The sequence below is a fragment of the Xenia sp. Carnegie-2017 genome, unplaced genomic scaffold (assembly GCF_021976095.1).
Source record: "Xenia sp. Carnegie-2017 unplaced genomic scaffold, XeniaSp_v1 HiC_scaffold_6, whole genome shotgun sequence".
NCBI classification, from domain to species: Eukaryota; Metazoa; Cnidaria; class Anthozoa; order Malacalcyonacea; family Xeniidae; genus Xenia; species Xenia sp. Carnegie-2017.
Window position 1 is genome coordinate 6,349,457 of NW_025813526.1, and position 144,179 is coordinate 6,493,635.

General features: G+C 34.7%; 12 protein-coding genes, 10 long non-coding RNA genes and 1 pseudogene across 28 annotated transcripts in view; 10 read left to right on the plus strand and 13 right to left on the minus strand.

Moving 5' to 3' along the window:
• Positions 1-13,376: 13,376 nt before the first annotated feature.
• Positions 13,377-13,930, plus strand: LOC124457856. Its single transcript, XR_006952840.1, has 2 exons — positions 13,377-13,480; positions 13,650-13,930. It is a non-coding gene; the product is annotated as an uncharacterized LOC124457856 (long non-coding RNA).
• Positions 13,931-16,021: 2,091 nt separating this feature from the next.
• LOC124458169 lies at positions 16,022-16,679 on the plus strand. The gene is made up of 3 exons (XR_006953046.1): positions 16,022-16,032; positions 16,144-16,275; positions 16,344-16,679. It is a non-coding gene; the product is annotated as an uncharacterized LOC124458169 (long non-coding RNA).
• A 1,358-nt stretch (positions 16,680-18,037) lies between these two features.
• LOC124457012 (TNF receptor-associated factor 5-like) lies at positions 18,038-21,509 on the plus strand (the record flags this gene model as incomplete). Its single annotated transcript, XM_047007312.1, has 7 exons — positions 18,038-18,165; positions 18,972-19,125; positions 19,448-19,606; positions 19,695-19,844; positions 20,041-20,421; positions 20,670-20,785; positions 21,491-21,509. Coding segments are annotated over 7 exons (1,107 nt in total), but the record flags the coding sequence as incomplete, so codon positions are not given.
• Positions 21,510-24,153: 2,644 nt separating this feature from the next.
• LOC124457014 (TNF receptor-associated factor 3-like) lies at positions 24,154-27,826 on the minus strand. Its single transcript, XM_047007313.1, has 7 exons — positions 27,607-27,826; positions 26,647-26,800; positions 26,160-26,324; positions 25,925-26,077; positions 25,300-25,728; positions 24,848-25,099; positions 24,154-24,613 (listed from the first exon to the last, which is right to left on the minus strand). Exons 1-7 carry the CDS (start codon positions 27,768-27,770, stop codon positions 24,269-24,271), a joined length of 1,662 nt encoding a protein of 553 aa, XP_046863269.1. The 5' UTR covers positions 27,771-27,826; the 3' UTR covers positions 24,154-24,268.
• Positions 27,827-37,823: 9,997 nt separating this feature from the next.
• Positions 37,824-39,983, minus strand: LOC124456792 (receptor-type tyrosine-protein phosphatase delta-like). The gene is made up of 6 exons (XM_047007131.1): positions 39,714-39,983; positions 39,353-39,401; positions 39,035-39,161; positions 38,809-38,933; positions 38,556-38,647; positions 37,824-37,950 (listed from the first exon to the last, which is right to left on the minus strand). The coding sequence occupies exons 1-6, from the start codon at positions 39,879-39,881 to the stop codon at positions 37,843-37,845; spliced, it is 669 nt and encodes a 222-aa protein (XP_046863087.1). The 5' UTR covers positions 39,882-39,983; the 3' UTR covers positions 37,824-37,842.
• A 101-nt stretch (positions 39,984-40,084) lies between these two features.
• LOC124456793 lies at positions 40,085-40,604 on the minus strand. Its single transcript, XR_006952468.1, has 2 exons — positions 40,395-40,604; positions 40,085-40,340 (listed from the first exon to the last, which is right to left on the minus strand). It is a non-coding gene; the product is annotated as an uncharacterized LOC124456793 (long non-coding RNA).
• Positions 40,605-56,167: 15,563 nt separating this feature from the next.
• LOC124456794 lies at positions 56,168-57,354 on the minus strand. Of its 2 annotated transcripts, none has more exons than XR_006952470.1 (2): positions 56,977-57,354; positions 56,168-56,767 (listed from the first exon to the last, which is right to left on the minus strand). It is a non-coding gene; the product is annotated as an uncharacterized LOC124456794 (long non-coding RNA). The 2 variants fall into 2 exon arrangements; XR_006952469.1 differs by having other exon boundaries at positions 56,168-56,823.
• Position 57,355: 1 nt separating this feature from the next.
• Positions 57,356-58,252, minus strand: LOC124457015. The gene is given in 3 exon segments (XM_047007314.1): positions 57,356-57,750; positions 57,753-58,108; positions 58,231-58,252. Coding segments are annotated over 2 exon segments (675 nt in total). The 5' UTR covers positions 58,033-58,108; positions 58,231-58,252.
• Positions 58,253-61,131: 2,879 nt separating this feature from the next.
• On the minus strand, positions 61,132-62,118 carry LOC124457016 (putative nuclease HARBI1). The gene has a single exon (XM_047007315.1). The coding sequence runs from the start codon at positions 62,116-62,118 to the stop codon at positions 61,132-61,134; it is 987 nt and encodes a 328-aa protein (XP_046863271.1).
• Positions 62,119-63,706: 1,588 nt separating this feature from the next.
• Positions 63,707-69,696, plus strand: LOC124456791 (annotated as a pseudogene).
• Positions 64,864-65,214, plus strand: LOC124457017 (THAP domain-containing protein 2-like). Its single transcript, XM_047007317.1, has one exon. The coding sequence runs from the start codon at positions 64,864-64,866 to the stop codon at positions 65,212-65,214; it is 351 nt and encodes a 116-aa protein (XP_046863273.1).
• Positions 69,697-70,657: 961 nt separating the features above from the next.
• Positions 70,658-79,610, plus strand: LOC124457409. 2 transcript variants are annotated; one of them, XR_006952564.1, is made up of 6 exons: positions 70,658-70,861; positions 76,769-76,967; positions 77,159-77,529; positions 77,605-77,870; positions 77,951-78,257; positions 78,420-79,610. It is a non-coding gene; the product is annotated as an uncharacterized LOC124457409 (long non-coding RNA). The 2 variants fall into 2 exon arrangements; XR_006952565.1 differs by having other exon boundaries at positions 70,659-70,861; positions 77,359-77,529.
• Positions 73,419-73,968, minus strand: LOC124457408. Its single transcript, XM_047007670.1, has 2 exons — positions 73,792-73,968; positions 73,419-73,696 (listed from the first exon to the last, which is right to left on the minus strand). The coding sequence occupies exons 1-2, from the start codon at positions 73,962-73,964 to the stop codon at positions 73,444-73,446; spliced, it is 426 nt and encodes a 141-aa protein (XP_046863626.1). The 5' UTR covers positions 73,965-73,968; the 3' UTR covers positions 73,419-73,443.
• Positions 79,611-92,087: 12,477 nt separating the features above from the next.
• Positions 92,088-98,458, plus strand: LOC124457410. Its single transcript, XR_006952566.1, has 2 exons — positions 92,088-93,970; positions 94,195-98,458. It is a non-coding gene; the product is annotated as an uncharacterized LOC124457410 (long non-coding RNA).
• A 14,942-nt stretch (positions 98,459-113,400) lies between these two features.
• On the plus strand, positions 113,401-114,429 carry LOC124457780. Its single transcript, XR_006952793.1, has 3 exons — positions 113,401-113,656; positions 114,032-114,059; positions 114,298-114,429. It is a non-coding gene; the product is annotated as an uncharacterized LOC124457780 (long non-coding RNA).
• Positions 114,430-114,896: 467 nt separating this feature from the next.
• On the plus strand, positions 114,897-115,321 carry LOC124458331. The gene is made up of 3 exons (XR_006953133.1): positions 114,897-114,942; positions 115,025-115,099; positions 115,234-115,321. It is a non-coding gene; the product is annotated as an uncharacterized LOC124458331 (long non-coding RNA).
• A 3,914-nt stretch (positions 115,322-119,235) lies between these two features.
• On the plus strand, positions 119,236-122,542 carry LOC124457018. The gene is made up of 4 exons (XM_047007318.1): positions 119,236-119,463; positions 120,406-120,541; positions 121,103-121,168; positions 121,596-122,542. Exons 1-4 carry the CDS (start codon positions 119,236-119,238, stop codon positions 122,309-122,311), a joined length of 1,146 nt encoding a protein of 381 aa, XP_046863274.1. The 3' UTR covers positions 122,312-122,542.
• Positions 122,543-122,691: 149 nt separating this feature from the next.
• LOC124457019 lies at positions 122,692-124,167 on the minus strand. The gene is made up of 3 exons (XM_047007319.1): positions 123,952-124,167; positions 123,630-123,856; positions 122,692-123,425 (listed from the first exon to the last, which is right to left on the minus strand). Exons 1-3 carry the CDS (start codon positions 124,017-124,019, stop codon positions 122,692-122,694), a joined length of 1,029 nt encoding a protein of 342 aa, XP_046863275.1. The 5' UTR covers positions 124,020-124,167.
• Positions 124,168-125,934: 1,767 nt separating this feature from the next.
• On the minus strand, positions 125,935-127,834 carry LOC124457425. Of its 5 annotated transcripts, none has more exons than XR_006952574.1 (7): positions 127,777-127,834; positions 127,573-127,662; positions 127,396-127,467; positions 127,244-127,313; positions 127,054-127,140; positions 126,799-126,978; positions 125,935-126,680 (listed from the first exon to the last, which is right to left on the minus strand). XR_006952574.1 is itself a non-coding variant. In XM_047007684.1 (7 exons), exons 5-7 carry the CDS (start codon positions 127,071-127,073, stop codon positions 126,046-126,048), a joined length of 843 nt encoding a protein of 280 aa, XP_046863640.1. In that variant the 5' UTR covers positions 127,074-127,140; positions 127,244-127,313; positions 127,396-127,467; positions 127,573-127,662; positions 127,777-127,834; the 3' UTR covers positions 125,935-126,045. The 5 variants fall into 5 exon arrangements, 4 of the variants coding, with proteins under 4 accessions (XP_046863640.1, XP_046863642.1, XP_046863641.1 ...); XM_047007684.1 differs by having other exon boundaries at positions 126,791-126,978; XM_047007686.1 differs by having other exon boundaries at positions 126,791-126,978; positions 127,560-127,662.
• A 5-nt stretch (positions 127,835-127,839) lies between these two features.
• Positions 127,840-128,928, minus strand: LOC124457426. The gene is made up of 4 exons (XR_006952575.1): positions 128,863-128,928; positions 128,546-128,660; positions 128,375-128,458; positions 127,840-127,960 (listed from the first exon to the last, which is right to left on the minus strand). It is a non-coding gene; the product is annotated as an uncharacterized LOC124457426 (long non-coding RNA).
• A 28-nt stretch (positions 128,929-128,956) lies between these two features.
• On the minus strand, positions 128,957-131,367 carry LOC124457427. The gene is made up of 5 exons (XR_006952576.1): positions 131,347-131,367; positions 130,411-131,186; positions 130,220-130,269; positions 129,487-129,663; positions 128,957-129,008 (listed from the first exon to the last, which is right to left on the minus strand). It is a non-coding gene; the product is annotated as an uncharacterized LOC124457427 (long non-coding RNA).
• A 589-nt stretch (positions 131,368-131,956) lies between these two features.
• LOC124457020 (neurofilament heavy polypeptide-like) lies at positions 131,957-134,452 on the minus strand. Its single transcript, XM_047007320.1, has one exon. It carries the CDS (start codon positions 134,450-134,452, stop codon positions 131,957-131,959), a length of 2,496 nt encoding a protein of 831 aa, XP_046863276.1.
• Positions 134,453-134,477: 25 nt separating this feature from the next.
• The window catches only part of LOC124457021 (tudor domain-containing 6-like), a 14,843-nt gene continuing 5,141 nt past the window's right edge, over positions 134,478-144,179 (minus strand). The window contains 17 exon segments of the mRNA XM_047007321.1: positions 134,478-134,671; positions 134,674-134,975; positions 135,314-135,503; positions 135,606-136,073; positions 136,076-136,232; positions 136,375-136,998; positions 137,201-137,361; positions 137,821-137,888; positions 137,945-138,052; positions 138,135-138,333; positions 139,295-139,862; positions 139,954-140,156; positions 140,234-140,497; positions 140,605-140,823; positions 140,903-141,147; positions 141,195-141,474; positions 143,819-144,167. Of these exon segments, the coding sequence (XP_046863277.1) occupies positions 134,478-134,671; positions 134,674-134,975; positions 135,314-135,503; positions 135,606-136,073; positions 136,076-136,232; positions 136,375-136,998; positions 137,201-137,361; positions 137,821-137,888; positions 137,945-138,052; positions 138,135-138,333; positions 139,295-139,862; positions 139,954-140,156; positions 140,234-140,497; positions 140,605-140,823; positions 140,903-141,147; positions 141,195-141,474; positions 143,819-144,167 (4,599 nt within the window).

A 144,179-nucleotide genomic window follows, 5' to 3' on the forward strand; every position in this document is an offset into this window, starting at 1 on the left:
TTGATGTAATTCCTGATAAAATGACAACAACATAATTTTACTTTTTAAATATATTTTTATAACTACAACATATTTGAGTATTTTTCTTCTCATTTTACATTTTCTTGCGTACACTTTTTAATTCTTGGAAAAACATTTTAGATAAACTTAACAATTTTTATCATTATCTAAAGTCGAATTATGATTAATTACATTTAAAATATTCATTTTAAACATTTTTGTAACAAAAAACAAACACCAAACCCACAAGTAGTTGTATTAATATTTTGACGTCTTTTATAAGAAAATATTTCAAAATTTAATTTTTTATCAGTTGCAAATTTTTTCCATCTTTTATTTTTATAATGTTCTGGAGTTAATCCAAAACTATCAAAAAAATATAAATTTTTTCCATTTTTCCACGCTGCTACCCAATGTTGACCTGGTTTATCACTAGTATCTGTATTCCATATCCATCCACCTTCTTTAAAATCTATTTTAGGGTAATAATCAGCTGGAAAAACACCTTTGAATTTTTTTTTATAATTTTATTATTACCACCCAAATTTATTAAATTATCAGTTGTTAAAAACTTTCCCAACATACATTTTATATCCATTTTTTTATATATCAAATGTTTTATTTTCTCTCAATGTTCTTCGTCGAGAAAAATTAGAAAAACGGTGGGGTGTAGAACTCCCTAAATTTAAAGACGGTTCAGGAGTTAATAATGGTGGTATACGTGTAGATGACGATGTTGAAGCAGGAGATAGTAGTGAAGAAGATAGATAAAATAGGTATTTGTGAACTTCGTCTTCTAGTATTGCTTGCATCAGAATTTATATACATCTCCTTAATTTTATTATTTTTAATATATGAAACTGGCATTCCTTTTCTTTTAACTCAGGTAAAATAGATCTTAATTCATGTTCTTTGAGATTTAATGTTTTTCTATTAGATATTAAATCATTTACTAAATCAAAGTAGGTAAAATTAAATTTCTTCCCATTTATTTTTAAGTCTTTTTGTTTATGCCCTGATTATTAAAAAATCTTGAAATTAAATTGTGATGTTGTGCTTTTGAACCCCTCGTTATTATTGGTGTTTTAAAGGAGTACCCCACCATCTATATTTAGAGTATCACCATCATCCATTATATCATCTGTATCTACACGTCCTCGTTTTCAGCTCGTCTTAAATCACTCGCTTTATTCAAAAATTAATTAAATTTCCTTTTCTTTTACTTTTCTTTCTTTTTTAATATATTATATGCTTTTATTACTTCATGTCTTTTTGTATTATTAGTTATCCCATTAATTAAATCATCTTCCTCACGTCTTCTCTTCAATTCTGCTAATAATTTATTTATTTGACTTGTGTCAACAAGACCAAATTTCTCAACACTATCATTTACCATTATTTTTAATTATGTTATAAGCATCTTCTAATAAGTACCCTGTTTGAACATCTTCACATAATAAATGTTTTATATCGTCACTATGTTTTTGTTTTAAACTTCTTAATAACATTTTCTTATGAAATGGATTTATTTCTTCATGCAAAATTATTTTATCATTTAAAATATTTTTAAAATAAAAATCAAATTTTAAATATATTCTTATTTTTAATTAATTTTATTCTATTTTCTACTCTAGAATTAATAAATAATTTCAAACTTGGAATAATGTTATTTTTTTCACTTTTTTTCTTTTGTTTTGAAAATTCGACTAATTTGACAATTGCTTTTAAAACCTCTTCATTTAAAATATTTTCTTCATCATCATCATCTTCATCATCATTATCATCGTTATCATCAACAAATTCATATTCATCATCATCATCATCAGAATCAAATTTTTCTTCATCAAATTTATTTTTTTCTTTAATTAAATTCTCTTCGTCTTTAACAATTTTTCCGCATTTTCTTTATTATCTTCATTTTCCATATCATATTTTCCCCATTCATTTACATTTTCTTTATCATCCATTATAAATAAGTAGGGTTTATTACTGGATCAACGTGTATAATTTGTTTTTTTAATGGAAAATCAATATCAATTACTTTTAAAGTTTTTCTTTTAAATTTTTTCTTTCTCTTTAATTTATATAATTTTTTGTTCTTCTCATGTTGAATACACAACAATAATAACAAAATTAAAATCGATATTCAAAATATATAGGATTTTATATCCATAATTCATTTGATTTCTAAATTCTCCAAAAAATATCATCGTATGTGCTTCAGTTAATGCTTTTTTTAAATTAATATCAAATCCGAAATCCCCTGTATTCTGACCCGATAAAACTTCGGTGAAACTATCTTGATTAGGAGATAAATCAAACCCGATAATTCCACATTCAGACTTAAATCGTGCGTAATCAAAATTCATTTTTTTCATTTTTTTTATTTAAAATTTTCTTTAAATTCCAATATGCTTCTTTTCGACCGTAATACTCATGTGTTACTGCACGGTTAGTACGTGCACAACAATAACGGAAATTCAATAAATTATATAAGTGACAATTGAGTTGATGTGATCCATTAAATCTTGTTGTTTTTTGAAAAACTATAAAAACTCTTGATGGTAAACCACCAGTGAATACATCATAACAGTTGATTGCTTGCGATCCAATAGGAAGAGTTTTTGTAACAACTCTCATATTATTTACAAAATAATGACACTCTTCATTTTTTTGTATCAGTTTATTATTTATGGCTCTACTCAATTGTTCATTTGGTTTAAACATTCTAGTATTTATCTTAAAATCTTTAAGATGAATATCATAATTTTGGGGATTATCACCAGCTAATCCCATCAAATAATTTGTTTTATCTGCTCTTGCAAATTGAAATTTCAAATCACTAGCTGATGTAATCCATGTTGTTTTACCATATCCATTTATCAAAGTCATATCAAGTTGGTCTATAATTTTGCAAGTCTTATTATTTATAAGCTTTACTCGTGCATTTTTCCCATTTAAATCAGCTCGATCATTATTACCCGTATTACTTGCAATTTTATCTACTACATCCATTTTTCCACTCCCATCCAATATATCTAGATTTACAGCGCCTAAATCACCACGTGATCCATATGGTGTATATAAAATATTTTTTAAATACGAAATTCTATTATACTGATTAGTAATGTTATTTACTAAAACATCATTAATATATAAATTTATATTACACCACATATTAGTTAGAGGTCTTGGATAAACGCATATGTTTAAATCATTAAATAAAGTACCACCAGCCATTAATTTTATTCTACCACTCATATCAAAGTCATCAGTTCTCACAAACCATATTCGGATTTTGACATTATACATTCGAATTTTTTGCATAAGGTTCGTCAGGTTCGGGATTTAAATAAATAGGTCTAAATTCTAAAATGTGTGATTTCGAGGAACTGGTTGAAATAAATTTAAATTACTGCTTACAACATGATCATTTTATCAATTTCATTTTCACTAACGCTTGCCATTTTTTATTATTTTGTTAGTTAGAAGTTCACACTACCAACAAAAGATATAAAATGAAATGATAATTTTTTTAATAGCTTATAAATATATATTATTTACAAGAAATTTAATTTATTTCTGCAAAAAATTCAATAAATCATCATCAATTCTCTTTCTTTTTCTCTTTGGAAAATCTTTTTTATTTTCCTTTTCTTTCTCTTTTACAGTATATTCTGATAATTGTTTTTTTAATAAATTATTAAGTGCCACATCAGTTAAACCCGTAGGTGGACAAATTCCTTTTTTTCAGTGATAGAACTAGATTTATATTTTATATAATTAAAATGTGGACTACAATATTTCATTCCATTACCCTCTAATACATTTTCATAATATTTATACAAATCATTTTTTTTCTTCATTCATTTTTTCTTCAAATTTTAAGTCCAGAAATATATCTAGTTCTTCGTTGGTGATATAGTTATTATCTGAATCATCATACTCCAATTCAAATAATATATATTTTGAAAATAGAATCGAAGGAGCTTTTTCATATTCCATTATTTCAATTGATTGCAAATTAAACTTAGCAACAGCATCTAATTTGGCTAATCCTCCATTTAAATATAAAAAAATTTTTATGCATTAATAAAAAATTTAATATTATTCGGTTCGTTATTAATATTTTTATACTATCTGGTATACAATTTTTCACATTAGTTAAATCACCAAGATCTGGTATTTTTGTACATTTCACTTGTATTAGTAAAAAAATCATATGGAATAACTGAATAGATATTTAATTTAAATCCTCCTTTTTTGAAATTTTTTGGTTTTAAACTCTTTATTCGATATAAAATTTTATTATTTTTACTAATTCCTGATAAATTAAATGGATATAATATATCTATATCTGGCCAAAAAAAATTTCGAGATAAAGCATGATTATGATTAGGTATTTTAATAGGTCGTAACTTAATTTCCATTTTTTTCAATCAATTTGGCATTCCAACGTTATATTTCCAGAATCAAACGGTATATAGTTGCCCTGATGATCCAACACTTTTATAGTTAAATCTTTAATAAATGAAGAAATTAATTGTTTTTTTATAATTGGAGGGTTGTACACAAACAAGTCGTCTCCACTTTCATCTGCATAATGTAAAGGGACAATACATAACAATTCACTTCTTGAATCACCAACAATTTCACTATCAATTTTATCACAATATATAAACATTTTATTTAACCCAATTGTCTCATCAGGAAGATATGGACAATGAAATATTTTAATTTTTTAAAATTTACGTTCGCTAGAATCAAATCCAGAATCAAATGTATATTTTATTTCTTCTTTATCCAACCCCAACATAAAACTTAATTTTTTGAAAAGTCAATTTAAATTCCAAGGTATTATTTCCTGTAGCATAATCAATATATTCTATTTTGTTCATTACGGGTTGTGTCCAAATATAATTTTAAAATCATATTTTTACCATTTTGATATAAGATTCTTTTCCTGACCATAGTAACAAGTATATTCATTTGTTAAAATTATATTATTTTTTCCATTTTATTATTAAAAAAAACATTAAAATCGTTTAAATAATCATTTAAAAGCGCTAAAATTTTTTTATTGTTATATATTCCAGATGGTATTTTAATTCTTGGTAAATTAAACTTCAAAATTGGATATAAACTTTTATCTATATTTTTAGTGGTATCATCCGTTTGAATAAAGTATTTTGAAAATTTTAATTCCAAATCACACCAGCATTCATCTTCATTAATATTTTTGCTGTTTTGGATAAAAACATTTAACACAGATATGTATTTTTATTATTTATTGCATCAATTTGACCTGGTAATGTTGTGGTAAAATGATTAATATAATTTTTTCACCATTTTATTATTAACATTACTAATCAATGTAATATTTTTCATTTTTTAAACCTTTTTTAATTCTTCACGATAAAACTTCCCTTCAATTTCCTCACCGCTGTTATCACAAAGCTTATTAGTAACAGGATCCAACAACAAAACTTTATTTATATAAAAATCTCATTAACCCACTGTCTTAAACTTTCCTTTTCAAAATATTATTTTTAATTCTTGAAATTTGCACTTTATCATTTTTTTAATATATTTAAATTTTTATCCCTTTTTTTGTTTAAAATATTAGACAGTCTTTTGATGTAATTTATTTTTTTCCACCTAAATAGACATCATATGGTGAAAGATTATCGGAAAGTAATCCGCGATGAGGAGATTCGTTATATCTTTCAACAATTAAATGTAAGTATTTTTTATAATTAAAATTTTTTTTTTCGCTTCTCGTTTGCAACAAGTCAATAGTTCTTCTAATCATCTGTTTTATTGTTCGTATAAATCTTTCAGCATGAGTAGCTTTAATTTCACGATTATAGGTATTATAAATTGTAAAATTATATTTTTTTGATAATTCTTTTCGAATCCCTTGAAATTCACTTCCCTCGTCCGATACTATTTTTTTAGGAAATTCATTTTCTTTCAATAAAATATCTTCAAATTTTTTCATAACATTTTTACTAGATTTATTTTGTAATAAACGAACAAATGCATATCTTGAATAAACATCGACTACACATAACAAATATCGCAAATTATCATTATATCTTGCCAAATCTTTCATTTCAGCTAAATCAATACTCCACAAATCATTTTTTTCCATATATTTATATTTAATCGATTATATTTTTTCTTTTTCTTTTGATACAAATTATATATATTTTGTTCATTATCTTCTAAATGTTCACCTTTTAATAATCTTGCGGCTTTTTTTATAAAATCGTCATTAATTAAATTAGTCTTCTTCTTCGTTCTCCTCATCATCATTTACAATCGTTGGAAGAGGATGGTGATAATCAAGCACTGAAAGAAAAATGTCATTATATATTCTTTCGATTTCATCATTTCCATATTTTTTATAAATTTCTACAAAATCATATTTCTTTCCCATTTTTTCCTCTAAAATTTCATTCATAATTTCGCTATGATAAACAACGCAATCATATATTGAAATATCCAATTTATTAGAAAACTCTTTCAACATATAAATAGCTTTAATATCATTATCAATTTCAATGTCATTACCATTTTCAATATCATTTCCATTTTCATTCATTTTTCTTTTTTTTCTTGGTACGGATTTCGTCTTTTCTTTTTTACTTTTTTTTTCTTTAACTTCCTTTACTTTGGTTGCTTTTTTCTTCTCTTCTTCACTTTTTAATAAATCACGACAAGATGCAACAAATTCTCGCAATTTTTGTGATATAGATTTTAAGTCGTCATCTTTTCGGAAATACACTTTGTAAAATTCATCCGTCCAATCAATCATCGAAATATCATTTAGATCGCTTGGTTTGAAACATTCATCCCACTCATCATTATCATCATCAAGACAAATAGTTACACTTTCATCAACAGTACGAGATGATTTTTGTGTTTTTAAAATAAGTTTTCCTGATTCACGTTCCAAAATAATACGTTTTTCGTTAGATGAAAACAAAACTTCATACAAATCTTCACCTTCATCTTTATTAGCAATTTTATTCAACACGTTTGCTAATTTTTCACATGCTTGCAAATTCATTTGCAATTCGTCTTTACAACACAACCCATCATTGTACGGAGAGTAAACAGATTTTGAAAAAAAACATAACTTACTAAAACGATTAAAACTGCATACTTTATTTCCAAGGATTGCTTTTCCATTAGTATAACTTTGTAAAACTGTTACCAAATCTCTAAAAGTTTTTTTATAAATGGTAAACTCTTGAGCCATTTGTTTTATCTTTTCCTTAAAAAACTTATATCGATGTGTTGTTTGAAAGTATATGAAATCAAATGATACAAAACATGAAAAATAAGATGAATATATACCCTACAAAAATCGACAATTTTTATTTTTACAAAAATCAACAAATTTTTTACAAAATTATCAACAAATGTTTTTCATTAATCCCATTCCATTTTGTTATATTAATATATGGTCCCTTAAAAAATATAATTCTTTACCAATATTTTTTCTATATATTTTGTTCATTTATATAAATATTATTATAGTCTCTGAGATATGATTTATATTTTAAAATAAAATTATAAATTTTTTTTTGATCAGTAATTTTCAACTCGTTATTCTTTGATAAAAAGTCAACAATATAATTTTTAGAAAAAATTTTTTTAAAAAATTTTTCGTCGAATTGAAACAAATAAATTCCATTAAAATAACAATGAATTAAATTATTCCCATTCATCATCACCACCAATACAGATAGTTCCTTCTTCTAACAAATACGTATTTTTCATAAATTCCTGTATCTCCAGAATTTTCTTTTCTTGGTATTTTATCTTTTTCATAAATCCCTCTTCAATAATATAACAGTGATAACAAATATACCACGAAAAAATTAATGAAAAAAATAATAATGTCACAAGAAACGTTATAATCATTTCATCTACGAGGACTTCCATCAAATAAAATCTTTAATTCCTTGATGTTTTCTTCCAACATGGATATAATGAAGTAAAGTCAATATATTTAACCTTTTCATTTTCCTTCACTTCAGCCATTTCTCCATTCTAATTGCTCTTATTGCTCTTTATATAAACACACAAACAAAAAAAATAATAAAAATAATAAAAAAGGGTAAACAAAAAAAATTAAAAATAACATCAACAGCATCATCATCATCATCATGTACGTTCAAGTACGTTCATCAAATAAAGTCTTTAATTCCATGATATTTTCTTCCAAAATCTTTAACCTGATATTAAAAAATTCTACTTTCATAGAATGTATTTCGTTCAGTTTTAAAAAAATACAACCAGTTATAAGTAAAAGACAAATGTAGGAATCATCCATTTTTCTTATTGTTCTTAATGTTCTTACTGTTCTTTATATAAACAGCCAAACAAAAATTAAAATAATAAAAATAATACATAATATAAACAATAAACAATTATAAATAACATCACTATCATCATCATGATTATTTTCCATTTTCATACAATAATTTTTTTCTTTCTTCTTCTATCAATTTCTCTAACTCTATAATTTTATTTTCTTTTTCTTTTATAATAATATCTTGCTCTTTTATGATAATATCTTGCTCTTTAATCTTGTGGTTAAGAGTTTCAATCTCTACATTCAATTTTTCAACATCTAATTTTAAAGCAGTCACTTCTTGAGATTTTGTATACCAAAAATAAAATATAATCCCCATAAAATTGTTGTTTATTCACATTCATCATCAATTTCAAATAAAAAATTATAATAAAATTTTCTTCTTAATACAGTTATAAGTATATATATGTATTAATCAACTACTAGGACATCGTCTTTGTCTTCAAGTTTTTTTAGCAATTTTTATTTATATCAATCAATTCATTTTTTTTCACATAAAGATTTAATTACTATTTTCATTTCTTCAATAGTTAGAAATAATGTTTCTTGTCTTTCCACAAAATCTTTATTCTTTTCTTCAGCAATTCGAAGTCTTTCTTCTAAATCCTTTATCTTTTGTTCTGCAATATTTTTTTCCAACACGTAATTTGTGATTTGAACTTGATTACTATAATTTTCGAGCGATATTTCAGCTATAATTTTTTTATCTTTTTCTCTTTCTTTAACAGCTTCAAAATATTCGTCAAAAAAGTATTGATTAGTCTCACGAGATAAATCAAAATATCTATTCATATACCGCACAAAACTCTCACCATTATCCATATTTAAAATAGTTTTATCTTCTCTAATAATTCCTTCACTGTATTTAAACCATGTCTTTTTTGTTTACAAATCCAAGCATTCTCTTTATATACACCACTATCGTCTATAGATTGCATACATATTTTAAAATAATCATATTTTTCATCATTTTTATGGTAAATTCTATAAAAATATTCGTTGGTTAAAACACTGTCTACAAGTACAAAGTTCTCATCCATTTTTGTTCATGTCTTCATTTGTTCGTTGATCTTTATACGTGGAATCAGAAAAACCAAAAGGTAGATAAATTTCATTTTTTTCGTTTTTCTTGAGTGTATTCACATACATTTGAGAATAACTTCCGATAATATTAGAGAATTTTAAATCCTCTCCATGCCATTTTTAAATCATTATATAAATCAGAAGAAACTAACAAATCGTTTAACAAATCGATATAACCATGAATTAATGAACATAAAGTAACTTCATTTTCTAACACCACTTTTTTAAAATTTTTCTCTCTCTTTCTTCTTCCTCGTAAGCTTTATTTATTCTTTCCAAAGTTTCAGGAGGTATAGATGCCATTGATATCTTTATATACAATATACAAACCAAAACTTCATACAACGATACTATTGATATGATTGAATAGTAAATTTCACAACAAATGTTTATAACAGCAACCAACCAAATAAATAAATACTTCGTTATCTACGTTTTTCTTTAAAAACAAATCGTGTTCATTTTCTTCATATTTATTCAAGTCAAAAACCAGCTCTTCGTTTTTTCTTCATTATACCATGGTGTATTTCTTAAATCATTGTACAATTGTTCATTCTTCAAAATATATGTAATAATTCGAATATAATCATGAATAGAAGAAACCAATTTCTCATTACAAACAAGCATATCTTTTAGAAAATCTTTCTTTTTTTTCAGGTATTTTTTCCCATTCAGAAAGATATGTTTGTGCTCTTTTTAAATTTTGTTCCATATTATATCAATAGAGTTAAGAGAACACACTTAAAATAAAATGGGTAAAAATGAAATAGGTAAAATTTATGAATTTTTAACTGAATTTAACTGTAGTAAATGTATATATATATACTTTTTACCAAATAATTATAAATATATAAGTGAATTATCTTTTAATGAATTTATTATTAACCATATAAATCATATTGAATACGAAAAAAATAAATAAAAAAATTCAAAAAGAATTTAAAAATGGAAAAAGAAAAAACACTTTATATTATTACAAAACTATATAAAGTCTGTAGTGTAAAATTTTAAAATCAAAATAGATATGGCATATGAACACATCTATAAACTATACAACAAATTACATTATAAATATTGTTTTTCTTGTTCATCGTGTCAAATCATAAAATTAAGTTAATTTATTTGGTCATACACCATTATCAAATGAAGATGCTATCAAGTATCATGCAGAATTTTGTTGTAAAGAAAATGAAGAATTAAAGAAAAAAGTTGAAGAAGAAATTAAATATATCGAAGAAGAAAAAGAAAAAAGGAAAAAAAATAAAAGAATTTGGAAGAAAGAACTTAAAGAAATAAAAATAAAAAAATCCCTATTTAAAACCTCATGTAAATTTTTTTAAAAGAAAAAGAAAGAAGGAAAAAAATAAAAAAACATACAAGAAAGAAATAGAAATTAAAAAAAACATGATAGTTTATTGTAACCCATTAAATTGTAAACTTTATTCATTTTCATACTAACGTTTAGTGGAGAATAGCTGATTTATTATGGAAAAAATGGATGAAAATAAAAATAATATTGCAAATGAAAGATATAGAAAATTATTTTACAAATATTGTTTTTATTGTAAAGAATGTCAAAGATATCAAATGGAGGCTTTATATAGTGCTTCATTACCAAAAAATCCAACACATTGTGTTTTTCATCATTTGTATGTTTGCTGTAAAGAAAAAGAAGAAATAAAAAAAATTGAGGAAGAAATTAGTTTTATTGAAGAAGAAAGGAAAGAAAAAACTTAAATGTCATATAAAACATACCATACAAGCAAAATCAATACAGAATACAGAAAATTGTTTTATAAATATTGTTATTATTGCAAAATATGTTTTGATTACGAAATTTATTTGAGTTTGAAAATTTACCAACACCAACTGGAGCAGAAAGTATTGATTATCATGCAAACGTTTGCTGTAAAGACAAAAAGGAATTAAAAAGAAAAATTGAAGAAGAAATTCAATCGATAAAAGAAGAAGAAAAAAAAAAGAGGGAAAATAAAAGATATATTAAGAAAGAACTTAAAGAAATAAAAAGAAAAAAAAACACATTATTCTATTTTTCTTTTTTGTAAGAAATTTGAATTTTTGAATGGAGGATAAAAGTGGTAATTTTCTTGAAAATAAAAGTGATAATTTTCTTGAAAATGAAAGATATAAAAAATTATTTTATAAATATTGTTTTTATTGTAAAAAATGTCAAAGACATCTAAAGGTTTTAAATAACACATCATTACCAGTATACCCATCAGATTGTATTTTTTATCATACATATACTTGCTGTAAAGAAAAGAAAGAATTACAAAAAAATTGAAAAGAAGTTAATTTCATTCATAAAGAAAGAAATTATACAAAGGTAAGATATGTTATTAAAAAACTCAAATGAGAATATATTCATTTTTAATCCAACTTTTGTTGTATTATAGAAAGAAAATACAAAAAAATGAATGAAGCTAAGGATATAAAAACAAGACTACAAGAAATATCTTTATTTATAAAAACAACAAACATGTTAGTGCAAAAAGAAATTAAAGAAATAAAAGATATGATTACAAAAAATGAGGAAGAAAATGTTTTATTACATTTGAAATTACTTGATAAAATTAATGTGATAGAAAAAAATAAAAATGTTGATAAAATTAATGTGTTAGAAAAAAATAACAATGTTGATGAAAATAATAAAACTGAAAAATCAACATTTGTTACACCTACTGGATTATTTGGAAAATCTACTGCTAAAAATCATTTGATTTACTTAGTAAGGAGGAAAATCCATTAGCATTTGATGCATCTTTTCAATCAAGATTTGGTGGTGTACCCATGGGTTCATTTATTAAAAGAGGAAAACCTGTCATTTGGTGAATCTAGTGGTTTATTTTAAAAACTTTTTTAATATAACATTTTAAATTGTAAAACATGTAATAAATTGTTTTTCTTGATTAAAATTGTTTTGCAATTTTTACATTTTTTTCATTTTTTACATTTTAAATTTATTTTTTCAATTTTTTCAATTTTTACAATAAATTTCATTTTTTACAATTTTCTCTATATTTATACTTTTTTATATATCTACTTGTATCATAAATATTCAGTCACTCGAAGAGAGAAGATGTCTTTCAAAAGTAGAATTAATTCAATTATTCAAGAGCTGAAATTTTTGGAAATATGATGGTCAAAACATCTTTTTAATAAGTCTTCTCCATATTGGATTTCTTTTCTGTCTTCATAAAGCAACAACGTCTTTGGTTCAACCTGTTAATATTGGTGTTTGTGATTAATTTTATCTCAAGTTTTTGGTAAGCATATTTTAATTTTTAATATTTATTAACATTATGACACTTACTTGTTTATCATCATTTTTAGAAAAATTTAATTTGGGATGAAGAATTTGGTGAAAAGGTTGATTCCTTTTATCGTTTCTTTAATGTGGATGAAGCATTGAAGCGTGACAATTTGTATCATCAATAAATTTGGACTTTGGACTTTCCATATTAATCATTTTAAAAATTGGACTTTGGACTTTCATCAATGTAATTATTTTATATTTATATTATATTTGAAATATATCTTTTTATAAAATCTTCTTGTTTATGTATTTTATATTACTCTTATCCACTATTCTAATATATATATGTATATTATCACAGGCTCACCCTTCTCTATTTTTATGTTTACTACCGCTGACTGCCTCAAAAACGATCCCCCCGGTTTTTTTTATTATAAGATGTATTATGACTATTTTTAGACATAATACATTTTATAATAAAAAAACTTGAGCCTGCGATGATATATATATATATATTAGTTAACTACTATTTTGAAGCTGATAAAATATACATATACAATGACAATATATACGTATGTTTTCATTTAGTTAGACTCACCATCTGAGTCAGACAAAAATCTTCCTGAACTAATTGCATATGCTATTAATCCAATGAGGAGTAAACCGGCACCTGTCGAGGAAAAAGACGACAAGAAATGCGATGACAAAAAAGGAGATGAAAAGATGGAATAGTAAGTTTTATCTTTTGGAAAAGATCCACAAAGCTCGACGTCATTAGTTGATGGTTGAAGAAAAAAGTAAAAATAGATTCATTTGTTGAATATTTTTTGAAAAATTCCGAACACATGTTTTTCTTTCTCTTATTACGGTAGTTTAATTCTTATTATAAATTTCCTTTAGAACTGGCGATCGTCGTTAATAAAACAAGAGTACGTAAAGACTGTTACCACATTTATAAAGTTTTATTTTGTTCTTCGTTATATAATCTAGATTTGATCTCTAAACAGTATTAAACCGAACACTTTATGATTGTGTCTGTGTACATAATCTTTTGCCATGAACAAACTTGAATCTTGGCATCTATGCTACAGTTTGTGAATGTATTTTACTTGCCTTTATAAGGCAACAACATTACACACTGACTTTAACACAGCATTTTGAATAGAATAGTTTTAATCGTACTTTTACTTTTATTATTTTAACTATCATGGTTAAACCATTTAAACTTTTATTTACATAGAATTTAAGTGTAGAAATTAGATAGAAAAATCAAGCAATGTCAAGGAGTGGGATGGCAAACTCTTTAAATTACTTCTTTACGATTGAATGATTTCATATGCACTAGTGTAAGGGATGTTTACGAACAAAACAATTTCGTGATCATTATTATTTTGCTTCTTTATTTTCGTGTCTACGGTAGATGTGAGATTTTACCTACCCCCAAAGACAAGCTAACATTGAGTGGCTTTGTTTCAGCAAGCTTGGGCGGTAATAGAAATTTTTTAATTTAAAAATTTCTAGGAAGACAGCAAACTGCAATGGAGTATCTGCCGGTTGCCAGTCTCCCTTAAATTTGCGCGGTTTTTGCAATGCATTTTGGGATCGCCAGGGGGCAAACATTGTGTATCTTTATAAAAATACACAATGTTTGCCTATTGGTGTTGGTTTTGGTTGCCAGTATGCTGGAAGTGAAGTCACTGAAGTTCTTTCACCTGACAAAAACTGTGAAACCCGGCGAAACCCAGCGACTGTGTTTGTCCCTTTGTGTGAGTAAAACACTGCCAATGACAATGTGAAACTTGCTATCATCGTTGTCATGGACAATAGTTCCAGATAAATTCCTTACTTGACCATTTTGGTGTAATTTATAATCATCAAATGTTCTCCAAGATGCCAACATTTCTTTGTCATATTCTGCTTTACTAACTATTAAATGATTGAAAATGTCCAACAGTCCAAATGTTGGTAAAGCTGACAGGTCATTTGATGTATGGGTCATTTTAAATGGATCTTGTAGGCGCTTTCCAGCAGGAAGTGTCAATCGTTCTTGAAGACAATGCTCCAAGGAATCCTTTGAAAAATCAGGATCAATTGGTAGTTTTGCCTCCTCAGTGGCTTCTGCTAACTTTATAAGATCGGATTTTAAATAGTTTGTAGTTGGTACACCACGGTCACTGATATACTCTTTCAAATCTTTAACTTTCCAGTCTTTGAAATTATTTCTCTGGTGAAATTGCTCATCCCTGACAACTGTACTAGTGTCAACATTCTTCGCAATGTTTTCATTTGCAAGCTTTTCTTGTTTGGTTTCAGAAAATATGGTTTTATGTTTAGATAGACAAGATGTGTTTTTGGGTTTGGATTTGCGGGATATTGTTTTAGGTTTTGATGGACAAGGTACGGTTCTAGTTTTAAGTGGAGATGATTGGTCATTAGAAAGAGATGGTTCTTCCTTAAGTTCAAGATCAACCAACACAGGTGATTGGTATTCATTGGCAGGTATTGGGGCAAGACAACAACTATTGATAGGTTGCAAAAGATTGAAATGGCAAGCAGCTCTGTGAAAGTTATGCAAGACCAAAGTGATTGGACAATCACAGATTCTATCATATTTTAACAATGGACGTAACACCAGGCGAGGAGTGAAATAAAACCATTTCTGCTCAAGCATAGCATAAACACAAATTTCATGCTGCAAGGCCGTGGCACAAGCGTACATATCCACTGTTTCTCCCCACGTACCGGACATAATGCTTCGCTCCAGATGCTTTTCTATCGATTCGTATCGAAATAAATGCGGTCGAAAAGTAGCCGGATTTTGTATTAAAACTTCGTTACACATTTCTCGAATGTGAGCAAAGTTTTCGTCGCTTTCACCGTTTATAGCCAACGCAACTGCTCGATAAAAGCAATTGCCGTCTCCACATACTTTTACTTCTTTTCTCCCAACTGGTAACGAATACCCATTACAACGAATAGCCATTATAATGGAAATAGGTGCTTTAAATTAAAAATTCTCAAAAATATCACTATTACAGATAAATTGCTAAAGAAATGTTTGCCCCCTGGCGATCCCAAAATGCATTGCAAAAACCGCGCAATTTTAAGGGAGACTGGCAACCGGCAAATACTCCATTTAAAACAATTTAGTGAACAAAATGGAACTAAATTTTTTTGATGTGTGAGTCCACTGCACAATGGATAGTGCTGTCCTTGCTTCGTGTAATGGTAGTTTTCAGCGAGCAAACATCTCAATTATGCTCATCAGTGGACTATTGTTGAGGTAAGAACATATAAAGCATATTTTATAGAAACTCTTTGTCATATACTTTCTGGTCGGTACCATTGAGCTCTATAAGACCTCAATGGAACTCAATGGTCGGTACTTACTTAGAATCAAGGATTCGAAGATGCCAATTTCGAAAGTATTTGTCGTCTTTATGAAATCGGTCGCATAAAATGTGAAGAAGGAGATGATGATGATGATGATGATGATGATGATGACGATGACGATGATGATGAATTGGTAAGTTTATTACTTTGTACTCTGCAACCAATCTCTAGTTAAAAAATGACATCACCATATCATTTTAGCAGAGTGAAGATTAAGTTGATGATTTGGCTGACTTTATTGTTGATGACGACGACACTGTACTAAGAGACCTGGGTGACATATCAAGACAGAATAGTAATAGTGAGAATGATAACGGATTACTTGATTCATATGATGAAAATAATACAATCAATAGTCATATAGATGATGATTTGGGTCACATCATTAATGGTGACATAAGCAGCAGTGAGGACAATGACGTGATGGTCAACAACAGTGACAGTGAACTTGATGCCAGTATGACATTTTTCTTGCTCATTCCAGTGATTCTACTGATTTGTCGTCCTCTGAAATGTCTGATTAAATGATGTTTTTGATGAAGTACATTTTCACTCACACTGTATTTATACACTAATTTCAAGATTCTTAGATACTTGAATTAGTTTATATTGTTTAATTTCATGTTCACTTTAGGAAGTGTTACTTAGTATGCTAACATAAAGTTGATCAAGATATGTTTGTCCACCGTCTTATTTTACTGAAAAATGTACAGCAATCAAAACTAATTTCAACATGACAACATGGCATGTTTTCCATTATATGTACTGATGTACACGAAGTGTCGTGCTTTCATGAAGACAGGTGAATTACAATAAAGGATAAGATAACTTATTAAGGTCCAGTCTGAGATGATAAACACCACAATCAAAACACTTTCGACAACAACATACAATATGCATTAATTGTTTGATACTCCATCGATCAAAATGAGTAATAAAAGAAATGTCGTTATATCTTTATAAAACAAAAACGAATTGGATAATTTTAGTCGTGAGAGTGAACATGTCAAGCTCTCTTATTGATATGGTGAAATGGCTTGAGTTCCCTTGAACGACTTAATTACTGTAAGTATATATATAATTACTAAATAGATAGCCCCGACAAAACCTTTGCTAGAACATAAGTAAGAGGATAAATTTTGCTAAACAGAATTCCAGGATAAACTGAAGAGCAAACCCTGACGGTCAGTTCTACAAGTTTAAAGCCGTATGTGAAATACGTAAAAACTTTCTAGATTTTACATAAATACATAAAAACTTTCTAGATTTTACTTTCTAGATTTTTCTATTATACATAAACGAACATTGACAAATTTTACTATGCTTTATTTTGGCCTTACACCCCGAAAATGAATCTGATAATTATTTTCGGACCTTTGTATTCTGTTAAAGACACTGCAATATTGCTAAAATTTGGATTTTTTTTATTTTTGTATAAAAAGTTAGTAAATTAAATAATAGTTTATAATAGTTTAAGCTATACCAGCAACCACTATCATGTAACTGATCCTAATTCCCTAGGCTTTTGTGACGCTGAGTTTGAAAGCTCTAGTATAAGCCTTCTGCCAAAGCTTTCCCTCAACTTTCGATGATCAGCTTTACCAACCAGTGCATGATGAGGTAGGCTGGCAATAAGGGCAACTGATTGCGAATATTGTATTAGTTTAAAATATTGTATTGTATTAGTGGCTCTCTGGTGCTTACCAGAATGTGTTATATACAATAAACCAGAAAAAGTGCTGACTGATGTCAGCACTTTGCAAAATGACTAATTTGCAAAATGAAGTATCAAGTAATTCAAGATGGCGTTCGTTTGACGGCTATATCGACTATGGTTTTTATTTTAGATCTTGGAGTTTTATGGCAACAAATCAAGATGTTCCAGGTGGACATAAATCGAGTTTTTACAAGACCTCGATACTCGACTGAAATGTTCAATTTGTAAACTCCCTTTGAGGAATCCACACCAAACTTCTTGTGGTCATCGTTTTTGCGAGAGTTGCATTAAAAATGTTATTGAGAAGTATGATTATTTTGTCCTTGCGATAAACCACACATCCCTGTATTTTCCCCAGTTTTTTAGTAACTAAGGTTCAACAATTCGCTTAGGCGTTAAAAATTTTGTGATGAATTATAAGAGCAATTTCGCATAAGAGAAAATTTGATGCTGTGCTTTGGTAAATTGTCAGTTGGAATATTAAATCGAAATTATTACACTTCCGCTTTTCAATTTAACAGTCAAGCTGTAAGTTTGAATTAATTTTAAATTCATACAGTATCGTAATAAAGAAAAATTTTCCGAAAATGCTCATGCTAAAAATGATTTACTTCTGTATCGTGTGTAGATATAAGTATTAAAAACGTTTAGCAATTCGTGATAGGAAAATGATCAATACGGCAACGATCACTCTCATGACATTGCATGTAGGCGCTGGAATCTCATACATTTTTCAGAAATTTTTCAATAACAGAAATGATGACAATTTTTGACAGTTTCATCGCAGCTTTCGCGATATTCATGTACAACAATTCTTCGTGAAACATAAGTTTAAAATGAACCTTGCTAGACATTTCTTGATGAAAACATACGTATGAGCCTTATTTTACTAGGGGATGTATGAAACTCGGCACTTCTTTAATTTTAAACATTTCAGGGTTTTAATAATAAAGTTCAAAATTAGATAGATCCATGGATGAATTGTTACGATATTAGTCCGTCTATCCATTAAACTTCTTTTTGAACAACTGTAACGCTGGGAAGGGCTGAAGGGGAAACCCCTTTTACTACTTATACAATTTTTGTTGACGCATTCTTCTCACTTAATATAGCGGGGACCAAAAGTGTCCAGAAGACGGCACTGTACTTACTCTCGAAGATATATTCCCAGATACATTTTGTAACCGTGAAATTTTGGACCAACATTGTTATTGCCGCAACAAAAGTTTGGGTTGTAAGTGGACGGGAATGTTTAGAGCAGAAAAGGTGAATTATTCATTAATTGAAATACTTTTCCATACCTTTACGTACCGTGTTTTTTAAGTGGCAAGCACATTTCTTTTGATTACATGGACATTTATCCACAATCAGCTCCCCAATATATCGACGTCTGTCTTCAATCTCCTCCTCAATGTGTGGACATTTATCTATAAATGATAGCTTAAAATGAAATTAATGTTATGAAATATTTTTTTCTCTAACGTTATGTAGCATTTGTTTTTCCTAGTCCTCAATTGGATGACCGACTTTGCGTTCACCAATATACCTGTTAACGGCGATATATTTGTTGGTTTTTCTTTTTCTTTAGGATCATCAAAAAGAATGTTTATACGTGGAACAGACCTGTCCAAATAATGGTTGTGAATTGCGATTATTGCGGCGTGATCTTGAAGAACATATGGCAAAGGATTGTAAATTCAAAAAGATTCCTTGTCAATATTCCTTGTCAATATGTGAGCTTTTAAATGTGCGAGATTATAAATACATTTATCACTTTGCGAATGAACAAATGTTTCGTGTTCAATATAATGTTCTTTTCTTTATTAATATCTTAGGAACATCTTGAAACAACGTGTCCAAATTTTCCTTTGGATTGCCCAATTTGTGGTCAGAAAGTGTTACGTTGTAATATGGAAACTCATTTGCTAAACGATTGTCCTAAGGCGGAAAGTTCTTGTCTTTTATTTCCCGATTGCAATTTTCAGGTTACTGGCACATTTTAGGAAATAGGATGTAATTTAATTATAATTGGCTTTCTCCAACCAATCAATGTCTTATTGAATTTAATGTTCTCCAAGAATTCGCCTAGATTTTGTTAAATCGCTTGGAATTTCCCTGAAAAAACTTTAAAAAGTAAATGAAGTGGCGATGCATTTTAAAGATTTCAAACGGTTAATTTAGGGTTCAAGATCAGATCTTAAGAAGCACATGTCTGAAAAACAGATCACCCATGTTACCATGTTGAATGGCTATATAAAAACGTTAGATGGACATGTGAAGCAGCTGGAAACATCGACAACAGCTATAACGGAAATGCAATCAAGTGTTGATGAACAGTTGAAGAACCATCATAAAGAAATTGTCAAATTTCATGGCGATCTTGAGGCCTTACGTGCTTCGCATGGGGGGAGTTCATCATTTAGAGCAGCAGAAAGTTCACAAGCCAACGAAAATATGTCACGTGGTGCAGGCAAACCCGACGAGAAACCACGTGATGATACAATTCATGATCAAGCTGAAATTGATAACATAAAAAGACGCTTAACTAAACTGGAAGAGCAAGTTGCTAGTTTCATTTTGAGGAAGCGTCACTCTTTTAATCGAGTACAGGTGGGGATTTTGAGAGATTCGAAGGGTGGATGGCATTATTAATCAAAGGCAAAAATTTTTGATGAAGTCGAAAGATCGCGGAAACTTTGTTAATGGTTATTGGCAAAAGCATTCAGGATCAACTTTCTATTTGTTTTAAGAGTAAAATGTGCAGCAACCGCAAAGAAATTCAACATCAATTTCAATCTACTTCTTTTCAGTTCGGTGGTGGCGATGATGAAACAGTATCAGATCTTGAGAGACGGATTGCTTCCTTAGAACATCAAAACTCGTTGAGTGAAGTCCAGATTGCTGATCACGACGTAAAACTGAATAGGTTGGATAGTACATCTTATGAGGGCACTTTCATTTGGAAGATTGAAGATTTTGGACGAATATCTAATGAGATATACAAACAGGACGTTCCTTGTCAATCTATAGGTAAAATACAGTGATTGTAATTCGTCAGTTAAGAAGAAAAGGCGTTATTTTCAAGTCTTGATCACTGTAATTAATTTTTATACCTAATGAATCATTTCTTTTTGAGTCTTGCATTTCCTTTACACGACGCTAAAGGAGCCAGAACTCTCCCCACCCCACCCCGTTAATCGTGTAAATTAATCAGAAAAAGATTAATCCCCGTTAATCAGAAAAAGAGATCCGTTTCGGGAGGGAGCGAATGTTAAAAATTTTTCTCAAAGTGGAAGTTTTGACAACCAAAATCCGCCATTACCGCCATGTTTTTGACCACGGGGTCCAGGCCCCTTTGCCCCTCCAGGTCTTTTAGAGCTCAATGAGTCGTACTCTTGCTAAAACTCCCTAATAACTCAATGGTGATCACATGGCCTGCAGCACAATTTATTCAAGGTGTCCATGCCACGTGATTTCATTAGAGAGAATAATTACTACTGATCTTAATATCTTCCTGGATGTAGTCGCTATCGTTACTCAATCACTGCTTGTCAAATAAAGCAGATTTATCATAAATATTCATATTTACAAAAACTCATTTAAAAATATATGTATGTTTTTCATATATTAGGAAACAGGAATGGTCTTAAAACTCTTTTCGAGATGCACCTAATTGAAGTGAAATGTTCAACACCAAGGCAAGAATCTTGCTGTCATATACTTTTCCATGTACCAGTCAAGATCGGTTCCATACAATCAATTTTTCCTATCTCTTTCAAACGTTCCACGAGACGTTTACGCGAAAATTTCTTTCTATTGTTGATCATTGACAATACTTTCTCAGCCTTCTGGAAGTCATCTTGGTAAAAAGGGTTGCGTTGAATGTTATTTCTTTCTTCCTTAGCAATATCCATAAGACCGGCGAGACTGTCCCAGTCTACTCCAATGCGTCTGCTAAGCCGATATGTTTCACGCGAGCTTAATCGAGTGTGACGTAATGTTACGTCATCATCAGGAGAGCTTTCGTTAGAGCTCACTGTATCAACATTCTTAAACAAAAAAAAACGAAATGTAAAATGACCTATAAGGTTGTCTATTTCAATGATGCACTAAACACGTATTGGATATATACTGGACACAAAAATATATATTAAACTACAAGAAGACAACCAGCTAAAGAAGGGAAGAATATTCAAAAAACAAACGAAGAGGAAGTTTTGTGTGAAGCAAGCTCTTTGCGTATAAATCCAGACGATATAATAACGTTGAAAATAACTTGTTTTCAAGTTTAATTTGATTTTCAATTCTTCTAGACTTTATTGCCCGAGAAAAATTGTTTCAGCAGATGGGAATAAATTTCTAAACAAAATACCTCTTTTACATCAAGTAGGATATCATCATAACCCAGTTCTTTCAAACATTTTTTCAGCATATTTCGACTAAAATTATGTTGCTCGTCGTAAATAGCAAGTATCTTCTCAGCCTTGTTAATACTGCCCGGATAGTCAATGTGATTCCGTCGAATTTCGTCTCGTTTATTATATGGGATATCTAAAAGACCACCAAGGCTGTCCCAGTCCATTGCAATTGTGTGTGAGGATTAGTTCAATTTCGCAGATTTAATTAAAACATCCTGTGTTTCAGCATTCCTAAAAATTGTAGTCAATACTACATGAAGACGTTCTATGACCTCAAGCATAAGGCAAGTACAGGCATGTAAAACGTCTAAAAAAAATCATGTTGCTGTATGTTAAAGATATTTCCATTTGATAATTAAAGTTTGCAAGATTTGCGCTGGTCATAAGAAACAGATATGCATTACGATAAGAATTGCTGTCAGGGAAGTTCGAGAAAATTAATTAGATGAATAAGAGAAGGACGATTTTAAAATCACGACAAACAGGAATAAAATAAGAGAGTCATAGTATTAGACAAAAGTATGAGCATAACAGCTATTATAGAAAGAAAAATCAATGCGTGTTTAAATATATAAAAAGTAACTGAAAACCATCAGTGCAATCAGTTAGATATATTGGCAACAGTCAGTTAAAGCCTCACTAACAGTAATTAATAGCAACACATAGGGAAAGAAGTTAACTAAAAATACGCTCTGAAACTTGTCTATATATTGGGGATAAACGAGCTATAGCGCGTGCCGCACAATTCTTGTAACTCGCGTTGAAAAGCTTTCTTGGAATAGTGCTGAAGGCCACGCAAATGAATCCATATAACTTTGAAGTCGTCGACGCATGCTTGTCGCATGTTTTAGAAGCATTAAATAAAGTAGCTATGACAATGAATCGAATTCTGCAGTGAGATATTTTTAACAAATAAAATTATTGCAGATACAATTCAGGTAGTTATTATTTATTGCATTGCATCTTTAACTCGGGTTAATTTTTTTACTCTTTAAAATTTTTTTTACATCTTTAACTCGGGTTAATTTAGACACTCGATCTGTGTCGTGATGAATGATTTGATCGTAAATCCCACATAATTATCTCCGGATAGACAACTCATATAATTTGTCTACTCATGCATTGGACCGTCCATAAGAAAGCGTCGGGAAATAATTAGGAAAAACACAATTTGAAGTTGTCAAGACAAGCTGAATACACAAAACCTTCATTAAAGTGATTATTCATTAACCTATTCATCAGCATGGAAGAAAAAAGTTCAACGATGATGTCATGGCAATAATTTATATAATCAGTACTGAGTTATTGTGAAATTTGATTTTACATGTAAAGCAAAAACTGAACAATTTTTCTTTAAAACATCATTTCAGTATACACACAGTATACCATAACGTTTAATAAATTAAAGCTTACCACATGGGGTAGATGTCCATGCAAACTCCTGTCTTCATCATTTATATAAAAGGATTTTAAAGTTAAGGTAAAAAACCGTTGCTAAGGCGTTGCTATGAACCAAAAACTATAAGAAGACAACTTGGAAAGCATTTTTCCTAAATAAACTGCGCTAATAAACTGCGCTAATACCCTTCAAATCTGCGTTGAAAGAGAAAATGCTTACATATTAAGACTTTTTTTATTTAGTTTGGTCAAAAAATGAGCTTGCAGTTAATAGTGGTTGGAATCATGTTGATAAGGACATTGGACTGTACATTATACATATTGTAATTTATAGAGAGAAAAGAGGTGTTTTTCTTGCAACTGCAAAAATGAAACGCTTTTTTGAAATGAAAGAGAAAGTCTTTTACTCTCTAATCTATTGACAAAATCATTGCTATATCAACCCATCACGAAATCTTATGTAAAGTTTTCAACTTCCCAAAAATTAAGATTGAACAGCATATTGATTAGCGAATTCTCTGGTAAATTTCTCATACACTGAGCCACAGGATATCTCTCACATGATCACTCAAAAGAAGGTTTATATAGATCAATCAATATAGATTCAATCCTGTGGTATCAACGGTAATCTTTATGAACACCGTATCGTCCCGTATGTAACCGCCCCTTTGAAGCGCAGATTTAGGTACAAAGAGAGGACAACCGCTGGCAATATTCATGTTACTTCTGGGTCGTTGAAAACTTGAGCTGTTTGGATCTGGTCGAAAGCTGTCAACGATATGCTGGTCTCCATTCTGATCAATTAATTTAAAAGTTACTTTCTGTCGAAATGGCCAAGTCAATAGGGCATCGTAATTACCACGCATGAGCACAAAGAAAAGAGATAGATGTGTGTTCTTTCCCATTCCATCACCGTTTGGGTATACTCTCGCGCATGCCTAAATATACATAAACAACAAATGGTGGTTCCACTTCCGGGAACGTCCAACTATTAACGTTTAGCGATTAACGGGTTGGGGTGGGGAGAGTTCTGGCTCCTTAAGCGTCGTGTAAAGGAAATGCAAGACTCAAAACGAAATGATTCATTAGGCATAAAACTTAAATACAGTGATCAAGACTTGAAAATAACGCCTTTTCTTCTTAACTGACGAATTACAATCACTTTATTTTACCTTGTATCCATAACGGCCAACGTAGAACTGTGGACTATAGATTGATAGGGAACGTCCTGTTTGTGCATCATTTGATATTCGTCCAAAATCTTCAATCTTCCAAATGAAAGTGCCTTCATAAGATGTACTATCTAACATATTCAGTTTTACGTCGTGATCAGCAATCTGGACGTCACTCAACGAGTTTTGATGTTCTAAGGAAGCAATCCGTCTCTCAAGATCTGATACTGTTTCATCATCGCCACCACCGAACTGAAAAGAAGAAGATTGAAATTGATGTTGAATTTCTTTGCGGTTGCTGCACATTTTACTCTTAAAACAAATAGAAAGTTGATCCTGAATGCTTTTGCCAATAACCATTAACAAAGTTTCCGCGATCTTTCGACTTCATCAAAAATTTTTGCCTTTGATTAATAATGCCATCCACCCTTCGAATCTCTCAAAATTCCCACCTGTACTCGATTAAAAGAGTGACGCTCCCTCAAAATGAAACTAGCAACTTGCTCTTCCAGTTTACTTAAGTGTCTTTTTATGTTATCAATTTCAGCTTGATCATGAATTGTATTATCACGTGGTTTCTCGTCGGGTTTGCCTGCACCACGTGACATATTTTCGTTGGCTTGTGAACTTTCTGCTGCTCTAAATGATGAACTCCCCCCATGCGAAGCACGTAAGGCCTCAAGATCGCCATGAAATTTGACAATTTCTTTATGATGGTTCTTCAACTGTTCATCAACACTTGATTGTATTTCCGTTATAGCTGTTGTCGATGTTTCCAGCTGCTTCACATGTCCATCTAACGTTTTTATATAGCCATTCAACATGGTAACATGGGTGATCTGTTTTTCAGACATGTGCTTCTTAAGATCTGATCTTGAACCCTAAATTAACCGTTTGAAATCTTTAAAATGCATCGCCACTTCATTTACTTTTTAAAGTTTTTTCAGGGAAATTCCAAGCGATTTAACAAAATTTAGGGGAATTCCTGGAGAACATTAAATTCAATAAGATATTGATTGGTTGGAGAAAGCCAATTATAATTAAATTACATCCTACTTCCTAAAATGTGCCAGTAACCTGAAAATTGCAATCGGGAAACAAAGGACAAGAACTTTCCGCCTTAGGACAATCGTTTAGGAAATGAGTTTCCATATTACAAAGCAACACTTTCTGACCACACATTTTTGGGCAATCCAAAGGAAAATTTGGACACGTTGTTTCAAGATGTTCCTAAGACATTAATAAAGAAAAGAAAATTGTATTGAACACAAAACATTTGTTCATTCGCAAAGTGATAAATGTATTCTCGCACATTTAAAAGCTCATTTGATAGTCGAATGCCACAATATTGACAAGGAATCTTTTTGAATTTACAATCCTTTGCCATATGTTCTTCAAGATCACGCCGCAATAATCGCAATTCACAACCATTATTTGGACAGGTCTGTTCCACGTATAAACATTCTTTTTGATGATCCTAAAGAAAAAGAAAAACCAACAAATATATCGCCGTTAACAGGTATATTGGTGAACGCAAAGTCGGTCATCCAATTGAGGACTAGGAAAAACAAATGCTACATAACGTTAGAGAAAAAAATATTTCATAACATTAATTTCATTTTAAGCTATCATTTATAGATAAATGTCCACACATTGAGGAGGAGATTGAAGACAGACGTCGATATATTGGGGAGCTGATTGTGGATAAATGTCCATGTAATCAAAAGAAATGTGCTTGCCACTTAAAAAACACGGTACGTAAAGGTATGGAAAAGTATTTCAATTAATGAATAATTCACCTTTTCTGCTCTAAACATTCCCGTCCACTTACAACCCAAACTTTTGTTGCGGCAATAACAATGTTGGTCCAAAATTTCACGGTTACAAAATGTATCTGGGAATATATCTTCGAGAGTAAGTACAGTGCCGTCTTCTGGACACTTTTGGTCCCCGCTATATTAAGTGAGAAGAATGCGTCAACAAAAATTGTATAAGTAGTAAAAGGGGTTTCCCCTTCAGCCCTTCCCAGCGTTACAGTTGTTCAAAAAGAAGTTTAATGGATAGACGGACTAATATCGTAACAATTCATCCATGGATCTATCTAATTTTGAACTTTATTATTAAAACCCTGAAATGTTTAAAATTAAAGAAGTGCCGAGTTTCATACATCCCCTAGTAAAATAAGGCTCATACGTATGTTTTCATCAAGAAATGTCTAGCAAGGTTCATTTTAAACTTATGTTTCACGAAGAATTGTTGTACATGAATATCGCGAAAGCTGCGATGAAACTGTCAAAAATTGTCATCATTTCTGTTATTGAAAAATTTCTGAAAAATGTATGAGATTCCAGCGCCTACATGCAATGTCATGAGAGTGATCGTTGCCGTATTGATCATTTTCCTATCACGAATTGCTAAACGTTTTTAATACTTATATCTACACACGATACAGAAGTAAATCATTTTTAGCATGAGCATTTTCGGAAAATTTTTCTTTATTACGATACTGTATGAATTTAAAATTAATTCAAACTTACAGCTTGACTGTTAAATTGAAAAGCGGAAGTGTAATAATTTCGATTTAATATTCCAACTGACAATTTACCAAAGCACAGCATCAAATTTTCTCTTATACGAAATTGCTCTTATAATTCATCACAAAATTTTTAACGCCTAAGCGAATTGTTGAAACTTAGTTACTAAAAAACTGGGGAAAATACAGGGATGTGTGGTTTATCGCAAGGGCAAAATAATCATACTTCTCAATAACATTTTTAATGCAACTCTCGCAAAAACGATGACCACAAGAAGTTTGGTGCGGATTCCTCAAAGGGAGTTTACAAATTGAACATTTCAGTCGAGTATCGAGGTCTTGTAAAAACTCGATGTTATGTCCACCTGGACCATCTTGATTTGTTGCCATAAAACTCCAAGATCTAAAATAAAAACCATAGTCGATATAGCCGTCAAACGAACGCCATCTTGAATTACTTGATACTTCATTTTGCAAATTAGTCATTTTGCAAAGTGCTGACATCAGTCAGCACTTTTTCTGGTTTATTGTATATAACACATTCTGGTAAGCACCAGAGAGCCACTAATACAATACAATATTTTAAACTAATACAATATTCGCAATCAGTTGCCCTTATTGCCAGCCTACCTCATCATGCACTGGTTGGTAAAGCTGATCATCGAAAGTTGAGGGAAAGCTTTGGCAGAAGGCTTATACGAGAGATTTCAAACTCAGCGTCACAAAAGCCTAGGGAATTAGGATCAGTCACATGATAGTGGTTGCTGGTATAACTTAAACTATTATAAGCTATTATTTAATTTACTAACTTTTTATACAAATATAAAAAAATCCAAATTTTAGCAATATTGCAGTGTCTTTAACAGAATACAAAGGTCCGAAAATAATTATCAGATTCATTTTCGGGGTGTAAGGCCAAAATAAAGCATAGTAAAATTTGAAAATGTTCGCTAATGTATAATAGACAATGTAAAATCTAGAAAGTTTTTACGTATTTCACATACGGCTTTAAACTTGTAGAACTGACCGTCAGGGTTTGCTCTTCAGTTTATCCTGGAATTCTGTTTAGCAAAATTTATCCTCTTACTTATGTTCTAGCAAAGGTTTTGTCGGGGCTATCTATTCAGTAATTATATATATACTTACAGTAATTAAGTCGTTCAAGGGAACTCAAGCCATTTCACCATATCAATAAGAGAGCTTGACATGTTCAATCTCACGACTAAAATTATCCAATTCGTTTTTGTTTTATCTTTATAAATATATTCTATACAACGACATTTCTTTTATTAGTCATTTTGATCGATGGAGTATCAAACAATTAATGCATATTGTATGTTGTTATCGAAAGTGTTTTCATTGTGGTGTTTATCATCTCAGACTGGACCTTAATAAGACAGTCACCTGTCTTCATGAAAGCACGACACTTCGTGTACATCAGTACATATAATGGAAAACATGCCATGTTGTCATGTTGAAATTAGTTTTGATTGCAGTACATTTTTCAGTAAAATAAGACGGTGGACAAACATATCTTGATCAACTTTATGTTAGCATACTAAGTAACACTTCTTAAAGTGAACATGAAATTAAACAATATAAACTAATTCAAGTGTCTAAGAATCTTGAAATTAGTGTATAAATACAGTGTGAGTGAAAATGTACTTCAAAAACATCGTTTATGTTGAGTCATGCTCATAAACCACAAAAACATGTTAAGGAAATAGAATGTGCGTAGTTTAGTTTATTAATGTATCCGTTCCCACACGGTTAAGAGCCAAGGAACAGTTATTGACCTTAGTTAAATTTCCTTATATACCATATATAGCGTAAACAGAGGAACTACTCCTGCCAATAATATTATTTGTTGTTTGTAATAAATAGTATAAATACTGCTTTGTGAAATAATAAAAATCAGTTCGATCATTAAGTTCACTCGGGGTTGTTACTCAAGATATAGAGTATACTAAGAAAGTGATATGGCGAGTAACACGAACTCAACAGGTTATGGGCCCAGGAGAGGTTTGCTTTTCGATGGAAGCGAAAGCAAATACGAGTTATGGGAAGTTAAATTCTTGGGCTATATGCGTCTCCAAAAGTTGTACGACGTATTTATTGAATCTGGAGATGAGAGAGAAGAACCAGCAGCTTCAAAACTGGCTGACGCTTTTGCAGAATTGGTCCAATGCCTGGACGATAGAAGTTTGTCCCTTGTGATTCGGGAGGCGAAAGATAACGGACGGCGAGCGTTAGAAATCCTCCGACGTCATTATAAAGGCAAAGGAAAACCGCGCATCATCTCTCTTTACACAGAACTCACCTCGCTGAAGAAAAGTGACGACGAGACTGTCACAGATTATATATTGCGAGCGGAACGATCGGCAACAGCCCTAAGAGAAGCTGAGGAGACAATTAGTGATGCGCTACTCATCACGATGGTTTTGAAAGGTTTACCAAGCGTGTACGACGTTTTCACAACCGTAACAGTTCAAAGAGAGGGAGAAATGACATTTGCAGAATTTAAGAACTCATTACGAAGTCAAGAGGAAAATTTAAAATCATTGTCGCCGAAAACTGAGGGAGGAGACAATGTTATGTTTTTGAAACCAAAATTTGAAGGAAATTGCTTCAAATGTGGGCGAAAGGGACATAAAAGTGCACAATGTCGAGTGAAGGGAAACAAGTGGTGCTCTATATGCAAGACCAAGACCCACGACACGAAAGACTGCCGAAAGACTAAAGAAACGTCAAAATCAGCGAAAGACGAACAGCGTAGTGACGGTGCACAGCAACACTCCTTTGTATTTGTGTCAAAGGACGAAGAAGAGACCGCTGAAGCAGACACAAAGGATACGGATCAGGCCAACTTTACTCTACTGGTGGACACAGGAGCTACGAGCCACATCATCAACGATAAGTCAAAATTTATAGACTTTGATAGTAACTTTAATAGTAAGGCGCATGTAATTGAATTAGCAGATGGCAGTAAAGCCAACGTAGTAGTCGGTAAGGGTACTGCGGAAGTCAAATTAGTTGACTTGCATGGGAATACGCAGGATGTATTATTAAGTAATGCTTTATATGTCCCATCTTACGATCAAAATATATTCTCAGTAAATGCTGTTGTAGAAAAGGGGGCAAAAGTCAAATTAGATAAGCACGATAAGCATGTACAGTGCCCTGATGGCACAACGTTTGGAATAAGACAAAAAGGCAAACTTTACTATATAAATAGCATATCATCTTCGAATAAAAATGCATGTTCTCTTTACGAGTGGCACAGGGTTCTAGGTCACTGAAATTACAAGGATGTTAGGAAACTAGAGAAGGTGGTTAAGGGGATGAAAATCACAGACTTGAGGGAAGTTGAGTGTGAAGTTTGTACGCAAGGTAAAATGTGTCAGACAAAAAGTAAGCAGGAAGATAAGAAGGCGGGAGGTCCTCTTGAGTTTGATCACACAGATCTTGCAGGTCCTATAGACCCGGAAGGAAGAGAAGGGTTTAGGTATGCGTTGTCGTTTGTTGATGATTATTCAGGATTGAATATGGTTTATTTCCTTAAACATAAAAGTGACACACCACAAGCATTAAAACAGTTTTTAGCAGACGTTGCGCATACGGAAATGTGAAGCGCATAAGAAGCGATAACGGTACTGAATTTACAAGCGAGAAATTCAAGTCGATTCTTAGAGAAAACAAAATTAGGCACGAAACCAGAGCACCTTATTCGCCACACCAGAACGGCACGGTTGAGAGATCGTGGCTAACTTTATTTAACATGGCTAGGTGTCTTTTACTAGAAGCGGAGCTACCAAAATCCATGTGGACATATGCTGTCATGGCCTCTGCTTATATTAGGAATCGCTGTTTTAATTCGAGATTAAACAAAACTCCGTTTGAAGCGTTTACTGGCTCAAAACCAGACTTAAGTAAAATGCACGTTTTTGGTTGTGTTTGCTATGGATATTCACAGAACTCTAGAAAGCTAGACCCTAGAAGTAAACAAGGTATCTTTGTAGGGTATGATAAAAATAGTCCAGCGTATCTAGTATATTATCCTGAGATTAATAAGGTAGAACGTGTAAGATGTGTTAAGTTCTTCAGGGAGGGTAGCAGGGAAATGCCAGAATTAGATGACGAAGAACTTGCACCCCAAATAACAAAACTGCATGAAAGAAATCCCCAAACAACCCAAGAAGACATTAGTACTCCAGAGACAGCTGGAGAATCTAGATACCCCACTAGGACAAGAAGTAAACCCAAATATCTTAATGAGTATGTTACCGGGGAGATTTTAGGGGAGGATACAGTCTCATATACCGTTGATTATTGTTATAGAGTATCCAATATCCCAACGACATATTCCCAAGCAATAAGCTCTGACGAAAAGGTAAAATGGCAAAAAGCCATGAGTGACGAAATGGATGCGTTAATCGAGAACGATACATTTGAACTTGTCCCACCCCCAACAGACAGGGACATAGTTGGGGGGAAATGGGTATACACAGTAAAAATAGGGCAAAATGAGGAAGAAACCCATAAAGCCCGTTATGTAGCGAAGGGTTACTCGCAGACACCCGGTATTGATTATAACGAAACTTTTTCACCAACTGCCCGCATGAGTTCAATTCGCGTATTGCTTCAACACGCTGTTCAAAATAACATGTTGTTGCATCAAATGGATGTAAAAACAGCTTATCTAAACGCCCCAATAGATTGCGAGATTTATATGCATCAACCCGAAGGGTATGAGCAAGTAGACAAAAACGGTAGAAAGTTAGTGTACAGATTGAAGAAGTCTTTGTATGGACTGAAACAAAGTGGTAGAAATTGGAATAACGTATTACATGAACACTTAATCGGGAAAAATTTTAAACAATCATTAGTCGACCCATGTGTCTACACGACCTTATCATTGTTGCGAACAATGATAAGATTGTATGGGTAGACGACCTTATCATTGTTGCGAACAATGAAACATTAATGCAGAGTGTTAAGAGAATTTTATGTGAACGCTTCAGAATGAAAGATTTAGGAGTATTGTCATGGTTCTTAGGAACTGAATTCAAATGTTCTGAAAATGAAATTACAATGAGCCAGCGACAATATATTATTAAGTTACTAACAAAATTTGGCATGTCGGAGTGTAAACCCAAACCTACCCCATCATCTTCCAATACAAATAAAATGTTGCAAGATCAATCGCCTGAGTTAGAAGATCCGAGTCTTTACAGACAAATTGTCGGTAGCCTTATTTATGTTATGACAGGTACTAGACCTGATTTGTGTTTTATCGTAACAAAGCTATCTCAAAAGATGTCAAAACCGACGGAAGCGAACTTAGTGGAAGCAAAGCATGTCCTTAGATACTTACAGAATACAAGCGATCAAACAATTACTTTTAGAAAATGTGAAAATGCTTTAAAATTGGTTGGTTTTTCTGATTCTGATTGGGCTGGCGATGTAGATGACAGGCGTAGTATTTCAGGTTACGGTTTCAGATTGAGTGAGAACAGTGGTTTGGTTTCTTGGAGGAGTAAAAAGCAGTCCACAGTTGCTTTGTCAACTTGTGAGGCTGAGTATATGGCATTGACGGAGGCTATTCAGGAAGCAAAATTTCTGAAACAATTGTGTGTTGATTTGCGTATTTGTAAGAGTGGTGAACGTGTAGTGTTGAACGTTGACAATCAGGGTGCAATTAACTTAGCTAAGAACCCAATGTACCACAAAAGATCAAAACACATAGATATTAAATATCACTTCATAAGGAGTGAAATAAGGGCTGGTAATGTAGAGATTGTATATGTAGCGACACATGAAAATGTGGCTGATATATTTACGAAAGCTGTAAGTAAGATTAAATTAAGTAGATTCAAAACATTTATAACTGGTAAATAGATATTAATTTGTAATTTAGTTGATGAGCTAGTGGGGGTGTTGAGTCATGCTCATAAACCACAAATACATGTTAAGGAAATAGAATGTGCGTAGTTTAGTTTATTAATGTATCCGTTCCCACACGGTTAAGAGCCAAGGAACAGTTATTGACCTTAGTTAAATTTCCTTATATACCATATATAGCGTAAACAGAGGAACTACTCCTGCCAATAATATTATTTGTTGTTTGTAATAAATAGTATAAATACTGCTTTGTAAAATAATAAAAATCAGTTCGATCATTAAGTTCACTCGGGGTTGTTACTCAAGATATAGAGTATACGAAGAAAGTGATATGGCGAGTAACACGAACTCAACAGTTTAATCAGACATTTCAGAGGACGACAAATCAGTAGAATCACTGGAATGAGCAAGAAAAATCTCATACTGGCATCAAGTTCACTGTCACTGTTGTTGACCATCACATCAATGTCCTCACTGCTGCTTATGTCACCATTAATGATGTGACCCAAATCATCATCTATATGACTATTGATTGTATTATTTTCATCATATGAATCAAGTAATCTGTTATCATTCTCACTATTACTATTCTGTCTTGATATGTCACCCAGGTCTCTTAGTACAGTGTCGTCGTCATCAACAATTAAGTCAGCCAAATCATCAACTTCATCTTCACTCTGCTAAATGATATGGTGATATCATTTTTAACTAGAGATTGGTTGCAGAGTACAAAGTAATAAACTTACCGATTCATCATCATCGTCATCGCCATCATCATCATTGTCATCATCATTAACACCATCATCATTAACACCATCATCATCATCATCATCATCATCATCATCATCATCATCATCATCATCAGAGTAATTCTATGAAAACCAAAACATCACAAGAAAACGTATGATTAAGATTAGTGGGCATAATTGTGCAAAAATTGTCCGTGTCGTGCATGAAAACCTAGTAAAATCTTTGCACAAATTTTCCTTTTTTTAATGATAAATATAGACTTTTCTTTCTAATAAAACGTATTGACAAAAAGTGACCTTGATCAATCGTTTGTATTTTATTTAATAGTAAAAATTCTTACCAGAACACTAGACCCAACAAGTCACGAAAACAAATTCAGAAATTAAAAGTACAAAAGTAATGTTCTATAATTTCTTTTAATCGTTGTATTTACATTGCTTTACCATTACCTTAGAATTGCAAGTCCGGTTTAAAATAAAGCGTATTCACTACCAAGTAAGACATTTGAATTTTACGAATCATTTCAGTATAAGAAATAATTGAAAATCTGCATTCTGCGGTATATATATATTTAGGCTATCTTCTACCTTAGGCTATCCTGCTCATCTGTCATTGATTATCATTAAAGATTAATGAATATTGTCTACTGATGAGCATAATTGAGATGTTTGCTCGCTGAAAACTACCATTAGACGAAGCAAGGACAGCAGTATACATTGTGCAGTGACTCACATATTAAAATTTAGTTACATTTTCTTCACTAAATTGTTTTAAATTGCAGTTTGCTGTCTTCCTAGAAATTTTTTAATTAAAAAATTTCTATTACCGCCTAAGCTTGCTGAAACAAAGCCACTCAATGTTAGCTTGTCTTTGGGGTAGGTAAAATCTCACATCTACAGTAGACACGAAAATAAAGAAGCAAAATAATAATGATCACGAAATTATTTTATTCGTAAACATCCCTTACACTAGTGCATATGAAATCATTCAATCGTAAAGAAATAATTTAAAGAGTTTGCCATCACACTCCTTGACATTGCTTGATTTTTCTATCTAATTTCTACACTTAATTTCTATGTAAATAAAAGTTTAAATGGTTTAACCATGATAATTAAAATAATAAAAGTAAAAGTACGATTAAAACTATTCTATTCAAAATGCTGTGTTAAAGTCAGTGTGTAATGTTGTTGCCTTATAAAGGCAAGTAAAATACATTCACAAACTGTAGCATAGATGCCAAGATTCAAGTTTGTTCATGGCAAAAGATTACGTACACAGACACAATCATAAAGTGTTCGGTTTAATACTGTTTAGAGATCAAATCTAGATTATATAACGAAGAACAAAATAAAACTTTATAAATGTAGTAACAGTCTTTACGTACTCTAGTTTTATTAACGACGATCGCCAGTTCTAAAGGAAATTTATAATAAGATTAAACTACCGTAATAAGAGAAAGAAAAACATGTGTTCGGAATTTTTTAAAAAAATATTCAACAAATGAATCTATTTTTACTTTTTCTTCAACCATCAACTAATGACGTCGAGCTTTTGTGGATCATTTTCAAAAGATAAAACTTACTATTCCTTCTTTTCATCTCCTTTTTTTGTCATCGCATTTCTTGTCGTCTTTTTCCTCGACAGGTGCCAGTTTACTCTTCATATGAGTAATGGCATATGCAATTGGTGCAGGACGATTTTTGTCTGACTCATCAGAGGAGTATAACTAAATAAAAACATACGTATATACTGTCATTGTATATGTATATTTTATCAGCTTCAAAATTTGTAATCTAGACATAATTCTTGTTCAAAATTGAAAGTTTCGCCGGATTGTAAATAGCTAATACCTTCATAAATTCTGAAGAAGGCAGGAAGCATCGAGTCGAAAGCTCAATATAATTATATATAAAAATCCGGAGAAACTTTCAATGTTTAACGATATATTTTATCATATATACATAAGATGTTAAAATATACATAGGTCTTTTATACATCGTAAATGACCTAATAAACACAGGACGTTAAATAAATGAAAAAGCAGCCTAGAAAGGGGAGGGGGGCCTTCAATTGACACAATGAGTTAAATAGAAAGACGTTTACATCATTCTCTATCACCATATTGTGAGAAAATAAAAACAAAGTCAAGACTAAATATACGGTTTCTTAGCCCAATCGATAACCCACTGTTAACAATGGCAACGTGTGGGGTGCGACTATTGGAGTCAAAGCGTTTATTAGAGAGAATCGTCTCATATAAAATCAAGTTTCAATGAAGCAATTCGTGCGTATTGTTTTCAACTGCGTTTACAGGTATTTGGGGATCATGTATTGCTGAATTGTATAAATTCCAAATGTCGCGGGTGTTTTCAAATATGAGCAGTTTTTTTTAACACCCCGCATAATCTCCATGATGCATTCAAAATCATCACCACAATCCAACAAAAACAAAATAAATGCACAAATCCTATTTGTAAATAACAAATGACAAATATCCACAACAAACCGGATTTCCTTCTCTATTTTTTCTATTGATCGAGGCATATACATGTGGTGGTGCTTTACTTGTTGGTGGTTTACTTTCATCACTTGTTATTTACTGTTTCATATTGATTACCAACAGATTCATAAGCATTTTCTCTCAGTTCTCCAGCCACTTCATAATGATTAGGTTGGGCATTATTAGCTCCAGCTAAAGGTTCAACACCATTTTCACCACTGCAACATTAACAACCATGATTAAATTTTGAACATGCTATTGACGAAATCCGAGAAAAACTTAAATAGCAACAAAAACAGTTACTCAAAGTTCTTCACAGCACGAACAATGAGACGTTGTGAACTTAATTATACACGACCTTCTCACATTATTTTACGTTATTTTCACCACGGCGCCAAATGGCCCGTCGTGTTCGATATTTCCCCTTATAACTGATACATGTGACAAAAACACTATCACCATTACAAATTATACAAACACAATTAAAACAAACAATTCACTTACTGGTATCCATTTTCTACAAATAAAAAAAGACAAAAGTAGATGGTTAATAATTTGACATAAACGACAGCTTTTAAATAAAAAAGGAATTCTACTCAACGTTTCCAACCATGAAAACTTCTTATATGAATGTTTTATGAATGTTTTATGCAGTGCGGTGTTTGAAATTAAAAATTAATTAAAAATTCTTATGTTGAACTTACTTTGCTTTGATTTATAACAGCAGAAAATGACAACGACTAGAATGGCGACAAGGAACAACATTCCAACGACAATACCAATGATAAGACCGATGTTTGATCCACTGTCCCCATCTTTGCCGACTGTAGAAAAGGAATTAGTTGAGCGACATTACAGAAATATTTGTGAGCTTTGATAAATTCTATCAAACAGTGTTATTAATAACTACTAGGTCAAACAAATATTTTGAAATAGCCAAAAGACAGACTAAAACAGTTGTTATAAGCAAAAAAGAAACACTAAAGTTTGTTAGATGCTTTCCAAAAATGACAGTTCCACTTGGAATTAACAACAGAAAACGTTAAAATTACCGTTATTAGTGGGAGCGGAACTAGTTGATGGCAAAATGGTCATCGATGAAGACATTGTCGGCAATGAACTGGAAGAACTTTGTTGGTCTAGCACAATGACAGAAATGGTTCGCATTAGAATTACATCATTAATGAAATTCTTTTATTCTGTTTTTTATAATATATTAAAACAGAAGAATCATCACGAAGAGTCATCGTGATGACTCTTAGGAAGAGTCATCACGTGCTAAAACACGTCAGCAAAAGGGGTCATCACGAGCTAATACGTGAACAACTTACAAGGAACAATGTTCGGATAGCGATTCTTGGATTGATTCAAATGACGAGCAGACGCTTCAGATACAAATGTCATACCGGGATCAATGGACTAAAAATAAATGATTACATCACGACAGAACAAACATAAAGTACACTTGTAACGTAATCATAGAAATCAAAAGTAATCTTAAATCATTGTGTGTAAATAGAAAGGGGAAAAAATATGAAAGTCAGTGAATTTCTCATAATTTCTCTTCGTTGTAACTAGCTACTTCAGACATCCAAAATGACTTCAAACATCCAAAATGAAAATCATTCCGTCGAATGCGGCCCTCCTTGGTCACAAGCAGTCCTCCACAATCGCATGCAGTCCTCTATGGTCACAAGCAGTCCCCCTCAGTCGCATGCAGTCCTCCTTGGTCACAAGCAGTCCCCTCAGTCGCATGCAGTCCTCCTTGGTCACAAGCAGTTCTCCTTGGTCACAAGCAGTCCTCCACAGTCGCATGCAGTCCTCTATGGTCACAAGCAGTCCTCTATGGTCACAAGCAGTCCTCTATGGTCACAAGCAGTCCTCCTTTGTCACAAGCAGTTCTCCTTGGTCACAAGCAGTCCCCTCAGTCGCATGCAGTCCTCCTTGGTCACAAGCAGTCCCCCTCAGTCGTATGCAGTCCACCTTGGTCATATATAATACAATTAACATGAAATAACATGAACCTCATATTCTCTGGTGAAGCGGTTGTCTGAACGTAATTCGTCTATAGTAGAGCGAAGATTGCAAACATCAACTGGAGGGTGTTCACGCATTCCTAAAAAACGAGAAAAATTCATGTTGAAAAATTTTATGGATGAAAAAGACCCCCATAAATTTTCATAAGTGTACCGTGCAATTATCTCAAATGCATTTCTAATATCCCTAGATGTTCATATATAATCGTAAAATACAACATAGTTCAAGTAGAGACGTGACCTTCACTTGCTAAATTTAATCGCTGTAATTCAACTGGATCTTTAGTTGTCATCATCATAGGTAATTCTTCATCATTCACTGTTTTTTTCAGAAATTTAAGTCCATTTCTACGTCGCTTTGTACGCCTAAACACAATAACAAAAAAAGAGAACTTCAGCGTTTGTATTTTGTACAAAATAACGTTTTTATTTAGCTGTTACACTGCACTCTTAAACAAGAAACATACCTTCGACACAAAAGACATGCAAGAACCAAAACAATCAGAACAATCAAGACGCCTAATATTGGACCAAGAAGCCAAATACTAAGACCATTATTATTGTTATCGCTCTCCAAAGCACTGACGACAACAGCTGAAAGATGTACCAATAAATAAGAATATTTTACAATAGCTGACTCATCATCAAAAAAAGTATATAATTTGGATTATAACAAAATATCATAAAAAATATCTCAAAAGAATAAATAATTTGGTAATCATCGTTTAAGACTCGTTTTAAACGATTAAAAAAACGACTATTGAAAACACGTCAAAAACACTTACGGATAAACTTTACTGGTTCCGTAAATTTTGTCGTCGTACCAAGACAAAGCTAAAATAAAAAAGTGTAAAATACAAATTTACTTGAAACACAGAATTTGTCAAATGTACTGTAATCATCACGAAACATTGGTTGTTAAAATGACATGCACACGTAAATGCCACACGAAATGGCATCGCGCGCGATGTTTGTATCGTTTACACAGACAATGTACACGAATGCATTCAACATCATACGACACGTTGGTCATCAGACAATACACGTGCATTGTCATACAGTGAGCAAGTATGTTTAAAAGCAACAGCTGATGATAACGATAGTTATTACAATGTACAGAATTTTAATTTTATCCGTAAAAATTACCCCTTTATCACTAAGTACGCAGGATTTGACAGAAAAAGCATAGTAATGACCATTTATTAATGGCTTGTTTATGTAACCATTCTCAATTTCTCCTCTGCCAACTTTAAACATCAAAGGCACCAGGCCAGCTTCGACTTTTGCCGTAACGTACACATTGCTATTATGCATGCTTTCATCCACAGTTCGTCTTGTTCGCGAGCTTTGAATTTCGTTAAGATTTTTCCTTGCTTCTGATAAAGTCTTACCAAGACTAGCCACATTGATCAAATAATGACTAAAAATGCAGTGATATTTATGCAGGAAATAGAACCATTTTGGTTAATTTAAATTGCCGAAGGATCTTATAGTAAAGCAGAGAAATCGTTCAAAAATAGTTGCAGATATGTGATTTATTTTCTAAACACCACATACATAAATAGATACCTATGTACATCTTGTAAAGAAACTTTGACAAAAGAACCGAAAAAGGCTCAGATTTGTCATTAACAACTATCAAAAGTTGTGATGCCGTTCATTGTCGTGCTGAAATGACAATAATCATTGCTTGCATTAAAAAGTTCCCGGAAAAATTCTCACATGCCATGGACGTAAGACATCATCAGCTTGCTATCAGCCATATATGAATACCTATTTGTATAAGATGGCAAGTCTTCGTGGTTTTTCAATGAACTTCTTTACTACCTCATCATGCAATGTGTTGGCGTCTTCTTTCTCTGACAGTATGTCTTTGTGAATGGAAATCCTGCAAAGAGAACTAAAACGTCCTTGGCTCATAGTATTTCTAAAATAATTTTTTACCCTCTTCAAACAAGAAAATGACCTCTCAACTGAAGCACTTGTAATTGAAAAAACCCCATTTATCTTTAACAGTTTTACAACTTCTGGAATACTAGATTGAAGATGGAACTGAAAATATATTTCAATAGTTCATCGCATGAATCACGGTGAAAGTCTTTATCTCTGTAAATAAAACAAAGTTGGCTAACTAGCATTGGTATGTCAAACATATCACCATAAACCTCCTTTAGAAGATTTATCTTTCTGAGGGCACTTCACCTTTCCACATCTTAAAACACCCTAGGGTTAGCAAGGTCAAAATGCTCCATATCCTGAAATCGCTCAGTCAGCATAGTCACAATTGTGTCAAGAATTTCAAAATACATTTGTTTGTAATTATGCCGTTGGTCATACCTGGTTACTGGTGGTCCCACTTTCTCAACAGCCAGGTCGCACACCTGACAATATTCTGTATCATTTCTCAGAGAAGCAACAAAGGCCTTGAATCTCTCAACCCTACTCACTCCATAATGAAAGTCAGTGTCCTTGTCTTGCAAGATAGAATAAAGTATGGATGACTGCTCAAGAATTCTATGGAAAACAAGTACCAAGAAACAAAACAAGAAGCCATTAAGGTAGCCAAGTAAACCAGTAACCTTACTTAACGTTTCATCATCCCAACCTATTGGATTATCAGTAAGATTTTCAAATATGTCTATCAGTTTCTCATAGTTAGAATGCAAGACATTGATGACATTAGCCCTATAATATCATCTTGTGTCACCAGGACTAGGAAACTCTAGCCTATGGGATGATAGTAAAGCTTTTCTTTGGGGAATTGCTAGTAAAGGTGCAGAAAGCACTAATATTAACAAAGAAAATATTTGCTGTCTTTCAATGCTGTCTTTCAATGACACTTTCCCTTTGTCCATTCGAACAACTACACTCAATTGTTCTTTGGTAGAATCATCAGTTGCCTCATCAACCTGTATACTTAAGAAAGTGCAGCAATCTATTTCCTTTAAAATCTCATCCTCTATTATCTTATCAAGACAATCAATCAAATCATTCTGAATATCAGGAGAGACTCCAGTAAACCGCCCTCTCCCAGCAAGGTGGGTTTCAGCAAGCCTTCCATGTAATCGCCTTTCAAAAACAGAATCCATCTTGGCAAAACTTTCAAGTAGCTCTCTATAATTTCCTCTATTCATGCTGCCACTAGATTCATCATGCCCCCTAAATGCAAGCTCTTGCCTAAACAAGTATAAAACAGCTTCTGTTATGGTTTTCAACTTTTCCTTGTTTTGCCTTACCTCCTGGTTATGACGCTGAATCTCTTCACGTCTGGCTTGTGACATGAGACAGTCGACATGAGGCTGAAAACCGTATGTCCTCCAGGTCTTGTAAGCACCCATGTGCGATTTTGCCTTCTCATGCTTCTTACAATCGGATAGGAAATATCGATTTCATTAGCCGAAGCCATTGTAATGTAAGTTATCACGATTTCCGAACGTATATTTCGAAAGCTCAAACTTCAAGTCACGCTTTTGAAAATGAGCACGACTAGATGTTGTTAAACGTTTGAGTGTGTTCACAGCTACTCTCAACCAATCAGATTACAGATATTCCCACTATAGATTTTACTACTTGGTCGGGCTGAATTTTCAGAGACCGACTAAACTGCTAGTCAGACTGTTAACGACAAAAATAACAGCTAACCCTTCACTTTGATGATACAAGTATGAAACTTTCTCACATTCTTACTATGCCTAGTAACACAAAATTTTGATATAGGGCCAGCCCATATTTTACATTTAAAACGAGTTCTGCGAATGTCGTGTTTGATGACGTCATCGGCATTAAAAAAAAAAGTTCAGAGAAATCTGCAATTTCCCTGTATATTCTTATACAACAGCTAAAGACGATAGAAAAACTATATTACAACTTTTTCTTTTGGGCAATACTTTCCCAAATATTGTGCATGCAATATTCTGAAAAGTGCTGAGTCAGCACTTTATTATATATATATATATAAAGTGTATAACAATGTGCCCTCCGGCTTTCACCATAGTGCAATGATAAATCGTATCGAAACAATGAAGAACATTCAATTAAGTTTCTTTAAGATTTATTATCTTACTTGTGTTAGCATTCAGAATAACCTAATTGATTCTCAACTTGTGCATAAAAATCGTACGCACTGACCAACCATAAAGTAATCTATTAGAGTTATCTATTAGAGTTTATTATTTACATGTTATTTATACTATCTGTTATTACATCGGTAATTACAATGACGTAAAGGAAAGTCGAGCTTTCCTTTACGTCAATAGCAGTACTCACTCTTTCATCGCGTTTCAAGTTCTCACGCGTTGCAACAAAAAATTTGCATGTTCAATTTAATCTAGAAGATTCTTTTGATCAAGATGTAAACACAATAAGGCATGCACATGTAGTGTCAATAACTGCTTCCCTCGTAGAATATTATGTAACTCATGGACTGGAAACTATGCATAATTTGTCAAAAAGACACTGCAGAACGTCTACAATGTCCATCAAATTCAAAAAGAAAGGATCAGGAGTTGGGTACTCCTCATTTGCGAAAAATCTGCAAGAATTTATTAAAATTGATATGTTACCGGTGAATTTAGACGTAAAGGGTCTCGATAGAGGTAATGGAATAGAAGAAACGCTGAAAGAACGCCAAGCATCATGGCATAAGTCATGTAGGGATCTTTTCAACAATACAAAGTTGGAACGTGCCCTGAAAAGAGGCTTAAGTGCGGGAGAAGACAGACGAAGAACAAACATCTGAAATCGAAAAAGGAAATCCAGTTAAAGCCAGAAGAGCAAGCTTCCCTGCAGTTTCAAGGAACGAGTGCATTTTCTGTGATAAACCAGACAACTCTTCAAACCTTCGTGCAGCTTCAACGCTTGAGATAGACGGCAAGGTTAGGGAATGTGCTGTTTTGCTAAATGACAGACAACTTATAGCAAAAGTATCGAATCGTGATATGGTAGCAATGGAGGCAAACTACCATCCAAAATGTCTTATTTCTCTCTATAATCGAGCAAGGGCAATGAAGGCTGAGACGTCAACAAACGCTGAACGTTCAGGACCAAGTCTTGATGGGCTAGCGTTTGCTGAACTTATTGCTTATATTGAAGAACGACTAGAATCAGATTGTTTAGTTTTGCTTAAGATGACGGAGCTGACAACATATTTTAAAATGAAGTTGAAGGCATTAGGAGTTGAAAGTGGATCAAGTAATACTACCAGACGTAAGGAAAGAATCTTGACTGTTTTTCCCAATCTTACTGATCAAAGTCAAGGAAGACACACTATACTTGTATTGAAAAATGAAATTGGAAACGCTCTTAAAAGGGCAAAGGAAGAAGATTCTGAAGCATGGCATTTAGCAAGAGCGGCTGTGATTATAAGAAGAGATATATTTCAAACAAAGAACTCATTCAACGGAGAATTCTCCGAAGATTGTCAAAAGGATTCTGTTCCAGCATCATTAAAAGTTGTTATAGATATGATACTTAAAGGGGCCATTGTAAACAAACAACCGGCAGAAAGAGATCCAAATCAAGCTTGCTTAACCATCTCTCAACTTATTGTCTTCAATTGCACATCACGCAAGCGTGAAGCGTCAAGACCTCATCACACTAGAGAAAAAGAATGTCCGGTACCAATATACACGTCCCTCAAAATTCATGGAACTACGAGAGACAAATCACTTATCGACGCTTTTTTCAAGTTGGGATTGTGCATCTCGTACGATCGGCTTTTATCTGTTTCTTCCGACATTGCTAATAAAGTAATAGCAAGGTACGAGAGTGATGACGTTGTTTGTCCGTCGAAGTTACGGAAAGGATTGTTCACAACTGCAGCAGTTGACAACGTAGATCATAATCCCAGCTCCACAAGTGCACAAGACTCTTTCCACGGTACAGCAATTTCGCTCGTGCAGCATCCAACAGTTCATGAAAATGGTGAGAGTAGAGAAGTAGACTTATTTGATTCGTCTATTTCTAGTTCCAAAAAAATTTCACAGCTTCCACCATCATTTTGTAATGTCCCACCAGTGACTCTAACATGTGGCGAACTTTATGCCCCTCCACTTCATACCGTTATGCTAACTGTGTCTACCACCGTCAAAAAAAAGGCAAGATCTGGAGGAAGACTGGCTTGAACATGTGCGACATCTCGTTCAAAAGGAAGACCTGAGTAAGGACGACACTTTTTCATGGGCAGCATATCGAGCGTCAAAAACTTCGTCAACCTCTTACGAACCGGCAATCATTGCACTTCTCCCAATGTTTCGGGAGAATGCTCATTCATTTGCGATGATATTACATTCAATGAATGTTGTTAAATCAGCTGTTCGTCATGTCAACTACTCTCAAACTCCAGTTATCGCCGTAGACCAGCCCCTATTTGCTTTAGCCAAGCAAATTCAATGGACTCTTGCAAACAGTCATGGAGAAGATAGATTTGTGGTAATGTTTGGTGGCTTACACATTGAGATGACGGCTTTTAAAGTTCTAGGAAAATGGCTTGATGGGAGTGGCTGGACCGAAATTTTGACTAACGCGTGTATAGCTAACCAAGGTGTTGTACAGTCATTCATCGCTTGCAGTCATGTGGAAAGAACAAGACGCGCACATCAAGTTACAGCAGCCAGTCTTTACTACCTACAACAAGATGCCTATAAGGAGTATCTCACGAAAGTTGACAATGGGGAAGCTAAAGAATTCCACATTTGGAAAGAAGATATGTCAAAGGATCATCCTCAGTTTCTGTATTGGACCAGAGTTTTGGAACTAGAATTACTCTGTTTACAACTAGTGCGATCGTTTAGAGAAGCTAATTTCTCCTTATACTTCCGGTCAATTAAGCAACTTGTCCCGTGGATGTTTGCTTTGGACAATGTTAAATATGCAAGATGGCTTTCTGTCCATATCCGTGATATGTCGGAGCTTCCATTCAAACACCCTGACGTCTTTAACCAGTTCTCCAAGGGCTCGTTTGTGGTGCATAAAACGAAGAAACAGTTTTCAGCTATAGCATTGGATCATGCTCACGAGCAAGTTAATGCAGTGGTAAAAGGAGAAGGTGGTGCTGTGGGACTAACAGAAAACCTTTCAGCTTTAAGGAGATGGATGATTGCAGGTCCAGAAATTGCACGAATAATTAGGGAATTCGAGATGAGTACACATGTAAACAGTCAGCTACACCATGAGCAAACTCCATCCATTCAAAGAGAATTTTATAAAGATGTCTCAAATGTCGTCTCCAATTTTCAAGCGATGGGGAATCCTTTTGTAGAAGAGAGCGAATACCTATTTTCCATCCACACAAATGACGTGATGAACAGTTCCGTTGTTGACACGGTGAAGAATAATTTAACCCTTGGAGAAGAACAATATCAAGCATTTGTTAAAGAAAGATTTGTTGAGAGAAGCAAGAGTATTACTGAAACGTTGAAAAAAAATAATCTGCCAACGTTTAAAACAGGAAGAAAAAGAGTTTCGTCAAAAGATAAAGTACATATACAAACTCTGAAACTAGACTGTGCTTTATTTTCAAGATTGTATATAGCCAATCAAAATCGAAGTGGTGATCTCGATGATTTCTTTAAATATGAGAACCAACCATGGCCACCATCTCTCTCACAAGCAGGAAGTTTGCGTACTGGTAATAAAGCAGACTTGACAAAGTGTATCGAGCCCATTACCAAAGTTCAGTAACCAACTCCCGATGTTATTATTTTAGACGGGGCTGTTGTTGTTCAAATGATTTCACCTGGAACTTTGGAAACGTTCGAAGAGTACGCTCAGTTTGCTTTCATTCCTTATGTGTTAAAGCAATTTCAATCAGCTAAAAGAATTGATTTAGTGTGGGATGTATACAAAGAGGATTCGCTGATAAAAAACGCACGGGAGAAGAGAGGCTTTGGTGAACGCCGCAAGGTTTCATCGACAGCACGTATCCCTACTGACTGGAAGGGCTTCCTGCGCGTAGATGCCAACAAAATGGATCTATTCAATTTCTTAGCGCAGAAAGTTATTTCCCAGCAGATTCCAGAAGGAAGAGAAATTTACAGTACATTTGAAGAAAAGGTCTTGTGCTTTCCTAAAAGAACCGAAGTATCAATGTTGGAACCATGTAATCATGAAGAGACTGACACACGATTGATGGTGCACGTGTTAGATGCAAGTGACTGCGGCCACCAGAGGATTGTTGTAAGAACAAATGATACTGACGTATTGATACTAGCCATTTCAATTGTGAAAAACATCAAAGCAGAAGAATTATGGATTCTTTATGGCACAGGAAAGCACTCGCGTTATATTCCCGCGCATACAATTGCATCGACTATCGGACCTGACAAGGCATCTGTTCTACCGTTGTTTCACGCTTTTACGGGGTGTGATACTGTTTCCTTTTTTTTGGAGGTCGAGGAAAGAAAACTGCATGGGATGTATGGAATGTATTTCCAGAGCTAACATTAGCGTTGCAAGAGCTAAATTTGTTGCCAGAAAGGATTGATTGTTCGTCCTTGCAGGTAATTCAGAAACCGCCAAAGGCATGTATTATCTATCAAATAAGGTCTCTATTATGATTCATATAATGTTTTGCAGGTGATTGAGCGATATGTGGTCCTCTTATACGATCGTACAAGTAATCTCACCAGAGTCAATGAAGCTAGGCAAGAGTTGTTTGCCAAAAAGTCCAGAACACTGACTAACATTCCACCAACCCAAGAAGCGTTGCTCCAGCACACTAAGTGTGCATTGTTGCAAGGTGGATTTTTCTGGGGGCAGTGCTGCTTGAAAGAGCAGGTTATACCAACTCCGTCAGGTTGGGGCTGGTACCGTGGTGAAAATTCTTGGTTACCAAAGTGGACAAATCTCCCTCAAGTTAAAGATGCCTGTTATGAACTTATTCGTTGCGGATGCAAAAGTTCATGTTGTAGTCGTTGTAAATGCGTCAAAGCACATTTAGTTTGTACTCGTTTGTGTAATTGGGGGGGGGTGATTGTCAATAACATGAGGGCATTAAATTTATTTTAAAATTACTGTTCTTCGTTAGGCGCTTTTCCAATGTATTTAAGAAAGAGCAATAGCACTAAACAACAGTGCTGAGTCAGCACTTTTAAAACACTTTTAATGTAGAATATTTCAGAATGTATTGCTCAAAAGTAAAAGTTGTAATATAGTTTTTCTATCGTCTTTAGCTGTTGTATAAGAATATACAGGGAAATTGCAGATTTCTCTGAACTTTATTTTTTTTACTACCGATGACGTCATCAAACACGACATTCGCAGAACTCGTTATAAATATAAAATATGGGCTGGCCCTATATCAAAATTTTGTGTTACTAGGCATAGTAAGAATGTGAGAAAGTTTCATACTTGCATCATCAAAGTGAAGAATTTTGTCGTTAACAGTCTGACTATGCGTAATGCCTGGCACTAGAAATGCACTAGTCATTGTTGCTAAGTAACGTTTAAAAATATGATAATTTTGCATATAACGACGCAATTTGACAAATATTACACTAATAGACTGTGGATTATTCCAAAAAGAGTCGCAAAATTTAAAATTTTCGCAAATCCAATTTTAAAGAAAACAAATTTTTCATTTTTGGGAAAATATTTGGTCGGGCTGGGCCCGACCAGCCAGACCACTAGCTACGCCACTGATTAACTACTTTAACCCAGGTTTAGCTCTAACCCTGGGTTAGCGTTAATCGCCTTTTAAACAACCGGCCCCAGGTTATTACTGTGTGTAAACTGATCCACGTTAATACTGCCACGAGTGCAACGTGTAAAATGTCTTTTTCAACAACTAGAAGGGCAAAAACTTGGCTACGCCCAAAGATACGACAAATAAGGTTTGGCCATTTTGAACACTAACAAAGATAGATTGGTCAAATTAAGTTTAGTTTCTGTTGCAAATTCCTTTGCGTCTGAATGACAAATGAAGGCTGAATTGTGGCCAATTCACAAATGAAGATTTCCAGTGATAAGTGGAGTTCAGTGATATTCAATTTGAATACTTGTGTTTAATTTCTATAAATTTCTTGTTGTAATCGTTTATCAAATGACAAAAAAAAACAAAAAAGATATTTAGACTTTTTATTTTCTGAGATGAAGTTATTATTTAGAAATGTTTTTAAGACATTTTAGTAGTTGGAACATATACTATTGAAGACCTTGCCCCCTCACTTCATATGTTGCTCTGCCGTCCCTGCATTTAGAATCAAAATGCAGAACACAAAACTAAAAATAACGTTTACCTCACGTTTGATCTTCGCGAAATACTTGCGTGTGAAACTTGACGGAGAAATGTATTTCAAAAAGGGTTTGTCCTCTTACCACAAAATTTAATACATTACAAAAATTTGTCGGTGTAAAACGTTCTTTTCCTAAAACTTCGGATGCAGCGAGGCGTTAAAATGATTTTGGAAAATAGAAACGACTTTATGCTTATTATCAGATAAATCTTCTAAATGTTTTTCGTCTTTGTCATGGCCATTTTACCATGTGAGACAGTTGAAATTACTAACAATAAATGAACTCTCTTTGTGTCTGCTTGCTAGTCTAGGTCCGTAAATTTAATTCGTAATATTACAGTTCTTTCAATTTCATCTTGTGTACGACGCCAGAACAAATTAAATAGCATGCTTAGCTAAACATATTTGAATAAGTTTTTAGTAACGAGTTGAATAAGTTGAAAATATATGACTTGAAAGCTACGATGATAATGCTCTTGCAGTGTGAACTGACAGGACTCATTTGCTACGTTTGCGTCATAGTTAAAACGTTTGTATCTGAAAAAGCCCTTGTGGGTAGTAAAAGTCGTATTATAGCGACTATTGTAATCGCTAACCCAAGAACACTTTCCCACAAAGTATAGTAATATGAAGATTATAGCTAGTTTGCGCAATAGCAACAAAATGATTGAAAATCAAACTCTTCTTTAATTTTTGCAAAAAGAAGTTGGTCTATAAACTGTACACAGTAAAACATAAACATTTTTAAAATGAATGGTTTCAACCCAGGCATATCGTTAGATATTTGTGGATATAGATCGTCCAGGTTAGTAGATTCTTGAGGACTGTCATTGTGGTAATGACTGACGTTTCGACAACCTCAGCGATAGTCAACCCAAAGTCAAGTGAGAATTAAACGTCAGGTTTGCCGTATCCCGCTCATACGTCATCGTATTGTTTGTGCATGTAATTTGTGGGTGTGGGTGGTTACCATTTGTGTATTTATGCCAGCAGTTTATTTGACACGCTTCCTATATCGGGCTGAGTGGCAGAAACTTAAACATAAGACTTGCTAAACACAAATGAGCTACAAAGAAACAAGACAAAAGAAAACCACATTGCCGCCGAGCATTACCGACTGATAAAACACAACATTGACTGGGTCTCAGATAAATGAAATTTTTACAACACTATACTACAGACAACGAATTACGTTAGAAAGTTGGTACACCAACTTGGAACAAAATCAACTGAGCACATCAAAATAAATACCGGCACCTTACTAACAATTTAACAAACAACTCAACACATTATTTTATACTACTAATCTACGATGACAATACTCAATACACACTTCCTGTACACACAATACAATGACGTATGAACCGGACTACAAATACGGCTAACCTGACATTTACTCTTAACTTGACTGTGAAGATGAGTCCTTCTAAGTCAACAACAACAGAAACAGTTCTTCTGAGGACTCTACGAACCTTGAAAATTTACATCTACAAAAATGTAATAAGCTTTTTTGATTTAGGAAGGAAAATAGAGGCACGGCTAAGATTTTTTATTTTTGCTTTTCCAATGTTTATTTGTCTCTGCAAAGGTTACCTTTGCAGAGACAAATAAACATTGGAAAGGTACGAAATTTTATTCTTATTTGCTTTAATTGATACGGTCGTTAATGATTTCTCATGCAAGAACAATCAATTTAAATTACAGGTCTTATATTTTCTTCAACTGAGGATAAACGACTTGTATTTTTACCTGGAACTTCTCCAAATATAACTTGGAATGTCAAGTTTAAAGGGCGTATTTTTGGACGCTTCTGGTATTTCTACGCTATTGGCTCGTCTAAACCAGTGCTACTTGCTTATATTGAGATTAACGAAACAACATGTTATCCAATTGCAAATTTCACATTCCAAGTATTTAAAACTTCATCCTTGATTTTAAAAAATGTTGATGAACGTTATACTGGTATATATGAGTATCTTTTTATTCATATGGGATTCTCATCGGAGGAGAGTCAAAGTGTATATTGTCAGTAAGTTTTCATTTTATTTTATTTTTTTAAATTTTTGGCTAGTTTCTATTATATTCAATTGATTTTTTCGTAATATTATAACGTTCTTTAAAATGTATGATAATTACAATGCAGAATTATTACATGCTACTATTTTAACCTTTGGTGCGCGGTGTTGCAAATGAAATGTGCAATAATTACGAATTTTAAGCCACATGAAAATCAATGGAAAGAAAAGTCTGGTCCTTAAGAGGTTATCAATTTCCATCTGTTCAGTGAATTGGCTAGTTAAATGCAAGAAAATAATTTTCTTTGTTTTCAGCTAAACCAACAGTGATTTTGAGCTGTCCGCTTTCACTTGTTGTGAATGAAGGTGACAATGTTTCGTGTGTATGTACAGAAAAAGGAGGTAGCCCTCCTGCTAATGTAACATGGTTCGATGAAAATAACATTCCTGTCAAAGGTTGGAATGTAGGGGAAAATAAACTGATGATAGAAAATATAACTTTGAGTCAAGGTGGAACTTACAGATGTATTGCTGAAAGTTATCCTTCTAAGAACTATAAAGACGAAAAATCTTTGGAAATCAAAGTCAATTGTAAGAAAAAAACTTTTTTTAAAAATTGTGTGATGTTCTTAATCTGAATTTTTCTTAATAAAAAACAAAAAACGGTCCTACATCAAACGTTCATTTTTTGTTACATTTTTTACACGAATTTTGGAGTTATTACTTTGTGTAACAAACTGTTTAACTCTATGTAATAATATGTTAATATCAAAATTTATTTTTGAACTTTTCTTTTGAATTATTAGAGTTTGTTAAATCAAAAACAGCATATATCTCCACATACTTATTCTTGGTTGAAACATATATTTACAGTTTAACTATAAAAATTGCTTATTAATTTAAAAATTTCACAACTTGTGGTCATTTAAATTGATTATTTGAAGTTCATCGCAGATATATAGTCTTTATTAGGACAACTATTTCAAAACACAGTAATTTAAGTACAATCATTATGTATTATAACATTGTAGCTATAATTATAAAAAACTGGGAAACTTCTAGAATGAAGCTTCTTATGTTATCCAATTTTGTTTTTTTAGCCTCCACACATCGTTCCTCGCAGACAACATTGTCAACAATTGCGCAATCCAGTATCTTTGTCTCTGCAAACGGTAACTAACCTTTTCAAATTGTCTTTTTTGCGTTTTGCAAATGTTCGACCCGTAGTTTAAAGTATAGCATGTTCGAAATGCTATGAAACTACTGCAAATAAAAAAGAATTGTTGTTGATAGCCCTCCTGCTAATGTAACATGGTTCGATGAAAATAACATTGCTGTCAAACGTTGGAATGTGGGAAAAAATAAACTGATGATAATAAACATAACTTTAAGTCAAGGTGGAATTTACAGATGTATTGCTGTAAATTAAGTTATTCTTAATCTGAATTTTTCTCAATAAATAACAAAAAACGGTCCTACATCAAACGTTCATTTTCGTTACATTTTCTACACGAATTTTTGAGGTATTACTTTTTGTAACAAACTGTTTAACTCTATGTAATAATACGTTAATATCAAATTTATTTTTGAACTTTTCTTTTGAATTATTAGAGTTTGTTAAATCAAAAATAGCATATATCTCCACATACATATTCTTGGTTGAAACATATATTTACAGTTTAACTATAAAAATTGCTTATTAATTTAAATATTTCACAACTTGTGGTCATTTAAATTGATTATTTGAAGTTCATCGCAGATATATAGTCTTTATTAGGACAACTATTTCAAAACACAGTAATTTAAGTACAATCATTATGTATTTTAACATTGTAGCTATAATTATGAAAAACTGGGAAACTTCTAGAATGAAGCTTCTTATGTTATCCAATTTTGTTTTTTTAGCCTCCACACATCGTTCCTCGCAGACAACATTGTCAACAATTGCGCAATCCAGTATTTTTGTCTCTGCAAACGGTAACTAACCTTTTCAAATTGTCTTTTTTGCGTTTTGCAAATGTTCGACCCGTAGTTTAAAGTATAGCATGTTCGAAATGCTATGAAACTACTGCAAATAAAAAAGAATTGTTGTTGATAGCCCTCCTGCTAATGTAACATGGTTCGATGAAAATAACATTGCTGTCAAACGTTGGAATGTGGGAAAAAATAAACTGATGATAGTAAACATAACTTTAAGTCAAGGTGGAATTTACAGATGTATTGCAGTAAATTAAGTTATTCTTAATCTGAATTTTTCTCAATAAATAACAAAAAACGGTCCTACATCAAACGTTCATTTTCGTTACATTTTCTACACGAATTTTTGAGGTATTACTTTTTGTAACAAACTGTTTAACTCTATGTAATAATATGTTAATATCAAAATTTATTTTGAACTTTTCTTTGAATTATTAGAGTTTGTTAAATCAAAAATAGCATATATCTCCACATACTTATTCTTGGTTGAAACATATATTTACAGTTTAACTATAAAAATTGCTTATTAATTTAAAAATTTCACAACTTGTGGTCATTTAAATTGATTATTTGAAGTTCATCGCAGATATATAAGTCTTAATTGGGACAACTATTTCAAAACACAGTAATTTAAGTACAATCATTATGTATTATAACATTGTAGCTATAATTATAAAAAACTGGGAAACTTCTAGAATGAAGCCTCTTATGTTATCCAATTTTGTTTTTTTAGCCTCCACACATCGTTCCTCGCAGACAACATTGTCAACAATTGCGCAATCCAATATTTTTGTCTCTGCAAACGGTAACTAACCTTTTCAAATTGTCTTTTTTTTGCGTTTTGCAAATGTTCGACCCATAGTTTAAAGTATAGCATGTTCAAAATGCTATGAAACTACTGCAAATAAATAAGAATTGTTGTTAATAGCCCTCCTGCTAATGTAGCATGGTTCGGTGAAAATAACATTCCTGTCAAAGGTTGGAATGTAGGGGAAAATAAACTGATGATAGAAAATATAACTTTGAGTCAAGGTGGAACTTACAGATGTATTACTGAAAGTTATCCTTCTAAGAACTATAAAGATGAAAAATCTGTGGAAATCAAAGTCAATTGTAAGAAAAAAACTTTTTTTAAAAATTGTGTGGTGTTCTTAATCTGAATTTTTCTCAATAAAAAACAAAAAACGGTCCTACATCAAACGTTCATTTTTGTTACATTTTTTACACGAATTTTGGAGTTATTACTTTGTGTAACAAACTGTTTAACTCTATGTAATAATATGTTAATATCAAAATTTATTTTTGAACTTTTCTTTGAATTATTAGAGTTTGTTAAATCAAAAATAGCATATATCTCCACATACTTATTCTTGGTTGAAACATATATTTACAGTTTAACTATAAAAATTGCTTATTAATTTAAAAATTTCACAACTTGTGGTCATTTAAATTGATTATTTGAAGTTCATCGCAGATATATAGTCTTTATTAGGACAACTATTTCAAAACACAGTAATTTAAGTACAATCATTATGTATTATAACATTGTAGCTATAATTATAAAAAACTGGGAAACTTCTAGAATGAAGCTTCTTATGTTATCCAATTTTGTTTTTTTAGCCTCCACACATCGTTCCTCGCAGACAACAAATGTTCGACCCATAGTTTAAAGTATAGCATGTTCGAAATGCTATGAAACTACTGCAAATAAAAAAGAATTGCTGTTGTAATATCACCAGCTGTTTAGTTTTAAGTAGCAAAAACAAACGATAAAATTAAGTTGTCGAATTTGCTTAAATGTTCAATATAAAATTCACAACTAGAAATTTAGTTGATTAGCTTCCCTAGCTATCTTGAAATGTCATGTCATTATGAGAACTGTCACAAAACTCAATTTTTTGTCCTAACATGTGATGGCTATCAGGATGTATTTTTATATTCAAAATATTTTAGAGGAAGCAATTTTAAAAATTATCCATAAAATCCCAAAGCAAAAGAATTGCAAAAATAAATCTTATTAGCTACGTTTGCATATATCTTATAAGTTATTAAGTGAATTTGGTAATAGTGTCGAATAAATGAATGTGAGAAACCTTTTCGAAAACACAAAAATGGATTAAAAAATTATGCCTCAGCTGTCAGTCTTGCTCGTTGACATTGAAGACTCAGACTAACTTTTATAAACTTGATTTGATAGATCTGTAGATCATCGTGTTCTCCAAGACTTATCTTGGCTAATGTCTTGTTGTACATGTTTTGAAATGTTTTATTTTGAGTTTCAACTGTTTTACTTTATTTATTGGACTGGTATTTGAATTATTTCTTTTTTAAATGCAGTGGAGCAACAAAAAACTGTTCTTTAAAACATAATTTGACACCTGTTTCTTGAAGGTTCCACCAAGAATACAAAAAGTTCAGAAAGATATGATTGTCCAACAAACATCGGTTTTATTATTGGCAGTGCTGTGGGAGCGGGGATTGGCAGTGCTGTGGGAGCCATTCTTTCTGTCATCTTTTATTGTTATTTAAAGCAAAGTAGGTTCTAGCGTTCAACGTTTTATGTTCGCCTAATTTGAATGAGATTTAAGAGTCGTTTCTGTTATTTTTATTATAGAAAATGAACAACGGTAAGTGATTTATTCATTATAATTGCCTTTGTATGATCTTTGATTTTTAAACCTAACCTCAACTAACAAACATCTTAACTCTATCTGCGACCTGTAAATAGCAATTATGACTTATCATTTTTATCCGTTTTCTAACTGTTTTTTTTTCCATTCTTTTATAAAACCAAACACAAACATCTAACACTCCAATTTCAATGACACCTTAATCAACTGTAAATAATTATTCATAACTACTCGACACTTCCGCTTTATCACTATAACATATTATCGTGTTAACTTCCTATATTGTTTCACTTCGCACTAAAGATGGCATAAAGTATGCCGAAACATGTTTGCTCTAAATAAATTTGCCGTGTATTTTAAATGTGTAATGACTATTGTGCTCTTACGAAATTAAAAAAATCATTGTCAACCACATTGCAACGCGCACCTATTGTTTAATTATATTCGTGCTAAATAAGATAAATTATTCCATCACATGATGATCTTTCTCTTAGAATCTTCGTACAACTTCGACAATAGGTAAGAATATCTGACTCCAAATACCAAGTATTTATTCAAGTATTACGTTTTGCATGGTCTTCCTCCTTCAACAGTTGAGCTTGTTATAGTTTTGAATAAGTATTAGCCCACCCAAACAGATACGTTAATGAAAAAAATTTTTGGCAAGCATCAGAAAATGTCTTTTTGATCCAAAACGACACATATTTTATACATCCACAAGACGCAAAGCATATCTAATCAACGGATTACAAACTAATACAACGTTTGTCTATTTATTCAACCAAGAAAATGCATTGTGGTTTACAATGATTCTTTGTTTGTGTAGTATGTATATTGCTTGGTGAAACTATGATTGTTTGCCTAACTGGACTAGTCAGTGGCGTTGACAGTGGGGAGGGGGGGGGGGAGGAACGTGCTCAGCGCTCCAAGAACAAAGGTAGTGCCTTAATTTGTTAGCGTTTGACGCATGAATGCGAAAGGTTTTTTAATATAAATATGAAAAGTAATCAATTTTTTTTGTGCTCTTACAACTATGAAAATTAACTTTGGCTTATACTTTTAAAAGCTAGATGCTTTTGATGAAGAAAACAATGAAACCTTGGCTTCTGAAATTCAACCTTTGTTAGTTGAGTCAGGTTTTCCTCATCCCGTCAATATTGATAATCGTTTTCAAGCTATTATGTCCTTGTGTCTGCATGGAGTCATCTTATCCAGGAAGGCTGAAATTGATCAATTGATGATCGGCTTATGCCCACTTCTTGATGTAATCAGAAGACATCCAGACAAGATGGAAACCTTATTTGTGGCTGGTACTTGCCCACCTTTGACACTCCATGATTTTTTATCTGTTGTTCAGTTTGATAATGTTGAGATTCGCATCAAACAGTTTTTCACTCGGTATCTTTCATCACAAAGTATGTTATATTTTTTTTAGAATTTGTACATGTTGTTGTTTTGGCAACATTCTTTAAATCATGATGTTAATATACTTTAATTATTACAGGTTCTAGAATTTCTAGTGTTTTGATGTTTTCAACTGGTTGCAAATCCTTACCTCCAATGGGTTTTCATCCATCGAGTATAACTATTCTTCAAAATACATTCATTTACCCCAATGCTAACACAGGTCCATTGGAATTGGAATTACCTGGTGAGGTAAAAAAACTATGAAGAGTTTGAAAGAAATATGGACTCAGCCTTGAATTTCCAAGAAGAAGGTTTTGGAATTGTATAGAGGGTATATAAAACAGAACTAAGTTTTGTTAGATTTGAAACTGTATGTTGACTTTTACACTATTAGTGCTGAACTTAAAAATTACTATATCTATTGCATTTTAAATGCTTCTTAACAAAGTCTTGTATTGGATATGATCAGCTCAGTCATTTTAGTAGTAAATATATCTAACTATGTTGCTGAATGTTGTCCAATACAACTAAAAACTATCAGTCCATCTTGGTCTCCTGCCCCTTAGTCTCTGAGCAATATTATTTAGGTGTTCAACATGATTTTCTGTTAAACATACTGTTGAAGATGGCACTCTAACACGATAATTTGACTGCAATTCTGAAACTGGGCCATCTTCTTCAACTCCATACTCATTCCAATCTATTTGTAACCCATCTCGAATGCTAGTCACAGCACTAAAATCGCTATTTTGATTAGCAACAATTCCTTGTACCCAAAGCTGCCTTGGGCTAAGATTTCCCTCGGTGCTCAAAGAATGGCAATTCCACAATTCACTTAATTTCTGCAGTGCATTGTTAATGAGTGGGATGTACACCAAATGTAATGCAATCAAATGAATTTCATTATTAGTGTCTAGAATTAGAGTTTCAAGGTATGCAAAATATTGATAAAACGACTACACACAATTGAGTTAACTTCACGCCAAAGTCGTTCAATACGCTGGTTGTGAACAGATGTACCTGTTATGCAGCTGCCTCTATTCAGACCACGATATTGAAGCATAAATCGAGCAACTTCAATATTCTCTAACCCTAAATCAGTACGCACACGTGAAGGTAAGTTGTACTGATTAACAGCATCCCTAAAGCATTCCATTACAGTAGATGCTTGGTTGTTTGTTGATGCTCTTAAGAAGACAATCATTCTAGAATACCCATCTATGCCACCATGAATTACAATACGATACGGTTGAATAAGTTTGTGATTCCCATCCAAATGCCTACAAAAAATTTTTAACCCTTTTGACATGTGCCAATAAACTAACATGATTTTCAATGACTACAAAAGAAAGATAGAGTTTTATTTTACCACCAGTTTTCCCTTAATGAATATTTCACATACCATAACGCATTTGGACAAGGAACGGAATAGCGAAGTCATTTTTTAAAAATGCGTCGCTAAATATGGCGTTTTTATGTGTCGAAATTTTTAGCGAAAATTTGTTTCAGTGATTGCTTACCATATTTGTTAATTTAAATTTAATTTTTTTAATAAACAGAAATTGGTCATCTACATGTCGTTGGTTTGGACTTCTGTCTTTATTGGCTTAGGTATGTAAGGTGTGTTTTATGTTTCAAATAGGTTAACGCAGTTGCGTAACTACGTTAATACTTATCTTGGAAGTCAGTGAGATATAGTTAAAAAAGTCGATCTTGAATTGCGACGTTGTAGAACAACGACAGCACAGCATAGCATAACAAGCTTGCAAGTTTTACTCTTGCAATGTAAATTTCCAAACCTTATCAATATCCATTTCTTTTGAAATCTATTCTTTACACAGTGGATATGCTGCATACATACAGCAAATTTACATAAAAATCACTGGTGTATTCACCCCTCGTCTTTAGTCCAGTTATGTTGATTACCTATGTTCTCATTTACAGTTAAAACAATAGATCTCAATAGAAATGAAATAATGATGCTCTAAAATTTATGGAGCAGGATCACAACTTACAAGCTGGGTATTCCACTTTTAGTCTCACTGCAAAATTAGGCATGTTGAAAGCATCAATGAAAGTTGGTGCACAAGCTATTTATATTGCTGAGCTGTTTTGTTTTTCTATATACTTAAGCTCTAAGAAACCTTGGCCAACAATGAAGTAAAAAATTAATGCATGTTTTAATCCAGAAGAAACAATTTTTTTAAGAACTTAGAATGGCAAAACAAGCACTCAAATGAATACCAGCTCCGCCAAACTATTAAGATTGCCATATCACTGTTGGGCACGATCATTATGACTCTAGGATGCTATAACACTTCTCGTATTTCATTTGCAATAAATATTTGATGAACCTACAAATTTTTTGGAAGATACATCAACATATTCTGTATCATCTAATTCTAGTACATCAAAACATATAAAAAATAATGTTTAAAAATTAAAATATTGTAATTACTAATTAACAAACTTTACAAATAAATGAGCATGTGATATCGAGAAAAACATACTGAGGAACAGCAAGGTAACCATGCCAAAGGTTTTAGTCCAACTATTATATAATTTTTACATTGAAGACAAAAATACCCTTCTTTTTGATGGTAAACAGTTTACAGTTTAACTTGCCAGATGGAAAGTCTTGTACACATTTACATATGTAAATTGTTATAATTTAACTTGTCAAAGAAAAAATATGTACAACATCAGATTGACATGTATTTTGCAGGTGATCACAGCAATATGATACTGGCAGCTATTCAAGTTAACTTGAAAGAACTTTCTTTTTCAAAATATAAGTCTTTTGGACAAACTTAAGTTACTTAGAATTAAAAACATTGTAATCTTGAAGCTTATTTGTTTTATACAATCAATATTCGTTCAAGGTTACCTTAACTTGTGGACTGATCCTGTCAGTCGATTCATCAAGTTTTGCAGCATCCAAATTTTGGCGCTATTTAGCAACATCTCTTTACCATCTTTACATTTGGCATCGTGGGCTACTCTGTTTGATTTCGTGAGTTTGAATAAAAATTAGAATGGCCAAGTCAAATAAAGGCTCCACCAAAGGAAAAGGCAAAGTCGAATGTTATATTTGGACTGATGATGAGGTCGAGCTTCTCCTTAAAGTTACGGAGGAGTACAAGGTTAAACAAACCGCTGAGAACATCGACTGGGAATCTTGTCAGAGCAAGTACTCTGATATACTTTATTTATTTAAATCGCAATATCTATCTGCAGAAAACGCCAAGGATATCGGAAAAGATTTTCCCCACAACAAAGAAGATATTACGAAAGTAATAATAACCACCAAACTCAAGGCAATACGGTCCAAATTCAGAGCAGCCGTCGATAGTGGAAAGAAAAGTGGTCATGGGAGGGTAGTTCTTTTGTACTTCGAAGTTTGTGAAGCGATATGGGGAGGATCCCCTGCTACATCCACAATAAATGCTGGATTTGAGTCTGCAGACATAACAGTAGACTCAATAAATTCATCTTCAACTCCTTCGAGTCCTGCATCATCAACAATCTTTGACAGCGATATATCACAAGAAACAGACAATATCGAGACCTCCAAAGAAGTGCAGGAGTCTGAAGTTAAGAAAAGAAGAAATTTGCTTGATGCTAAGCTGAGGGGATACAAACAAGAAAAATTAAAAAAGAAAAATCTCATCAGAAAATGAACTGATAATATTGGCACGAGAAGAGATGCAAATGAAGAAAAGAATGCTAGAAAAAATTGATGAAATGGATCAGGAGCATTCACAACACTTGGCACGACTAACTACCAGCATGGAGCAAATGACAGGGTCTATTGCTGATGGATTTGCAATGCTGAAGTCAATGATGCAGCCTACTTCATTTCCATTACAACATGTCCCTCAACATAATCCTTTACCTTTTACACGTACACATTCAAATAGTTATGCACAATGCACACAAGTCGCAGTTAGTGGTCATGATAAATACAACTTGACCACTTTACAGCCAAGATACCCTGAACAATCAGGTGTATTCCCCAATTATTCATAAAAAGAACAAAAATATATTTGCACAGTTTATTTTTTATTAAGACAGCATTAATAGCACAATTTGAAACAATTTATATCATTAAATCAACTCCATAATTTAGTAGATTAATATTATGTTCAAATAATACTTTTCCAACATAATTAAATTAAAAATCAATATATCAATGTTGTGTCACGGTCAATCTTGGAAAAGCTATCATGTTCAATCTATTATAAGTATATTTACAAGAAGTATTGGTGCAAATTGTTCTATATTTTTCAAACACATCAGATTCTCAAGGATCAAAGTACTTGGTCAAAATCCTTCTTGTTTTCTTACCCTCACTTTCATTGCAATCAGTGGTGAAATTGTTAGTAACAACAGCTGGTTGAAACTCTCTATCGTGATCAATGGCAGAGGAAACCTTTTCTTCTCCAATCTTTTCATTGTTTATCTCACAGTAATTATGAAGCATAAAACATGCATAAATGACACATGGTAGCTCATCCATATTTATATCCATTGCTCTCTTTAAAGCTCCAAATCTAGCTTTAAGGCGGCCAAATGAACATTCAATTACCATGCGAGCCTTGCACAAGGTCAAACCGAAGTATTGTTCTTGCACAGTTGACCCACCATTTGAATACTCCTTCATAACATACGGCATAAGTGGATATGCAGGATCTCCCAGAATGAATACTGGCACAGGATCCTCATCAGGAAGGATTGTACGTTTGCACGGTGGAATTTTTCCACTCTTTAAGGAAGAATTTAGACTAGAGTTTGAAAATACTCTCGCATCATGCACACTCCCGGGCCATTTGACAACAACATCCATGAAACAATAATTATAATCACAAGCAGCTTGAACATTAAGGCTATAACGACCCTTACGATTGATGTAATCTGTTGAGTTTGCATTATGCTGCCTAATTTCTATGTGGGTTCCATCAATTGCTCCCAAACATTGAGGGAAACCGTGCACTCTATGGAACTTTTTTACCAGACAATTTACTTCTTCCTCAGTCCTTGGAAGTTTAATATATTTTGGACCAAGATAAATTGTTATGGCTTTACACACTTTCCGGACGATTTTTGACACAGATTGCCGGGAAAGCCCAAAAGCGTTAGCTGTTTTCCGCATACGACCCTCGTCGCTCAAATAATATAATGTGACGGCTACTTGCTTCACAATGTCGACTGATTTCCTCATTATAGTGTTTTTCCCTTCGATGTATGGTCTTAATTCTTCCGCCAAAGAGTTGATCGATTCTCTGCTCATCTTAAAGTTCTCCCTCCATTCCTCTGTAACGACTATTTCACTGGCAAAGTTGTCCCACCAAGCACTTGTTCGTCCCGGCCTTGTCCAAAATCTTCGTGGTCTAACTTTTTTTTTTCTTTACTCGTTTTAAAACTTTTGTGGCATCTTGTGACACCGAAAGCAACTTCATGATATTCATCCGCTTTCTTAAATATTGCCCATGAAAGTTTATCATTGCAACGTGCAAGTTAATGCATGCTATCAAATTTGAAATTATTCCAAATAAAATAGCAATGCACTTGTGATCCGCCATTTTAAAAAGTACTCGTTTGACTAAATTCATGAGACTGGGCTCCATTATTGACGTCATCGTTTTCAAAAACCTCCGTTTTCGCCCGTCCACACGTAAACACAAAACCGGCGTTTTCAAAAGTCTTCACTCTGGAGAGCGTATTCGAAAACCTCCGTTTATGGTCACCGAAAACGCCGTTTACGTGTGGACGCAAGGCCAAAACGGAGGAAAAAACCTCCGTTTTCAAAAATATCCGTATACGTGTGGACGGGGCTTTAGTCCTTGGCTCTTGTGTATTGTTAGAGCCCAAGCGAGTCTTAGAGGCAGCTGTTGCCTCTCATGAAATCCAGTTTCTAATTGTGAAGAGACTGTGATTGGACATATTGGAACACAAAATGGTTTGTCTACAATTTGTTATAGATATTTTGTCGATGCGATTTTGCCAGTATTTGAGCGCTTTTTGAACCACTTTCACCTAGGAAATACATATTTATGAAAGCGATTATACATTCATTTTGACTCTGAAGATGACTACCGCTAAGGTTGTCGAAACGTCAGTCAACAACAACAAAAACAGTCCGTCTCAGGACTATACGTAACAGTGCAACTCTCATTTAATTCAAATATATATAATGTACATTTATTTCATGTAGCACGTTTTGAAAGCATTATTTATACGTTGTTTATTTAATCGCTTTCATAAATATGTATTTCCTAGGTGAAAGTGTTTCAAAAGCGCTCAAATACTGGCAAATCGCATCGACAAAATATCTATAACAAATTCGACTAAAACATACAAATGAATGTAGTATAAAAGTAAAATACCTTTTCAGCATTTAAATCCATAAAATGGTTGCCCCAAAGTCCACACAAATACAAGGAAAAATAAACGCAAATATCAATGTATTAAAGAAATTGTGTTGTTTCTCATTTGTTGACCAGAAAATAGTCGTATGTCACTCTTATGTACTCGTATGTTACTCGTATGTACTTGTATGTTACTCGTATGTACTCGTATGTCACTCGTATGTACTCGTATGTTACTCGTATGTACTCGTGTGGTGTTTTAGTCACGATCGTTTAATCATAGCATTCCAATTTCTATCCAATCGGCATGCACAAACGACGCACAGTTCACCTTATATGGAGGTGAGTGCTTCAATGCTCAATCGATCTCGTCAGTCATACGTTTTCATTATAAAATTAAAAGATAAATTCCTTGCCATTTTGAATGAAAACATTTTTTTGATTCTTTTAAATGTCTTGATTGTTTTGATTCTTTTGAGTTTTAAAATGCTTTTGATTAAAAGTATGATACGTTGTTTACTCAACCGAACAATCGTCCGCATGTTTACAAACGTAGAAACGGACTATATTATAAAACTGTAGTTTTGTTTCCATTATTTCCTTTATAACATTTTGATAGAACCTTTTTTCCGATGATTCTGTATGACTGCGATAAAATGATGTATAGTTATCGCAAAGAGCAAACGTTTCATCATATTCATAATTCACATTTCATGGTGAACTCGCACCATGCGTTTAAATTATTTTTGACGTTTTGTTAAATCCACACCGATATTTCAAGTAATAATAAAAGCTCTAACAAAAATAAATACATGCTTACACTATATTTTGCTCACCGTCTGACCATAGAGCGCAAGATAAAAAATGTGAACCGAGCTGGCTAAATACGGCACGGTGAATCGATTTCATGTGTTTTTCGCCAAACGAGATATGTGTAATTGATGTCGGTAATCACTCGATTTTGGTATCTACTGTATAACGTTGTTTAGGCCGCATATCTATTCGGATTCCAGACATTTAAAATCAAAGAGAAACTGACAGGAGTTCCGAAAGGTTCTACCTTATTGTGATTGTTCTTCCCCCCTCATTCCGTAAAATTCCCCCCCGGAAATGTTAACAGACAGACACAAATCGAGATTTTACCTCTATATAGGTCGAGTAGAGGAATGGGCCGAGACATGTCAAGATATGCCACGCTGATGCGTGGCAGCAATAAACGATTGAGGATATCCAAAACTTCTCGGGATAGTAGATTGCGGTAAATGATGGGTTGCGTGGTTGCGACCAGGCAGGCAAGTCACCAGGCCTGTTGTTTGAATGGACGTTTCAAATTGACTTATTGAGTCAATTTGAGGGTATTTTCACAATTAGCGTATAGAGTTAATTTAAAGTGCTTATCTCACAATTTTTTTTTTCGAATTTTCTGATTAAGGTAAAAAAATCATAATAAAAGTTATTTTACAATTTTCTTATTGATGGCTTCGTTTATGAGATAAATGCGTTTCTTTTCTGAAAATCGGCAATAATGGCGAAAATTGTTGCGCGTTCAATTTGCTTGACGAGAGCCTGAATCGAGAAGTATGTGACGTAACATAAGGACAGGAAGTTTTTCCGAAGTGTGATTTTTACTATAATTTCTACTTCATCTACTACGGCTCTGCATCAAAATGCCTGATAGATGTGCAGTTTTCGGCTGTTCAAAACGAGCAAATTATGCGGAAGGAATTTCTCTTCACCGTATACCATTTTACGGTGATGAGCGTCCTGAAGCGAAGCGAAGACGTAAAATCTGGGTGAATTTTGTTGCAAGAAAACGCGCTCGATGGACACCGACTAAGTATTCGGCTGTTTGTTCCGTTCATTTTACTGATGCGGATTACGAAAAATACATGGTAGAAATCCCAGGGACGAAGAATTATACACCAAGGCTGAAAAAAGATGATTTTGGAATCACCGCTTATCCAACAATATTTCTAAAAGATGATGAACCAAAAAATCCTACACCTAGAGAGAAATGACGGGTAAGTAAAAAGATACCATCTGCAAATGAAAAGCGATTTGTTAGTGATATGCATGTCGCAATTATTTGTTGCTTCTTTAATGTTTCATTCTGTATATAGGTTAAAAAGATGGTAAAAGATTTGGTGAGCGAATCATGCTCTACTTCAACTGATAATTTCATCGAAGAAGAAATCATCACAGAAACGATTGCAGAAGAACTCCCAATTGAAAACACTTTAACCTCCGCATCTAAATTGGCTGAAATCGATAAAATAGAACAGGTATTTAAATTCAGTTCAGTGTTATAAAGTGATAATATATTTTGAAGTACATGAACGCCTTTACAGACCCATCAAACAGTTGGCACCCAAACATTGCCTGCAGATTGTTCTGGTTGTTACAATCTGCGAAAGCAGAACAAACGATTATCTGGGCAATGGCTGTCAGCAAAACACAAGTTAAAAAAACTTAGAAAAGAAGGTGTGCTTTCATTGCCAATTTCAAAATATTTAGAATGTATCATGTTTCTCATTGCTCTGATTTTATTCTCATCCTTGCAGTTGAGAGGGACTCCAGCATTAACACTGCAAATACTTCATCAACACGCAGTGACTTTGATCCTAGCTCAAACCTGGAAGATGGGGAAACAGACAGTGTGGATGATGATGATTCTGATGGTGATGATTTTGATGTTGAAATGGAAACAAGTACTGATGACACAGAAGATGATGAAAATTTTTTTGATAATAGTGAGAGTGTTCATGATGCTGATGAATACTCAGAACCAATGTAAGATATATATTAAATAGAAACATTGTTCTGGCTTCACACTAATTAGTATTTGGTGTTACTTCTTTGTTCTTTAGAATCAACACTTCTGACAATGTGCAAAAGCAGCAGAAATACATTGTCTTCTTGACACAGCTTCTTCTGTTGTTTAAAACATGCATGTTTTGTCATGGAAAAAATCCAGTGGTTCATGTTTGTCAAAGTGGAACAATGGTGACCATAAAACCATGTGCAAAATGTTGATTGTCGTAAAGAATTTGTTTGGAAAAGTCAGCCATTGATGCCTGGTACGAAGATTGCAGCTGGAAACTTTCTACTTTCATTTGCAGTCTTAGTGGGATCTTCAGCTAGCAAAACATTTCAAGCAATGAAGCATATGGGACTGCAAGTTATTTCACTGCCAACATACTTTAGACATCAGCAAGTATGGCATGTTTTTTTGGTTTAAGCTGCAGATCTAAAGGGTGACTAATATTTTAAATTACATTTATAGAACATTCTTTTCCCATCAATATTTATATTTTGGAGAAAGTACCAACAGAAACTGCTGAAAAAAACTAAAGAATGTGGATCAGTTGTTCTGGCAGGTGATGGTCGTCATGACAGTATGGGGCATTGTGCCAAGTACTGTGCCTATACCGTCTTTTGTTGTTCCACGTCATCCATTATTCACTTTTCCTTAGTTCAGGTTTATGACTACATCACATGTTTAATAAAAGTAGAGAAGAAAATGCTAATTTCAACTTCAATTATTCTAGAGAAATGAAGCTGGCAGTAGTCCTGCTATGGAATACATGGCATTTAAAAACACCATGGAATTGCTATAAAGCAGTGGCATACAATTATCAACATTTATATCTGATAGACACATATCTATCAGTAAACATATGAGGGAGAAAATGGCACATGTGAAGCACTATTTTGATTTATGGCATCTAAAAAAAAGTAAGCTGAATTTAAGATGTAAAATCTTGAGAGGAGTATGGATTTGCATGTCATTAATGGCCAATTTAATGGTACTATTTTTGTAGAATTAACCAAAATAATAACAAAGCTTAGCAAAGAAAAAGGTTGTGAAGAATTGAAAAAGTGGGTCAAACCCTGTGGCAACCATTTCTATTGGAGTGCTTGTTCTACTTATGATGGTGATGGCAAAGTAATTTGGGCAAAGTTCAAATCTTTCCTGAGTCACATAGTAGACAAGCACACCAATTTGGATGATCCACTCTTTTCAAGTTGTTTTCATGGCCCTGATATTCAACCAAGGGAATATTTGTTAGAAGGTTTGTGAAGGCATTATTTAAAGATAACTTCCCTAACAGTTTATCATCATTCTTTGTTGTAATGTTTAAGGTTCAGTTGCCCATGAAAAGCTTTGTGCTAAATTGTTACACCCACAACTAATGAAGTCAATTCACCAGGCTTCACCAGTTGCTCAAACAAGTTGTTTGGAAGGATTCCATTCTGTCCTGAATCATTTTGCTCCAAAAATGATTCATTATTCCTATGTTGGAATGTATTGCAGGTGGGCGAAAATTTCCTATATGACAATGTTAGTTGTTTTGCAACTTCCACAAGTCTTTATTGTTTTAGACACATTTTGGCATCCATCCACTTCAACAACAACTTAAGGCGTGATGTAAAGATAAAGAATGATGGCAGTTCCCAAATAAATGTGGTGTATCCAAAGTTTAAAAATGGTGAAGGAACTGTGAGGGATGTCAGAGTTAAGCCCAAATTTGGTAAGTTGTTGCTAAATGTGTTGCTTTGCATCATTTCATAGTATTGAATACGACAATAATTTCTTTTTAGAGTATGTGGATGAATTATTTGAGAGTGTGTTGCTGTCAATAAAAGACAAAGACGCATTATCAAATTCACAAAATTTTTTGAAAGAAATGTCCCCACCACCAATGAATGTCATGCTGCAAAAGCAACCCAGATCTGAGGTGATACTAAAACAGGTCCGTCGAAAATGCATTGTGGTCAATGATGTCCCCCCCTCAATTCCAGGTAATTAATAATGATTATATAACATGTAGCTAAACATGGTTTGAAAATCATTTTAAACAATAAAAATGTTTTTGTTTCATGCCAGCAGCTACAAGTGTGCCATTCAGCTGTCAGTCAAATGTGGCAGTTTCAAAAGAAAAAAGTCAGCCAAAATGTTTGACATGCAAGAAGCCAATGAAAGGTCACAAACATGTGGCAGATTGCCCAAAAAATAGGAAAACTTAATTTTCACATCACTCATTTATTTTATTTTCTTCGTACCCTCTATATTCCAACTTTTTATCATTAAATTTTGATCTTATTGCATGGTATGCACATGCTGGTAATGGTCTTCTTTCTTCTCCTAAGCATCCATAAATCATAGATGTGAACTCTCTGTATGCAACACATCGTAAAAACCTGAATATAAAGCCAAATCGTTACTAATGTGTCATAACACTAAAATATACTTAAATACTGGGAAATAACATAATATGCTATCATACATGTTTTCAGATCCTGTTTCTCTGTATCGTCTTTGTTCTCTGGTTTTGTATTTCATAGCAGCCATTTTTAGCGACCACTTTTCCAAACAAACTGGTCTGAAACCTGGGTGTAGAGTGACACAACATGGAATAGTTGACATATCTGCCAGAACCGACTGGTGAGTCAAGCTTTCAGCTACAGACTTAAGTTCTTGGCAGCACCAGGCCTCTACATTGGTGCGCTACAAATGCAAAAGAAGTGTGTTAGAAAGAAGTAAAATCAATGGACTCTGGCTGCAAATGGAGTAATTGGGAAAAAATTGCACTTTGTGTCAGCAGATAATGGACAACAAACATGGTATGTTTTGTTATTGACATATGTATCAATATGCGATTTTTGCTACTTCGTTATATTTTCCATCTAAAATTTCGTCGCACTTTTTGCCTTACGATGCTTGTTTTTGATGACAATGCGGCTTCTGCGAAACTCTTCAAACCATGAGTTGACTTTGTTGTGTCAATTATTGAAGCGTTGCGTTGTAAATGGTTGTAATTTGCAGATATTGCTTTTGAGATGATTCATCTTCAAAGATTATACATTCTTTTAGTAACATTCTTTTTTGCCATTATTTGAGAACCGACGATGAGCAATTTGAATAATGGTAACGGTATTTTTTTGCGTGTTGTATATGTTACAACCCAATTTAAACACAAAAAATCTTCATTTTTTTTTACTTCATCAAAATGAAATATGTTTAATATGTGTTTTTGTGTTTAAAAATCTATTGGAAACATTCTATTTTCAGATGCCGATACAAGTGAAATTGAAGTGAAACGATGATAATAATGCTGCTAATGGTAATTGTTCAAGGAAAACCAGCCCAGAATGATGTTCAGTGAATATTGCTTGTGGTAATATAGTTAAGATTATAGTTTGGCTCCACTATAAGTATAATTTTCAATCTAAATAAAGTTGGAAGTTCCCCTTCCTTCCTACTTTATTTAGATGAAGTTTAAGTTAAATGCTTTGTCTGTCAAAATTGCCCCACACAATTTTGATAGATAAATGCAATAAAATAATATTGTAAATTGTCTTTTTGTCAATTGTTTAAAGTAATTATAATACTCCTGTAATGATCATAATGAATTGATAGACTGGTAATGGTTCATTCATTTTGTAATTGGAAATTGAGATGGGTCATGTAATTATAATCCAAGCAAAAAGGTCTGTAACTTACGAGCGGGAAGATTAAAATAATTATTACAGGGACGGCGCAACGAAATTGACCCTGGGGGAGGGTCCGCATACGACTTATATTTACTAAAGTTACTGGGTCTTACTTTGCCTCAAGTTAAGCTAAAATAAATAAATGCTAACAACAGATCTTAGAAGACTTTTTCATGATCGTTCAAAGATCTTACTATGATCCTACAAACTTCTTGCTAAGATCATGCATAAACTTTCCATCATGCATGATCTTTCAAGACTTTGCGCATGTTATTGTTGTATGGCAAGAACTTTTTGAAATGTCGTTCATGTCGTTTTTTTGAAATGTGGTTCTTGTCGTCTCTATTAAATTTCAATATACTGGAAGGGGATTGAGGTGAAATTATCGGTCGTATATCTACCATCAACAACCCACAAAAACCGGAGATGAACGAATCCAAACATAAAGGAAGACATAAAGTTAAACACAAAAGTATACATGAAGGTAGACAGAAAGGTAAACATAAAGGTTAATATAAAGGTAGCGGGGAGAAAGTGGGGCTCTCTCCAGCCCTCCTTAGGCGCCATACCTGTATTGCTGTTATTACCAGCACAGTTGAATGTTGCTGCGTAGCTATTAGAGTTTACTTAGACCTTTAGAAAACAGCGAAGATGAAACATAACTTTTTATTATTTTCCTAAATACAAGGAGCCCATCAATTTTAGAATTACCAGTGATCTGAATCCCGATGTCCTTTGTTAACACCGTTCAGGGAGCCCCCTTGTAGCCTGATTGCTTGAATGTCCGTAGCTCTGACCATATTGAGCCACTGACTTTGTTCATACAGTTACGCCACTATTCTGTGGTTATGCCGCTGGTAATGGTAATGATTGACAGGGTACTGAAAACAACATATCAAATTTCGGGACGTGTTTTGCATTAGTTACTAGGCCTCAATCGGAATCAGCCCATCCCTTTTTCTCCTCATCATTATTGTAGGTTGTTGGCTTGGTTAGTTGTCCTCAATCTTGTTCGAGTAAAATCAGGAAAACAGAACAGTGTAGGTTACAAGAAATCAAACTGTGTCAAAGACTTTCAATGAAAAACAAGTGCACATCATCGTAAGAAGCGATGGGCTCCTTTTGAAAGCAACAGATGAGGTAAACTCATCAAAATGTATCGAGCACAAGGTAAGAAATATTGCCAAGGCAGATGTTAATTCGAAGGAATGTTAGAAAACGACAATGCTTGACGATAACTGCTTATAGACCCGGAGCTATATTAATTTTTTAATCGTTATAAACAGAAAGAGGCGAAGGCGATTATGCGAGTATCCAAGCCATTTTGAAAAGTAAATACTCGCGTTCATCAAAAGATGGCGCCCTAACTATCTCAATTACTCTATAATTGTAGGTTTCAAAGTGTATTTTTGACTTGATCTAGAAAGAAAACTTTAGGAAAGTTTTGACTTTTCTTACTAATAAGCAAATTACCATGGAGAACAAATTCTATAACTACTGCAAAGGATAATCGGTTCATTGTGTTCATGAACTGTGTATGTCATGCAGTATATTTTGAAAGAAAATGATATTCGATTGTAGTTGCTTTTAGTGTAGTTAAGTAGCACATATGTATCAATATGTATCACATATGTATCATATGTAGCACATATGTTTCAATAGTTTTGAAAGTGGCAAGCAAATTAGGGAAAGTAGGCGGCATGTGTGTGACAACATTTACACTGTAATTATAATGTTATTCTCAGCTTTAGGCATAAAAGTGGCGTGCGGTCATGCAAGCGTAGGCAAGCGCCGCTTGACTAAGCATTTTATCGAACAAAAATTTTTTGGATCAATCTCTCAGCAAAATCAGTTTAAATTTTTTTGTTCTAAACAATGTCAATGTAATCTTTTGTCTAAATTGTCTTTACAGTTGAAATGCTTGCTATTTATACGCGATTTACTGTCGTGGTTTTCGGTTTCACTTTGCTGCACTTGTAAGATAGGTCAAGTGGATTAAACACACCTTAAAAATTTCTTATTTATTAACCAAGGCAAGCGCGCTTGCCTTCGGAGCTCAATTTGAACATTTGCGCATGCGTTAATCTAGATTTGGAGGCTTCTTATTCGAGGAATATCGAGAAAAGGCAAGCGGCGCTTCTAAGGGCGCCGCTTGAAAGCGATTGGTCAACAGTCTTGTACGCTCGCAATTTTAAACACATATCAGCGCGCGAATAATATTCGATATTCAACACATTGGACATCCGAATTATTCACGCCGTTAATGTTATCGTTTATTAAAAGATGACTGAGAGCGAAAGGTAATGTTCTGATTTCTAATTCAAAGTAGTAGGTGCTTTACTGGTTATTTTTTTATTTTCTGCGCACAATGTTCGTAAACAAGCAGGGGCCGCAGTCTGCAGAGATATCGAAATGCACGCAAACGTGTGTTGTGGTAAAGTATGACTAGCATTATGACCAAAACACTATGCTCTTGTCAGTCTTGTGTCGTTGAATTCGTAAATTAATGACTAAAAATAAAAGGTACAAGATACTAAATAATAAACACGACTCTCCGATATTCTCAAACGTACGAGTCAGTGCCAGACACATTTTGAAGAACGGGAGAACACGTTGCCATGACGTCATTATACCAAAATATAAACATTAAACAACGCCATAGCCTCAGTTTGTAACACACCGTGCCAATTTTGTGCGCGAAACTGGCTGTTCTTAATTGTTATAATCACGACTGCTACAATACATTTCGCGCCTATTGTCTTGCAATTTATGTATGTAGAAGATATTATCTGTAGCATGTAATACAAGATGATATTGACAAGAGCTTCCTTTTGCGTAGTAGTTTTGATATTTGTATCCGGTAGATTTTAGCGTTATATATAATATAAGTCTCGTTTAAGCTCCGAACGTGAGTTCAATGTACTAGAACGCTATTAAATTTTGTGATTATTTTATTCACTAGCGAAGAAGTTATTTACAACAGTCGCAAGTGTTCTATGTGTTAGAATTTATTTACTGGCTTTTTATATATTTGGTTAAAGTGGTACTATGACGAAAATTTTGCCTCTCGTTTTTTTTTCATAGATTAATAGTGTATGTAAAAAAAATGTCTTCTGGCGAAATTTTAGCGCAATGTATTTCATGCTGCTCGAGTTACGTAGCGATAAAACTTGAACTTTAAGAGCCGCCATTAAAATGCGCCATATTTGAATTTTCAAGAAGGAAGGTGCTTGTGACGTCATAGTCTTAACTCGCGGCTGTTTACAATATAACATTATATACAAATAGAGATTTATAAGGTTGTATAACTCAATTTTTTTAACATGCCTTCAACACGCTGTGTCGTGCAAGATTGCAGTAATAAGTCTGATAGAAGTACAGGCATTTCATTACATAAAAGCACAAACGACAAGTCTTTGAGAAGAATTTGGGTTAAATTTGTTCAGAAGAAGCGCGCAAACTTTAATCCGAGTTCGCGCAAAATTCGATTTATGATTTGTTCGAATCACTTCTCGGATGATTGTTTTGAGCGTTTATTCCATTTGGGTGGTATGACTAGACGGCTCAAACCTGGTGCCGTACCTACTATTTGGAAGAAATCACAAACACTAACAACGTCAAGAGACCGGCGTCAGGTTAGCATAAGTTGCAATTATTACATACTTACACATATTGCAGATGATAAATTTTCACAATTTGAGAGAACCAATAATACATCCAGGCAAACTTTCAATATATAATATACATTTATACTAAGGTTTTAAAGGAAATACAAAATGAAGTGTCTGTATCATGCGATGACCTTGGGTCTTTAAACCTAACGAAGCTGCTTGAAGAACAAATTCGTTCAGGCAAACTTCGTTAAAGCCAGGGTGATCCAAAATGCATGTCCTTTCATCGACTTCGAACTGATACATTTTACCACGGCATTGCTCTAATTCCATGCAGCATCGGCACTCTTGAGGGTTGACAACAAGATCCAACGAACAATGGCCACATTCACACCTTTAATATTGGCCAAATTGTATGTTTCCATAAAGTTATCATAGCTAACGGCAGACGATTCAGATCAAAGTAACACACTAAGAATGACATCTTACCATGAAGTAACATCAACACGGGCATCAAAACGATCTTGCAGCATGTCCTCAACCTGCCGTTCTTTCGCGACTGCAGCTTCGTACTCCGCAATTTCATCGGTCGAAGCAAGCGGTTCAATATTATCGGCAAATGGCAAAATTTCCGAATTAGATTCGTCCGAATTTGCCGTCATGAATTCCGATAAAGAAATCGATGAGTTTGTCTCGATCGAAGACTCAGAAAGCAAGCTAGATCTCGATGAATTTGACATTTTTTTGCTCTATTTATGTATTACTTTGTATACTTTCCAATGTGCGCTTCTTGCCGTGTTAAGACTATGACGTCACAGACCTTTGCTGATTGCAAATATTCAAAATGGCCGATTTTAATGGCGGACATGAAAATTAGACATTTCAAATGTTCATAACTCCCTCGTTATACTATTATTTTTGCTTAAATTTTACGAAAGCAATAATTGATATGTGTTTAAACTATTGAATGCTAAAATCGATGATTTTTTAACGTTCAGTTTTCGTCATAGTACCACTTTAAAGAAGGTGCAGTTATTACTCAGCGGATAATGTACTTGAAATTTGAGTAGTTTTACGTTTTATTATAAAGTTAAGTGCGTAAGTTTAAGTAGCGCGTTTGAGTAAGTGTAGGATTGGCTATTTCCTCTATTGCTATTACATGAATCTAGATGAGTAATGTACGCACGTTATGTAGTCATTAAACTGATGTAAGGTATAAATAAGATTGATGTTCCTATAAAATATATAGCATAGGAATTTTCATCCTTTTATGTTCTACTTCTACAAACGACTTTATATCACAATACCACATGTAATACTTTTAAACCGTAATTGTGATTTATACTCTATAAAAGTTTTTTTAATTTTTTAGATTTTTTCAATACTGTTTCAGTCATGACAGATACATTTTTTTCGATAAAATACTCCCAGAAATCGCGGGAAATGCGCTCCAGTAGCCCTCAAAATTCAAAATTTTCTGGGGAGCATGCCCTGAGTCAGGCTAAGCCGCGAACCGCGAACCTCACCCCCAGCGCTTGCCTATTAAATTCGGTCACCGCACGCCACTGATAAACAATAATTAAGACCTTACAATTATTTATTGTGCCTAAAGATAACTTTATCCAAAAGCAAATGCTTTTAAATGTTTTCACTATTCTTTTCTGAGATGCAAAAGCAAATGTGTATGACACACAAAACTTAATGTTTCCTAGGGCCTTTTTGACCAATGCCACACTTAGTGAACACTGATAAGGCAAAGTAGTGAAAAATACATGAAATGGTAAATAATAGACATATTAGCATACATAATAACACATGCAGGAAGCAAAAAAGTGTTACTGTGCAGGCACAGTTTCTGAGAATTGCCCATTACCGTAATATTGAAAGCATTTTGCAAAAATTGCCAGTTGCCAGCCTTTTATGGAACTCCTGAGCATTTCCCAAGGCTGTCGTAATTTGTCATGTGTTTTTAAAGTTGTACTTGAAAGCCCACTGTATTATAGTATCATATTATTTATACTTAAAGACTGTTTAGTACAGCCACATACTGCACTTAGTTGGCTATAAAGTTGTTATAAGAGATTGATCATGAAATCATTGGTTTCCACATTTATTTTTTGTACTCATGCATAGTGATTGGCTGGCACAGCGGGCAGCTCTATAAAATATCTTGATTGTGGTCCAATACTGTTATTTTTTTGCAATAAATTTGTTTGCAAATTGAAATTAAAATTTGTACAATTGATTTAAAAGCCATGTAAATTGTTCAAAGAGCTTTCTCAAAGGGTCCTTAAGTACTGAAAAATTCCTTGGCCTTCATCCTAAAGTGGCTTTTGAGACCTAAGATTTTTTTTTAAACAAGTGGTAGATAACATATCAATGTTTTTTTGTAATATTAATTCGAACTTATGGAATTGATTTGAACAAAATTGAAGTCTATCTGTTTATGCGCACAGCAAATTTTTCATGTTCTTCATAAAATTTGTTATTTTCATGTTGTTCAGAAAAAGCTGATTTAGTCTAAGAAGGAAACGCACATATAACTTAAAAATTGCTGGAAAAAAGCTTGTGGATGAATTCAACTTTAGCAACCTGTTTGTTTGGCAATGACCAAATCTTATGTGGCAAATTTGAAATGAACTTTTATTTGTATAAGATTAACATACCACACCAACTAAACGGTTATCTTGAACAACCTCCCTTGCTTTACAAATCTAGCTTAGAATGTTATTAACATGTATATAACATTGACGTTTAGTAGGAGTAGTCTAATTCAAACACTTTTAAATTAGTTTCAAGTAAATTGGAAGTAGAGTAAATCATTTCCATACCAGCAAGGACACTATTCGAACAAAGTTTGAATGGCAATTAAACAAGGTAACAATATTACCTAGACAATCACAAAGGATTTAATTAAGTGAACACTTTCTGAATAATCCACAAGAAAATGAAGAATAAATATTCGTTTAACTTATGCATACAATATTAAATTAGAAATATTTTTTTTAATGATCCATTTCCTTCATAGCCCTCATTAACAATAATCAAGCGATATAGAAACAAGAATTTGTAAAATTTTGTGTCAATTTGCTACATGGACTGATTTTCATAATTATTTTTATTGGGTTTAAATAAGTTGATGTGGGGTGAGTTGGTAGTGATGTGAGACAAAGTATGGTTTAGATTTTAGAAAAGTTAAACCGTGTACTGAGGTATAACAGAGAGTTGTAAAGAAACTATCCCAGTACATTTCATGTAAACAAAAATTTCACCAACAAAGATTACAGTCGCAACAATTGGCCATATTGCAACCACAAATGAATATATTTTTGTATTATCTTATTTAGTACTTATTACATTGCTGCATTATCATCCAAATATTTTCATGTTTGATTAACAGCTACAGCCATTGTGGATTTATTAGCAGTTATCTTTATTCAAGTTATTTCTTCATTGACTTTTCCAGGTTGAAAGAAAAAATACATTGAAGCAAAAGAACCAGTAAAGCAAAGCAAACGTCTACTCTAGAATGTGAACTTCAGTCGCCATTTTGACCATATCAACGACTCATTATTGATGATAATCACTAAGTTCTTTCAAAACGAAGAAACAAGCAAACACGTTAATTATGAAGAGTCGCGAAGACAAAATAGAATAAATAATTGGTGAGTAGTTAGTTGAAATAATCTAACTTTGTGTTTGAGGCATGATGATCATCTAATAAAGTTTGTATCTCCGCTTGGTCTTTTTATGTAATAAATGTTTTGGTAATCATCAAGAATGTATTACATACGAAAGCTTTATTAATTGATTTACCCAAGAAATTAATTTGTGGTATGTGCCTATTGTTTTGCAGAAAAATGGTTGATATCATCGTCATATCAATGGTTGAGAACGGTAGCAGCTTTCCAAAATGAAATGGCAGATCTTTCTGGGGTTTATTCAGATGTCATTATTTAGAGATGTTTGGTACCCCTGGCTATATTATTAACCGTCGTTACGTGGAGTGGCATTGCCATGCTGCATAAGAATTTATCTACGTCATATTTTCCTTAGATTGTTTTGTTCACAAGACCTATTTGAGATTTGATGATGAATAATTGCATTTGTGCATCATTGATGCGGGTGGAAGAAGTGACAACTGAAAAACAAGCAATTTAACTGGTGTTAAAAGATCTCTAGCATTTTGTATGAACGTGTGTTAATCCCCATACATATTCATGCAAGGTATTACTGCTAATTTTAAATTTTCCAGTGGCTTTTTATTTTCTAATTGTATTATTCCTGTTTTGTATTTCATAGGGTTAGTATCTGATCCTGCTCAATAGTCTATTCCATTAGCTACGTACGTCGAAGTTGCGCGGAACAACAAACATAGAAACAACTATTTACTGATGTTTTATCATACGATTTTTAGTTAATGGGAATAACTCAAACCACTTTATTGTGGTAGGCTTATTTCTTTAAATGATGAATATGATAGAACGGCAAGTAATATCAGTTGTGTGAGAAGCATAAAGAAAATAATGGACAGCGATTTATTGAGTTCGATAGATCAGTTGAAGAAGGTTTGTCAGATGCCAACAACATACATTTTCTCTCTTCATTAATTTATTTAAACTACATCTATTTGAATTATCCATTTTAGAAACGTTTGTTGGGAAATAGAGGACTGAACACTTGTATTCATTTTGATTATCTACCTTCATCACCATTGACAGTTCTTGGTCTGCGTGTTTGAAGCCTAATTTAATATAAGATCACATGCAACTGTTACGATTGTTTCGTCGCCAGTGCTGTTGAAACAAATATATGCAACTGTCGTTGTATTTAATGTGCAAGAAGTGAAAAAGTAGAGTAACCTGTGATGAATACAAGAAGGCATAAAATCTTTCCGCCTATTCACAATATTTCAGAAATTAGAAAAATTAGGAAGCTGGAGAAAAACTAAGAAGGTAATGAGGCACTTTGTGGAATTTTAAAATTTTCGTTGAGTTTTTAGTTCATGCTTGCTCGAGAGATATCGTACACGTATATTGAGCTATGGTTAGGCAGTTGGCTCTTTTCTTTTTCGGTGCGATTATGAGCTTCCTATAATGTTGCATTAAATTTTGTAGAATGCAAAAGGGAAATTAGGAATATTTCAAAACGTATCTTGGTCGTGCAGAACTTCCCGCTCGCTGGCTGGCAGGGAAGGTAGGATTCGAAGTTAGATGCACCTGTTATATATTTTCCCTTTGTATGGTTTTGACAAAGCGGGTCAATTTATTCTTTCGCCATTTGTTTTTATCGTCGTGTATTTAGTATTGTTGTAAATACACAACAAAGATTGCCGAAGGTAGCGAGAATTAACTTTGCCGTTTTTCCGGTTTATGGGTGATTGTTCGTAGCTAATTAGCTATAATTGTTATAACATGGTTTGACCATTTTCTGATTTGAAATTTCGATGAAGTCGCGGCAAATAATTCCAAGCTAGACTTTAAGAAACAAAAGTTTGTTTTTTGTGTGCAATATTTATGCATGCTTATTAAATTAAAAATCACTCCAACAACGGTTGGTGATCGGCTCTTTTTTGAGTTTCAATCAAAAGTTCATCGTCAGAATCGTTAAGGGAAAAGACCGAAATCGAATTTGATAAAAAAGAAACGTTTATAACCGTAGAGCTCTAACGTTGGTGATTCATTTTCACGATCCAAGCTGTACATTTAAATAATAAAAGCAAAGCTTGCGGACCAACTGAAAGTGCTGAAGTGATAAGACTATTTTAATATGTCTGTCTTCTTATAAACTGCTTATCTGTCAAATATGACGATGTGCGCTCCGATTAGTGAAACTCGTTCCTCAACACTTTAATTTGAGTTTTTGTTTCTTTATCTTCCTGTGTATTGGTAAATGTTGGTATTTTTCTTAGAATTGCAATTAATATTTCAAACTTTATTTTTGAATCGTATACAAAGAAATCCAGCTTCTAGAGCTAAAACTTGTCTCTTACATCAACAGTTATCAATTGTTTTTGATTAGACATATTAGAAAACCGTGACTCGTCATTAGCCATAAAACACTTTTGTCGTTTTTCCCGTCATATTTTAGCGTAACCTGGAGCGAAGTGGGACACTTTTTCATTCATTACAATGTAGCTGCACAATATTGACCAAATTTGTCCAAAACAATCCTTGTCATCTAATAATTATTTGGTAGTAATTTTAAAAACAGACTCCATCTTAAGGTCATGCTATGATCATTCAGGTGTGTGATCGTTAGGTGTCTCACTTTGTTACCAATTGGAAATTATACGAGACTTACCTTAAGTCAAAGTTTAATTATAATTCTATTAGACATTAGCGAGGAGTGGAGGAACTGTAGGCAGGGGCGAAACTAGCACCTTTTTAATGGGGGCTGGGGATGAAATTGCCCTGCAAGGACATAAGATGCCCTGCAGATCCTATGGAACAGTACTTACACTATATATTTTGTAATACATGTTGTATTTTTGTGGCAGAACGCACTTCAGCATACTATTATATCTTTGATGGCAGTTTTCGCATCTTTGCAGTTGCCCAATTTTTAAAATAATATTTAAGTAAACATTGTCCGTAAGATCTTTTCACATGCAAGAACGATTAAGTCATTTAATCGCGTATCTTTCATTGTGGATCTCAGGCAGTTTTGACAATCTTAAGCTTGCTGAAACACCTTTTGCCACGGACACTGGAGCGGCCAGCAATAGTTGATACGCCTTGCACACCGTTGGAAAGACGTTTTGTGTTTGAAAGCAAATAACGCAACGTCTTGAAGGGATTTAGGTTCTGATTTAAGTTGTGATTGTAATGATTGTGCTTCGTGTGCTTTATTAGACTGGATTCCGACAACTCGAATTACAAATTAATCAATAACTCATGACATCTCCCCTTCTGAGATTAATCTAACACTTAACTGTAACAAGATTGTAATCTATATGTTGGATTAGCTAAGTGACAATGTTCTATAAGTAACTTAGGTATCTTGGCCGAATCTAGTTGGTGGTTTCACAGTCCTGCCATAGCGGGTCACATAAGCGTAGCTGGGTGGAGTCGAATGTTCATCATCTGTTGTTCTTGTGTCCTCAGGCTCACTATGGTGCACATGAGGCTCTTCAACTTCTTCTGGTTGGGAATTTTCAGCAGGTTTAGGAGTGACTAATATATCATGCCTGTTTCTTCGCAATTGGCCTCCGGTGTCAGTTTGAACGATATATGACCTTGGTGTCTCTGCCTTCCGGATCACCTGTCCTTTTATTCTCCAGCCTTTGCCATCGTGAAGACGAACATTTGAACCATCTGAAATCTCAGGGAGATTTTTTCTATGCTTATCGTAGTACTGTTTCTGTATTATAGATTTCTTGGAGATTTCTTGGGTCTCTATTGAGGGTAGGCGGGTCTTTAGTTTCCTATTCATTAACATGGCTGCTGGAGCTGGAGTACCGTAAGGGCTTGTGCAGGCTCTGAAGTTAAGTAGGGCTAGGTATGGGTCATCACCAGACTTAATGGCTTTTCAAGAGGGTCTTGACTGTTTGTACTGTGCGCTCGACTTTGCCATTGGACCTCGGATGAACAGGACTTGAGGTGACGTGTTGAAATTCCCATTGCTTGGCGAAGTCTCGGTATTCCTTCGAAGCGAATTGTGGTCCATTGTCTGTGACGACTGTGTCTGGTATACCGTCTCTTGCAAATATTGACTTTGTGTGCTTGATTATTCCGGCAGAGGTAGTTTCTGAAAGTAGACTTACTTCTGGAAAACTAGTATGGTAGTCGACAATTAGTAAATAGTCCTTGCCATTCATGTAGAATAAGTCACATGCTACTCTGCTCCAGGGATGATGATCTGGTGGTAGTGGCATAAGTGGTTCTGTCGTTTTCTTGATTCTAGGCATGTTTCACAGCGGGAAATCATCTTAGATATTTCTGTAGCCATCCCTGGCCAAAAGATCAATTCAATTCCTAAATGCCCCTCGTGAATTCTTGCTTTCATCTCACGTCTCATTGAGGAGGGTACTATGATGCGGTTTGTTCTAAGGAGGATTCCTTCAGCTTCTGATATTTCATCGATGAATGTCAGGTATGGCTTGACAGCATCAGGGATGAGTTGCATCGTTCAATTCCTAAGTGCCCCTCGTGAATTCTTGCTTTCATCTCACGTCTCATTGAGGAGGGTACTATGATGCGGTTTGTTCTAAGGAGTATTCCTTCAGCTTCTGATATTTCATCGATGAATGTCAGGTATGGCTTGACAGCATCAGGGATGAGTTGTTTGTTGGATGGAAGACCATTGACAGTTATGTTTTTCAGCTCTTGAAGAGTAGGATCCTTAGCTGTCTCGAGTTTAAATTCTAGTAGCTTGAAATCTGATACTGGCAGGTTGTGCAGAGCTGAGTGCACATGACAGTTCATGTCTTGCTCCGATATCTCTGGTGTGGGTTTACTTTCCAGGTATGCTCTGCTAAGAGCATCTGCAACGGGAATGTCCGTTCCTGGTGTGTAGTCAACACTTAGCTCATATCGCTGGAGCCCGAGCAGTAGTCTTTGCAAGCGTGGAGGAGCCCTGCATAGTGGTTTTGAAAAGATTGCTTTGAGTGGCTTGTGGTCTGAACGTACCGTGATTGGTCTGCCGTAGGTGTATTCGTGGAAGCGCTCGCATGCAAACACAATTGCCAATGTCTCTTTTTCTATCTGTGCGTAGTTTTGCTCACTTTGGGTTATTGCTCTACTAGCATATGCGACGGGCTTCCAGGTGTTCTCTTCTAATTGCTCGAGTACTGCACCAAGACCTGATTTAGAGGCGTCAGCTGTGATCCTTATGGCATGTTTTGGATTAAAGTAGTTTAACACTGGACTGCTGGTGACGAGGTGTTTTAGATTTTCTATGGCTTGACGGTGTTTCGTTTCGAAATGCCAGACGACGTCTTTTTCAAGTAGTTGTCTTAGCGGCGCTGTCTCATCAGATAGGCGCGGTAAAAACTTTCCGAGGTACGTCACCATACCGAGAAAACGTTGAATTTCGACTTTGTTGCTAGGCATGGGCATGTTGATTATTGCTTCTATTTTTCTAGGATCTGGCTTAATGCCTGCTGCAGTGATTACATGTCCTAAGAAGGTTGTCTCGGAAACCCCGAAGCGGAATTTCTTTTCATTCAGTTTAAGTCCAGACTCTCTTACTCTGTCGAGTATGTCCTTTAGTGCTTTGTCGTGCTGCTCTTTGTTCCTACCAAAGACTATGATGTCATCTTGGTCGTTTGCCGCATTCGGTACACCGTCAATGATTTCAGCAACTTTCTTCTGAAACACTTCAGCGGCACTGTGAATCCCGAACGCTAGGCGCTTTAAAACAGTATCGTCCAAATGGCCTGTTAAATGCAAGTAGTTTCGAGCTGGCTTCGTCGACTTTAACTTGCCAGTAACCGCTGGATGCGTCAAGCTTTGTAAATATGGTGGCGCCGCCTATTTGGATAGGACTTCGTCCACTGTAGGCATAGGATAGTGATGACGTTTTATGGCAGTGTTCAAATCTTTAGGGTCAAGACAAATACGTAACTGGCCATTGTCTTTTTCTACAACTACCATGGAGCTGACCCAATCGGTTGGTTCGTCAACTTTCTCTATGACATCAAGCTTGCACATGCGTTTTAACTCAGCTTTGAGACGTTCCATAAGTGATATTGGAATCTTTCGAGGTGGATGAACTACTGGCGTTACATTGGGGTCAATGCTAATGTGATGTTCACCCTTTAGGCATCCAAGTTCTCCAAAACATCTTTGTACTTTTGTATGAAGTTTGGTATTTTAGCATTTACGGTCCAAACTCGCTTTATAAGATTGAGGTCGATGCTGGTTTGTAACCCAATTAGTGGCGGTGAAGTAGTGTTTGCAACAACAAACGGTATTGCGTGGGTTTGATTGTTATGTTGAATGTCCAGCGTGCATTTTCCAACCACTGGAATGTTCATTCCGTTATATGCTGTCAACGTTGTATTAGTTTTCTCAATATGCGGTCTAGTTGCTAGTTTCTCAATTGTTGCCATCATTGGTATGACGTTAGCCTGAGCTCCAGTGTCAATTTTGAACCGCGTGACACTTTCATTTGATCGCAGAGAGATAATCCAGTCACAATTTCCATCTTGTGTGATATTAGCCGTATTGACGAAGTTGTCTGTCACTTCCGTTGAGAGAGTTCCTATGAAAATGTTATTTGCATCGCTTGCCATCTCGTAATCGTGACCTTCATGACCTTCCGTGGTATAATGTACGCTGCGGGACGTAGATAAGCAAACAGAGGCAAAGTGATTCAATTTATGACACTTTGAGCATGTTTTCCCATATGCAGGACATTTTCCTCGTTGGTGAATGTCGCCACAGTATTTACAATTGCTGCGAGCTTGCGAAGATGCTGAAGTAGATGTGCTTTGTTGTCGTGGGCGCCTTGTTTTGTTAGATTTCGTGCGTAGTTCGTCGACATTGTTCTGGTTTCCGGTGTGTGGTCTGCTTAATGTCATTGCTTGTTGCTTCTGATGCCTGACCAATTTTTATTGCGTTTTCTAGAGTCAAAGTCTCCGTCCTTAACAGTCGCTCTCTAAGCGGGTTGTCTGAGACCCCGATTACTATCATGTCTCTGATGAGTGATTCTCTAAGGTCGCCAAATTCACATTGTGCACTTCGTCTTTTTAGCTCGGTGACAAAGGCATCAAATGTCACCCCATTATGTTGCGGTATAAGTCTTTAGTGTGTATTCCCCATTATAAGTGCTATCCATATTTTTTAATTCTAATGTTGATGGTTTGTAAACGTGAAATTTTAAGTTTGTTTTATGACGATAATATACAGTTTTGCCATCACTTTTCGTTTCTGCAAGATCTCTACTGGAAGAGTAGCCATGGGGAGTAAAAACCCACAAATGTAATGTAATCGGGGACGAAACTTTAAGCTCCCATGTTATGCTTATAGAAGTTCCACGTCGAAACAAAAATGTTTTGTTCTTATTTTGAACTGCTATATTTCCTGTAAATAGAAGATTATTTTTTGCATCAGAAGTCTTTGAAGTATGTAGAATTCATTACCTTTTGCTACGTTAGTTGCTGGTTCAACTGTGCCATTGTGCTTTTGGTTTTGGATTACTGCATTGTAATCTTCAGTTAATTTCTTTCGCTGTAATCGTCGCTCTAAAGATTCCAACCTTCTGATGCTTCCTGTTTTGTTTGATGGGAGAGGTGGATGATTTCCACGCCATGGAAGCCCGGTCTCTTACCAACCCTCCGGTGATCGCGTTAATTGCTCTTTAAATTCGTTATACACCATTGATTGGTCGTGTTCAGCAGTGTCTGCTAGGCCCAGCACATCCAACCGGCAGAGATCTTCATAATCCTTCTGCAAAACTTGGGTAGGCAACATCCTTTTACTGTCTGGTTCCACACCAGGGCTCATGGCAAACCATCCGAGTTTTGTTTTTTCTGCAATTGGCTGCCTCTCAGTTCCCACTAGTGGATTCCTGCGAGTTTTTATCCGTGCATATTCCCCGCTTCCCAAAACGATATGGACAGGTAATTGAGCTTTCTGATCATTATCAACAAATTTTGCATTCTTCATTTGTTCAAACTCTCTTTGTAAGTTTTCATAGTGTGGATTGTCCACTGTGAGTAACTCTTGTATCTCCAACTTGATCAACTTCACCTTCATTGAATAATCACTGTCTATTGCTTCAACTTCCCCTTTATAGATTTCCAGTCTTGTTGTTTTTGATGTTAGAAGCATGTCAACTTTAGTGGTTTGTGTCTCAATTGGTTTCACCCTCAGCATAGATGCAAGTTTACCAGATATGTATGAGCTTCCAGCCCCTGAGTCGATCAATGCACGACATGTAATTCCATTTATCTTGACAACAAGAATGGGGAAAATTCCTTCACCAGTACATCCATCTGTAGTCAACACAGTCTGACCTGTTTTTGGTGGTTCTTCTCGATTGGTGACATCACATATGCTCGTATGGTGTCGTTTGTGGCAATTTCTGCATGATGACTTGCTGGGGCAAGCGTTAGCATGATGCTGTCCTGCTGTGCAGTTGAAAAAGTTTCTTTTGACTAAAATTGCTCTTCTCTCCTTGACAGTACTGATTACTTTACATTCCCCCGATTTATGATTTCCTTCACAGTAGACGCACATCCCCTTTTCTTTGGTATGAAAGACTTTCTCTGACCTTCTAGATTTCCATCCAGGAGTGTCTGACTCTTTCGCACAGACTGGATTTCGCCTGGTCCACTGTCTGACTGCTTCAGTAAGCTTGGAAAAGTCCCAACTTTCCCATTCTGGATCATTTCTAACAAGGTCCGATGAATTTAATTAAACAGCGGATGTAAACGTACCTAGTGATGCATATTTTTTATGAGATTGTTGATTTAGCTATTGCTTGTTTTATGATTAAAGCTAGTATTCAGGATTTTATCTCAAGTTTTGTTAGTATTTTCTCACTCCTTACATAAGATAGGACATATAATAAATGCATAGATAATTTATTGTTATATAATATACTAACATACCATTGTTTAAATGAACAGTTTGATGTATTGGTGCAACCGCAGCAGTGGAAATTTTATTTATAGGTTTTGTCATCTTCGTTGTAATTTTGATATAATCGAACTCTAGTGTGAGGAAAAGTCATTTAAGAGAGGCTTATATATGTGTGGCAAAGACCATATACAACCGACACACACCCTTTGATACTCCTCAGGGTGTGAATTAAGTGATTGCCTCTGTTTTAAGAGGCCATGCGTTTTGAGGGGCCCGCATACAGCAAAGTCATTTTTTCATTTCTATACCGCCTTATAATAGCGCCAAAGGAAGACAGAAATCCCAGCACGAAACATTACATTGTAATTATTACATTATACTTATTACGGGGAAAGGTTGAATGCTTTCGTCAGGTGTCAAGTTGATGTTTTGTTTTCAACGTGTGGTGATCAAGGGAGGCTTGAGGTTTGGTTCGGAGGGATCCCATGCAAGTTTGATGCACCGCTGGCTCTCCTGTTATGTAAACCTAAAACAACTGTCGGGGAAGGGTGGATAAAAATCCATTCTTAAACAGACATACATTTAAATGATTTAAAATTGCTTAGATTAAAATTTACTAGGAATTTTTTCGATTCCTAAAATTTTGCAAGCCTTTCTCAGGGCCTAGTTGACTTTCGAAATAAAGAAAATTCAAAATTGTTTATACTTGGCTGTTAACAAATGTTCTACTGATTGTTTAATGTGCCATTACAATAAGACATCGTATTGACATAATTCTTGAAATGAGCAAGAACAGAATAGGATTAATAGTATTTAGCTAAAATAGCAAACTTTGTAATCGAGTTTCCCTGAGGTAAAAGTTTGTCTTCATACAACGAGAATGAAATGTAAAACAGTCATTTGCATGCACCCATAATTATAACCCCATATGATAAATAATATGCACGAATTAAACTGTTTATTAGTTGATAACCATTATATGTGTCAATATGTGTGTATAGGCGTAGGAAGCGGAAGGGCTGAAGGAGTTTACTCTTGAAGAGTTTATTATTGGATTAGATTAGTGTCTTTCTGAAAGTGGTGTAAAGAAGTTACTGCTTGGCCAGATTTATGCTAAAGACTGATCATCTATCTGGACAAACTTAAGCAAGCAAAACATAGTTCGTCTTCAAGTTCGTCTGTGTGTATATACGCGCAAACTTACAGATCATCCGTCAAGATGCGTACGAATTATTTGAATAGTTTGTTTATTTAGACGAATTTGCACGGGTATTTTGACTTGACGCATCATCCTTCTGTGAATATAAATGTGGAATGAGACAAACTACGGAAAAAATAATACTTCGTAGTTCATAACTCGCTCCAAATCTTCCAAACGCAGAATTGGACTTTGTGTGGTTTATTGATAGAAAGTTCGTCTCGTGTTTATACTTACTGACATTATTTGCGACAAAATTAAACCAAATAAGATAGAAAGTATATACAATATTTATAAATTGCGACAGAAACTGCAATAAAATGTTACAAGAAATTAAGATGCGTTTTATTATGTCAATGTTTACCTAAATTTTGGGGGGGCTATAGGCCTCTCAGTTACACCACCACCCCACCACCCCACCATCCTGTTTTATACGCCTTTAGAATCATCTTGCGTTAACACAAAGCAGTTATGCATCTGCCGATTCGTTTTTGGGACAGTATGCTATTCGATTTGTATGCACAGTCGACACACAATTTTCAATTTTGCTTATAACTCTTCCGATAGAACTATTCTACATCACAGATAAACATTTCAAGCTTTTACATTCAAAGCCAGTGACAAAAGATGCCTGACTTTTAACATGTGACAACTGATAAAATTTTTAATAAGTTCCTATTTCCGTTCTTTCATAAGTTTACAGTCTCGAATTACCTATTATTTTCTTATGTAAGTTGCGGCACTTGCTTGTTGCATTAATTATAGTATGAGTTGTAATGAAATACAACTAAACAATAAAGATCACTTCTTAACTTGCTACAAGTGCTGCGTTTGTACAGAGTTATACTTGAAGACGAAAGAGGCCATCTTATCAAGTCAGCCACTTAATTCATTTTCACCCCTCCAAATTTAAATTTGTTCCTATAGGCCTATGTTTGCGTGTAAGTTTATTTTGCATTTGTGCAAATATTTAGATAGTAAAGTAATACTAATCTAAGAGTATCCTCAAGTTCTAATTATTCAGGTAAGAATTCCTGCATTTCAAAAATATTACTAATACTATTTCTATCAAAATGCGTCTCTAAGTTTTATCAATAGATTGTAACAACTATACTGTTTGGTAAATTGCCTAAAGCACTTATCAAAAGATAAGGAAAGATCATAATTTTAGATCATAATTTTCGCAGCAAAATCATTCAACTTAAATTCCTGATAAGGCTAACTTACCTGAAGGAAGTATCGTCACGTGATTCAAAATTGTTTTGTATGGAGCCAAAAACAATTTTAGAAATACAAGTGTTTTTGCTTTTGTTGTTAATTTTGTTGTGATGTTCAAAAATACATCATTCTTTCCATGCATTTTTTGGAAGTTTTTGTTGCTTCTAATTTTATATGGGGGACTGCTCTGATGTGTACCACAGGTCTTTGATGACCTGTGTATGAAACGATCCATATTAACATAGCTGGACTTTTTAATTCTTTTTTTGGTTTTGATTTCAATATCATCTTTGAATCTAAAAAAATTCAAATTCAACTTGAATCAATGTGTGTGGTGCATACCAAAATAGGTTTTTTACAAATGACTAGCTTTCATTATATTTGGAGCCTTGCAATGAATGTTATTAAAATGATTAATTGCAACCCACACCTCACATTCTACCGTGGCAACTATGCTAGCATAGTTACCTAGGTAGTTGATAAGGGGGGGATATTTCAAATTGTTATTTTCCGTGCTCTCGCCTACCGCACATTAACAGAATGAACAAGCTAATGCTGCTTTGATAGAAAAACTCTAATAAATAAAATTTTCTAATAAAGAACCTTTGAGTTTGTAATTTTTCAATTGAACAAGAAAGCAAATTTCTCTGTTTTTTAAATTTGGAAGCTTTTGAACGCAATATTGAAAAAGTCCGCAAATTTTGTTGTAACTATATAAAGTAGAGATTAATGGATAGTGCAAAGTTTCTCAGAAAAAATGTTTCTAAGTATGGCAAATAAAATTAGTTTCAAGAATGCTTAGTATCGAACCTTGGACAGGGGCGGTCCATGAGATTATGAAAAAGAGGGCCGATCTCCTTGAATTTAATTGAAAACGGAAACTATCCTGTCTTTTTTTGTTATCATTTAACTTTTTTTGGTTTTTTTTCTAGCAAAAGGGGGGGGGGGGCGCTGCCGCTTCGCCGTTTGTTTCTTGACGAATAGCCTTAAACGTAAATAAACCTTAATTTCGTATTTGCACTTACATAGCGTATACATAATAAGGACATTTGGCACGCCACAATCATACATTCGTCATTCATGCATCGCATTCTTTTTTTTTACTATGCAGTATACAACTTAAAAATTACGAAATCACTCATGATTTACTTTCATTGTTTCGGTTATGTTGTATTTTTGGATTCTTCTAACACATATGCGAAGCTTATGTGTTCGGAAGAATAAATTGCTTTGTTTGCGATATTTTCTAGCGCAAAATTCCACCTAAATAATAAGGCAACGAGCAGTAAAATGCAACGGTATTCAATAAATATTTACGTAGTACAATTTGCATCATTTGATGAATAAGTCCAGTTTTTGGCAAGTTTGCGTGAATGAACATTCATTTCGTATTTGCACTTTCGTAACGATTACATGAAAGTCGACAAATTAATAATGTCTTACATGACTTTGTCATATTGTTCTAAAGCACACCACTACTAATATCAAAATTATAAAAATCTTCCAAAGGCAAAATTGGAATTTGTTTAGTTTATTAATAGATAGTTCGTCTCGTGTTTATACTTAGACGTATAATCTGTTAGACGGATCATTCCTCCATGCAGATGATCCGTCTCTAGTATGAAAATTGACCTATACTAAAAATTAACAAAGACATGATCCTGATTTTGCAATCGTGACTTTTGCTCATTAACGATTTCCACTAAATCATTATTGGAGTTCCTACATTCTGTATTATTGGTAAATAGCAAAACAACTACATGCATCTTAGCATTTATCACAAGTTCTTGAACTTTTTATAAGAACTTTAAACTTTCCTGTTCAACCTGAGCTCTAGTTCATTCGCATCAAGGTGTATCAATTCAAAATATTGCTATTTGGTACAACGCTCGAATTACTTTTTCCAAAAAGACATCAATCACTGCAGTTCAGAATGAAAGAAAATCTTGTCTCGCACAAAGGTTAATTAGAGGGTAGCATTTTGGAGAGCGAATCCTACCATAAGTCAATGAAATGGGTGAGGCTTTAGGTGATTATCCTGACATTAATTACGACAAAATTATACCAAATAAGATAGAAAGTATATACAATATGTATAAATTGCGACAGCAACTGCAATGCCCACAAATTGTTGGTATGTTACAGTCCACAAAAGTCAGATCGATCATGTTAAGCTCTATGTTTTTTTTGTAAAAAATTATCTTGATTGCACTATACTTTGTGTTGCAGTTTTTACTCCTTTGCGCGTTAACACAAAGCAGTTATGCGTCCACCGATTCGTTATTTGAACTGTATGCCATCCAATTTGTATGCGCAGTCGACACACAATATTGTTTAGTAAATTGCCTAAACGACTTATCAAGCGCAGCAAAATCATTCAACTTAAATTCCTGATAAGGCTAAATTACCTGAAGAAAGTATCGTCACATGATCGAAAATTTGTTTGTGTGGAGCCAAAAACATTTGTAGAAATACAAGCGTTTTTGTTGATGTTGAACATTTTGATGTGATGTTTAACAAGACATCATTCTTTCCTTGTATTTTTTGGAAAGTTTTTACTGTTTATACTTTTTTATTGTGGACTGTTGTGATCTTTACCACAGGTCTTTGATGTCCTGTGTAATAAACGAGCCAATTTAAGATCGCTGGACTTTTTTTCCCGTTTTTCGTTGGGATTTTAATATCATCTTTGTTTCATTTGATACAGGAATACCCATTTAACACCATTATATTTATACCAAAGAAATAAACGTGTTTACTCGAAGGTCAAGAGTTGCACCTGCTCGAGTAAGTCGAGAGTTCTCACAAACGTCTCCGAGGTTTGCGTAAGCCAGTGCAAACACGAAAAACATCTTTCATTTTTTTTATAAAATACAATAATGCGAAACAGACAATTTTAAAACAAACGTTTTAATTTTTTCTCTTAAGAGTGTTCATGATCGATTCGCAAATTCTCTTTGACTGATTGATTGTTTTGATTGATTTGATTTGTGGAGCTCAGATCTGTTTTGAACAGGCTAATGCAAACACGGCTAGAGACCAATCGCCGCACGCGTTTTATTGTTTTTGTTTTATAAATGTGGTTATTTTATTTTATAATGAGGCTGTCGTTCATCACGAGAGAGTTATGAGAAAGTTACTTTGTAAAAGGGAACAAGTTAAAAACGTTTAAACATGCTTAGAGTTGGTTTAAATTATAAGTCAAAAAGGCAGAAGTTGTCTGAACCTTTGCAGTATACTTGGATGTTCTAGCTTCTTTTATGAGAAGAACTCTTGTAAACAAAAAGATAAAATTCGAAAGCATAAAATCCCGCTTTAGGTCCATGCTTCCCGATACCCTCTTAATCGTTGGGCACTAGCACACCGCATGTTAACGTTTTGGTAGGATATTTCGACCTCTCCACGTTATCCTATTTGGGAATACCAATATAACAAGCTTCTGCCCCGAGATCGCCTGGGATAGGCTTTGCTCGGGGTGCGCAGGGAGAAGGCGAGCGCGACCGAAGTCTGGGCCCCTAAGCCACTGCATACTTAATCGCACCAAGCTTCCACTGCCAGTTGACACCTACTATATAAAGTATTACGAAAGTTGTCGTATGATTGACATCATTACCACGCATGCTCAGAAGATTTCTTTGATAATTTGCGACTAAGTGAGCTATTTGCCATGAATTTAGTGCAAATGCACCAGTTAGTCGTTGCTATGACTATGGACAATTAGTCGAGTGGACTGTGCATGCTCGAGCGCACGCGCAGATGATTTTTCTATTAAATTGTTACTAAGCATAATATTTATTTCAAAATCTGTGCTGAAAGATACAGTTGGTCGTTACCATGCACTTGTTTTGACAAATGCATTTCAAATTCATCAACACTTTGTTACGCAACTCGTAATATCTGTGACAATGTTAGAGATGGTTATATTTTTCTCCATAACTTTGTATCTGCATATTTTGTGCAGAAGCAATGCTGTAATATTTATGACAGATATTATAACTTGTGACTGAGGTAGAACAAATATTTGATAATGAAACTTCAAACGGTGACACAAAATCAGGCATTTCATATAATGACAGTTATAAAACTGTGTTCCACAATACATTGATTATTTTCACCGAGAAAATAATCAATGTTGACGTGCTGCTTTAAACGTAGTTCGGTTGATGGGCTTTGGATTAAGTTTTCTTTGAGAGGTGGGAATGGTTGATCGAAGTCGTCTGCTCATTAATGCTTGCGCCGGAGTTACACCGTCAATAGGAGTATTACGATAATCTAACAACGCGAGATATGGATCTTCGCCGTTGGCTTTGCATTTCTTTAGAATATTCTTCATTGTTTGCACTGTCTTCTCATGTAATCCGCCAGACTGTGGATATCTCGGACTTATGGTGTTGTGACAAAAATTATAGTCTTTTGCAAAATATCTGTATTCTTCCGACGAGTATTGTGGGCCATTGTCGGACACTACAGTTTCTGGGATTCCATGACGACTGAATATGGACTTTGTCTTGTTAATAATTGTTTGTGCTTTCGTGTCTCGAAGTTCAGCCACTTCGGGATACCGGCTGTAATAATCAACAACTATTAGATGTGGTTTTCCATTCCAATCAAAAAGGTCAGAGCCAATTTTTTGCCAGGGACGACTGGGAATATCGTGTGAATTCTCGTTGATTGGCATTTGCGTAGTACTGACATGTTGAGCAGTTTGACACTAGCTCTTCTAGAATATGCTGGCCAGAATATGCTCTCTCTAGCCAGTCTCTTGGTCTTCTCAGTACCATGATGCGATTGATGCAGTTTCTGGAGTGTATCAGCTTGCAATGTTGGTGGAATCAGGATGTGTTGTGGCTCTTGTAGATAAGACCATCTTCCGTTGTCAGTTCTTCACGGTATGGATAATAAGGTTTTAACTCAGTTGGTATGAAAATCTTATGAAGTGGCCATCCGTCTTGTATCTGCTGTACCTAGAGTTGCATCGTCTTGTCTTTGCGGATTTCATCTTTGATAGCTTGAAGTTTCCGGTCTGTGACGTAAGACTTTGATGACATCAGATGGATAAATCTTTCTGACGCGATGTCTTCAAATTGTTCATGTATAATCTCGGGAGGAAATGCACGCGAGAGCGCATCAGCTATGTACATTTCGCTTCCTTTCTTTTACACCAAATTGATATCGTAGGATTTCAGCTGCATCAACATTTTCTGGAGGCGACTGGGTGCTTGAGATAGTGGTTTTCGGAATATTACTTCTAGGGGTTTATGGTCGCTTTCAATGGTTATGGTTTCACCGTAGACATATTGATGGAAGCGTTTGCAGGCAAAGACGACAGCTAGCAGCTCCTTCTCAATCTGTGCGTAACGTCGTTGTGTGTCATTCATGGCTTTTGATGCGTAGGCTACTGGACCCTGGTCTTGAATTAAAGCAGCTCCAAGGCCATTCTGTGAAGCGTCGACCTGGAGTATCACTGGTTTTGCTACATCGTAATAACGGAGAGTAATAGGATGAGTTAGTAAATGTTGTAGATCTTGAAATGCTTTCTCATGTGTTTCATGCCAGTGGAATTCAATGTTCTTCTTTATAAGCTCTCTCCGTGGAGCGGTGACGTCCGAAATATTTGGTGCAAACTTGGCGATGAAATTACCCATGCCCAACAATCGTTGGACGTCCTTCTTGTTTTCTGGTTTGAGGTAGTTCTTGATTGCTTCAACCTTACTCTCATCAGGTTTGACACCATATGCTGTTAGCGTTTCTCCAAGATATGTTATCTCGGTTTGCCGAAACTGGCACTTATCCTTGCTTAGTGTCATATTGACGTCTGCTACACGATTGAGAACACGCTCCAGATTGCGATCGTGTTCCTCCATTGTCCGTCCCCTGATTAGTATATCGTCGATATCTGTTTCGCATCCCGGTAGATGCTGAAACTTCTCGTGTACTGTTTTATAGAACACCTCTTGTGCGAACATTACTCCAAAGGGTATTACAGTAAAACGATATCGACCAAATGACGTATTAAACGTCGTCATGTAAGAGCTCTCCTCGTCAAGAGGCATTTGCCAAAATCCCGAGTTTGCATCCAGTTTGCTGAAGAATTTGGCATTGGTCAAACGGCTGGTAATCTCTTGCTGGATGGGAAGCTGGTAATGTTCTCTGAGCAAAGCTTTGTTGAGGTCACGTGGATCGATGCAAATGCGTAACTTTCCAGAGCGTTTTTCATTAACTACCATCGAGTTGACCCATGCTGTCGGCTCATTCACTTTCTTAATTATTCCTTTGGATTCCATATCTATTAGCTCGTTGTGGACACGTTCTCTCAGTGCTGAATGTGTATCCCCTTGTAATGTGTATCCATATTTTTTAGTTCTATTGTTGATGGTGTATAAACGTGAAATTTTAAGTTTGTTTCATGATGATAATATGCAACTCTGTTATCATCATTCGTTTTTGCAAGTTTTCTGCTAGTTGAGGAGCCATAGGGCGAGAAAAGCCACACCCGACATACAATGGGTGACGAAACTGTAAAAGTCCAGGTTATATTTCGAGTTGATCCAACGATTATTTCAAACGTATTTCATCACGTCATAGTTTCGTAGGAAGCAGAAGGGCTGAAGGAGCTTTACTCTTGTGGAGTTTATAATTGGATTAGATTAGTGTCTTTCTGAAAGTGGTGTAAAAAAGTTACTGCTTGGCCAGATTTATGCTAACGACTGATCTTCTATCTGGACAAACTTAAGCAAGCAAAACATAGTTCGTCTTCAAGTTCGTCTGTGTGTATATACGCGCAAACTTACAGATCATCCGTCAAGATGCTTACGAATTATTTGAGTAGTTTGTTTATTTAGACGAATTTGCACGGGTATTTCGACTTGACGCATCATCCTTCTGTGAATACAAATGTGAAACGAGGACAAACTACGGAAAAAATGATACCTCGTAGTTCATAACTCGCTCCAAAATCTTCCAAAGGCAAAATTGGAATTTGTGTAGTTTATTAATAGATAGTTCGTCTCGTGTTTATACTTAGACGTATAATCTGTTAGACGGATCATTCCTCCATGCAGATGATCCGTCTCTAGTATGAAAATTGACCTATACTAAAAATTAACAAAGACATGATCCTGATTTTGCAATCTTGACTTTTGCTCATTAACGATTTTCACTAAATCTGACATCATTGATAGTTATTCTTCAAGGCAATATCTATATCATTATTGGAGTTCCTACATTCTGTATTATTGGTAAATAGCACAACAACTACATGCATCTTAGCATTTATCACAGGTTCTTGAACTTTTTATAAGAGCTTTAAATTTTCCTGATCAACCTGAGCTCTAGTTCATTCGCATCAAGGTGTATCAATTCAAAATATTGCTATTTGGGTACAACGCTCGAATTACTTTTTCCAAAAAGACATCAATCACTGCAGTTCAGAATGAAAGAAAATCTTGTCTCGCACAAAGGATAATTAGAGGGTAGCATTTTGGAGAGCCAATCCTGCCATAAGTCAATGAAATGGGTAAGCTTCAGGTGATTATTCTGACATTAATTACGACAAAATTATACCAAATAAGATAGAAAGTATATACAATATGTATAAATTGCGACAGCAACTGCAATGCCCACAAATTGTGGGTATGTTACAGTCCACAAAAGTCAGATCGATCATGTTAAGCTCTATGTTTTTTTTGTAAAAAATTATCTTGATTGCACTATACTTTGTGTTGCAGTTTTTTCTCCTTTGCGCGTTAACGCAAAGCAGTTATGCGTCCACCGATTCGTTATTGGAACTGTATGCCATCCAATTTGTATGCGCAGTCGACACACAGTATTGTTTAGTAAATTGCCTAAAGGACTTATCAAGCGCAGCAAAATCATTCAACTTAAATTCCTGATAAGGCTAAATTACCTGAAGGAAGTATCGTCACATGATCAAAAATTGTTTTGTGTGGAGCCAAAAACATTTGTAGAAATACAAGCGTTTTTGTTGATGTTGAACATTTTGATGTGATGTTCAACAAGACATCATTCTTTCCTTGTATTTTTTGGAAAGTTTTTACTGTTTCTACTTTTTTATTGGGGACTGTTGTGATCTTTACCACAGGTCTTTGATGTCCTGTGTAATAAACGAGCCAATTTAAGATCGCTGGACAAAGAAAAAATAAGTGTTTCATCCATCGAAGTATTTCACGATTTTCAGGTGTGTTTGCGGGTAGACTATGAATCTTAATTAGCATGAATTTTTGCACTTAGCATGAATTTTTGAACCTAGCATGAATTTTTGAACTTAGCATGAATTTTTGAATTTAGCATGAGAATTTTTGAACTTAGCATGAATATATTTGAATTTAGCATGAATTTATTTGAACTTAGCATGAATATTTTCAGTTAGCATAACCCTGTTGAAAGAATGCAGGGTTAATCAGGATGAAAAATATTTTAAAATATTTCTTAACTTTTAAACAATAAACATACCAAATTGACATCGAAAATTCTTATATCAATTATTTTGAAAAACTATCACCACGCAGATTTTGTTTATTCGTGTTTTTTTTCACACAGCCCGTAACAGTAACATTACATTAGCAGTTACCAGTGAAATTAATTGGCGTTCTTGTGATTGGTTTCTTTACGCAATAAGTACTGAATTAAGTACTTTTATTTTATGCTTGTACTGTTTTTATTTTTCCATAAAGTTTTAACACACATATGATTTGGTGTATGTAAACTGTAAGAATGATTTCATAAGAAAAATACTGATTACGTTCCATTTCATATATAGCGATCTTGTACATTGTTTTATCCCTGGTTAAATGTTTTAAATTTAAATGAATGTAAAATTTTAAAGCGACTATGAGGAAAGACTTGTTAAATTGTACAAGAAATTTGCTTTAGTTAACAAAATAGTTATCGTCTTCTGTCTTCAGCACTTTCCGTCGATCCCGAACGTTTAGCTTTATCTTTAAATGCTAAAGCCTACATCAACGTGCCATTATCCATGTGAAAAAATTTCATAAATTGAAGATTCTCATAATGTTATCACATCCATACTCAAAGGAAATTGAAGAGAAGTGTTCTTGATCCTGCAAAACTAATTCTCGCTACATATCCGGCAATTTTTGTGTTGTTTTTTGATGATACTATGATAAGTAGCGTAGCTAAGTTCTGAAAAAATAATGTGACCCGATTTTGCCAAAACTTAAAAAAATAATTTGTGCATTTACTTTCGAATCTTACCCTGCTTCAATCCAGCAGGTTACCTAAGGACCGAAATACTTTTCGAACATTTGCGTTAAATTTTGTGTAATGTTATAGAAATCTCTTGTTCGAAGATCACACTGTAAGAGATCTGAAAACCATGTTGCATAATTAGTTACAGCTACTTCCACATCAATTTTAAGTTTCTTGACAGGTTTTAAAGCTCTCGTACAGTTTGGTAAAGTTGTGGATATTAAAACACAACAAAAACCATATAGGCATGTACATGTAAAATGTACGTAAATTTTGTTTAGTGTATAGTTATATTTATAGTTAACCGCAGGCCGTTACGAAGGACAGGGTGTGCGGGCGTGGGACACACTCAAGTAATATTTTCGGCTAAATAAGGCTTGTTTAAACATGTACGTAAGCGTGAAAAAAAAACTAAATCTTATTTGTGTTGAATAACCATGTGGGTGTAGTTCCTTTCAGAAGACCACGCCGTATAACCACACCCATTTTCGAAAAATTTGATTTTCAACTCTTCGACACGGCCTTTGGTTAAGTCATACTCAAGCTTTCGTATTTTATTGTTTTCATTTTGTTTTGAAATTTCATGTTTTATATAAGTAATATGTGTTTGTCTATAGTGTTGAAGATATATTCAATGTAAATGTCATCATCTCTTACTTACACTTGCATTGAAAGTTTCCAATAATAGAAAAGTGTAAATTTTCAATCTTTATTTTGTCTTAATTTTTTTGTGCAAGCGTGGATTCGATAAGCTGCGTGATTTTACACCTTTCGGCATTTGCTTTGTTGTGTACGACTTTGATAAAGTAGGTCAGGTTAATATTTTTGTCAAGTAAAGTAATCAGTTTAATGGACGGTTAACCCCTTCAAAAAATAAAAATTTTTTAGACTTTTGATACCGAAGCGAATCCACGTTTGAAGTCCAGCATTGTAACACTGTAGATAAAGTACTGTTTTCAAAAAATATATGTTAACAAAAATACATTTAATTGCTTGACTTGGATCGTGATCCAGCAATCTTTTCCTTAATATTTTGTTTTATGATGATTTTGGTCTTACACATGCAGCAACTAGTTATTGTTCGGAATTTGACATGAATTTTTTTCTGTTTTCATTGGATTACGCTCTCACACAACAATGACGAGCTACATACGATGGCCTTATTCATCTATAGAATGCATGGCACTATTTGTCACTATCACGACATACAACGATCCTTTTCATGCTATCGTATAGCACAAACAACGGCCTATATATGACTAGGCATCGACTTGATGTATTAAATCGGTGTAATAGTCCAGCTGTTAATGACAAAATTCTTCACTTTGATGATACAAGTATGAAACTTTCTCACATTCTTACTATGCCTAGTAACACATAATTTTGATATAGGGCCAGCCCATATTTTACATTTAAAACGAGTTCTGCGAATGTCGTGTTTGATGACGTCATCGGTAGTAAAAAAAGTAAAGTTCAGAGAAATCTACAATTTCCCTGTATATTCTTATACAACAGCTAAAGACGATAAAAAAACTATATTACAACTTTTGCTTTTGAGCAATACATTCTGAAATATTCTACATTAAAACAGTAATATTAAAATAATTTTAATGCCCTCATGTTATTGACAATCACCCCCACAATTACACAAACGAGTACAAACTAAATGTGCTTTGACGCATTTACAACGACTAGAACATGAACTTTCGCATCCGCAACAAATAAGTTCATAACAGGCATCTTTAACTTGAGGGAGATTTGTCCACTTTGGTAACCAAGAATTTTCAACACGGTACCAGCCCCAACCTAACGGAGTTGGTATAACCTGCTCTTTCAAGCAGCACTGCCCCCAGAAAAATCCACCTTGCAACAATGCACGCTTGGTGTGCTGAAGCAACACTTCTTAGGTTGGTGGAATGTTATCCAGTGTTCAGGACTTTTTGGCAAACAACTCTTGTCTAGCTTCATTGACATAAGAGGACCACATATCGCTCAATCACCTGCAAAACATTATATGAATCATAATAGAGACCTTATTTGATAGATAATACATGCCTTTGGCGGTTTCTGAATTACCTGCAAGGACGAACAATCAGTCCTTTATGGCAACAAATTTAGCTCTTGCAACGCTAATGTTAGCTCTGGAAATACATTCCATACATCCCATGCTGTTTTCTTTCCTCGACCTCCAAAAAAGGAAACAGTAACCTTAACCCCGTTTAAGTGTGAAACAACGGTAGAACAGATGCCTTGTCAGGTCCGATAATCGATGCAATTGTATGCGCGGGAATATAACGTGAGTGCTTTCCTGTGCCATAAAGAATCCATAATTCTTCTGCTTTGATGTTTTTCACATTGAAATGGCCAGTATCAATACGTCAGTATCATTTGTTCTTACAACAATCCTCTGGTGGCCGCAGTCACTTGCATCTAACACGTGCACCATCAATCGTGTGTCAGCCTCTTCATGATTACATGGTTCCAACATTGATACTTCGGTTCTTTTAGGGAAATAACTTTCTGCGCTAAAAAATTGTAAAGATCCATTTTGTTGGCACCTACACGCAGGAAGCCCTTCCAGTCAGTAGGGATACGTGCTGTCGATGAAACCTTGTGGCGTTGACCAAAGCCTCTCTTCTCCCGTGCGTTTCTTTCAGCGAATCCTCTTTGTATACATCCCACTCTAAATCAATTCTTTTAGCTGATTGAAATTGCTTTAACACATAAGGAATGAAAGCAAACTGAGCGTACTCTTCGAACGTTTCCCAAGTTCCAGGTGAAATCATTTGAACAACAACAGTCCGGTCTAAAATAATAACATCGGGAGTTGGTGACTGAACTTTGGTAGTCGGCTCGATACACTTTGTCAAGTCTGCTTTATTACCAGTACTTAAACTTCCTGCTTGTGAGAGAGATGGTGGCCATGGTTGGTTCTCATATTTAAAGAAATCATCGAGATCACCACTTCGATTTTGACTTGCTATATACAATCTTGAAAATAAAGCACAGTCTAGTTTCAGAGTTTGTATATTTACTTTATCTTTTTGATGAAACTCTTTTTCTTCCTGTTTTAAACGTTGGCAGATTATTTTTTTTCAACGTTTTAGTAATACTCTTGCTTCTCTCAACAAATCTTTCTTTAACAAATGCTTGATATTTTTCTTCTCCAAGGGTTACAACATTCTTCACCGTGTCAACAACGGAACTGTTCATCACGTCATTTGTGTGGATGGCAAATAGGTCCTCGCTCTCTTCTACAAAAGGATTCCCCATCGCTTGAAAATTGGAGACGACATTTGAGACATCTTTATAAAATTCTCTTTGAATGGATGGAGTTTGCTCATGGTGTAGCTGACTGTCTACATGTGTACTCATCTCGAATTCCCTAATTATTCGTGCTATTTCTGGACCTGCAATCATCCATCTCCTTAAAGCTGAAAGGTTTTCGGTTAGTCCCACAGCACCACCTTCTCCCTTTACCACTGCATTAACTTGCTCGTGAGCATGATCTAATGCTATAGCTGAAAACTGTTTCTTCGTTTTATGCACCACAAACGAGAACTGAGAGAAGTGGTTAAAGACGTCAGGGTGTTTGAATTGAAGCTCCGAAATATCACGGATATGGACAGAAAGCCATCTAGCATAATTAACATTGTCCAAAGCAAACATCCACGGGACAAGTTGCTTAATTGACCTGAAGTATAAGGAGAAATTAGCTTCCCTAAATGATCGCACTAGTTGTAAACAGAGTAATTCTAGTTCCAAAACTCTGGTCCAATACAGAAACTGAGGATGATCCTTTGACATATCTTCTTTCCAAATGTGGAATTCTTTAGCTTCCCCATTGTCAACTTTTATGAGATACTCCTTATAGGCATCTTGTTGTAGGTAGTAAAGACTGGCTGCTGTAACTTGACGTGCGCGTCTTGTTCTTGCCACACGACTGCAAGCGATGATTGACTGTACAACACCTTGGTTAGCTATACACGCGTTAGTCAAAATTTCGGTCCAGCCACTCCCATCAAGCCATTTCCCTAGAACTTTAAAAGCTGTCATCTCAATGTGTAAGCCACAAAACATTACCACAAATTTATCTTCTCCATGACTGTTTGCAAGAGTCCATTGAATTTGCTTGGCTTAAGCAAATAGGGGCTGGTCTACGGCGATAACTGGAGTTTGAGAGTAGTTGACATGACAAACAGCTTATTTAACAACATTCATTGAATGTAATATCATCGCAATGAATGAGCATTCTCCCGAAACATTGGGAGAAGTGCAATGATTGCCAGTTCGTAAGAGGTTGACGACGTTTTGACGCTTGATATGCTGCCCATGAAAAGTGTAGTCCTTACTCAGGTCTTCCTTTGAACGAGATGTCGCACATGTTCAAGCCAGTCTTCCTCCGGATCTTGCCTTTGTTGACGGTGGTAGACACAGTTTGCATAACGGTATGAAGAGGAGGGGCATAAAGTTCGCCACATGTTAGAGTCACTGGTGGGACATTACAAAATGATGGTGGAAGCTGTGAAATTTCTTTGGAACTAGAAATAGACGAATCAAATAAGTCTACTTCTCTACTCTCACCATTTTCATGAACTGTTGGATGCTGCACGAGCGAAATTGCTGTACCGTGGAAAGAGTCTTGTGCACTTGTGGAGCTGGGATTATGATCTATGTTGTCAACTGCTGCAGTTGTAAAGAAATGTGAATTAAAAAAAAAAAAAAAAATTCGGCATGTTTTTATATAATAGATACACGAGTAATTAAAAAAGTCAATATTTACTTTACACTTGATACTTTCATTTGTGAGACAGGGAGTTGAAGTTTTAGACGTTTTCGTGACTTTTATAGAATATTTCTTCTTTAATAGCAATCAACGTCTTTCGCTTTGACAAACAAACATACAGGAGCTGTCAACAGCGTAAAGATAAAACTTAGTAAAGATAAAACTTAATAATTATATCATTTTTTAAGTTGGCAAAAATAAGATCTATTTTCTGGTTTATCCTTACTTGCATGCACATCTAAGAATTAGTAAAGCATTTTTCATGATAAATTGCGTTATGTTTCAGCTTAGTCGAAAAAAAATTGGCAATACTTCTTCTTAGAAACGCCCCAATTTCAAACATTTCAACTTTTTTTTATCTTAAGTTGTGTATATGCAAGAATAGTTTTGCTAAATATCAGTTAATTCGAATAGATTCCATCACAAAGAACTTGTAGAGCAATAGCGCCAAAAGGCACGATAAAGCTTTGCTAATTGAGCTCAGATATAATATCTATAATGTGGGTGACTAGCGGGCATTAGGCGACCAGCCAAATTGTTATTTTACTTAAAATCAAAAGAATCATGATTTTTCGCGCAGGTGAAATACTACAAAGAGTTAAATTTTCACATACACCATCCAAAATTTAAGATTTTAAAACTTTCCTAGTTTTTTCTAAAAATAATAGAGGTTCTTCATATTTTATAAGGCTACCACCATGTAGCGGTCACGGACAGTTCTACTGTTTTGAGTGTGCGGAACCCTTCATCGAACGAGGAATGTTTTCCATTTGGTTGAAGCATGGAAGGTAAGCTTAATTCTTTCTGGCGGCACAGATGAATCCCTATAAAATTTGCCTGCCAGCAAAACATAAACAAGTTAAGTCGTCTATTAGAAGGCAATTCTAGGTGATTATTTCCAAAAGTCAATTCTTCAGATGAAATATTTTTGCTTTTTACATTTGGAATTTGGCTTGTTAAGGTCTAGTATTCATCAAATGCTGGCAATTTTTTACAACCATGTCTTAACTCTAAAGTAACTTAATCTGTAGTATTTTGTTAAAACTATCAATCATTTTCAAGAAGGATATGCTGCTATATGCTGTGCATGGTGCCTTATGGAATGTATACATGTTCTGATGCTTAAATAACTACTCTTTAGACTGATTGTGAAATGTTTGTTCCATTACGTTTTGGTGGTATATGACGGGACAGTCAGCATGCTAACTGCTCTTCAACACAATCACGTACTATAATACGTGTGGATGGAAAAGGTACAGTATGGCAACAATGACAGTATTTTGACTTTGACTACATGTAAATGTGTATATGTTAGTCATACTGTTAAGTATTAGCTTCATTTAGGCCAATAATTTCTATGTTAATTATTTGCATATCAAATAATCCAATTTTTAATCTCATACAAAATTTAGGTCGGCAGCATTTAAAAATTGTCTAATTCTGTCAGTGTATTAAGGATGCTGAAAAACTAATTAAACTCCAGCTGTGGCCAGGCTCATCTTCTAAACCCAAAATTGCATTTCACTTTGACTTCATGGATTTTGCTGAAAAATTCTTGCTCAAGAGCCATGTATCCTTGCACAAATTTTGCAGCACTGTTGACGTTGAATATCCTGAAATGCTACCTAGACTGGTATGTATTTCTCATAAACCTGAATTCTGTACCCATATGATAGTCTACCCATCAAACAGTGGAAATAGATGGGTTGTACTTTGCGAAAAATTTTATTGAATCACTGTTATTTACAAACAACATAAATAATGCATATTTGCCTCAAATACTTAAGGTAAGAGCACATTCAAATTATACATGAAGTTTCCTTTGCTTTTATGACATTGTGTATTCAACCTTATTTTATTTTTGAAACAAATGCACAAGTTTACTAGGTGTTCATTTTATTCTTGTTAAGGTCAAAAACATATATAATGTGTTAAACAATGGATCATTCGATGAATACAGGTATGTTATATGTTATAAAACAAAAGTCTATTTACAGTTACTGTAGACCTAATAGTTAGATTATATGTGTAGAGGAGTACAGTCTAACCTGTTTTAAGTACACACCATTGGACAACAGACTAGTGTCAGCTTATTGAAAGTGTCAGCTTGATTGAGGTTTCATCATTATACTTCCATTATTATTAGCTATATGAGATTAAGTTTTGGATTTTACACAGTATCTGCTTAGTACAGGGTCATTTGATACAAGAGGTTTGACTGTATATATTATATCATTGAAGAATTTGATTTTTTTGTCAGATATTTCAAACACCAAGTCATCTGACTTTAGATCATTAAAGTTCATACAGAAAGACCTGATTGATTATAGAAATTGCCCTCTTTGCCCACAAGTCAGTATTTGATTTCTTTTTTTCTACTATTTGCTTTGTGAACTATTTTAAATTATAGGTTTTTTGTCACATATATTATCAGAACATTTAAAGTTGTTGTGAAATATGAAGTTATACATGTTTACCATAAAATTCGTTTCATTTTATTAAAGAGCTTTGTTTGCTTTAGACTGGTGAGTTAGGTGTGGCCATTCATTCCATGGATGCTTGCTCTGGTCTAACTCGCAAAAAGCTGGCAGAGAATAGTTTTGCCGTCCCAAACCATGGCTGCCTTAAGTTTGCTGATCAGGATGAAGTAGATGATTTTGTTGATCATTATAGCAAGTCTAATAACAAAGTAGGAGAGGTAATTATTGCATTATGAAGGACTTTGAAGCCTATTCAAAAGTATTCTGTGAAGGGGGGGAGTGAATAGTTTGAAAACAAACTTTAAAAGCAATGGCAAAGCCAGCATTTTTTTACTTTTACATTGCAAATATTTTTGTATTCAATCACTGAAAAAACAATGAATGGATTTGATTTTCTAAAGAAATTACTAACAATTTTGCTGACAAATTTGCATTGTAAGAGTAAAAGATTGGGCATGCTTCACCCCTGAGAAAAGTGGGTCTATGCTTCATGCAGGTCCATGGGCCTTGATACATACGTGAGTAGCTACGTGGATTTAAAATCAAAATTACAAACAGCCAATTTTTTTCTTTTCCTTTAATTTATCATTCTTATGCATGGTCTATGACTTGATTGTGTAAACTGTCATGTTTACTTTTACAGTAATAAAACAATTGTTATATATGCGCTAATCTATAATGTGCTCCACCTTATTTTAGAGTTGTCAGTATTCAGAATTTTGTATTCGCTGTTCCTAATCCAAAGCATTTTAAAAGATGCTGACCAAAGTCCTGGTGTTGATTTAAAAATAATGTATGATATTGGATGTGTATTATCCTCACATTTAAAGGTATTTTAATGTTAGCATGTATGATGTGGGACAAGTTCATTCACCAACTAAACTTTGAATAAATTGGTACCGTTCTAGGCAAACAAGAGGCATGACATTTTGTCAAAAGTGTCAATTTCGTTGCCGATATTTCATTGTTATGGACACAAGGCTTCATGCCAGGTAATGAATAAAGCATTTTCCCTAAGAAATTTATGTATATCAAACCATCAAGCGATCGTAATTGGGGTTTATGGAGCACAATTTCAAAAATCTCCAATCATTGTATATAAGAAACAAAATTTAACGAAAAATGTCTTGCATGTTACGACAACAAGCAGCCACTAGAATCTTATCCAAACTAGAGCACCCCCTCCCTCCAGAAAAGTACATCCCCGGGTAATGATGTAGCGATTGAAGAAAGACAATCTTTTCTGCTCTGGTTTCTTCCTTGATTAAAAGCCCCCGTAGGTAAAATATTATTTTTTAGTGTCTTCAAAAAAACAGGTCAAATTCAGTCCTAGAAGGCTCGATGGTTTTGGTCTTACAGATGGTGAGGCTATTGAAAGGCTTACCTTCGTGGGTTCTCAGCAATTAATAAGGAGATGTCTGCCAGTAGAAGAGTAGATCTTTTGACAGACGCGCTTCTTCAGTTACCTTGAAGAAATTTTAGCAATGCAGGTGCTTGAATATTGTCATTGCTTTATGTGTAACTATGCGTTGACACAATGAAAATGTTTTTATTTGTTTGTTGCGCCTTAATTGTTTTAATTTTTTGTATATGATTTGTTTCAGGAAAATCGTTAACGTCGAAGCTTAAAAAATGTCTACAACTTAAAATTAAAACGCAACAAGAAATGAAGGATTTATTTAGCGAACTACCTGGTAAGTAGTTCTGGTAGATTAGAAATTTCTTATGTTTTCTGTGGCCGAAAAGTATTTAAGATTTCTTTTTGCCTAACCAAACTCTCAATTCAATTTGCATCCAAGGAAATACGAATTTATTTTGTTTGTTAGTGACGTACGATCCTGAAATTGTTTGTCAGTGGGAGGCCAGCGAGAAGAAATTATGTCAAGAGTCTACCCAGGTACATAATGTCATTCATGGCAAATAGTTTCAAAATTTTTTTTCGTTTAAGAATTCTCTAGTTTCGATTCTTCAAAATTTAGAATCCTTTCGATACGAGAAATCCTCGGGATTTGAGGTACTTTATACGATAAATTGAATTTAAGTTATATAGCTTTAATAACTCTCATCTGTCCATCGTAACTTTGCTATACTTCTATGGATTAATTATGTTTTTATCCGTGATAGTTGAGCATTAGAGCGTCGCATGTTAACTAAGGGAACCACATAATCCTTGTTTGTTTGCCATGAAACATATGGATGGTTTGCTCGTGATACAAGAGAAACAATAAATGGGAGAGTTAAACCAGAAAGATATAAACTGATAAAAATGCTATAAAACATGTTTAAAGTTGTCTTTATTTATAAATGCAAAGACTAGAAGTCTCTAGTTTTTTTTAAATAACTACAATTCTCATAAATAGAAAGTATATTTTGTAAATTATATGAATGAATAGAAATAAATATAGAAAAGACTGTATTCATACTTATATAGTAAAGCAAATCTTGTGGTCTTTTCAACATTTCAAAAAGGGATGTTGCATGATCATGGTTGCTGTAAGATCAGTATTTACTCTCATTATACAAGAAAATGACCCAACAGCATTCATTTTAAGGAACTTCACAACTTGTGAATAGTTAGATATTGCAAACTGAACTCATAAATATACTTTGATAGTTCCATACGGGTTTCTTAATAAAAAACCTGTTCCAGTAAGTAAATGACAGTTAAAAACTTGAAAATACAAATGTTTGAATATTGTCAATAATGTATTTATACCTTTTATGAATATAACCCTGTTGTTATTTGAACCTTTGTTAAAAGAAATCTACAATACAACTGTTTTTAATCAGCTTTAGTATAAAAAGAAATACCTAAAATGAAAAGAGAAATTGATTTTCTTCTTTATTGAAATTGAGCTTCAAATTCATTTCCTCTTCTTCTATCTCCTTGCACATTACCTCAAAGACAGGAGAATTTTAGCTTCTAGCAAATAAAAGATAATTAGAAGTCCAAATGCTTCAGTTTCAATATCTATAGTTTGTTTATAACCAAATGAAGATTGTTGTATTTTATTGCAGTACATGTTCAGGTCCAAATGCCTTTCGTTTCAATTTCTTTCGCTCGTTCATAAAAATCTTTTGCTTTTCGTACTCTCCCATCATACTGTAAACCAAACCCAGATTGTTGTACATTGTCGCAATATTAACATGTTCAGGTCCAAATGTTTTCGTTTGAATTTCTATCGCTCGTTCATAAAAACTTTTTTTCGTACTTTCTCATATTTTGTAAGCCGAACCCAGATTGTTGTACAATTTCGCAATATCAACATGGTCAGGTCCAAATGCTTTAGTTTGAATTTCCATCGCTCGCTCATAAAAATCTTTTGCTTTTTCGTAATCTCCCATGTTATCGTAAACCGAACCCTGATTGTTGTACGTTGTCGCAATATCAACATGGTCAGGTCCAAATGTTTTCGCTTCAATTTCTATCGCTCGTTCATAATAATCTTTTGCTTTTTCGTACTCTCCCATATTTCTGTAAACTAAACCCAGATTGTTGTACGTTGTCGCAATATTAACATGGTCAGGTCCAAATGCTTTCGTTTGAATTTCTATCGCTCGTTCATAATAATCTTTTGCTTTTTCGTACTCTCCCATACAATCGTGAACCGAACCCAGATTGTTGTACGTTGTCGCAACATTAACATGGTCAGTTCCAATTGTTTTGGTTGAATTTCTATCGCTCGTTCATAAAAATCTTTTGCTTTTTCGTACTTGTCACTGAGTTGTTCGTTTCGTTGGGTTCGTTAGGTTTGTAAGTGTTAAGTTTGATAAAGTCAGAGTTATAGTTGTTTTTGTCAAAAACACGTTTCAGATAGTTGTTTTCATTTTGTAGAGCGTCCGGTGAATCACATATGATTTGTGCACGTCTTGTTAATGTTCTGATTGTGGTGGCTTTGTGTGATGTAGGGTTGTAAGATGATTGGTCTAGTAGTCGGTCAGTATGTGTTGGCTTGCGATAAACTGTTGTTCGCAGTTTTTGATTGTCATGTTTTGCCAAACAGTCGAGAAAAGAAAGAGTTCCGTTTTCTTCGACATCTTTGGTAAATTGTATGTGGCTGTTCTGTTTGTTGATGTGAGTATGAAAGCCATTAATGTCGCCTGCATGTAGTGCTGTGATTGTGTCATCTACGTAGCGAAACCAAAAAGGTAGTGCATGTTTGTAAGTCGTGAGCGCCCGTTCCTCTACAGATTGCATTACAATTTCAGCAACTACAACAGAAACGGGCGAGCCCATTGCCGTCCCATGTAATTGTTTGTAGTGTGTTCCTTTGTATTGGAAGTAAGTCGAGGTGAGGCAGAGCTCCAGTAACTCCATAATGTCTTCTGTCGGTAATGGCAGTACGTCCGTGGTGTTTGTAATGAGGGTTTTTGTACAAGTAAGTGCCAGATTAACTAGAATACTGGTGAACAGTGATTTCACATGAAAAGACACTAGTATATAGTTGTCCGGTATTTGTATAGTGCTCAATTTTTTAATGAAAGTTTCAGTGGATTGTAGCTTATGTTTTGATTTGTTTGTAAGTGGTTGCAGTATGTTAGTCAAGTACTTTGAAAGTTCGTAAGTAGGCGAACCACAGAATGATACAATTGGTCGCATGGGTATTTGTGGTTTGTGAAGTTTTGGTAGTCCGTATAGTCTGGGTGGTCGTGGTACTGAACATCTGAGTCGATAGTAAATACGTTCATATATAATGTTAGATTTTCTCATAGAGAAGATCTTGCTGTTAAGTTTGCGTACTAGTGATGGTGTTGGGTCTCGTTTGAGTTGTTCGTACGTTTGTCTGTCGTTAACAAGGGTGTCCATTTTGTTAAAGTAATCATTCCTGTCCATGACCACAGTCACGCGTCCTTTGTCTGCTGGTAAAATGACAAACAAAAAAATGTTAGTAATGATTGCAATGATCATTAGTTGACCATTTATTTTCCATTCCAAATCATCATGCTTTCATGAACAAGTAATTTCCTATACATACAAGTATTACTAATGTACGACCAATTTACTATGAGTTCAATTGAGTTAAACAGTTTTTCTTGTTTGTACCTTGGACGGATTTTCTTGTTTGGGGGTATGTTCTCCACTTATATCAGATTTCGCCCTTCTATGAAACATTTTAACCGCCCTATAAATTTTAGCGAAAGAAATCAGCTGTACGGTACTGATGAAATGAGATTTTCTGCTCAATATTTTAACTTTTATTCCACCTTTGTTGGCTACACGATTCGACTGCCCCTAAAATCCACACCCTTACCATGTCTTGCGTCGTCCCCTCTAAAATATTTTACATCACTCCTGTAAAAAATAAGAAAATCCGTCCGTGGTTTGTACGATAACGAGGCGCGATGATTATTTGTTTTCAATTGTATCAAAGATAAGGAAACACAAAAAGAGAAGGCGTGGTGTTGACTACAATGCCGAAATACCATTTGAGAGAAAAACCAGCTCCCGGTATGTATAAAAAAGTGAAGTTCTCCAGGGAGGGTGGTTTGTCATCGAGTATTCATTAGAAGTTTGTTGATGCTGCAGGACTGTACTAACCTGGAAAACGATCTACATCTACAAACATGTAACGGTACTCCCGGGCTCAAACCATTCACTTTAACACGTAGAACTGTTGTTTGAAAAATTTCAATTACATCTGTATGTTGAGCATTTTCTCTTTTTCACTTATATTTTCCCACCAAACCTGTGTAATTTTAATGCCTCTAATTTCAGTAAGTAATCGATCTTAGCTCTTCTCGGCATCGTAAGACCGTAAGCTATGGTATGCGTAGCTGGAATTTGTTTCGGCGAGAGGTGTAATTTCATTTGCCGACCGGGGATGTAGAGAACGTAATTGCTTACTTAATCAGTAGAACGTCAAATCAAGATGGTACCATATTCACTTCTTTAGCGAGTTTGTCTACAAGTGCAAAATTTGAATGTACTGTGTTGCTGGAAAAAAGTGCGAGCGAACAATGGTTTTGTGTAGAATACTTTACTTTTTGATGCAGTCATAACTGTACTTTTGCACCAAATGGACGTACTTCTGACTCTTAACTAGGGCCCCGTACTGCCCTAGCGAGAACACTAATTGAGAGGAGGGGGTGTATGTTCTTTGAGTTGTGCATGACTGAGTTGTTTTGAAAGTGATTTGGCTTTCAAAAGAAATCGTTTGGGTGCAACTGAATGTATAGATGCTAACGCTCCTCCCCACCACCATCCCTAACCCTTCCCCGATCCCGATCCCTAATTAATGCTCTAGCTACGACCCTTATCTTAGTCGTAGTCGAAGTTTTTTCCTAAAGCTGTTATCGCTCGGGTAATTACGCGCTTGGTTTCTATAATTTATCATACAAACCTCGCTCTAACACAGCTAGTTTGCAATTTAGCTGTACGTAGCCTCTTGGCGTTCTCTTTTTTTCTTGTTCTCTTCCTCTCTCGCAGTTGTTGTGCGAACATTACATGTTGGCGTGCGATTTTTATTCAGTTCAGTGTTTTCCCTATAGGATTTTACGATACCTCCGATGAGAACGTGACGCCCATCCAACTTGAATTCAAGAAACTACGACAGGACCGAAGGTCGAGAGTTCTTACAACCGTCTCCGACACTCTCCGAGGTTTGCATAAGCCGGGAAAATTCCTAACATTTAATGTGCGGCAACTTTTATGTAAATTTACGAACGGCATGAACGTCTTTCTTTATTTCATCTGTTTTTGTTTTACTCCAGGTTAAATAATCCTGACCATATCAAAAAGCGCAGTAAACTTGTTATTCCAAAACCGCAGGTTTCGGATGCCAAACTCGAAGAGGTAAATGGACACGTAATTCACGACGTTATTCCAAAGCCATCATCAGAGATTATACATAATATAAATCCTAATTTACTCTTAAATCCTTAATCCTGATTTAGGATTTAATTAACGACGATTCATTGTGTTTTATTGCAACTACCTTTTTTTACAATATATTGTTCATGTGACTTGTTCATGTGACTTCTTATAAGCCCTCAAGATGGGTTTTGCCAGCGAGAGCGCACGTGCAAGCGTCGAAGACGAAAGCACCGCATCCGACGCTTTACTATCAGAGTACTCTGTTACCCCTGGCAACCTCAATCAACTAAGGACACCACGTACACCTGCTTCGCAGGACACTGTTTTGCAGGTACATGGACGAACTGTAATTCATATTCAGCCTTTTGCCAGTCTTTATAAATGTCTTCTGTTGAGGCACGGATCCATTTTCTTTTAATTTTAATTTACAAGACCTCGATACTCGACTGAAATGTTCAATTTGTAAACTCCCTTTGAGGAATCCGCACCAAACTTCTTGTGGTCATCGTTTTTGCGAGAGTTGCATTAAAAATGTTATTGAGAAGTATGATTATTTTGCCCTTGCGATAAACCACACATCCCTGTATTTTCCCCAGTTTTTTAGTAACTAAGTTTCAACAATTCGCTTAGGCGTTAAAAATTTTGTGATGAATTATAAGAGCAATTTCGTATAAGAGAAAATTTGATGCTGTGCTTTGGTAAATTGTCAGTTGGAATATTAAATCGAAATTATTACACTTCCGCTTTTCAATTTAACAGTCAAGCTGTAAGTTTGAATTAATTTTAAATTCATACAGTATCGTAATAAAGAAAAATTTTCCGAAAATGCTCATGCTAAAATGATTTACTTCTGTATCGTGTAGTAATATTAAAAACGTTTAGCAATTCGTGATAGGAAAATGATCAATACGGCAACGATCACTCTCATGACATTGCATGTAGGCGCTGGAATCTCATACATTTTCAGAAATTTTCAATAACAGAAATGATGACAATTTTGACAGTTTCATCGCAGCTTTCGCGATATTCATGTACAACAATTCTTCGTGAAACATAAGTTTAAAATGAACCTTGCTAGACATTTCTTGATGAAAACATACGTATGAGCCTTATTTTACTAGGGGATGTATGAAACTCGGCACTTCTTTAATTTTAAACATTTCAGGGTTTTAATAATAAAGTTCAAAATTAGATAGATCCATGGATGAATTGTTACGATATTAGTCCGTCTATCCATTAAACTTCTTCTTTTTGAACAACTGTAACGCTGGGAAGGGCTGAAGGGGAAACCCCTTTTACTACTTATACAATTTTTGTTGACGCATTCTTCTCACTTAATATAGCGGGGACCAAAAGTGTCCAGAAGACGGCACTGTACTTACTCTCGAAGATATATTCCCAGATAGATTTTGTAACCGTGAAATTTTGGACCAACATTGTTATTGCCGCAACAAAAGTTTGGGTTGTAAGTGGACGGGAATGTTTAGAGCAGAAAAGGTGAATTATTCATTAATTGACATACTTTTCCATACCTTTACGTACCGTGTTTTTTAAGTGGCAAGCACATTTCTTTTGATTACATGGACATTTATCCACAATCAGCTCCCCAATATATCGACGTCTGTCTTCAATCTCCTCCTCAATGTGTGGACATTTATCTATAAATGATAGCTTAAAATGAAATTAATGTTATGAAATATTTTTTTCTCTAACGTTATGTAGCATTTGTTTTTCCTAGTCCTCAATTGGATGACCGACTTTGCGTTCACCGACTTTGCGTTTCCGACTTTGCGTTTGCGTTTGCGTTTCCGACTTTGCGTTTGCGACTTTGCGTTTCCGTTGAAAAAAATTGTTGCCTGTTGAATGTCAATCTTACAAGCTGTTTTGACAGGCAAGTTCCGTTAATTGGTTGGTAAGCCAATAAGCGTTTGATGACTAGAAATATGATATCTGAGCAGATTAACTACACATTCTTTGCTTTCGTTTTTCGAGCTTTCTCTTTTTAAGTGACTTCAAGGCAAACCATATCGATTCTTCGGTGTATTCTACGGTGATACGTGATATTTAATTAAACCAACTTGGGGTGTTCAAATTTGTAAGGTGAGTACACGTAATGGTTTAGTAAAATCAAAAGTACTGATACAAAATTACAAATGATAAAAATTCTGAAAGCATTAACGCTTCTAACACTAAACGCCCGGGAAACAAGTTATTATTTAACAGTTATGTTTTTTGTGTAACCTAAAAGTAGTGGTACGAAAGGATTTCTTGTATTACAAACTACAAAGCATGTTTTAATACATTTAAGGCAAATAAAATTCACAATCCTTACATAAAACATATTGATAAATGAAGCAATTTATAATTAAAACCGGTTTGCTAACGAACTAACAGGGCTTAGCTCGCTATTGTTTGGTGATAAAGCGAGATTTTTTGACAAACATTTTTATCTAATTGTTTATTTATTTTTACTAGATGGCTGAGATTCAAGCAGTTAAATCAGGTAAATTCACGCGTTACAATAGCCGAAAATTTTCCTAACAACAATATACACAATATATATCAGCCATTGGTTGATTGCAGGAGCTGATTCGGTGATTCCTCGACAATATTCACTTCTCACTAAGAGTACCAAACCAACATTTGTGTGTTGCTAAAACTAGTGCTGCTTGCCTTTGATACCAAAAACGTTCATTACATTATCTTAACTTATGTTTTCATTGTTGTTGCCTAATTACTAGTTTGCGTTTCATGCAAGAAGGAATGTGGAAGCCATTTTTGCAAAGTTTGCAAAAAAACGTGCCACGCAATTCCGCCTTGCTCAACATCAGCAGGTGATGATGAAGGTTTTGGTGCCCAGGTCTTGTGTAGTGGCTGTGCAAAACTGAGACAGCAGCAGTGGCTAAAATAAGCAGCAAACACTGTCTAAGGAAGGTAACAGAACAATTATCTAGTGTTAGAATGTTAGTCGTGTGTAAGAGTGATCGTGTTTGCGTCACAAAGAAAAGTGGCATGACATTGTCAGTGGGTTTTATAAAAACAATAGTAAACAACCAAGATTGGCTATCGACACATTTGTAACCATAAAATTGTGTGTTATAGAGTTTCAGTTTGCCAACATGTTTAAAAGACATAGCAAGCAGCAGAAAACAGGACCAGAAGCAAAGCGAGCAAAGAGTGGACACGAGAAAACCCCAATGGGCTTTTGCTTACTTTGTTTTAGGCAAACGTAATTTTGGCTTGCTAGAGGGAACAAGTCCTCTCTAGCAAACCATTTAAAACTCACAGCGACAAGGGCGAAAAGACCTTAGCAAATGACGCTATTAGAGAAGATTCCCTCTTGCTAAATCTGCGCTACAGGCGTACAAAATGCTTAAATCGGCTAGGTAATGAAAATCAAGTTCCCAATTCCCAAATTGAGAACTGCACTTACATTGTGTATGTTTTCTATGTTAATTGTATTTTCAGTACAAGCCAAGTGCAACAAAAGTGTGGTGGCGACGGAATGGGAGAACGGATAGAAATTATGGAAGTCGATGAAAGGTAGCTAAATTGCTCATTCCCTGCGTGAACCATAAAATAACCGGATATCACAAACTGCATACATGTTATATAATACATTTCTTTTACATATACAGTGATAGCTTTTTAAAATTATGAATATTAAATTGTTTCAGAGAGCTTGGTAAGGATACGGCTGGACATGCAACTGACGAACTTTCGTGCAAAATCGTTTCTGGTGTCAGTGAATCTGAAAGTTGGGAGGAAACCGATGAAAAGATGAGAGGTTTGTTAGTGAAATACGGCATTTTTCTTGCATTATAGTATCAGATTTTACGACATTTTGTCACGATATTTTGTGAAATTTATGCCATAGTGGTTGAAAGTGTTGACTTTTTAGTTCAAGGCTTCCAATAATTCACTTGTTCGGATAAGTAATTTCTACATTACAAATTTCTTAAGTCGTTTAATATTAACGATGAAATCATTAAGTATTTCAACGTCTTCTGTTGAATTTCTTAGTACATATACTTTTCACACAGTTTGCAAGAAAATTTTAATGTTGGCTTTTTAACACTTTCATTGTTACAGCGAAGAGATTGTGAGAGTTAATGCAGTAAGTAAGACGAGTAAGGCTGCCTCTATTTCAAACACTAGCCGTCTTAGCTATCAAAGCTCGCTTGGAAGTTTTCTTCCTTCAATTTTATCAAGTGAGCAAGGCGACCTGCCATTTGATGTGGACGAACTTGCGGAAAAAATTGCTACTAAGGTGGCACAAAAGTTGAGTGGTAACCCTAAATCAGCCCAATCAACAAGTTCAATAACTACATACAATCCCACATCGAGTAACGCACTTCGATCTTCCAATTTGATTGAGCTTGTGGATGAAGTGGAAGATTTTGAAATACTAAAAGAAGAGAACAGCTGGGTGCTGCAGTGTCGAACGTGTGTCGAATTTTTAAACTCTTCCCGTGTTTCCTTTTCGTCATCTTTTTATCGACCTACTGGCAAAGCAGACGGATCTTTGGCATCTGGTTTACATATGTCAGATGCCTTGTATGAACAGCTAATTGCAGGCAAGTGTGAAAAATGGTACAGCCAAAAGCAAGCGTGTCATCGACATCTTCTTTCTTTGACCCACAAAAACGCTGATGACCACATGAAGATGGTAAAGCAAGGGAGGTCATGGGAAGTACTTGTTGCAAAGAATCAACTCCGTGCAGCTCTTGGTGTTGTGAAAACAAAGTCAGCTGCAGTTCATTATGAAGCACGACTTGGAGCTAATGAGTTTAGACGATGTGTAAACTTTTCCTCACAGATGCCACATGTTTCTGAAAAGAATTTTGAGCTTTGTAGCGAGCTATCATCCACAGTGTTTTGGCGTCTAAAGAAAACACTCATTGCCGTTGTTTGGGGTGATATGCTACACACTCACTTCCCTAATTTTTTCAAGAAGATCTCTCTCGATGACGAAGGAATTTTTTCCTTGCAGGATGTGGTTTTCGAGGAAGGAGTCTTTGTGACTAGGTTCCAAGAAGGTACACCAAGGCAGTTCACCCTTTCTGAGGTCTTCGAAGTGACGCTCAACAATGGTAAAATGATTGACGTTCTTTTTAAAGAAGAGGCCGCTATTGAATATTTATATAACGATTCCTCATTTTATTCAGCTGTCGGCCAAGAGTTTTGTCTCGTCTTTGACATATTTTATGCGAAATGCGGAACTGAGGCTGTTGCCGAATCTTTTTACCGGGTGGTGGATAAGCAAGAAATGGATGGTGGGCAAAGCATAAAAGTGCTAATGAATCGTGCTAAAGTTGATTGGAGTTTACCATCTGTACTTCAATGCGACGCAGCACTGAACGAAATGGCAAAACTTTACATCAATGGGGACAAGGAACGTGGTTTGTCCAGACATATGATTCCTGTTTTTAGAGACCGACGAGCATGGCCAAAACACGAAGGAGAGATGTCCAAGGTTTTGCAAGGCATCATAACATCACGCCCTAAGCTACCTTTCCTCTTGTAACCTTAGTCAAGCGTCAACCAGTATGCTTCGTGCAGTTATAATCAAAAAGTTTTCAATCCAAATCTGGCAGCAGATCGTAATTGTTTATCAATTGAAAAAGCTCCCTTGCTTACCATCTTCCTGCTGATTATAAACAAATATTAACTGAAAACCTTTTCTGTCCACCATCTGCCTGCTGATTATAAACAAAGATTAACTGAAAAATCTTTTTTGTCCACCACCTGGCTGCTGATTATAAACAAAGATTAACTGAAAAACCTTTTTTGTCCACCACCTGGCTACAGATTATAAACAAAGATTAACTGAAAACCTTTTTGTCCACCACCTGACTACTGATTATAAACAATAATTAACTGAAAACCTTTTCGTCTAACACCTGGCTGCTGATGATAAACAATTATTAACTGAAAACCTTTTTGTCCACCATCTGCCTGCTGATTATAAACAATTAATTGAAAAACCTTTTTTGTCCACCATCTGGCTGCAGATTATAAATATTTATCAACTGAAAACCTCCCCTGCTTACCATCTGCCTGCTGATTATAAACAATTAGTAACTGAAAAACCTTTTTTGTCCACCATCTGCCTGCTGATTATAAACAATTATTAACTGAAAAACCTTGTACTCCACAATCTGGCTGCTGATTATAAACAATTATTAACTGAAAACCTTTTTTGTCCACCATCTGCCTGCTGATTATAAACAATTATTAACTGAAAAACCTTCTACTCTACCATCTGGCTGCTGATTATAAGCAATTAGTAACTGAAAACCTTTTTGTCCACCATCTGCCTGCTGATTATAAACAGTTATTAACTGAAAAACCTTCTACTCCACAATCTGGCTGCTGATAATAAACAATTATTAACTGAAAAACCTTCTACTCCACAATCTGGCTGCTGATTATAAACAATTATTAACTGAAAACCTTTTTTGTCCACCATCTGCCTGCTGATTATAAACAATTATTAACTGAAAAACCTACTCCACAATCTGGCTGCTGATTATACAAAAGATGGTTCCTGATTGATTTGTTTTTTTTTGACGACGTATTTGACGACGTCAGTAAATCAAATTTATTTGGTGCCTACCTTTTATCGTATCATACGCTGTGATGAAACGATGAAACAGATGAATGATAAACATACGTGGTACGTTGGTCGTTCGACTCGTTACATAATACCTAAGGTAAAGTGGCATTTTTTTGTGATTACACATGACACATCCTCACGTTGTAAAAGGAGAGTTGCAAGCTCCAACTTAAGGTAAGCTACAGCTATACACATGTATCATCTTTTATGTTATGTTTCATAATTATTTGCAATTGCAAACTATCAAAAATGGAGTGTGATACGGAAAAAATAAAACTGGCATCTCGCGAATATTTTATGGCTTCGCAGCGCAAAGTCGAAAATCCGCCGCACAAAATTGAAAATCCGCCGCGCAAAATTTCTAAAAAAAATTGATCTAGCTTGCGCAGTTTGCATACTTTCCAGTCTGGAACGTCGTTGTCTGTGGACAAGGTCAAGGTGAGAACGATCTCTTCTTTAGTCGTTCACCGTCTTTTAAATTTTTTTCTGTATGCAGTAAACCAACTACGAAACCAGCGCCATCAAATCAAAGCCATACGTATCTCAATAACATCCCTAAATTTGTATTTCTACTCCACAGTAATTTGTATGAAGTTCTACTTTAAACTTTCCTTTTTCAAAAAGTACATTCTTATAATGTATTGTGATATACAATGGACATTCTTTATGTACAGAGTTATAGGCTGTGAAACACAGTAACTGGTGCAGCTTTATTGTAACACTTGATGTTATAATGTCAGTAAAAATTTCACAAAATTTGTTTGATACTGCATGTTTTGAAATTATTCAAAAGCTTCTTCACAACTGACATTATGCTTTTTTCAGAAATGGATTGGCAACGAAGTTGCTTCTGTCAAAAGAAAATGTCAATCTAATAATTCGGAGTCACCTCTACCCTCATGTAATCCACCAAAAGTCCCCAAACCACCACCCAGATTACGGGGGTCAAGCGGATATAATCTATTTTGCTCAGAATTTTTTAAATCAGGTGAATGAAATATTAAATCACTTTAGTATAATCAATCAGGGTTTAAGGAATGTTACCCATCAAGAATTCACTATGATGAAAGCCTTGACAAATTTATCCATTATTGCAGATGAAGTAAAGGGGTTGTCTCACCTGAGTGAAAAAAATAAATTGGCTTCTGTCAAATGGATTGGTTTAGGAGAATCCGAGCAAAATAAATACACACAGAAAGCTAATGACATGAAAAACAACCCTGTGACATTAGATGATGCTCAAAGAACAAAATTGGTTGATCAGCATATGAAAATTTTAGCTGAGGAGGTAACAGTTGTTTTAATAAATAAGTTTTGCAATGAATAGCAGAGGTAGCATTAAGTAATTAGAATAAATTAGAACAGGCTATTGATTGGGGAGACTTTAGTCTCTGGAAATGTACATAATTCATGGTATTCTGATAAAGGAAGTTTATATTGCCTTAACATTGGATGCATTTCTAATAGTGTTATGTTGAGTAAAACTCTTTGTTTTGAGCATGTATTTTTTGTGCAAACATGGTTGCAGTGATTACCAGATAGAAAGTTATTTCTTATTGCAAACTTGTTTTTCTTTTGGCATGAAATTTGACTTGAACGTCATCTGGCATGAAAATCTTTTTTGTATTCTGGTTGTGTGGAATGTATCAGTTGAACTGTTTCATAAGGCTATGAAAGAATTAATGAAGAAATGATTTAATAATAATAAACTATATTTAATGGTAGTATGAAGTTTAAAGTTTGTTTGAAATTGAAAATTTATACAGTTACTAAATGCTGTGAAAAGTGATTGTAAAATTCTTTTGGTTCCAAGAAGATTAATCACTGAAGAGATGATTGTTGTTGCTGTTGTTGCTGATATTTTATGACAATATTTGTACTTCACTGTCTTAATCACAGATGTAATGCAGACATATATGTCATATAATTTGGGATATGTAGAATAGTGTTTGGACAACAAAAGATTCTGTTTAATTCTCCATCAGTAATGATGATCATTACAATAGCATTGATGGTATAGCATTACATTTGTAGAAATAATAATTATCATAGCAATACCAACAACAACAGAAACTATGTATAGTAAATAAAAATAGTAGCAATAATATATAAAACAAATGTCATCTCATGCCATTTGTTAAAGTCCATATTGTTGCAAACTATACATAGCTTTTGCAGTACTTATGCCTAATGTAACCATTATCAGTTATTTACTTTCCTTTTAGTTCAGTTACTTGAGTATCTTGGTTGCCAGGCCAGCTGCTTACTGGTGAATGGAAAAAGAACTTTATGTCCTTGGTTCATCAGGAGGAAAAGATTTGTTCACAATGAACCAGCAGTTTTGTGCAAGTTTCAAGCAATGTTTGGTAAAGAGTAAAAATTTTGCAAAGATCACAAATTCGTAATAGGCATAAAGTTTAACTTCTGTTGATATGTCAGCACCAGTTTCATGGATACCAGTTACTGGATGGTAGTCAAGTACATACATATGACTAAGTTTCAGAGCTTTACTATAATGTCATGTTACGTATGGTTGCAAAATGTTCATCCCATCTCAAAATAGCATATTTCTAACGGTAAATATTAAAGTATTTTTGGTAGCCGATAAAGTGGTGTACGTATATAATATCATGAAACCATTTGCTACACTGTGTTTCACGCCTTTTGGCAATCACCAGGTGAATGACAGTTTAGTTGATGCTTTATTTTACTTTTATGAATTTATATTTTGCTCAATCTATAAAGATATTGAGCACACTTTTATAACGAAAATTCACAAACTATAATTTTATATTGACAAGCCTGCTTCGTGATTTCTCACTCTTCATTAAATTCTCTAAAAAGAGTGAAAAATCACGAAGCAAGCTTTTTGGGATAAAATTGTAGTTTGTATAGCTAAAAAAAAATTTGTATGCTATATTTGGTAGATGTAGACCGAGAAAAACAGAAATGGACTCATGAGGATGTAAGAATGCTCTTTAACAAGAAGTATAGTAAGTTAATTTTTTATTTATTCTTGTACGCAGGTCTTCACCATTGAGAGTGACGTGATCATACAGGTGTAATTTTAACCACCACAGGCCTGGATAAAGTATTTCACTCTATGGCTGCAAGTTTAAAAAAAATCTTTTTTGAATAAACTTTTCATTAAATACTTTTAAAACAGTATAATGTTGTTAATAACAGTTATGTACAAAGGTTGCCTGTATATTCCTGAATGGTAGTGTTTACCTTACAGTGATAGTTTAATTTTACCTTTTGATACACCTGCATAAAGAAATCTTCTCTGTTTTTTAATAAAAGTATATGGAAGATACAAATTTTTTCCTGTGAGTAATTTTGTAAAAATTACCCTTTTTACAGTCATGTTGTTAAGTCATTATGTTTGTTAGTTCTTGTCAGTGAGCATTTTTCTTAAAGGTGAAGCAAAAGGTGTGACTGGTTCTCGCGTTCCATATCTTTCTGGTGGTTTTCATGTTGAAGGACTACCAGATAACATTCGCCTAAAGAAGCCACGACAATATGGCTCAAAGGAAATACAAAAAATCATGGACTGCCAGGACAGTATTTCCTTCATTCTTGAAACGTCAGAAGGTGCACCTTTGCAAGATTTTGGTGAAGACTGCAAGGAATTGCTTAGTAATGTATTCGGAAAATGTGACTTTAAAGTATCAAAAGAAGATGTGGAGGTATTGGATATTAATGAGACACATAGCATTTCTGAAATCAAAGAAATAATATCAACACACTGGAAAGTGTTATGTCCAGAAGCTTTGACAGAGTTAAAAAAAAAATTGAATGCATATGTGTCTCAGGCAAATCATTTCGTTTTGCCTGTGTACTGTGATGATGAGGAAAGTCAGTTCTGGCTTTTTTCATTTACGGGATCTCTACAAGCTCTGCACCAGATAAGCACAAGAGGTAAATTGACAGGATGTTGGCTAAATCATGAGTCAGGCAATACCTTCCACCTTATTAAAAAAAAGGAAACAATCTTTGGAAAAAATATTATTAAGGACAATGGCAATGTAATTTTTGAGACTCATAGGTTTACTGATTATACCCAAACCTTCATATTGAACAAGTCCTTTGAAAGGAAAGTTACTCAAATTTTATCAAAACAGGGATACATATAGTTTTCAATTTCACACCAATGAAATTGTTTACAATGGTAACAGGTAGCACTGCAATATGTGCATTGAAATCAACTCAGTTTTCAGTTTTAGTTGGATTGTAAATAAGCCAGTTTTAGTTGGACTGAACATGTATTTTTAAAAGGTAATATTCTACTATTCACATATAAGCCATGCAGAATGTCTAATTCTATAATTAAAATTTCGAAGATTAAAGCCCAAAAGTAAAAACTACATTATATAGAAAAAATTTTTTTTTTGAGGGGGGGTTCTACCTTTCACCTACACAAAGACATGCACAATTCAATGGATGGGCAAATAAGATATCATATTTGTAAAAATAACTGTAATAATTGAGATACTTATGCATCAGTAAAAAATATTTATGTTTGTGCAATATGTTTTAAACGTCTTGCTATTGACAATGCATTGCAACCAGAAGAAATAGCTTTGGACAATTGAGTTAATTTCTCTTGCTGGCGTAATGCATATGTTTCTTTTATTGCAGGGAGAGTAGTTACTTTATGTAGCAAGATGCCAAAGTCTAAGCAGTCTTGTTGACTTAAGTTGTTGTCAATACTTCCACATAAAGCTTTGACTTCATTAAGATTCAGAAATACTGGCACCCAAACTTTTTTCTTTTCTTTTTGTTTCACAACAATAATGTTTTGAACTCCAAGACCTCCATGAGCAAATCCACAAGAATGCAACAACTCTATGCCTTCCCATATCTTAATTAATAAAGATATCCACTCGGCAAAAGTGATTCCATGAGTATAGCACAATCCTTCCAAGGACATGTACACTCCAGTTCCTACATGACCATAAAATTTTGTTATTAAAATGAATGGCTTTTCATCCCGACAAATACCAATTAAGATTGGAAAACATGGATGAGATGGTAAGCTAAGAATAGTTCTTGCTTCATCAATGACATCAAACTCAGATTTCCTCACTGCAACTGCCATTCCTCTAAACCAACATAACTCCATGCTATCAAAATTCCCATTTGGGAATGAATATGTAGGCTTCTTTGATGAGGAACGTAGCAATTCCGACCGATTGATACTCATGCAATCAGGTAATCCACATAGCATTTTATTCTCAGTTGAGCAATCTATGAAATGAGACAAGAAAATAAAGTTTGCTCCATGTCCAAGGTAGTTCTTCTCAAGATGGAAAATCATTCCCCCCCACCAAAAAAGGTTCTCAATATTATATACAATTAACACAAAAATTAAGCCCTTCCTCAAATTATTCTTATCGTGTGCCTCTGAAATTTATGTTAATTAGGGACTGCGCTAGCTATTTTAAACCATACCATTTTCCGTATGACATTGGTTAACATTTTCAATGGCGTCGATGTGGCTAATGCCAGAATAAAAGTAGACATGATTGCTATGAATTCGCTTCACCGTAGGAAAACACTTTCGTACAATGAACCCACACTCTCGAACAGATATACTCTTATATTTATTTCTCAACACTTTTAGAACATCTGAGCATTTTACGCGACATAAGGAATCTTGATGAAACAGAGTTGACAACCTATAATAAAGTCATATATAACGATTAAGGACACAAGCGACTGCGTTCACGGATCACCGGTTGACAAAAAACACCACAAGTGGAGATATTCTCACCAATTTGCACGAGCTTCTCGAAAGTGAGACGGTTTATGTTTTCTTCTTGATGCATCTTTTTTCGGCATTGCTTCAACTCAAATGACATAAATGGGCTTTAATATGGACGGGCAGTACAGTTTATAAGAGTATGCAACATTTGTGAGTAATGTCCATTGTCCATATATAAAATAAAGATAATAGTACCCGCTCGGTGATTGGTCTATAGCCGTGTGTGCATTAACCTGTGCAAACCGACTTCAACTCAACCAATCAAATCAATCAATTAACCAAAAAAAATTTGCATATCGATGTAAATTTATCTGTTTCGAATTATTGTTTCGTATCATTGTATACAAGAGGTAAAAACTGTTTTTCGTGTTTGCACCATTGCACTGGCTTATGCAAACCTTGAAACCGTTTGTGGGAACTCGAGCAGATGCAATCGTGCAACCCAAGACCTTCGGTCTCCTGCTTGCACTGATCTGCTCTCAAGTTTTCCCAAAGGTCTCATTGGTTTGCATAAGGCAAATTGTATTTCTCAGATGATATATGGGCATATGTGACGAAAAAGATCTAATAAATGCCTTATATTAAATTAACACCTTATACATATTAAACGCCCCCGCCCCCTCCTTGCAACCCCTCTTACTAATAAAGTCCCGTCCTCGATAGACACCCACCACCTTCACAACATTAAATTTATGATATATTAATTATAGTGGGTTCACAATTTGGCTTATAAGAAGTTTAGTTTGTCTTAGTTTTGTTTTATATTTGTTCACACAAACAACTAATATACACGTCTCTCTTTTCATTTCGCTGCACCACAACATCTAGAATTGATTAAACGCCCTGGCCGTTGATAAATTCATTTACGGTACCAACGAACACTCAAAATAAAGCAACATATATATCATAAATGAATTCCACTTTTAACATTTCGAAATTCGAATTCCGCTGCGTCGACATTTTCACTTTACGGTGCTTTTTTGTGAAATAAACAGCACCGCATAATCCAATATCATCGAGCATATGTGATTGATACACAAAAGTATGCAGTAGCCAGTAGCAATGTTTTGTTACAGCAAATAGTTGACAGTTGTGGCTTTAAATTTTTTTTAACAAATTATGTTTCAAATAAAATATTGATTTTTTTAGTTAGTACAACGACCCTTATAGCATGGACCTTATTAGTAGCAGAGTATGTAGCATCTTATAATAAAAACAACCCCCAAAAAACCGATCACGTTCTTTTCTTAACATCAGAATTGAGTCCCGTCCTCGATAGACACCCACCTACTTTAGAATGTGATTGTAAGGAGGGTTGGTATTGCGTAGAGAATATTTGAAGCTCACGGCAAGAATGCGTGATACGTAATACGTGCAATGATTACGGTAGGCGTGCAACATGACAAGAGTGTTCGATCTGTAAAATGGCTTACGTGTTCTGTGAAATGGTGCTCAGTAACGCAGATTAATAATTTTGAGTTTTATATTATTTCAATCCAAACACGTGTTCGGATTCATTTCTCATTTACCTCTTACAGCGGCAGTGCCATCAAGGGTGCCGAACCAGACCGCACTCTCTCGTCTGCATCGTTTCGTTAGCTTGAACATCGGTAAAGTTAGTCACCTGTTTGGAGTTAATCTCGAGCAAAATATGAAACATGGGAAGGCTTGTAACGTTAAAAAACAAATTGGATGATTTAGACGGACAAATCATGAAATTCGGTGTTTTCAGAAACTCGCCCCAGACCCCGTTGATCAACTGACAAAGCTTTGGATACGTCTCGGCTATTTTATATAATGTGAATGCTCACAATTTTAGATGAATTGGGTTGGGCAGACAGAGCTAATTGGTTGGGATATATGTCGCATATAAACTCTTACTTGTAAGACATTGATAAATAATAAAGAACATAGTTCTCTCACAATTCAACGACAGGTCAAAACTTCCGGTGTTGTACAGAAGAAGAGAAATGACTGTGCACTAACATGACGTCACAAAACCAAATGTTTGCGTGATATCAGTTATACTAGATACGTGAACAACTAAATTACATAATAAGTACATAAAAGTAGCTATTAGTTTACGAATAGTAGCTATGTCGTCTATTCAATGTCACTGTCCACTTCTGAGAGCTCTTCGATGTTTTCATCTTCAGTATCGGATTCCTCATACGGTGAGCTTTCAGATTCATTGGGAATGTTGACATCATTGGTTAAGTTGACAATCTCAGCATGGAGAAGAAAAGTTTCTCCAAGTGGAAGCTCAAAACTTTTCTTCAAGCTGAACAACTCATTCCGCAATTTGGTTTTAAATCTTATCAGTTCATGCTTTGAACCAAGCATGAATTCATCGCTGCTCAAATCACCAAGATCAGCAAGTGCTTCATCAATTTTTGAGCTAAGATTGGTGTAATACAATAGAAGCCTTTCTATTTCCAAGTTTAAAAGTTTCTCTTCCTCGTCACATCGTTTTAGGATTAAGTACATTTCAATAGCCTTCCTCTTTGTGTATACTGGGACCGAGGTTTCCCCTAGAATGTCATCCTCACCAGACTCAAATCCCTCATAAAGGTCTGATGTAGGATCTTTCGCTTTTTCAAATGTCAGACGATCGGGTAAACTGTTTATAAAATCACGAAGAGAATCAATGGCAGCATTGTGTTTGTCAATTGTTAATTTCATCTTGTTCGTGATCTTGGTGATTTGCCTGGACAAGCGAGTGGCAATTTTCTGACCATCTAAACAAGTAAAAGGAATACAAAATTAACATTTACAAGAACAACAAAAGACAGATATGGTAACATAGCTTAGGTTACAAGTATTCGAAATATACAGTGCATTACAGTACCTGCATACTTCTTTCTCAATGTTATTAAGAAATGCCTTTCTATGGAAAGTCCATGTAAAGCTCCGATAGTATCTTTTCGTTTTCCTTGTATGACTTGCAATGCAACGACGTCAAAATTAGGATGACCAGGTTTCCATCTTTCTTTTATAGAATGCTTTCGTTCAATATCTTTTAAAATCTTTCGAAACCTGTTTACATAAATTTTGCGCGTATGTAAAAAAAAACTTTAAAGCAAAATATTGCTTTGACACATTTATACATACTGGTATAGTTTTTTCGACATCTGATGAATTGAGTAATCTTCAGATTTTATCTCCTGGTTTTCTTCAAAACATCCGAATGATGTAGCACTAAGAATTTTATAATTCACCAATTAGGCTCAAAAGAAATATTAAAACGTCTATAGGCATGTATTATAGAGAAATAGCCAGTTTAGTACATTAAAAAACCTACCTTAGTTGTTTAAAATACAGTAGCTATTGAACGTACGTCACTTTCCAGTTCTCCGTGGTTTCTTTATGTTCTGTATTTAAAAAGTACGTCTTTAAATCCTACAGACTGAATTGTTAAGAATGAAACTATTTGCCATGAATGACATTATATACCTGGGTAGACTCTTGACATAATTTCCTTCTCTCTGGCCTCCCACTGACAAACAATTTCAGGATCGTACGTCACTAACAAACAAAATAAGTTCGTATTTCCTTGGATGCAAATTGAATTGAGAGTTTGGTCAGGCCACAGAAAACATAAGAAATTTCTAACCTACCAGAACTACTTACCAGGTAGTTCGCTAAATAAATCCTTCATTTCTTGTTGCGTTTTAATTTTAAGTTGTAGACATTTTTTAAGCTTCGACGTTAACGATTTTCCTGAAACAAATCATATACAAAAAATTAAAACAATTAAGGCGCAACAAACAAATAAAAACATTTTCATTGTGTCAACGCATAGTTACACATAAAGCAATGACAATAATCAAGCACCTGCATTGCTAAAATTTCTTCGAGATATGTGAAGAAGCGCGTCTGTCAAAAGATCTACTACTCTTCTACTGGCAGACATCTCCTTAGTAATTGCAGAGAACCTACGAAGGTAAGCCCAGAGCCTTTCAATAGCCTCACCATCTGTAAGACCAAAACCATCGAGCCTTCTAGGACTGAATTTGACCTGTTTTTTTGAAGACGTTAAAAAATAATATTTTACATACGGGGGCTTTTAATCAAGGAAGAAACCAGAGCAGAAAAGATTGTCTTTCTTCAATCGCTACATCATTACCCAGGGATGTACTTTTCTGGAGGGAGGGGGTGCTCTAGTTTGGATAAGATTCTAGTGGCTGCTTGTTGCCGTAACATGCAAGACATTTTTCGTTAAATTTTGTTACTTATATACAATGATTGGAGATTTTTGAAATTGTGCTCCATAAACCAAAATTACGATCGCTTGATGGTTTGATATACATAAATTTCTTAGGGAAAATGCCACTCCTCATCCATCTCCACGGTTGGAGGAGAGCACATTCCTCCGCTATCCCGCCTCTTAATCCATCCCTGTCATTACCAGGTACAAAGCTTTATTCATTACCTGGCATGAAGCCTTGTGTCCATAAAAATGAAATATCGGCACCGAAATTGAGACTTTTGACAAAATGTCATGCCTCTTGTTTGCCTAGAACGGTACCAATTTATTCAAAGTTTAGTTGGTGAATGAACTTGTCCCACATCACATGTATTTTACATGCCAACATTAAAATACCTTTAAATGTGATGATAATACACATCCAATATCATACATTATTTTTAAATCAACACCAGGACTTTGGTCAGCATCTTTTAAAATGCTTTGGATTAGGAACAGCGAATACGAAATTCTGAATATTAATAATAAGACACTAAATATTATTAAAGGGTAATAATAGAACTCGTTAGCACAGAATCGTTTTGTCCTTTGTCCCTTTATTTCAAAATTGACACAGGAAAAGAAATTATAACCCGACGATTTGTTCTCCATACTACCTCATCAAAGATCAAGAATATTGATAATTACGTGCAAACCAAGTGTAAGACACTAACCTTTCCCCATATTTAGTGCTGAAAAATCGTCCAAGGTGTGAATGCTGACTGCAACAACTACCAAACACTCCTTTTCATCAAAACTTGATTTTTCCTTTGGAGTGAAGTGCTTCTGTAACTTCTCCTGCCTTAAATATCTGACAACTCTAAAATAAGGTGGAGCACATTATAGATTAGCGCATATATAACAATTGTTTTATTACTGTAAAAATAAACATGACAGTTTACACAATCAAGTCATAGACCATGCATAAGCATGATAAATTAAAGGAAAAGAAAAAAATTGGCTGTTTGTAATTTTGATTTTAAATCCACGTAGCTACTTACGTATGTATCAGGGCCCATGGACCTGCATGAAGCATAGACCCACTTTTCTCAGGGCGAAGCCTGCCCAATCTTTACTCTTACAATGCCAATTTGTCAGCAAAATTGTTAATAATTTCTTTAGAAAATCAAATCCATTCATTGTTTTTCCAGTGATTGAATACAAAAATATTGCAATGTAAAAGTAAAAAAGTGCTGGCTTTGCCATTGCTTTTAAAGTTTGTTTTAAACTATTTCCCCCTCTCCCTTCACAGAATACTTTTGAAAAGGCTTCAAAGTCCTTCATCATGCAATAATTACCTCTCCTACTTTGTTATTAGACTTGCTATATTGATCAACAAAATCATCTACTTCATCCTGATTAGCAAACTTAAGGCAGCCATGGTTTGGGACAGCAAAACTATTCCCTGCCAACTTTTTGCGAGTTAGACCAAAGCAAGCATCCATGGAATGAATGGCCGCACCTAACTCTCCAGTCTAAAGCAAACAAAGCTCTTTAATAAAATGAAACAAATTTTATGGTAAACATGTAACACTTCATATTTCACAACAACTTTAAATGTTCTGATAATATATGTGACAAAAAACATATAATTTAAAATAGTTCACAAAGCAAATAGTACAAAAAAAGAAATCAAATACTGAATTGTGGGCAAAGAGGGCAATTTCTATAATCAATCAGGTCTTTCTGTATGAACTTTAATGATCTGACTTGGTGTTTGAAATATCTGACAAAAAAATCAAATTCTTAAATGATATAATATATACAGTCAAACCTCTTGTATCAAATGACCCTGTACTAAGCAGATACTGTGTAAAATCCAAAACTTAATCTCATATAGCTAATAATGATGGAAGTATAATGATGAAACCTCAATCAAGCTAACACTTTCATTAAGCCAGTCAAAACACTAGTCTGTTGTCCAATGGTGTGTACTTAAACGGGTTAGACTGTACTACTCTACACATATAATCTAACTATTAGGTCTACAATAACTGTAAATAGACTTTTGTTTTATAACATATAACATACCTGTATTCATCGAATGATCCATTGTTTAACACATTATACATGTTTTTGATCTTAACAAGAATAAAATGAACACCTAGTAAACTTGTGCATTTGTTGTCGACGAAATTTGATGTCACACACACAGGCTTCTATATTGCCCCCATATTCAAAAAAGAACTTGCAAAATCGGAAAAAAGAAAAAAGAGTCATACCGTGGAGATTGGCAGAGAAATCCTGAAGATGTGGAACGGGATACTGATCGGGTACAGTCATTCGGTTAAGCGCACGGTAGTCACCACAGGGTCGCCAGTCACCGGGTTGTGGCTTGGGAACCATGTGGAGAGGAGAGGCATACTGACTGCTGGAAGGGCGGATGATTCTAAGATCAAGCATTTGTTGGAATTCTTTTTTGGCAATGTGTAAACGATCAGGTGGGAGACGGCGTGGACGTGCAGAGCATGGGGGACCTTTGGTAATAATGTGGTGTACTACTTGATGTTTCACTGGTGATTCTTTGGTGGTGGGTTGAGTGATCTTTGGGAAGTCGTGTAATACTGATGCAAAAGGTGTGGAGGATTGTGTAGCATGGAAACTCTATGGATGTGAAAAGACCAACGAAATGCCACTTTTGTTTAAACTTACTAAAAACATTTCTGATGCTGGGAATGTCATTTTCTGCCAACAAAGAGCTGTAAGTTTCTAACATTACATAAAATAATGTTGTGTTCGGATCTTTCTATCCAATAATATTACTTATGTTGAACAGTAAACTGAAACAAATGTTTAGCGAACGCGGCCTATTGAGATTAAACATTCAGCGGATTCGGCCATTAACAACAAATAAATTAATGGAAAGTTCATTAAGTCGAGTACCACATCCTTTTTCTCTGTCTCCAGTAAGGAATTGATAGTTTTCCACAATTCTGTAAATGCCGAAAGGAACTTCTCATCTTTTTCGTTGTCATGCGTTTGGTCTCGTGCTATAAAGCTGAAGAGTTAAATGAAATAAATGTTACTTCTTGATCAGACAAATGCCCATACGGACAAGCTATCTCTCAATAATGATTATTTCTTTCCCTAAATGTAAGTTTGGAGATGTTTTATGCTTAACTTAGCAAAGAATTACATGGAAACACAATTGACTTCACCTGGAAAACACCAATTGAAACTCATTGATTTTCTGAAAAAGAAATGAACACATGAGAACAGTTTGGTAAACATGAAAATCTATATTTATCAATACTCACAAAATACTCATTCACAAGCACATTGAACCGATTAATTTGAGCCTCCATCAACGTTTGTGGAATTTAAATGATTTAAAAGGCCTTCATTTGAACTAGTGATATAAAGCCGCCATTTTGTTTTATCAAAGCGATACTTTATTTAAGGAAAACAAAATTGCCAACAAAAGTTGCCAACAAAACATTTAATAAAAAACTTAATGTACTTCAATAGATGTTTGATTTAGTTGATCCGTTAATTGGCGGGATTGTTAATTTTCAATTTTGATTGAATATCTAAATCTGAAGTTTCATCTTCGTTAAGGTTTTAAACGTTTTCATTCTTTTCATCAGCATATCTTCCAGTAACATTTTCTTTCTCAAAGCAAGTGTTTACTTTAGTGACGTCAGAATTGACGTCAGCGTGGGCATCTCTTTTTTCTGGTGACAACAAAGAGAATTCGCGGTGATCTACAGGAATTTCATCACTACAAACTTCTGCACAATCTTCAATCATCCAAAGTTGGTGCCGTTTTTATGGAAAGTTCATCGTGTATTTCAGTTTTTTTGCACGTTCATCTGATGTTGGTTCAGTTAACTTATCTCTTGGTCCAACATCATCAACTTCTCCTGCATCAAGTTCTTCTGTTTCAATTGGAGGAAGCTCATCCGTAATTGGTTCAGTCAAGTCGTCATTCGATTCAACATCATCAACTTCTCCTGCATCAAGTTCTTCTGTTTCAATTGGAGGACGCTCATCCGTAGCTGGTTCAGTTAACTTGTCTCCTGATTCAACATCATCAACTTCTCCTGCATCAAGTTCTTCTGTTTTAATTGGAGGACGCTCATCCGTAGCTGGTTCAGTTAACTTGTCTCCTGATTCAACATCATCAACTTCTCCTGCATCAAGTTCTTCTGTTTCAATTGGAGGACGCTCATCCGTAGCTGGTTCAGTTAACTTGTCTCCTGATTCAACATCATCAACTTCTCCTGCATCAAGTTCTTCTGTTTCAATTGGAGAACGCTCATCCGTAGCTGGTTCAGTTAACTTGTCTCCTGATTCAACATCATCAACTTCTCCTGCATCAAGTTCTTCTGTTTCAATTGGAGAACGCTCATCCGTAGCTGGTTCAGTTAACTTGTCTCCTGATTCAACATCATCAACTTCTGCTTTGTCAAGTTCTTCTGTTTCAATTGGAGGACGCTCATCTGTTATTGGTTCAGTCAACTCATCATTAGATTCAACATCATCAACTTCTGCTTTGTCAAGTTCTTCTGTTTCAATTGGAGGACGCTCGTCTGTTATTGGTTCATTCAACTCATCATTAGATTCAACATCATCAACTTCTGCTTTGTCAAGTTCTTCTGTTACAATCGGAGGACGCTCATCTGTAACTGGTTCAGTAGACTTGTCTCCTGAATCAACATCATCAACTTCTGCTTTGACAAGTTCTTCTGTTTCAATTGGAGGACGCTCGTCTGTTATTGGTTCAGTCAACTCATCATTAGATTCAACATCATCAACGTCTGCTTTGCCAAGTTCTTCTGTTACAATCGGAGGACGCTCATCTGTAACTGGTTCAGTTAACTTGTCTCCTGAATCAACATCATCAACTTCTGCTTTGTCAAGTTCTTCTGTTTCAATTGGAGGACGCTCGTCTGTTATTGGTTCAGTCAACTCATCATTAGATTCAACATCATCAACTTCTGCTTTGTCAAGTTCTTCTGTTTCAATTGGAAGACGCTCATCCGTAGCTGGTACAGTTAACTTGTCTCCTGATTCAACATCATCAACTTCTGCTTTGCCAAGTTCTTCTGTTACAATCGGAGGACGCTCATCTGTAACTGGTTCAGTAGACTTGTCTCCTGAATCAACATCATCAACTTCTCCTGCATCAAGTTGTTCTGTTTCAATTGGAAGACGCTCATCCGTAGCTGGTTCAGTTAACTTGTCTCCTGATTCAACATCATCAACTTCTCCTGCATCAAGTTCTTCTGTTTTAATTGGAGGACGCTCATCCGTAGCTGGTTCAGTTAACTTGTCTCCTGATTCAACATCATCAACTTCTGCTTTGTCAAGTTCTTCTGTTTCAATTGGAGGACGCTCATCTGTTATTGGTTCAGTCAACTCGTCATTCGATTCAACATCATCAACTTCTCCTGCATCAAGCTCTTCTGTTTCAATTGGTGGACGCTCATCCGTAACTGGTTCAGTTAACTTGTCTCCTGATTCAACATCATCAACTTCTGCTTTGCCAAGTTCTTCTGTTTCAATTGGAGGACGCTCATCTGTAACTGGTTCAGTTAACTTGTCTCCTGATTCAACATCATCAACTTCTGCTTTGTCAAGTTCTTCTGTTTCAATTGGAGAACGCTCATCTGTTATTGGTTCAGTCAACTCATCATTAGATTCAACATCATCGACTTCTGCTTTGCCAAGTTCTTCTGTTTCAATTGGAGGACGCTCATCCGTGACTGGTTCAGTTAGCTTGTCTCCTGATTCCACATAATCAACTTCTCCTTTATCAGGTTCTTCTGTTACAATCGGAGGACGCTCATCTGTAACTGGTTCAGTTGTCGACTTGCCGTCTGATTCAGCAATATCAATTTCTCCTTTGTCAAGTTCTTCTGTTTCAATCGGAGGACGCTCATCTGTAACTGGTTTAGTAGACTTGTCTCCTGAATCAACATCATCAACTTGTGCTTTGTCGAGAACTTCAGTTTCAATCGCAGTAAGCTCCTCAACGTTTTTATTTTCATCTGTGCTTGTTAACAAATCACCTTGTACAGTATCCACTTGAGTCTTCCTCAAAATAAGATTCGCACAACACAACTCGTCGAGCAATGAAACATTGGATTCGGTGTCTATTAAAGACATTTCCAATAAATTATCGCGCATTCCAAGAACTTTACCGATGTAACTTTTCTCAGAACACATTTCTTCCATCAAGGCGAGCTTTGCATCGGACCATTCATCAAGGGAATTGGAAAGTAAACCGAACAGAGAAATGCAGATAGCTTGCTTTGGCATTCGAGCGAAATCCGTTTTAAAAGCTTTATTTTGTCAAGGGTAATGATTCGCTATTGCCATAATCTACAAAACGGACTGTGATGTTAGGAGTAGTTGCCAGGATCTCAGCACGATACCAAGAGTCATCTTCAGAGAACTGGGCACAAACAGCGGCACCAGCAACAGGTTGTTGGAGTGAAAACTCGTTTCCGTTTAATGAACTGTAAAATGCTCCAAGTTTTCCATTAGATCAAGTAAGTCATCTTCAGAATCGGACAGCTGACACCAAATGTTTGCAGGCGACTCAGCTGACACGAAGAACAGATTAAGCTCATCTCCAATATTCACATGTATGTTTACGAAAGATACGTCTGCACGAGGATTGTTTGAAACTGATATAGGTGCAGGTGGCAAAGATTTTACAGCAAATGCTTTTTCAATAAGAAGTTCACTCAATGATTGTTCTTCTTCGTCAAGAGTTCCGTATATTGCACAAGTAAAACCACCAAGTTTCTCTCTTCCTTTAACCACTAAAGACAGCAATCTAAGAAATCATAAAATATTTGTTACTTACACAACATTAATGGTCAATCTTCCTCTCTGTTTAAGCTAAATTACAGGGGGCGGTTACACGAAGCATGGATAGCGTTATCCATTGGATAGCAAAATTTTTCAAACTTATAAAAAAAGCGTTTATATTTTTCATACGACAAGGAAATTTTGTGATCTTCGAAACAATGTTTTATTTCAGAGATGACTCAGTTCAAATCTTATATTTTTTGCTTCTTAAAAGGTTACAGAAAAGTTTAAAAAATATTGCTATACAATAAATAACGCTATCCAGGCTTCGTGTAACCGGCCCAAGATGATTATTGCACAAACCTTTCCGATGTGAATTCTTCAAGCAACGTTACAGCATCGCCACTCCATTCATCATCCTTTGCTTCAATATCTTCCAACACACAAAAAAAAGCTTGACAAGGTAAAACAAGGAACTCGTCTTTAAGAACAAGAATTCTTGATGTTGATAACACCTCTTCGTTACCATAATCCACGTAGCGAACACGTACACCTTAACATAAAATATTTTTTGCTTTGTTATAAAGATTTGAATGTTAACACGTTAGAAACTACTTAAAAAAATTCCTACACAAAAACCCTTTCATTGACAAACCTTCTGGTACAACTTCAACAATTTCAGCACGATACCACCCATCATCTTCAAGAAATTGACCACAACAAGGACGTCCGACGTCGTAATTGTGAGCAAGTAGTTCTTCGGGACCAAGGCTACCATATACTTCATCTAAGTGGTTCATAAGATCATTTAATTCCGTTTCATTGGTTGATAATTGACACCAAAGTTTCTTCGGTGATTCAATATGAGAACAAGTAACATTCTTTTTATCGTCGATATTGAATTCATATACAACAAAACATTGAATTTCGTGGATTTCTTTGTTATTTTCAATGAGTTTCGATACTGACACATTTTCATATTCCACAACACGACTCAAAATATCCTCAATATCACAATACAGCTTTACCAACACACCATTGTCATTATTTGTGGAAATTTTACAAAGTAACTCATTTTCCGAAAACATTTCAAGAAGTTTACCAGCAGTATTTTCACACCATACCCGTCAACTGTCGATAGATCCAAAGAGCAACAAAAACAAAACTCGGGCAAATTACAAAATCTTTCATTTATCGGAGCAAGTTCATCAAACAAAAGCCATTCTTTATTACCATGGTCAACATAAAAAACACTGACATTCTCCCCATCAACTTCTAATATCTAAACACAGAAAGACGATATCATGAGTTAACAAACGATAAATCAAAGCTTTTGACTGTTTCCTAATGTCTACTGATAAAACCGACGTATTTTATGATCGAGTTTACATGACTAACGTTTACAGATCATACATTCACTTCACCTTTGCTCGGTACCAGGCCTCGTCTTCAGTAAAGCGAGCAAGGCAATAGTCTCCAACTTCGATTTCGTTCTTTGTCAATCGGATCTGAGGAGGATCGTTTGCTATATCGTCCATCAAAGTCTCCAAATCACTTAAACTACTACTTATTTGAAGTATCGCATCTTTAGCTGCGGTTGCGCTGACAATGTATACAGGTAACTCGTCTGCAGGTTTTAAAATCGGTTTCGGAATACATTGTTTTCCATTGCTTGGGGTCTCATGAGATTCTTTACGAGGGTTCAACAATTCGTTAATTGGTTGCCCGTCATCTACTAAGGTTACAAGCCAAAAGTTGTCGCAGAATTCAATAAAAGTAGCCATTAGTGGTTTACCCACAACGGCCGTGACGAAAATCAAGTTCTGTTCCTGGGACAAAGGTCCGCCCGAAAGTCGGCAAGGTACAGCTTGACAAGGCGACGATGACAGTTCAGCGGTTAGACGTCGTAGATCAGAAGTATCAACCACATCCGAGTTTCCGTGGTCAACGAATCGAACCGTTACCTTTTTATCGTCGACATCGACAGTAAGGATTTGAGCTCGGTACCAGACTCCATCTTCAGAAAACCGCGCACAGCAAAACATATTCTAAAGCATATAATTAGTTGATCAACAACAATCCAATGTTGAGCCTTCAGTATATAGTGGTTTTAAATTAGCTAAATCTCTATGATTTGATTGAAAAAGTCACGATAATCTTATAGAGACCATGAATTGCATGTATCACAAACTTAAAGCAAACGCTAAATAAACGAAGACGGGTCGACTAAAAAATGGTGAAAATTTTTACCTCTTTCACATTGTCCAGTTTGTAGTTATCACCATCAGGCCAATAATTATAGATTTCGGCAAATCTCGCAAGGCGTTCGAGCTCAGTCTCCGCTGTCGCAAGCTGAACAAAGAACTCGCGTGGACTGACCACGTGACTGGTGAAGGCTTGGACAGTCGTTTCTCAACCACAGGAAATGAGGATAAAGTAATTTGGGTTTCCTAATAAAATATTACGTGACAAAAATTGTTAACGTTCATAGTAAAACAAAACTTGTGAAAACGTGTGAAAACAACACTTAATCATTTCAACATAAGAAAACATGTGAAAACATGTGAAAACAACACATAATCATTTCAACATGTGAAAACAACACATCATCACTTCAACATGTGAAAACATGGGAAAACATGTGAAAACAACACATAATCATTTCAACATGTGAAAACATGTGAAAACAACACATCATCAATTCAACATGTGAAAACATGGGAAAACATGTGAAAACAACACATCATCACTTCAACATGTGAAAACATGGGAAAATATGTGAAAACAACACTTAATCATTTCAACAAGTTAGAAACCATTTCATTAATAATACAATACCTGAGAGGATTTCAGTTTTGAATCATTTTCACCATATCCATCAATGAACATATTGTTCAACAACAATCCCTCGTCATTCTTTAAAGTCACAACATGTTGACTGCCAACCACTTTTACAACGGTCATCGTTAAACGTTTGTCAGTAGTTTCACTCACAAATTTTCCTTCAATTCATCATTCCAAGTCAGAGGGTGTTTCGTCTCCAGACTGCAGCACAAAGCTTGCGCAGGTAGTTCAAGAAAACTGGGATCTAGCGCCTTAATCCTAAAAAACACAGGCACATTATAAAATAAAGTACATAAAACAGATTAAAGTTACGACAAAGAAGTCGAACTCTAAAGTCTACCTTTGTTTGGGTATTGCTTCCTTATTCCCGTAGTCAACATAAACAACTTCAAAGGATTCGGGTCCAGACTCCTTTACAACTCTCGCACGATACCATTTATCGTTAACCGTATACTGAGCTGCGCATAAGGTACCTGGATGGATTTCTTCCAACTCTTTTTGGTCGCCATTAGTGCAGGATTTATGAAGGTCATCCACAACTATTTCAATACCGTAATCATGATTAGTTACAAAGATAAGCGACAATTATGATGAATTAACTACACTGAAAATTTTCAAAAACCAGCTTTATGACTAGTGATTTTAATAAATCAAAAAATGTTTCATAAATTTGTTTCATTTCTCCATAACTCCCATTTAACATAATTCTGTATAAACTGAAAAGTTAATTGACTTTTAACAAATTTGATAAGTCGAGTGTAAGCTGACATCCATCAACATATATTTTTATGAAGCAGTTTCGACGTTTGTTCAAAGTAAAAAGAGTTCAAATGATGGTATTAAAAGATCAAGATAATATTTTTGCATGCATTCATATACCAATATAAACCAAAATTTGTGTTCAAATTAAACACTAAACAGAAGTGTTAAGAGTTGTAAAAAAGATGCGTTAATCTTGTTAATCGAAAATACAACTTCCGCAAACAATATCTCTGTTGTTTTGGATTTCGGTGAGAGGAAGCAAGTCACGTAGCCAGACTGCAAATTTCTTACTGCTATGTAAATTTCAAATCAAGTAAATGGTTTGAACCCGGGAGTATCGTTGCATGTTTGTAAATGTAGATCGTCCATTTATTTTTTTTTACCTCTGAAGATGACTACCGCTAAGGTTGTCGAAACGTCAGTCAACAACAACAAAAACAACAAAAACAGTCCTTCTCAGGACTATACCAACCTGGACGATCTACATTTACAAACATGTAAATTTCAAATCATTATCATTATTCATTTCTTTAGAAACCTATCGGTTTTGCAGTGAGTGAACATCAAAAAATTTACATAACACGACCAAACCTGGGGGCTGACTACGCTACTGGGGACAAGCACAAATTTTCCCTGATCCCTAAAATCTGGTGAAAATTTCATGTCTGACATGAAACATTTTCCAACTAATTGCTCTGCAATTTACAATAGTGCAAAGTTGCACTAAAAATTACCAACCTTTATTGATGTCATCTGAACTTGATGATTGCTGAACAAAAAATAATTGTGGTGTTTTAATCCACGTGACATACACGTCACAAAGCGTCCCAGTTTCCAACTCGAGCTCATAAAAATCATCTTGCTCAACATCGACCTCACTTTGCTTTCTCGACATGAGATTCTTACGTGCAAGCCACGTGTATATACTTTCAGATTTGTGTTCAAGTATTACTGAAAGTGGTTCCTCATCGCCCATCATTATTCTTGCTTTGAACTCCTTCTCCACCACGTATCTCACGAAAGAGTAATGCGCGCGTGGAGTCCACGAGTAATGGTGTCCGTTATCATCAATAGAAGCCATACAACATACCAAACCTCTCATTGGTGGAAAACGTGACAATTCGTCATTCAAATAACGAACTCTTTTTCCTATTTCAGATTCGGGGATGATTTCAGAATTACCGTAGTCGATGAACATAACTTCAATATCACCATCGTTTATATGTTTCGAGACAGAAGCTCGGTACCAGGTTTCATCCTCGGAATATAGAGCCGCAATGACATCATCTACTTGCAAAAGTGGATACTAAGTCAGGAGCGGTTTCCTGGTGGTATATATCGTACATCATGCCAGCTAATGTTTCTATATTGTTGTTAAACCGTGAGAGCTGACACACAAAGTTATCAAGAGACTCTGCACTCTCAACAAAAACATCTTCGACATCCTTCAAGCCCAGTTTCGGTAGTGATGAAAGTTTTAGGTTTCGTTGACCGCTAGCTTTTGTTGTTGAAGATTTTTTCACAAGTTCATCAAAGATTCTCACATTTTCTGTCCCACTTGTGTCAAATAAATCGACAATTAATGTCGTTTCGTCGCCATCTGAAAAACCAAAAAAAACACTCGATTGTAACAATGATAAATATATATAAAACTGTCGTCATTATTGCCATGCTCACCTAGTGACTTAACTTCTGCTATCAAATGTTTCTCTAGTACCAGGCCCTCGAACATTTCGCACTCGGACTCACTCCACGTTGTTTTCTCGGCACCATACAAACGGCATCTCACAGCTTGAACGGGTTTGCTGCAGAAGGCTGGGGCGAGAGTTTTTACGCTCGACAAATCAACAATTTTGCAATTTCCAAAATCGATGTAAAAAACGTTGATTTGGTTTGGCGAAGGGATGTCAAGAATTTGAGATCGATACCAACCATTGTCAACTACAAATAAATAAAAAAATTTAATGATATTTGATCGAAAACTCCAGGTTTCAATCATTCACTATAAATACAGTAAGTGTACGTAGCAATAAAACACAAAAACTCACCAGGATATTTTGCCACACACGTCATTCCAACCACAGGATTCGTGATCATGTTATCTTCGGCCGTAAGATGAGAGTAAACGTCATCCAGTTCAGCCATAATTTTCTCTAAAATATCTTTATTTTTCACCAGTTGAAGATAGAACAACATGGGACTTTCACAATGCGATCCACAAACATCCCACTGCGTACTTGGTTTCAAATGGTAAGCACTTGAAAAACCTACATAAATAGAGGGAAGAGTGTTCAGTGAAAACCTTAAAGCTTGGCTTCTAAATCAAGACAATGATGAAGTTCTTACTTTTGATAGTTTTATCGCCTGGTTCATTTTCGACATTTTCTTTGCATTTAAACAATCTTTCACCATTCATGTCATGAACCTCAACTCCGTAAATATTGTTGTTCCGATTTAAAAGTTCAACCATCACCTCTAGATAATCATCAGCATCTTTTGCTTTCGTTATATTTGCAGTGGAACCGCTGACCAAGCTTGCTGTAAAGCCTTGCGCATTTAACTCGGCAAAACGAGGGAGCATGCGCTTTACCCTTGATTTGGGCAGTTTCTCAATATTACCGTAATCAATATAACGAACTTCGATAGATTGCTCGGAGACATTCGTAACAACAGCCCGGTAAAATCCATCAACCACAGTGAACATAGCACAACAAAGTTGCCAATCTTTGGGTTAAGCAGCTCTTCATCACCATCGCTCAGAGGGCGGTAGTATTCCTCAATATTTTCCATTAGGTCATCCAACTGTGTTGAACTCTTTGCCAACTGACAGAAAAAATTCTGTGGTGTTGTGAAGGATGTGATATAGACATGCTCTTTGTTGCCTTTTGTTAAAGAAGGTTCCTTTACTTGAACTGGGACTAAGTTGAATGAAAAAAAAAATAAAGTGATATAATTTGTAATAGAAATAATATAAAGTTTCCATTATTTCGTAAGAGCACAATGGTTATAAGACATTTCAAATAAACGACAATTTTTGAAAGCAAACATGTTTCGGCATACTTTATGCCATCTTCAGATCTTCAGTGCGAAGTGAAGAAATACAGAAAGTTTACATGATAATATGTTATTGTGTTAAAGCGAAAATATCGACTAGTTATGAATAACTATTTACAATTGAATGAGGTGTTATAAAATGTTTGTGTTAGGTTTTATCACAAAAAAAATTACAAAGAAAACGAAAAATATCTGATAAGGTAGTAATAGCTATTTACAGGTCAAAGATAGTGTTAAGATGTTGTATTTGTTTGTTGAGGTTGGGTTTACGATTCTTGATATAAAGGGTTTATAGGCGAGTGCGCGGTGTCTAAGATACGGAAACAAGATTGTGTTTAATTGTTTTTGCAGTGTGGTTACGAGAGTAAGTGTCTGAATATGTTTGAGTTTTTGTCCGTGGTTGTGCGTTCTTTAATCCGCGTGGAAAGATGGCGAGTGGTCTCCCCAATGTATCTGGAATTACATCCAGCACAAGAAAATTCATAAACTACGTGGGATTTTAAATGGGAATAGGATCTTTGAAGTTAAAGTGATTTTTGATTTTAAAAGATGAAAAGGCTATCGACAGTTTAGCCGTATTTGTTATCTGGTTCTTACGTCATTGTATGTGTGTACAGGAAATGTGTATTGTCATTGTGAATTAGTGTGAAGTGTAATGTTTTTAGTTGATCGTTTGTTTGTATTGTGAATAAGTCGTTTGTAAGGTGCCGGTAATTGCTGTGATCTGTTCAGGGGGGTTTGTTCCAAGTTGGTATACCAACTTTCTAATGTAAGCCGTTGTCTATAGTCAGTACTGTAAGTAATGCATTTTGCCTAGTCCCAGTCAATGTTGTGCTTTGTGATTCGGTGATGTTCGGCAATGTGACTAGTTTTTACTAATTGACTTACTGAACACAAACTAGTAAGAAACAAAACAAACAACATTGTAATTGACTTACTGAACACAAACTAGTAAGAAACAAACAAACAAACATTGTAAGGAACAAGTTGATCAACGATCTTCCAACTTCAAACTATGGTACGACAGGTGACGAACCAAAGTTTTATTTTATTATGTTTTATTTATTTTCTATAAACCTGTGAAATATTGATATAATATTGATCAATCTAATATCAAACGCGTTTGATATTTGACTCATCTGTCACGAATGACAAATGTTGTTCAAAACTTACACGCACACTAGGAAATTCTGTCGATCACACTTGTCACGAATAACAAGTACGCGCGGCAAGTTCACCAGTGTGCGGCGGGCTTTACAAACGACTTATTCACAATACAAACAAACGATCAACTAAAAATGACAATACACATTTCCTGTACACACAATACAATGACGTAAGAACCAGATAACAAATACGGCTAACTTGTCGGTAGCCTTTTCATCTTTTAAAATCAAAAATCACTTTAGCTTCAAAGATCCTATTCCCATTCTTTTAAAATCCCACATGGTTTATGAATTTTCTTGTGCTGGATGTAATTCCAGTTACATTGGGGAGACTACCCGCCATCTTTCCACGCGGATTAAAGAACGCACAACCACGGACAAAAACTCAAACATATTCAGACACTTACTCTCGTCATCACACTGCAAAAACAATTAAACACAATCCTGTTTCCGTATCTTAGACACCGCTCACACTCCTTTCGCTCTTAAACTCAAAGAAGCCCTTTATATCAAGAATCGTAAACCCAACCTCAACAAACAAATACAACATCTTAACACTATCTTTGACCTGTAAATAGCTATTACTACCTTATCAGATATTTTTCATTTTCTTTGTAATTTTTTTTCTTTTTGTGATAAAACCTAACACAAACATTTTATATCAACTCATTCAACTGTAAAAAATTATTCGTAACTAGTCGATATTTCCTCTTTATCACTATAACACATTATCATGTAAACTTCCTATATTTGTTCACTTCGCACTGAAGATGGCATAAAGTATGCCGAAACATGTTTGCTTTGAAAAAATTAGTCGTTTATTTGAAATGTCTAATAACATAAAGCTAGTCAAAGATATTGTACTTCAGATATTTAAGTACGATATGAAGCCTCAGAGTTCAATATAATTGGTCTCACATGTCATATTAGGCTTTCAGAAGCATATTGAACTCCGAATTGGTGAGTCAATGAAAAGAAAGAAAATTAAAAATAACAATAAGAAAAAGTAACAAGTGAAAAAAATACTATAAGTTCAGTTTACCACATGGTTTCTGCGAAAATAGCTTGGTTCCATCAGCCGAAAAAAGCTCGATGTTGTAAACGTTCTCCTTGATTTCTTTCACAATTTTAGCATCAAATTCCTTCTCCAATACGGAATCTTTAAAAGACGAAGCATCAATACCAGAAGGAACATCCATTCTTGCATGAAAACCTTGCGCTGGAAGAACTGTGAAATCGTCTAACAAACACTTCACTCTAGACAAAGGTAATGTCTCCGTGTTTCCGTAGTCAAGGTAGCATAGACGAACGTCATTTCCGGAATGATTTATAACTGTTGCTCGATACCAACCATCGTCTTCAGTAAACATTGCACAACAAGATTCACCTATCTACATACAAAA

Excerpts from the sequence above, each read along its gene's own strand:
- LOC124457014 (XM_047007313.1), bottom strand. The coding sequence starts at position 27,770 with ATGGCAACAAATCAAGATGGTCCAGGTGGACATAACATCGAGTTTTTA. Across the intron at positions 26,801-27,606 it reads ATTAAAAATGTTATTGAGAA|CGGGGACCAAAAGTGTCCAG; the intron begins GTATGATTATTT and ends CACTTAATATAG. Across the intron at positions 25,100-25,299 it reads ACTCTTTTAATCGAGTACAG|TTCGGTGGTGGCGATGATGA; the intron begins GTGGGAATTTTG and ends TCTTCTTTTCAG.
- LOC124456792 (XM_047007131.1), bottom strand. The coding sequence starts at position 39,881 with ATGCATAATAGCAATGTGTACGTTACGGCAAAAGTCGAAGCTGGCCTG. Across the intron at positions 39,402-39,713 it reads GCGTACTTAGTGATAAAGGG|CTTTGTCTTGGTACGACGAC; the intron begins GTAATTTTTACG and ends TTTTTATTTTAG. Across the intron at positions 38,934-39,034 it reads GCATGTCTTTTGTGTCGAAG|GCGTACAAAGCGACGTAGAA; the intron begins GTATGTTTCTTG and ends TATTGTGTTTAG.
- LOC124457016 (XM_047007315.1), bottom strand. The coding sequence starts at position 62,118 with ATGAGCAGAGAATCGATCAACTCTTTGGCGGAAGAATTAAGACCATAC.
- LOC124457017 (XM_047007317.1), top strand. The coding sequence starts at position 64,864 with ATGCCTGATAGATGTGCAGTTTTCGGCTGTTCAAAACGAGCAAATTAT.
- LOC124457408 (XM_047007670.1), bottom strand. The coding sequence starts at position 73,964 with ATGACGGCAAATTCGGACGAATCTAATTCGGAAATTTTGCCATTTGCC. Across the intron at positions 73,697-73,791 it reads CGTGTTGATGTTACTTCATG|GTGTGAATGTGGCCATTGTT; the intron begins GTAAGATGTCAT and ends CCAATATTAAAG.
- LOC124457018 (XM_047007318.1), top strand. The coding sequence starts at position 119,236 with ATGATGAAAGCCTTGACAAATTTATCCATTATTGCAGATGAAGTAAAG. Across the intron at positions 120,542-121,102 it reads CAAGTTTCAAGCAATGTTTG|ATGTAGACCGAGAAAAACAG; the intron begins GTAAAGAGTAAA and ends TATATTTGGTAG. Across the intron at positions 121,169-121,595 it reads GCTCTTTAACAAGAAGTATA|GTGAAGCAAAAGGTGTGACT; the intron begins GTAAGTTAATTT and ends TTTTTCTTAAAG.
- LOC124457019 (XM_047007319.1), bottom strand. The coding sequence starts at position 124,019 with ATGCCGAAAAAAGATGCATCAAGAAGAAAACATAAACCGTCTCACTTT. Across the intron at positions 123,857-123,951 it reads CGAGAAGCTCGTGCAAATTG|GTTGTCAACTCTGTTTCATC; the intron begins GTGAGAATATCT and ends ACTTTATTATAG. Across the intron at positions 123,426-123,629 it reads CCAATGTCATACGGAAAATG|ATTGCTCAACTGAGAATAAA; the intron begins GTATGGTTTAAA and ends CTCATTTCATAG.
- LOC124457425 (XM_047007684.1), bottom strand. The coding sequence starts at position 127,073 with ATGTCGAAAAAACTATACCA. Across the intron at positions 126,979-127,053 it reads ATGTCGAAAAAACTATACCA|GTTTCGAAAGATTTTAAAAG; the intron begins GTATGTATAAAT and ends TTATGTAAACAG. Across the intron at positions 126,681-126,790 it reads ATTGAGAAAGAAGTATGCAG|ATGGTCAGAAAATTGCCACT; the intron begins GTACTGTAATGC and ends TTACTTGTTTAG.
- LOC124457020 (XM_047007320.1), bottom strand. The coding sequence starts at position 134,452 with ATGCCAAAGCAAGCTATCTGCATTTCTCTGTTCGGTTTACTTTCCAAT.